The 144,179-nt window shown below is 38.3% G+C and overlaps 5 protein-coding genes and 1 pseudogene across 5 annotated transcripts in view; all 6 read right to left on the bottom strand.

Moving 5' to 3' along the window:
* LOC134632948 (integrin alpha-M-like) overlaps positions 1-5,743 on the bottom strand; it is a 13,425-nt gene extending 7,682 nt beyond the window's left edge. Inside the window, exons 1-7 of the mRNA XM_063481830.1 lie at positions 5,707-5,743; positions 4,699-4,801; positions 4,446-4,549; positions 4,078-4,148; positions 1,754-1,868; positions 654-781; positions 380-525 (exon numbers count right to left, since the gene is read on the bottom strand). Coding sequence (XP_063337900.1) covers positions 380-525; positions 654-781; positions 1,754-1,868; positions 4,078-4,148; positions 4,446-4,549; positions 4,699-4,801; positions 5,707-5,743 — 704 coding nt within the window. The remainder of the gene's footprint in view (positions 1-379; positions 526-653; positions 782-1,753; positions 1,869-4,077; positions 4,149-4,445; positions 4,550-4,698; positions 4,802-5,706) is intronic.
* Positions 5,744-24,771: 19,028 nt separating this feature from the next.
* LOC134633526 (integrin alpha-M-like) lies at positions 24,772-40,357 on the bottom strand. Its single transcript, XM_063482353.1, has 30 exons — positions 40,321-40,357; positions 39,054-39,156; positions 38,766-38,869; positions 38,546-38,616; positions 38,347-38,461; positions 37,040-37,167; positions 36,748-36,893; positions 36,256-36,406; positions 35,793-35,940; positions 35,311-35,384; positions 35,073-35,190; positions 31,914-32,080; positions 31,659-31,805; positions 31,356-31,568; positions 31,114-31,247; positions 30,737-30,879; positions 30,471-30,625; positions 30,226-30,351; positions 29,781-29,854; positions 29,556-29,697; positions 29,365-29,463; positions 29,192-29,271; positions 29,024-29,110; positions 28,818-28,887; positions 28,620-28,718; positions 28,432-28,512; positions 28,205-28,315; positions 25,216-25,326; positions 25,039-25,149; positions 24,772-24,861 (listed from the first exon to the last, which is right to left on the bottom strand). Exons 1-30 carry the CDS (start codon positions 40,355-40,357, stop codon positions 24,772-24,774), a joined length of 3,435 nt encoding a protein of 1,144 aa, XP_063338423.1.
* Positions 40,358-42,563: 2,206 nt separating this feature from the next.
* On the bottom strand, positions 42,564-60,125 carry LOC134633173 (integrin alpha-X-like). Its single transcript, XM_063482041.1, has 30 exons — positions 60,031-60,125; positions 57,222-57,324; positions 56,954-57,057; positions 56,502-56,572; positions 55,774-55,888; positions 53,477-53,604; positions 53,210-53,355; positions 52,639-52,789; positions 51,939-52,083; positions 51,270-51,343; positions 50,986-51,106; positions 50,220-50,359; positions 49,961-50,101; positions 49,657-49,869; positions 49,407-49,540; positions 48,587-48,729; positions 48,325-48,479; positions 48,089-48,214; positions 45,955-46,028; positions 45,645-45,786; positions 45,457-45,555; positions 45,276-45,355; positions 45,118-45,204; positions 44,937-45,006; positions 43,774-43,872; positions 43,557-43,637; positions 43,339-43,449; positions 43,076-43,189; positions 42,891-43,001; positions 42,564-42,711 (listed from the first exon to the last, which is right to left on the bottom strand). The coding sequence occupies exons 1-30, from the start codon at positions 60,065-60,067 to the stop codon at positions 42,610-42,612; spliced, it is 3,417 nt and encodes a 1,138-aa protein (XP_063338111.1). The 5' UTR covers positions 60,068-60,125; the 3' UTR covers positions 42,564-42,609.
* Positions 60,126-74,447: 14,322 nt separating this feature from the next.
* On the bottom strand, positions 74,448-95,222 carry LOC134633172 (integrin alpha-M-like). Its single transcript, XM_063482040.1, has 30 exons — positions 95,142-95,222; positions 88,508-88,610; positions 88,228-88,331; positions 87,702-87,772; positions 87,373-87,487; positions 86,990-87,117; positions 86,748-86,893; positions 86,193-86,343; positions 85,224-85,374; positions 84,709-84,782; positions 84,418-84,538; positions 84,103-84,242; positions 83,861-84,007; positions 83,557-83,769; positions 83,329-83,462; positions 81,478-81,620; positions 81,243-81,397; positions 80,999-81,124; positions 79,676-79,749; positions 76,968-77,109; positions 76,781-76,879; positions 76,588-76,667; positions 76,415-76,501; positions 76,257-76,326; positions 76,065-76,163; positions 75,866-75,946; positions 75,632-75,742; positions 75,436-75,549; positions 75,247-75,357; positions 74,448-75,074 (listed from the first exon to the last, which is right to left on the bottom strand). Exons 1-30 carry the CDS (start codon positions 95,176-95,178, stop codon positions 74,976-74,978), a joined length of 3,426 nt encoding a protein of 1,141 aa, XP_063338110.1. The 5' UTR covers positions 95,179-95,222; the 3' UTR covers positions 74,448-74,975.
* Positions 95,223-107,271: 12,049 nt separating this feature from the next.
* On the bottom strand, positions 107,272-129,976 carry LOC134633170 (integrin alpha-M-like). The gene is made up of 30 exons (XM_063482039.1): positions 129,940-129,976; positions 128,176-128,278; positions 127,889-127,992; positions 127,387-127,457; positions 126,718-126,832; positions 125,409-125,536; positions 125,136-125,281; positions 123,226-123,376; positions 121,960-122,110; positions 121,655-121,728; positions 121,396-121,516; positions 121,118-121,257; positions 120,845-120,991; positions 120,540-120,752; positions 120,313-120,446; positions 118,789-118,931; positions 118,529-118,680; positions 118,280-118,405; positions 111,796-111,869; positions 109,330-109,471; positions 109,152-109,250; positions 108,979-109,058; positions 108,808-108,894; positions 108,635-108,704; positions 108,445-108,540; positions 108,255-108,335; positions 108,021-108,131; positions 107,747-107,860; positions 107,557-107,667; positions 107,272-107,370 (listed from the first exon to the last, which is right to left on the bottom strand). The coding sequence occupies exons 1-30, from the start codon at positions 129,974-129,976 to the stop codon at positions 107,272-107,274; spliced, it is 3,420 nt and encodes a 1,139-aa protein (XP_063338109.1).
* A 2,818-nt stretch (positions 129,977-132,794) lies between these two features.
* LOC134633525 (integrin alpha-M-like) lies at positions 132,795-138,791 on the bottom strand (annotated as a pseudogene).
* Between the last annotated feature and the right edge of the window lie 5,388 nt (positions 138,792-144,179).

Below are 144,179 nucleotides of genomic sequence, written 5' to 3'. Positions count from 1 at the left end.
ATATTAGTGTGCTTTTGTTTCCCCCCCTGTTGTGTGTAAATGGTTTGGCCAAACCACTATAAAAGCTACCCTCATTAGGTCAGTTTGTGAGTTAAGTTGTGTCCCACTTTGTTTGTTTAAGTTTCTGGAAATTACTTTTTGTAGAGTCATATTTAGTTGACCTCTTTTATGGGCCAGCTAATTATGTTTTTGAATTTTGTCATTTTTGAACTTTTTGAGGGTTAAAATAAAGAAAACCCTTTTTGAAGATATTTTTTTTGCCTGTGTCCTCTATGCCTTGGCTGCTTGGTCCCTCACACTCACAAAGAAAATATCTGCACAGTAAGTCTGTCAAGATCATTTAACTTTAATGCTTCAGTAATATCATTGTAACCCTTACACAACATGTCTGATGGCCTTAGCTGTGTAAGTTGATCCCTCCAGCTGTGTGATTCCATCGATTTCAGTCTTCAGTGATCCAGATGAGGAAAATTTCTTGAAATAAAAATGAACCCGTGGTAACGAGGAGAACTGGGAAACAGAAAACTGAAAAAAAAGGGAGAAACATTATTAAAAAATATAAAATAGCCCTGTTTTATGGAGATAAATGAAAAGCAGGTGAAACTATTTGTGTCTGTAATATGATATGACTGACAGGTAGTACAGTGTCTTACCTGTGCATCAACTGACAGAAATGACTGGATTAGATCTTCCACAAACTTCGTCATTGTTTGAAACTCAGAGACAGATACGCTGCCTGAACCATCCAACAGAAAAGCAATGTCTACTTTTGGTGGGCACTCTATCAAAGAGATGAATTGAAATTGATTATTTTAGGTGAATTTTAACATTTTAGCAAATCGACTATGAATACCCACATATTTAGACAATTAGTCTTTTAGAAGAAGAAAGAAAAGAAGAAATTAAGATTAAGAGATTAAATTAGTTTAAACAAGTCTTAAAAATGCTTATAGAAGACTAATATTGTTATTAAATTAATTTAGTTATTTGTAGCCTTGATTTTTGCATTCAGTTCTAATTACTTTAATTTTCTTCCTGTATTACAGAAACCATGGTTTGTGCAGGGAGGAGGAAAATGGTGGAGATTTGGACAATACTTTTATTTTATTTTAATTTTTTTTTTTTTTTTTTTTTTTTTACCATGAAGGGACACGAGCATGGTGGTAACATGCAAACCCCATCCAGGACATAAACAGCTGCATTAAACTGCTAACACAACATCAGATGTTTGTACTTTCATTTTACATGCAGATATGGTTATTCCCTTCTGAACCATCTCAAAAAAATTCTGATCCTTAGAATCAAATTAATTTTTATGCTGTAGATTTAATCTTGGCTAGCTCAAATTTTACCAGTATTTGTTTCAGCATCAATGAATTCAGGGCAAATCACTCTAGAAAAGCTCTTTGGATAAAACTACAATACAATTAATCCAAACAGACAATCTGAAATAAGGCTTAGAAGGGAAAACTGTAAACAAAAAAAAAAAATCAACAAATCATACAACTTATACTTATATTCATCCATGAGTAATCACATCTCACAAATGTAATTTTCTATTTACCGTTTCTGATTAACCCTTAATTGCTGGAATATATAAGGGAAGTCTTGAGACAGTTTCAATTGATTTGAGATTATACAAGCACAAATATAAATGATTATGTTCAAGTAAAAATGCAAGACATTTTTAATAAGGAGGCACCGGGACTCTAATTATTAAGGGCACATTTTCACAAACTCCATTTATTGTTACCGTTATGAGAAGAAGGTACAGGTGGTCCAAATGTATTAGATCGGTCCATGTGAAAGCACACACCATTGTACATGGTGATACTTTTGCAGTCCTTTGGAATGGTTGGACCACACACCTGAGAGGAGACAAAGTCAAGTTACCATAAAGTCCCATAAACAACGGTTCATTCCTTATAAAATCAAACAAAACTGAAAAATTCTGCTGGATCTCACATGATCCAGCAGAATATGTACAGGTCCTTCTCAAAAAATTAGCATATTGTGATAAAGTTCATTATTTCCTGTAATGTACTGATAAACATTAGACTTTCATATATTTTAGATTCATTACAAACAACTGAAGTAGTTCAAGCCTTTCATTGTTTTAATATTGATGATTTTGGCATACATAACTCATGAAAACCCAAAATTCCTGTCTCATAAATTAGCATATTTCATCCGACCAGTAAAAGAAAAGTGTTTTTAATACAAAAAAAGTCAACCTTCAAATAATTATGTTCAGCTATGCACTCAATACTTGGTCGGGAATCCTTTTGCAGAAATGACTGCTTCAATGCGGCGTGGCATAGAGGCAATCAGCCTGTGGCACTGCTGAGGTGTTATGGAGGCCCAGGATGCTTCAATAGCGGCCTTAAGCTCATCCAGAGTGTTGGGTCTTGCGTCTCTCAACTTTCTCTTCACAATATCCCACAGATTCTCTATGGGGTTCAGGTCAGGAGAGTTGGCAGGCCAATTGAGCACAGTAATACCATGGTCAGTAAACCATTTACCAGTGGTTTTGGCACTGTGAGCATGTGCCAGGTCGTGCTGAAAAATGAAACCTTCATCTCCATAAAGCTTTACAGCAGATGGAAGTGCTCCAAAATCTCCTGATAGCTAGCTGCATTGACCCTGCCCTTGATAAAACACAGTGGACCAACACCGGCAGCTGACATGGCACCCCAGACCATCACTGACTGTGGGTACTTGACACTGGACTTCAGGCATTTTGGCATTTCCCTCTCCCCAGTCTTCCTCCAGACTCTGGCACCTTGATTTCCGAATGACATGCAAAAGTTGCTTTCATCCGAAAAAAGTACTTTGGACCACTGAGCAACAGTCCAGTGCTGCTTCTCTGTAGCCCAGGTCAGGCGCTTCTGCCGCTGTTTCTGGTTCAAAAGTGGCTTGACCTGGGGAATGCGGCACCTGTAGCCCATTTCCTGCACACACCTGTACACGGTGGCTCTGGATGTTTCTACTCCAGACTCAGTCCACTGCTTCCGCAGGTCCCCCAAGGTCTGGAATCGGTTCTTCTCCACAATCTTCCTCAGGGTCCGGTCACCTCTTCTCGTTGTGCAGCGTTTTCTGCCACACTTTTTCCTTCCCACAGACTTCCCACTGAGGTGCCTTGATACAGCACTCTGGGAACAGCCTATTCATTCAGAAATTTCTTTCTGTGTCTTACCCTCTTGCTTGAGGGTGTCAATGATGCAGTCAGGTCGGCAGTCTTACCCATGATTGCGGTTTTGAGTAATGAACCAGGCTGGGAGTTTTTAAAAGCCTCAGGAATCTTTTGCAGGTGTTTAGAGTTAATTCGTTGATTCAGATGGTTAGGTTAATAGCTCGTTTAGAGAACCTTTTCATGATATGCTAATTTTTTGAGATAGGAATTTTGGGTTTTCATGAGTTATGTATGCCAAAATCATCAATATTAAAACAATGAAAGGCTTGAACTACTTCAGTTGTGTGTAATGAATCTAAAATATATGAAAGTCTAATGTTTATCAGTACATTACAGGAAATAATGAACTTTATCACAATATGCTAATTTTTTGAGAAGGACCTGTAGATGTTTTTTAAAAATACCTTTAGTCTTCTTAAAGCCATTCATATTTTTCCCTTAATCCTATTTTTTTAAAAAATCCATGTTAGAGGCCACCACAATATATGGGGTGTGTAAAACTTTTTAGTTCATATATATTTTTAAATAACATTTTCCCCACTATTGTTGAGACCTCGAACCTTCTTAAGGAAATTATATATCCATATTAAGTTTTCTGGGCTTATAAATACATTTAGTTTTTAAATGCAGCTTAATTTTTTTTAAACTTGAATTAAAAAGAAACGCATATTCAAATTAAAGACACAAAATTTTGCACTGACTTCTGCTTCATTGAATATGCTGAAGTTATTGTACCCCCTGATTCTGTGAAGGACAGGTGGGAGGCGCACTGGTTTTCATGGGATGATCTTCATGCAACAATAGCAAGACATTTAAGAACAGAGGATGTTGATTCTCAATGATTTTAACAAAGCACTGCTAATGTCTGCAGTTTCTCAACTCACCACAGTCTTTTGTGCTGTGGGATCACTTTTCATTGTCAAACCAAGAGACATGTTTACTGCAAAACCCGGCACTGTATTAAAAGCATTCAGAATTTGTCAAATATTTCTGAAAAACACTTTGTGAAAGAAAGAAAACAAGAGTGAAACTCACAACTGCAGAGCACACACACACACACACACACACATTAAAACAGTTAAAAGCAATTTTAGGTTCAACAGCAAGGATCGCAAAACAGAATTTAATTTCACTATTACAATTCACTATTAAAATCTTTAAAAATTTGGAATATTTGAATAATCACAATGATGATTTTATTTAACCATGTGCCTGGTTATTGGACTCTTACTGTTACTTTTATGTTTCTTACCTTGAAGTTGGATATTTTCACAGTTTTGAGAAGTGTTAGTGCACGTATATATTCTTCCTCTTCCATTTTGTGAATACTGTTCAAGTGGCGCACTGACAAGCAAACTAGGAAAACAAATCCAGACAATGATGTAAGTTTAGAGAGCAAACTGTAATGAAACAAACTTCATATAATTTCTGTCAAAAATTATGGTATACTTGTTAACTTACAGCTGTAAGGCATAACAGAGATAACCCTGCATATTCCGACTTACTCTGATCGTCTTTGAACCACCTGGTAGCCAAAACCAGCAGCAGAGCTCCTCAGGGTCTTCCAAGCCACAGGATCAATATTGAAACAAAGTGCAGCATTTACCACTGAGAATTAAAGAAGAAAGTAGAACATCAATATTGCCATTTAAATTACATCTAATTATATACATATAGAAAACTGCATAAGGGACGCTTTCTTTCATTTTTTTTAACCATTTTACTTTTATTACCACTAGAGAGCGCCAAAATCAGATATTTCAAAGTTCTAAACACTGTGCCTCAGAACAAATTTTCTTTTGAAATTCATACTTTAGATTTCACTGTGAAAATTTAAATGTTTTCTCATATCACAATTAATTCACCCAATTCATCATCATTAATTAATGATGATGAATTCACTATTTGTGCAGTGAAAATCTTGTACCATTGCAATCATACATAGCAAAGTTTTTGTTCAAAACAAGGCTGTACCTACTGTCCTATTGTTTTTATAGTTATTAAACAAAGTATTCTTTTAGAAGGAATACAGTCAATTTAATCTCATAGTGTTGACTTTCGCTTGTTTATTGCATTTTTCACATGTCACAGTGTTCTACAATGTCATCTTAATGAGCTAAAGTTATTTAGATTTATTTACATTTAGTTTATTCACAAATACATTTTTAACCTCTAGAGAAAGAAAACAAATTTATCATTACTTACAGCTTTGTGTTTATGTAAACTCTTTCGCTCTGATTTAGCTTTCTGATTTAACTTCAATAATCACTTAATCCAAAGCATCTACTTGTCTATTCTTTCTATATAATATGGTTTCATTCAATATAATCTATAATCCCTGCTGTATATTAATAACACAAAGAAATATTTTTTGATTGAAAAATGCTGCTGTGCTGTGTGTATTTACTACAAACACAGCTTGAATTAAAATGCCAGTCATATTTCCACTATTTCCACACGATGATAATTAGAGAACAAAAGAAAAAAAATAGGAAAGGCCAACCTTGTCTTACCTGACAAGAATAGTGTAACACTAATTGTCCAGCCCATTGTACTGCTCCCACAGAAAATAAATGACAGATGAGTGTGAAATTACTTCTGTTAATAGTCAGAGAAGGAATTGAAACAAAAAATGCAGAAAGTCATAAGGTGACTGGTAAGACAATCATTCAGAGGAACTTGTAGGAGGAGTTATAATACTGGCACAACACTCGGTAGTATTGTTTAAATGTTATCGTTCAACCACTTATTTTTTAACTGAAAAATAAAAACACTAATAGTAAACAGAGAGGATAGTTCATTGCATTCTGGGCAACAAGATCAAATCTCTATAATCACAAATAACACTTAAAATAATAAATACCCAAATTGAAACTTTTATCTAACTTCAGTTTTTGTTAACAGATGTGGAACTAAATCCTTTGGTAAAAACTGGCTTTATTCAGATAAAACTATCTGTATAGTAAAAATGTGAAAAACATGCAAAAAAAAGTAAAAAAACAAAACAATTTAATTGTCCAACTCACCACAGTATTGTTTAGAATCATCTTGAAATAGAACTCTAAGTCACAGATTACCAAAAGTAATATTTTTATTTACGTATGTTACCATGTTGACAGTAGTACAACAGTAGCAAAAACTAGTATCCAGGTCTCAAAATCGGAAGAGGCTGCTGCTGCACCAGAAAGAGACGAGTAAGGTGAAATTAACCTGTTAGAAAAACAGATTTAGAGACATAATTAGGAAGGGAGAGATTTAAGAATTCAGGTAAAATGAAAGTATACTTTGACCATGAGCCAGGCATGCACTGGCCGAAAACTTTTGAGCCCACCAGGGGCTGTAATAATTTACCCCAAAAAGGATATTATAAATGATAATCAACCCCAACTTCCCATTGGTTAATTTTTTTGAAGGACACTGGGCTAATCCAATAAAATCTCTCAATATGTTTACCATCACAAGTTCTACTGCTGCAGCAGGTGGTGCAGGGCCCGAGGAGGAGGCAGAATAAACAATTCGGGGAGGAGAGAGACGTGGCCCAGGGAAAGATTAAGGAAGAGGTCAGATTAGCTTCTGTCAATCTGGTAACAAGTAGCCAAAATGTTAATGTAGAGGGACGTTTCATGTAGGGAGTGCAAAGGGAATGTGCGCGTGATTTGCTGAAATGGGTGATTTATAATTGATAGGTAACCAGAGAAATAACACTAGTGAAATTAACATTCCTGCCTGTGTGTGTGTGTGTGTGTGTGTGTGTGTGTGTGTGTGTGTGTGTGTGTGTGTGTGTGTGTGTGTGTGCCACCCTCATTTCACAGAGGAAGGAATTCTTTAAGATTCTTTAAGAAATTTATGACAACAAGATGCCATAAACTTTTGATTGTATCTTGTGTGAGTACAAGAAAATAATTATTATAATATGATGTGTTAAATTTGTTTAGATCACAGGAATAAGGAAGGATTGGTCTGTGTTTCAGTTTGGCTTAGCTGTAGGCCTGAGAGTGTGTGTAATTGTTTAGAGGGAAAGGAATTTATGGACACTGGGGGTCTGCCTGTCATAAAAGGAGACAGGAAGATACAGTTGGGGGTTGCTGATGCTGATGCTTGTACCTTTAATAAAAACTCATAATTGTTATAACTTAGAAGCAGGTTTGCAGGAGACTCTCCACATGCTTATCTGTAAATGTAAGATAACAAGAGGCCAATGGCCCAGTGCATGCAGAGTGGGGGTCTCAGTGTTTGTAATATGTTAACTCTGTTTTCTATGTTGTCTAAAGGAATTTGGTGTAGCTTGGGTGAGGAGATTACTTTTATGACCGGCAGGAAGTCACACACACAGAGACACACACACAGTGCTTTAACTGTTACACTCCCACACCTACATGCACACTCACTCACGTGCACTCACATAGACACACGGGTACGCGCACACACAGGCACTCACGTGCTCGTGCATACACACACAGACACAGAGTTTGCAGCACACCATGGGGGTTTTATGATGGGGTCACTTCTATAAAGCTGGCTGTAACAAACAAAGAGGTGGAAGATTTGCAGAGGGACACCGGCCTGGCACATCTCCCCTTCTAGCGGATGCATGCTTAAATGAAGATGAATAAAGATGAATAAAGGTTTTTGTGAAAATGACTACTGAGTCCGGTGCCGTCTCTGGATGCCCGAGGAATCTACGAACCGGGGGAAACTGATTTCGTAACACTTGAAAGGTGCTATACAAATAAAACTTGACTTTACTGTCATCCAGAGGCTCTACACTATAACTGAAGACATTACATGAACATGACTGACCTATTGTGGTGAACACTATGCTTTATTTTCTGTTAGTAGTGAAAGAGTCGTGATGCATTCTCAATCATCCAGGTAAGGAAATCCCAAAAAGTTGATTCTGTTCATCTGGACGTAGCGTTTTCAGTGGGAGAAACATTTTGTCACTCATCCAAGTGACTTGTTCAGTCTCAGCTGACTGCAGGTTTCCTCAACCTTATAAACAGTCATTTGCACAATGACTGAAACAATGGGCTGTGAGGTCAGTTTCTAGATCATTAATATGCAAACTGTCACGACCATTGATCAACAACCACTGACCAATGGTCTTTGATCAACAAACAAATTTTACCATCGACATGCTAGAACCTAAAGAGGAGTGGATCCGACAGAGACTTAGAATATAAAAATAATGATAATAATACATTTTTATAGGTGCCATTAAGACCATCAAGGTCACCTTACAATAGCACAATAGCAGTAGCAACAATACAACATAATAAAATATAGCAAAATAAAATTTAAACATAAGGTAAATGAAAAAAAGCATGAAAGTATAAAAGCAAGTATAAAAGCAAGGTAAAACTAGACTAAGACAAAATCATGGTGAAGGGTATGCATTTCTGAATAGATGGGTTTTAAGACGTGATTTAAAAGTGGTGAGAGAGTTTGTAGTCCAGAGATCTGGTGGAAGTACATTCCAAAGTCTCTGAGTCCCGTGGTAGTCAGGTGAGTAGGTAGAACAGACAGAAGGGAAGCTGAAGAAGAGCGAAGTGTATGATGGGGTGAGTACGTATGGAGAAGATCAGATGGATATGGAGGAGCGAGGTTATGAAGCGCTTTGAAAGTAAGAAGCAGGATCTTGCAATTGACACGGAGGTGAACTGGAAGCCAATTGAGATGTTTAAGAACAGGTGTTATATGTTCAGTGGATCTAATTCTGGATATAATATGTGCAGCTGTATTTTCAACTAATTGCAATTTATGGAGCGATTTATGCAGTAGACCATAAAGAAGAGAATAACAGTAATCTAAACGAGATGTGACAAGAGCATTGACAAGTATGGTGGTACTGTTTGGAGTGAGTGAAGGTTGAAGGCAGTTAATAATACAAAGATGAAAATAGGAAGACCGAGTGATATTATTTATATGTCCTGTGAGGGAAAGAGTGCTATCGAGGATGACACCAAGACTCTTAACCTGAGGGGAGGGCATGACAACAGAGTTATCAGTGGATAATAAAAAACTTCTGGTTGGAACTGTAGTCAGTTTTGATTTGGTGCCTATTAAAATAAATTCTGTTTTGTTGCCATTAAGGAAGTCGTCAGTAAACCAGACCTTGATTACACTTAAACAGTCAGGAATGGATGCGGGTGGGAGAGTAGCTGTGGGTTTGGAAGATAAGTACTGGGTGGGCCATTTATATGGATACACCGTAATAAAATGGGAATGGTTGGTGATATTAAAATCTTGTTTGTGGCACATTAGTATATGTGAGGGGGCAAACTCCTCAAGATGGGTGGTGACCATGGTGGCCATTTAGAAGTCGGCCATCTTAGATACAACTTTTGTTTTTTCAATAGGAAGAGGGCCATGTGACACATCAAACTTATTGGTAATGTCACAAGAAAAACAATGGTGTGCTTAGTTTCAACGTAACTTTAGTCTTTCATGAGTTATTTACAAGTTTCTGACCACTTATAAAATGTGTTCAATGTGCTGCCCATTGTGTTGGATTGTCAATGCAACCCTCTTCTCCCACTCTTCACACACTGATAGCAACACCACAGGAGAAATGCCAGCACAGGCATCCAGTATCCATAGTTTCAGGTGCTGCACATCTCGTATCTTCACACCATAGACAATTGCCTTCAGATGACCCCAAAGATAAAAGTCTAAGGGGGTCAGATCGGGAGACCTTGGGGGTCATTCAACTGGCCCACGGCGACCAATCCACTTTCCAGGAAACTGTTCATCTAGGAATGCTCGGACCTGGCACCCATAATGTGGTGGTGCACCATCTTGCTGGAAAAACTCAGGCAACGTGCCAGTTTCAGTGCATAAAGAGGGAAACACATCATCATGTAGCAATTTCAAATATCCAGTGGTCCTGTTCCAAAACTTAGCAAGCAGTTTGCTAACTGTAGCATGGGAGATGGGTGGTCTCGTAGGGTGTCTTGCATTGAAATCTGCTGCAATGACCCGGTTACTGCGTTCACCAGATATCAACACAATTTCGATCCGCTCCTCATGTGTTAACCTCTTCGACATGTCAATGGCTGTGAACAAAGAGAAACTTGTAAATAACTCATGAAAGAATAAGCACACTGTTGAAAGATTTTATTATGTTTATGTTTAGAAGTACATTTTGTTTAAGGTTTTATAGATGTGTTTGCTCTTTTCATTAGAGAAGTTACATTGTGCAAGCTTTGTGTGCATTCCAGAGTTCCCTGACTTTCACACCCACATCCTGGGATCATGGGAGAGGTCACACACCTTGTCTTATTGTTTTATGGTAGGATAAATGTATCTATGTCTGTTTTACTCTAAGTGCATTTTGTTTAGATGAACTGCTGGACTTCCAGGCCAGCAGGGTTAGGAAGTCATTTTATGACCGCACACACACACACACACACACACACACAAGGTATTCTTTGTTCACATGCATACCTATAAGATGTCATATGTTAATGAACCTATGCATATTCATGTAACCACAATAAAAGAATAGTGTTACGGGAGAGCGGACGAGAGCAACTGAGGTCAAGCGAAGGAACAGCGCCTGTCCAGTTCTCTCCCGTGCACGTTAATTTGTAAAACCTGTCTGAGTGTCATTTATTCCAATCTGAGTTGAATTTACAGGAAAACTCCTAACATTTATTTGGTCCTCCGAGCCGGATCTTAGGACATAACGTTTTGTGTGCTCCTACGGGAAAACCTCATCGAGTCCTGACGTCGTGAGAAGCCCGCGCTGAAGTCTGTCGACAGCTACTGTCTAGGTACAGTACAAAAGACCAGAGACGTGAATTCGGGTTCTGGCTGGCGTTATTACAAGTGGTACACGGCGGTGGGGGTCGATGAGGCGGACCTGAGAGACCGGCAGTGAATCAGCAACCAGGTGAATATTGACACTCTGAGACACGTTGCGTAAAGCATTTTAAAAATAAAATAGAGCTCGTCTGGGACTGGTAGCTCCCCCGTAGTGGGTAAGAAGAAAAATTAAAATAAAAATAGAGCTCGTCTGGGACTGGTAGCTCCCCCGTAGTGGGTAAAGTTAGCGCGCGCATAAAGGTATTTTTTTTGTTTTATTTTTTGTGTTAATGGAATAAGTTAATTTTACAGCACAATAAGGAGGCTGAACTATTCCATTGATTTGTTTACTGATGGTCACCCAAGTACTGGCGAATAGAGAGAAATAGGTCGTGTTTCGTCACGTAAAGATGACACCGCTTTCAAGAATAGCTTGAAAGTAGAAGGCCGTGTCAACTACCTCTCTCGATTCTCGTGCCAGAGAAGGTGCCGCAGTTGTGTAGTTGAAACAGGATTAAATTGGGTAACGAAGCTTCAAAACTCACTGCTGACGAGCAGTGGTTAGAGAAAAAATGTCCGGGCGCCGGACAAATTAGTGTATGTAGATGGAGGAATTCAAAAAAAGCTAAATGTCCCACATGGGAGGGAAAATGTAGCCCCTCCGCATTGACTAAATTAAAAGAAACCCTCCAAGTAGAAATAAATACTGAAAAGAATCAAAAAAAGAAAACAGAACGTATTCAAGAGTTGCAATATTTTAAAGCATGGAAAGAGGAGGAAGAAAGACGTAGTGAAAATAGACAAAAAAAACAAAAGAAAAAAGAAACAGCGTTACAAAGCCCACAGCCACCCCCTTATGTATCAATGCCGTCAGCACCAGAACCGCAATCAAAAAATCCGTTTATCAACCAACCTAATCCCTATGCGCAAGCCCGAAACGCATTAAACTGTATGACTGTAAATAAAAATCCACAGGAAAACATAGGGAAAGATCCGTCAGGCAGGGACATGGGAGGAAGTGTTAACCCCCCAGGACCCTCTGAATTATTCCCAATGATAGCCACACCTAATCCTAGATTTGGACAGCTGACCGGTGGTGCAAATAATGAGCGAGATGAGAACCCAAACATATTTGTTTTCAGACCATGGTCACAAAAAGATAGACAGAATGTACTCAAAGATGTCCCACCTTTAAATGAAGGCTTTATACAATGGAGAGAAGCTGTCGAGTTAATTAGAAGACAGTGGTATTTAAATGGCCATGAAATGCTCCAAGTGATACAAGACTTGCTAGGATTAAAAATGGGAACAGTGAGGGAAGAGTTTACAGGATCAGATGAACATGGTAGAGCCCTACCTCCTATATCTCCTGATTTACAAACTGCCATAACACAGTTGTATGAGCGGATTAGAGTCCGCCTGGCCCCCAGAGCAGATTACGCAAAAATAGGAGAAGTAAAACAAAAGGAAGCCGAGAAAGCATCAGACTTCCTCGACCGGCTACGCCCGGTTTTTAGACAACATTCAGGCCTAGATTATGAAGAAGGCCCAGAGAGACCATACCAACAGCAATTAAAGAATGCATTCTTAAATGGTCTCCTTCCCCCAGTTAGAGCCCATGTTGAAAAACACTGGGTGACAATGAACACCGGTAACCTAACAGATGCTCTGCAGTATGCAGAACATGCAACCCGAGTGTTAAAAAAGAAAGAGAAAGGAGGTGTTTTCACTGTGGATCCTGAAACAGGATTTGTGGCATTTGCTGGTGAATACAGAGGACAGAGAAAGGGGCAGCAGAGGGACAGAGGAAGGAGAAGAGCAGGTTTCAGAGGAGATAGATGGGACAGAAATGATAGAGACAATCGCTGTTATAACTGCGGAAAGGAAGGACACTTTGCAAGAGACTGTAGGAATAGGAGTGAGTATCAGAGTAAGTGACTAGAACAGGAAAAAGAGCAGGAAACAGAAATTTTCAACATAGAACAATTACTCCTAGGTTCTGAACACAAACCTACAGTAACAATCCATGTCAGTGGCCAACCTATAACCATGTTATGTGACACTGGAGCATGTAAAACCGTGTTAAATCAAAAGCCCCAAAATTTAAAATACTCAAGTGATACCCTGATAGTTAAATCTGCATCAGGCCACACCAGTGTTAAATCATTAACAGAGGGATTGTCGCTAGTACACAAAGAAAGCGGCAGAAGTTGTAAGAATCAATGTATATATGACCCATCCTGTCCAGTTAACCTTTTAGGGAGAGATGCTTTAGAAAAACTAAATATTGGTGTAGTGCCAGGGCCAGAGGGCATGTATGCTAAACTAATGTTGCATGAAGTTAGTGAAAATTGATACACACTCTCTTTAGAGCAACATCCAGAACTAGAAGAAATACCTGCTAAGCTGTGGTCTACAGGACCAACAGACGTAGGACTAATTAAAGGAGCAGATCCTGTTGTAGTAAAAACCACAACAACTTACAGGCCAGTGAGGCCACAGTATCCCCTTGCAACAGAAGCTAAAGCAGGAATAAAACCAGTAATAGTAGACATGGAAAAGGCAGGCATTTTAATAAAAACAACTAAAGTAACCTGTAACACACCTATTTTCCCAGTGAAAAAAGCAAATACGGGAAAGTACCGTCTAGTACATGATCTCAGAGCAATAAATGAAGTAACAGAACAAATCCCGCCAGTGGTAGCAAATCCACACACACTCCTGAATCAAGTGACCCCCAAGGAACAGTGGTTTTCAGTTATAGATTTGTCAAATGCATTCTTTTCTGTACCACTGCACCCTGACTCGCAGCATCTGTTCGGGTTCACCTTTGAGGGTCAAAAGTACACTTACACAAGGTTACCTCAGGGTTTTCAGAACAGCCCTACGCTGTACGCAGAGGCTCTAAAAAAATCTATGTCACTGTGCACACTCCCCGCACCGGGGCAGTTTCTCCTGTATGTAGATGATATACTCATCACAGGGAACACAAAAGCAGACTGCAAAGCGAACACAATGACAATGTTACACCATTTAGCTGAGCAGGGTCATAAAGTCTCACAGCACAAGCTACAGCTGTGGAGCCCAAAGGTCACATACCTCGGGCACACACTCACAGGGGAAGGGAAAACACTGTTAGACAGCAGAAAACTAGCAATACAAAATGCTCCAAAACCACTCACAAAGCAACAAATGATGAGCCTCTTAGGTCTCTGCAATTATTGTAGAAGTTGGATACCTGAATATGCTTCTTTGGCTCAGCCCTTGCAGAATCTAATTTATGGTAAAAATCTAGCACTGAAAGATAAATTAGAATGGACACCAGAAGCAGAAAAAGCTTTCAGCAATCTAAAACTCGCACTTCAAACACGTACAGTTTTAGCATTGCCAGATTATGATAAACCTTTCTACTTGCATGTAGACGGAGGTGCAGGCTATATGAAGGCTGTTTTAACGCAGGCCTTCGGGGAAAAGCAACGTCCACTTGCGTTCTATTCGTGCAAATTAGACTCGGTTGCATCAGGTTTGCCTACATGCGTGCAGGCCTGTGCAGCTGCAGCAGAGGCAGTTAAAAAGTCTGCTGATATCGTTCTGGGACACACATTGATTATCAAAGTCCCACATGCTGTAACCTCAATCTTATTGCAAGCAAATTTGTCTTACCTAACACATGCAAGACAACTTTCCTATGTAGGCATTCTGCTTTCGCAGTCACATATCAAAATTGAGAAGTGTGGCCAGTTAAACCCTAGCACACTTCTCCCCACTCTGCAAGATGGTGACGCACACTGCTGTATACAGAAGCTAGATGAGGAGACAAAACCTCGTGCTGACATTTACAGCACACCACAAGCTGGTTTTGTTAACATTTTTGTTGATGGTTCAGCGTCCAAAAATAACTTTGGGCAAAACTGTGTAGGTTATGCAGTAACCACGGCAGACACAGTTTTAGAAGCAAAAGCATTAACTTCCTCACATTCTGCACAAAGTGCAGAACTTACAGCTGTTATACGCGCGTGTCAACTACATGAAGGACACGACATAAACATACACACTGACAGCCAGTATGTTTTTGCAGCAGTACATCATTTTGCAAGAATTTGGCAGAATAGAGGTATGATTACTTCCACTGGAAATCCAGTGCAACATGGAAATCTTTTAAAGGCACTATTGGAGGTGATAACATTGCCAAAACAGTTAGCATTGTGTAAATGTGCTGCACACCAGAAGGACAATTCAGAGGTCACTAAAGGCAATAACTTCGCAGATCAAGCCGCAAAAGCAGCAGCAGCACAACAAACAATTGACACATTAGTGTCTGAATCCTCAACGCAAATACCACTTGATGTACTTAAAACTGAACAAAAAGCTGCACCAACTGCAGAGCAAAAGAAATGGTTAAAATGTGGTGCACAGCTGGAAAATGATTTGATGACTTGTAATGGCAAACCAATATTACCAAAATCCCTACACAAAACAGCAGCATTAGTGACACACGGATCCACTCATGTGTCAACCGGTGGAATGGTAAATATACTTTCTAAACACTTCTACACCCAAAATTTTGAAAATTCAGCAAAGGAATTTGTCAGAACATGCATGATTTGTCAGAGACATAATGCACAGGGAAACCTCAGACCAAGGAGAGGTAACTTTCCCACACCACCTCATCCTTTTCATACAATCCACATGGATTTTATTGAACTAAATGAAAGCCAAGGCTCAAAATACGCTCTAGTGATTATAGACGTCTTTTCAAAATGGCCAGAAATTTATCCAGTAAAAAAAGCAGACGCCATCTCAGTAGCAAAATGTTTGTGCAACCATTACATCCCAACTTACGGCATCCCCACTCTGATAAGATCAGACAATGGGACACATTTTGTTAATGAAATAATCAGCAAGGTCTCTGAAGCACTAGGATTTAGTATCAAACACCATTGTGCTTACCACCCTCAAAGTGCCGGATTAGTGGAAAGAACTAACGGCACGATAAAACAGAGACTAAGAAAATGCATGGAAGAAACAGGGAGACCATGGCCTGAGTGTATAGGCCTGGTGAAAATGTGGATGAGACTGACACAAAGTCCTCAAAAACTCACACCTTTTGAAATCATTCACGGTAGACCATTTCCACTCCCAATAACAAGTGAGCCCATAGATAAGTCAATAAGAGAAACTACATTAGCTGAATGGATGACTAAATTGCTTGAAAATAAAGAGATTGTACTAAACAACCAACTGCCGAGTGATATCTCTCCAGTGTCTTGCAGGTTGAAACCAGGTGATTGGATCCTGATCAAAGTACTCCAAAGAAAAAATTGGAGTTCATCGAGGTGGGAAGGTCCTTATCAAGTGCTACTCACCACACCTACTGCCTGCAAAATAGCAGAAAGACCGTCTTGGATTCATCAAAGCCACTGTAAAAAAGTGAGTGACAACCTAGACGTCTAGACGCCGACACTCCTAACTCCTGGTGATCTATTGGTGGAGGGAGGGCTGATCGGGTACACCCCGCCCTCTGCTTCTCGCCGGTAGTCTACTCATCAGAGGTCACAGGTGTGTCTGGTCATCATGAAGACGCTCGTCCTCCTAGTGGCTAGTATTACACTCCTAGTGAGTTTATTGACACTCACCCGAAGGAAAGAAGATAAACAACACCACCTGCAGACAAGATGGACACATGACAACTCACATCTTCGTGACATGGCACAAGACCACATTCACCCATGGATGAATAACGCATGGTATCGCTACGTACATGACAGAACTAAGGGAGAGCCTAATAACACTGCATGCTACGTCTGCTCCCACATGCCATGCACCTCGACACATCCCACCTTTTATGGAGACTATATGAATAAAACACAAGCCAAGTGCGCTGCCAGTTTCGCGGGCATTGGCTGTCAACATAAGAAAATCATCATTAATGAGACAAGCTCTATCATCTATTCGCTTAATTTTTTTAGTATCTTTCAGGGACCACTTCGACACGAGGTAATCACTGTTGAGAATGATGGACTTGACAGTGGAACGTGTGACCAACTCTTCTGGATCAACTTTAATGTGACAAACCGGAACACATCCATTCACTTCCCAGTGTTCTTGGACCAAACTCCAGGGAAGAACCACTCCATGTGTTACCGACAAGACAACGGTAACAGACCCCTAGGCAACACCACCAACTGTAACCAAATCGTTGCCAGCGGAGAGGGTGCACCTGTAAACAGGTTTGCGCCCAGCAACGGCACCTATTGGGTGCAAGGAATGGCCTGGCTGTGTGGACAACGTGCCTACTTCATACTGCCACCCGGATGGACGGGCACCTGTGCCCCAATCTTCATTTCAGATCACACCTTTAGGATGTCAGCTGTAAATAGCTCTCAGACTACAAGACGACGACGAGACATCTCCAAATTGCAACGACATGACCCCATCTATGGTAGTGATGTGCCAGAGGAATTTAAGCTTTGGACCACCGGACAAAAGGTCCTCCACTCACTTTTTCCATGGGTGGGCACCGGAAAGAACATGTTAAGAATTGAAACTTTGGACTACCGCTTTGGACTGTTCATGAATGCCTCGTGCAAAATCAACAATCAACAAAATGAAGAAATTGATGCCCTGCGCATAACTGTGATGCAACACCGAGTTGCACTAGATATGATTTTGGCTGAAAAAGGAGGACTCTGTATACTCTTTAACAACACCTGCTGCACATACATTCCAGATAATGTACACTCATCCAATATGACTGATGCTCTAAACATACTTAGACAACTCAGGGATGCACAACAACAAGACTACGTCACAAACACAGAAGACTGGCTCACGTGGTTGTTAAACGGCTCTTGGAAATCCCTGCTGTTTAAAGGACTTGTTTTAGTTGGTGTTCTACTATTGTTATTGTGTCTTTTTACTTCATGCGTCATACCTTGTTTGAAGAACATGGTGTCAAAAATGGTAACTGCTTCAATTAATGCTTACATCACCCTGCCACAGAATGAAGAAGATGATAATGAGATAGACATTTGGATATAATATACTCACAAAACCCACTAATTAATGATGTCCTGGCTAAAAATGTTTTACAAGTGGCCATAGACTGATACAGTGTTAGTGAGTTGCTATGTATATAAATATAGGAGAAAAGATCAAACAACAGGAGGGAATGTTGAAAGATTTTATTATGTTTATGTTTAGAAGTACATTTTGTTTAAGGTTTTATAGATGTGTTTGCTCTTTTCATTAGAGAAGTTACATTGTGCAAGCTTTGTGTGCATTCCAGAGTTCCCTGACTTTCACACCCACATCCTGGGATCATGGGAGAGGTCACACACCTTGTCTTATTGTTTTATGGTAGGATAAATGTATCTATGTCTGTTTTACTCTAAGTGCATTTTGTTTAGATGAACTGCTGGACTTCCAGGCCAGCAGGGTTAGGAAGTCATTTTATGACCGCACACACACACACACACACACACACAAGGTATTCTTTGTTCACATGCATACCTATAAGATGTCATATGTTAATGAACCTATGCATATTCATGTAACCACAATAAAAGAATAGTGTTACGGGAGAGCGGACGAGAGCAACTGAGGTCAAGCGAAGGAACAGCGCCTGTCCAGTTCTCTCCCGTGCACGTTAATTTGTAAAACCTGTCTGAGTGTCATTTATTCCAATCTGAGTTGAATTTACAGGAAAACTCCTAACACACACCATTGTTTTTCTTGTGACATTACCAATAAGTTTGATGTGTCACATGGCCCTCTTCCTATTGAAAAAACAAAAGTTGTATCCAAGATGGCCGACTTCTAAATGGCCACCATGGTCACCATGGTGGCCATGTGAGGGGGCAAACTCCATCTTGAGGAGTTTGCCCCCTCACATATACTAATGTGCCACAAACAGGACTTTAATATCACCAACCATTCCCATTTTATTAAGGTGTATCCATATAAATGGCCCACCCTGTAGAGCTGGGTGTCATCTGCGTAGCAGTGAAACTGGATGTTATATTTCCTGAAAATATTACCGCAGGGTAGGAGATAGATAATAAAAAAGTAAATGACCCAGGACAGAGCCTTGGGGTACAAGGGAATTAACTGGAGTAGATAGTGATCTGTGAGTGAGTAATTGAACAAAGTGTGAACGGCCAGAGAGATACAAGGTAAACCAGGTGATTGCTGTACCATTGATGCCAATAGATGCTAATCTATGTGGATGTGGTGGGAGATAGTATCAAAAGCTGCTGTAAGGTCAAGGAGAATGAGGATGGAGATGAGTCAAGATTCAGCTGCAAGCAGAAGATCATTAGTGATTTTTACTAGAACTGTTTCTGTACTATGAAATAAACGGAAGCCAGACTGAAACTGTTTGTACAAGTTATTTCCAGTGCGCTGTCTATGAACCTGTGAAGCCACTATCTTTTCCAGAATTTTGACTAGGAAAGGCAAATTTGAAAAATTGGCCCATAATTATTTAGTTTGGAAGGGTCTGAACCATTTTTGTCTTGTTTTTTCTCGTGTGACGTATAGCTCTGCATATTTAACATTATCATCTTATTCTCTGATCATCAATCAAACTTTAATCCAGTGTTTGAAATCTTGGTGTAATTTTTGGTTGCTCTCTGTGTTTTGACTTGCATTTAAAATCGAATTCTTGTTCCTGGTTTTCTCATTTTCAGGAGGATTTCATACGGTCTCTTTTGCAGAACTGGAGAAAATAATTATTTCATTTTTGTCATCAGGTTTAGATTATTGTATTGCCATGTTTGATGGCCTAGATAAAGTATGACTTCCACATCTCCAAGTAATACAAAATTCTGTGATCAGACAATTAACATTTCCAGCAAGCGAGCTGCATCACTCCCATTCTATATTCTTTACAGTGGCTTCCAGTAGATTTTAGAGTTGTGGTCTTGCATACAGAACACTAAATGGCCAGGCTACAAACTATTTATCCCAGCTTTCTACCTAGTTCACTGCTGCTCATAGTCCTTGATCATAGGCTCAGAATCTTCTAATGGTTCCAAATACAAGATTGAAGACAAGAGGACAAAGCTTTTCAGTCTGTGGCACCAACACCTTGGAACGGCCTCCCACTACAATTACAGTTAGCTGACTCTGTGGATTAAAAACCAGCTAAAAGCCATGTGTTTAACCACGCTTTTTGGTGATGCTTTTACTGATTTAATTTATTCTGTATCTTTTGTATAAATAAGTTTTACTTACTGATTTAACACTAGAACACTATCGCTATAAATAGTAACACAATCACTAATGCCGGGTGATTTTTACCCGATATAATATGACCAACAAAAAGTACTTGTCATCAAAATATATCAAACACATGACAAATCAGAGTGGTCAGCTTTTACTTTCAACTGTGCCATGTCTAACAAAATGAAAAAAAGTGTCATGGGGGGATGCTAAAGTAATGCTCCAAAATTACAGAAAAATCTGGAATTCAAGAACAAAAAATTCCTAAAAAAAAAAAAAATGACGCTGGAAAGCTGGTCTTTGATACACCCATTCCTGGGACATTTGAGACTTCCCTGGTGAAGGCACAATCTCCTCGACACACTAACAGCTGCAGGAGAGAGAAATCATGTAAATGTATTTGCTCGGGTGAAAATCACCCAGCGATAGTGTTCTAGGGTTAAAGGGAGGAATGTTCGTTTAAATGGGAAAAAATATTTCTCACCCCAAGTTTCTTTCTTTCACCATCTCACATTAGTTTGACTGCAGCCATTCCCTAACTCTGTGAATGAAACGGAGCTTATAGGAAGTTGTTACTGAACGGTTGTAGTTTCGTTAGTTATGCAACTGTATAGTTTACAACACCGGAGAAACCTCCAGTGAACTTTCCTTTCCTTAAATGGACGACTAACATACATTAACTATTCAATCCTTTATACGACTTTGAAAAAAAAATTTATTTGACAGATGAGTGAGGTAATACTTCTGATGACAGAGAAGAATTGGAAACCAAAAATGCATAAATTATAGGTTGACTACTCAAAGCTAAGACATTCATTTAGAGAAAGTCCTATGTAGGATGAGCTACAATGCTGACACCACTGTCTGTTGAGAAAAGCATCCTCCTCACAAGAAACCTAAAAATAAAAAAGGTTAATTCCTCCTTTTTGCCTGACTTCCTCTGCACTTCCATCCAGTTCTTGTTAGTCAGAAAATCTGATATATTTCCAGTTTTTATGATGCATGCAGAATAAGTTAGATCCGATATGTGGCTACTTCTACTATTGTCTATGGCTAAAAAGTAGATGTTCTGTGGATGTACCTAATGTGCATGTGCAGCCAAAAGTAGAGCAACTTACTTAACATATTTCCATGACTAACTCACTGCAATTTAGGATTAAAAAACAAACAAACAAACAAACAAAAAACATTTTGCTATTATTTTGAGCTTCTAAAAATAATTTCTATACTCTCCTTGACTAGATTGCTAACAAGGTGTTTGTACTTCTTCTCACACCTTGTGGCATCTGTGCATGCTTGTTAGTTCAGACTAGAAATGCTTGCCAGTGAGTCATTTTACAGTAAATCAGACTCCTCTTTTGTCAGTGTCCTGTGAGAAAATGCAGTTTTCTCAGCAACTTAACACCCAATAATCTGACTACATCCAAGGTGCCAAGTTTCACATCAGTTTTTACTTTTCTGTTTTTGGTTATTTTTTAAGTCTGTGTTTTCTTATGAACTGTCTGATTAAGAGAAATTGAAACGGATGCATAGTGTAGTAAACCTGACTGTGTGAATGTGTAATCTTTGCCAAGGTTTCTGGTTGATCCAGTTTAATCAACACAATAACTCATAAATGTAAAATGGTCTCGATACCTTAGAATGAAAACACCAATTTCCAATGAAGGCTGGATGACATTTTCTCCTTGCTAAAAGCTGTAATCACAAGTTAAGTGACTAAAGGTGAGAGTGCTTGATATATGTCCCAGTAAGAATTTGTTTTAATGTTTGTCTCATGGCTCTGGATCTTTGGCCCAGTATTTTGAATATTTGAGTATTCTGACTTTGTTATTTATTTCATTGAAAGTATAAGACGATTTATGTTCTGGTTCAGATTTTGTTATTTACTAGTACCTGAGTCTTTTATTTACATTCTTACCTGCAATAAACCTGTGAATTTGAATTTAGATCTGTCTGCTCAGTCCTGCATTGTGAGTCCACTCCCTGCCTGCCACATGCACCACTTTATGGCAGCTTGTACTGTATGCTTCTGTCATGAAATTCAGTAAATCCCCAAAACTCAAAACTGGACTGCAAAAATAAGATCAAATATTACACATTATTGTACTAAATTCAATAAGAGCATTACAGTTACAGTTCTGTCTTTATTTGTGTTGAAAAGATTCTACTGTTCTCTGCACACTGGGCACAGTCAGGCAAATTTTTGTACCTATTATTACATTTTAATTCCAATCAGTGATACATCCCCCACACTGCACTAAATTCCTTACACACATGTATGCATATGTATGTGCATGCGTGTGTTTCTGTGTATGTTTGTGTGCTATTGTTGCATAAACACATTTGCCATGTCATGTGTGCTGTACATCACATTTTAAGGAGCTAAATGAACATAAGAATGTAACAATTTTATATCTGTTCTATGATTTAACTGACAGAGGAAGTACAGCGTCTCATTGGCTAGCCGAGTCTACAAACAGAGGTTCCACAGAAATGTTCCAGAAAATTATTTATAACGTGAGTGGGGTGGTTTACTTAATTTGTCCTGAGTATGCTCAGTGAGAGGTCACTGCTCTCTTTTGTGTCGGTGGGCAGAGTCATAGGAGGGCGAACAGGCAAGTGAGCTCATGCAGAGAATTCAGGAGCGAAGGATTTCAGGTGGAACAGACCAGCTCAACAGAAACAGAAAAGTTGACTGAGAAGGGAGCCGCACTTGAGCCACACAGGGAACACTCGAAAGAAAAACACCATTAGAGTTAAAAGTTTGCAGGAACACAGGATTAACTAAACCTCATTTTGCTGTGGAAAATGTAGCTCACTAAGGTAGTGATTTATGCATTAATCTGACAAACAAAAGGTTACAGGTTCAATTCCAGAAAGCTTAGGAGAGGGGCATCTGACATAAACCTTTGCTAAACCTTGTGACAATGGAGTAGCTGATAGTATTTTTATTACAAAATAAGAGAGCTACCACAACCAGACAACACTTAGTGGTGCATTTGAACTTAGAGACTTGAGGACACTTACAACGCAGACTGAGATCCTTTCCCACTGTATAGCTCAGGATTATAATAAATAAAATTTTACTTTAAACAACATTTCATAAAATATGTTCATGTGATCATGGCATTATGATATTATCATGTTCATTAAAGGACAAATGTATTCAGGTCTCTGTTTGTCACTAGTTATTAAGAGTAAGTTCACTAAAACACTTCACTAATCAAATCTCAAGAAACAATCACAGCTGAGCATCCCTAAGGTAAACATCAGAACCTGTGTTGATTGGTCCAACAAAATGGGTTAAACAGCACGAGGGACTCCAGTTGCTGTGTTTCAAAGCAGGGAGATCTGGTGGTGACTAACTAGTCAAAATGCTTTAACAACAGATCTAAGAAGCCTTTTAAAACAGCAAATGAAGAAGGCACAGGTGAGGTGAGAGGAGGCGATGGAACTCCTTCCTGTAGCTGGACACGAGATGGCCACTGGCTCAGATACAAACTTAGGTTGGTAAATCAGAATCTCTTAGTGTCTCTTCTAAAGTGTTTACTGTTACATATTAGTGCTGCCATCTCTGACACACTAAGCCAGAGGTTCACACACTTCTCACACTCCATCACAAAAGCTATATCTGTGTACTGCTCTGCCATTTCCCTCCTCTTTCACACAAAGTGAAATCAGCTCAATTTAGCACAAGTGTGCAGGAAGAAAAAAGCATGCTCAATGATTTGTTTTCTATCTACATGGCCTGAAGATAACACAAGCAAATGCAATATAATTACTGAATTTAGAACAATAACAAATTACATTATTGAAAAATTTTATGTGATTACAGTGACTCATTAACAACCTTTTTTTATACAAATTAAAAACACGAAGTTGAAAAGTTGTATATGCTGTCATTTATTCCTGAATCAAGTAAGTAAAATATCACAAGGTTAATTTTTTTAAGAAAGCAAAGTGTTTTTAGGTATATACTGAATTTCATGCATTTTACAGTACACATTGCATGAAATTTCTTATTACATACAATAAATTCTAAACAATCACTGTACAATGTTTGCAAACAGTTTATCTCAAAAAGATTCATTGTAGAGCAAAAAAGTAAAGTCACTTTGAAAAGACAAAACTTCCATAATACTTCAGAGTACTGTGAAGTACAGCTAAAATCACTCCCATCTGCTCAGGTAGTTCACTACATTTAGTCTCATCCATATTATTTGAAAATCTAAACTGTGTCCATTTGTGTTGCTTTGCCCTCAAATGAATGTGTAACATTTAGGCATTTGTATTTTGAACAGTTTCCTGGTTCTGGAAATGACTATGAAAGATGATAGGAAACAGATAGGAAACTCTGTTATAGGTAATAGTGAATAAGTGAGTGAGGGAGTGATTTCAGACACAGCTGTTTGTGTTTAGCGAATCAAACGTGGTAGCACTGACATTTATACACACAATATTCATTCCTAAAATATCAGGAGGGTATATTCACATATATTCATCCTATTAATTTAGTTTACACCTACAACTAAAAAATGTGATCTTTGTTATTCTGCTGTTGCATCAGTCCCTGGACCTGGAACATCTGCTGGATTTTCATTTATCATCTGTTTGTATTTGCTCTTGAAAAATCCAGCCTAGGAGTGCAAGGGGAAAAAAATCAAGCAATCATGAATTTCAGTTTCAGTAAAAATGAAAATAAATAACCAGGCTACACAGATGAATATTGTAACCTCTAAATTATTTTTTAACTGGACATCTTCACTAAAAACTTTTTAAACCTTTGTAATTATTGTGTAAGAAGTGTCTTTCACCTTGTACAGGCCAGCAGTGAGTAAAGCCAGAAAAGCCAACCCTCCCAGACATCCTCCAATAATTTCTTTGGTGAAATTTGGCTCAGGATACACTTCTACCACAGCTTCAATCTGAGAGAAAACAGGGTGTCAATGCCAAAGAAGCTCTTAATAACTCAAACAAGAATGTGTACTCACCTTGCGAACAGGAGGGTTGTCAGAACCTGTTGAAAAGTAGACGTACTGGTTTTTGTCGTACTCAAGACTGACTGTGCTGGTTAAGAGGAATTTGGCAGATTGAAGTCCAATCTAAGAAAAAAAATAGAATGAGCTGGCCATAAATGAGATTATTTCATTTACCAAGTTACTCATACATATACAGGAACAATGTGTGTTCACCTCTCGCCTCTGTGGATAGTCTTTATCCTTCAAGCTCGGGTCTGCTACCAGAGACCTGGGAGCTTGAGGGTCCTGCACAGTATCTTTGCTGTTCCGAGAACTGCATTCTTCTGCACAGATATTTCCTGAGATCTGCTGGAGCCACTCACCTAGCTTGGGGGTCACTGTAACGAGTGCTCCAATTACCACTGGGACCACTGTTACTTTCACCCTCCACATCTTCTCAAGCTCTTCTCTGAGCCCTTGGTACTTCTCCAGGTTCTCGTGTTCCTTCTTCCTAATGTTGCTGTCATTTGGTATCACTACGTCTATCACTACAGCCGTCTTCCTCTGCTTGTCCACCTGTACTATGTCTTGTTGGTTAGCCATCACCATTTTGTCTGACTGTATGTGGAAGTCCCACAGGATCTTCGCTCGGTCATTCTTGACCACCCTAGGGGGTGTCTCCTACTTTGACCTCGGGACTTCCAGGCCATACTTGGCACAGATGTTTCTGTATACCAGTGTTTCCCAAACTTCTTTTGCTATAACGCCAAGTCCAGCCTCAGGATGCTGGACTTGGGCTGAAACCCACCATTCATGGTCAGGAGCTTCTTCGTCTTGATATCAGTGGCTTCTCCTCCTTTGGCAAGATTATTACCCCAGTAGGGTAGCCAGTGTTGGGGAGTAACAGAATAGATGTACCGCCGTTACGTATTTAAAATACAAAATATGAGTAACTGTATTCCGTTACAGTTACCATTTAGATGGGTGACAATTAGAATGCCACTGTTACCATCTGACTACACTTCTCCAATCTGAATGACCTTCGAATTAGGGATGAGTTTAAAACATAGATTTCCAGATTCAAATAAGTCTTAGTTTTAATAAGCCAATATCGAGTCATTAAATCCTGAATCGATTTTTAAATATAAATGTATTTTGCCAGAAACATCAGAATCTCAGGTAAAAGCTCACAAAACTATTTCAACAACCGCCAAACAGCTAAAACAGCAAATGAGAGCAGGTAAACAGATTCCGCAAAAAGATATAAAGACAAAGAGCGGATTGTTAACCCGACAGCACATACATGTACACGCTGCGGGTGCTGGAAGCCGACACCTCACAAATTCTGAAGCTGCAGGTTTCGTCACTCTGTGCCCAACAGTGCATATCCTTGGTAGATCCCCCACTTGATGGTGACTTGTGCTAACACTAGTTAGCCTCTAGTGTTGTACGCCACATTCCCATTCAGTTCATGATGAAGGCTCCTAGAGTCCTGTTGATCTTTTACAGTTCTAGACATTCCAGGATCCAGGTGTGGGGCATCGAGTCATAGGCCTTCTTGTAGTCAATCCAGGCAGCGCACAGGTTGGTCACCCTACTTTTGCAGTCTTGGCTGACTGCTCTGTCTGCCAGTAGCTGGTGTTTTGCGCCTCTGGTATTCTTGCCAATTCCCTTCTGTGCCCTGCTCATGTATTGAGCAATGTGCCTGTTCATTTTAGCCACTATGATGCCTGACAGGAGCTTCCATGTGGTACTGAGGGTGGTTATTGGCTGGTAGTTGGATGGGACTGGCATCTCTGGGAACTCTTTCAATACTTTTGGAAAACCATTTCAGGTGACTACATCACGAAGCTCATCGAGAGAATGTTAAGAGTATGCAAAGCAGTAATCAAAGCAAAGGGTGGCTGTTTTGAAGAATCTAAAATATAAAACATGTTTTGAGTTATTTCAACCATTTTTTTTCTACATAATTCCATATGTGTTCATTCATAGTTTTGATGCCTTCTGTGGGAATCTACAATTTAAATAGTCATGAAAATAAAGAAAAAACATCAAATAAGAAAGTGTGTCCAAACATAATGCTAGGAAACTACCTGCAGCGGGACAGGGAAGTCCAGAGGGGTGAGCTGAACGGTAAGTACAACACCTACACTGGACTATCAAGACCTACACCCTGCCCATGATCAGGTACCCTGCTGGAATAATAAGCTGGCCAAAGGAGGAGATAGAAGTCATTTAGATCAAGATGAGGAAGCTCCTGACCTTGCATGCATCCTGCGGCTGTATGCTAAGTGCAAGAAAGGAGGCCGGGGGACTGGTGAGTTTCAGAACCACATTCCAGGATGAGACAAAGAACATCCATGAATGCATAATGAAGATGGCCCCAACCAACCACTTACTCAGTGAATACCCCAGGCAGCAGAAACCCAAGAATGAGGAGCAAGAGGAGGAACCATCACGGAAGGACAGGCCCCTGCACGGTATGTACCACCGTCAGATAGAGGAAGTGGCTGACATCCAGAAAGATCCTGTGGGACTTCCACATACAGACGGACAAAATGGTGATGGCTAACCAACCGGACACAGTAGTGGTAGACAAGCAGAAGAAGATGGCTGTAGTGATAGATGTAGCAATCCCGAATGACAGCAACATCGGGAAGAAGGAATATGAGAAGCTGGAGAAGTACCAAGGGCTCAGAGAAGAGCTTGAGAAGATGCGGAGGGTGAAGGTAACAGTGGTAATCAGAGCACTAGATGCAGTGACTCCCAAGCTAGGCAAGTGGCTCCAGCAGATTCCAGGAACAACATCTGAGATCTCTGTCCAGAAGAGCACAGTCCTATGAACAGCAAGGATACTGCACAGGACTCTCAAGCTCCCAGGTCTGTGGTAGAGGACAGTCGCTTGAAGGATAGACCGCCCTCAGGGGCGAGAGGGGAATTTTTTTTAATTTTTTTTTTTATATACAGTATATATACATATATATATTAATGAAACATGTAACACAAATTTCCCTTCAACTACCTGTTCTATCCATCCTGAACTGAGGTTGGCAGATATTTCATATGTCCTCTTCATCCGTCTTTCCAGGAATGTGTTGCACTTGAACACTCTGCACCTGGCTACAGAGCAGTCCTGTTGGTGATTTAAAGAAGACTGAATGGAACACTTGTCTTGACCCAGTGCAATCTGAATTTGAAAATCTACTGTGAATTTACATTTCAGTGGCTAATGTGCAGAGGTATACTTACAACTACTTTATTTGTCAGTATTTGAGGAACAACATTTTTGAAAGGTGGTTCTTCATCATTTCCTCTCTGACAGTCTGTGATCTGGAATAAATTTAAGTGCGAGTGTGATTGGTCCTCACATACATCTGTCCCACAGCTAAGCTTGAGCCATTTTGGGGTCAGCAGCTAAATCTTCTGGCATATATTACCTGTAGGCTGCTCAAATCCACCCAAATGTCCTTTTCACCAAGCTTCACTGGAACCCCGATCACCACAGTGAAATTAAGCGCTCTGATATCATTTGTAATCTAAACAAGAAAAGAAAAGAATAACTAAGCTTTATAGCTAGGTTTATATCACACAATACATTTTAAAAAATAAAAATCTATGGAGAAGGTATATTTCACCGTGACTGACTGTTGAACTGGTTTCTGCAAACTATTCATCCCAAATGTGAAATTGTTGTAACTGAGGGAGCTAAACAGACATATTTTTAAGGTTAAATACAAAGTAAAAAAAATGTGTATGTATATATATATATATATATATATATATATATATATATATATATATATATATACATATATATATATTTAAATAGAACAGCACATACTTTTCAAATGTCATGAAAATGCTGTATTTCACATCAATCCATTTCTTTTTGTAAAGTTCACTTGTAGTGGCATGCTCCTGATTTCCACTGAAAGAGAGGATTGAAAATATTTGTACTGTGTCTGGGATATTGCTTTAATGAGGAGTACATGTACCAAAATAACAGTACCTGCTGGCATTCACAGTGACAAAGATCTTCCTCTCAAGTAGACTGTTGGTGTCAATTCCATAGGAGACAATGAAGAAAACCTTAATTGAATGAGAGAAATAAGACTGAGTAATAATTTTTGCTAAATTATGCAGAACTTAGGACATACTTTATGCATGAAGAAACAAACAAACCTTAGTTTTGCTCTTGAAAATTGGCTTGTCAATAGTGCAGTCTGTCCTTCCTTGTGATAAACCATCTTCACTGTCCAAGGGGCTGCACTCAATTCTCCCCTTTATTAGAAAAAAATAAAAAGACTGCTAGATGGATTGGGAGAGCAGCAGATCAGTGATGAATTGATACAGAATTGATCCCGATACCTTACCTGCTGACTCGTGAACTTCCTGTAGGAGAGTCCAGCTGGGTACGTAAGAATAACATGACTGTTGTAGGAGTTTTCACCTCTATTCTCCACTGTGACTGTGACATTCAAAAGTTCATCAATGCCCACTTTAACCTCTGAGGATCTGGCAGAGTATAAAGGAGGATGAGAACAAAGGAAAAGGAAAGCAGCCACAAGCAAAGCTTAAGTCTTGTAATTGTGCCACACCTGGTGAAGTTGAAATCCACTTTCAGGTTATCAACACATTTGTTGTCATTGCCACAGTTGATCTCAAACCCTAACTGTGGAAGAGAGCATAATGGAAAAAAGTATTTACATGACGTTTTATTTATGGATTGCAATTTGAACATTGTATAGCCAAATCCAATGACCAATTTTTGTGTGCTGCCATTTAGTGGAGGCTTTGTGTTGTTGTTACAGGAAACAAAATAATTTCTGTTAATATTCTTGATCCACTTATGGAAGACATCTTGGTCCTCTGGACGCTCAGGGAACCAATTTAAAGTGGAAAATCTCAGACACAAACTATCATTTTAAGGTAAAGAACTATGTAGAGTAGGACTCGTTTTTCCAAAAACTGATGCCTAGCAGCTTGTGGACCAAAGAATTATAATTCAGAGTGTGGAGCAAGTTGTTTTGTTAATAGACTTACAGGATAAATGGTTGTTGTTTTAGCCTGTGGGGACAGACTTGGTTTGGGATCTGTGTTGGAAGATAAGCCATCAAATGTGAATTTGAGCTCATTGGAAAGCACATTGAGAGAGTCTTCAGGACAGGCCTGCAAGAAAAGGGATGTATGGTTTAGATTCAGTGTTAAAGGACTCTTTGAATTGAAATTCTATTGATTGCATTGTTTATGTTTTGTTTTGTTTTTTTCCAGATATTGTTAGAGTTTACCTCAATATAGAATTTTACAGTTGAGCACTGTCTGTTTCTTAAGTCTATAGTAACTGATCCAGACTGCTCTTGTTGTTTCCCACTAATGTATGCTCGGTTGTTTGGAGGTTTCCGAGTGGCATCCACTGTTAAAGTATAATGAATCCTTGCTTGAGCTGGAATAAATCAGAGATGGATTTCAATGCTATGAATTTATATAAATAAAAAAACATTGAGCTGATGGGAAGTGACTTTGTAGTTTAGAAAAGGAGAGGAGAATGATGAACCTGTGTTGACTGTAGACACTCTGCTCATGGTAAAGCAGAGTTCAGCTGTGTTCTCGAGTGGTTTTGAGCAGTCTACATTCTGAGTAAGGATTTGCTTTGGGCTGAATGAAACGTCAGTTTTCACGATTACTATAGGCCTTGATCTGGAAAGTAGTAATATACATGTGAACTACTTTTACCTTCATAATTAATAACATACTAACATTGGGTATCATTAGTGGTGTTCTCACCAGAATTAGTAACAAGATTTCACAAAAGTAAGCACAACACATTTTATAAACCACTACTGCTTAAAGGTTTTTGGTCCTTTAATATTATTTTTAAGATGGCAGAAACATTGACAACAATAACACATGGCTGGACTATCTTGGACTTACCTCAATAAAACAACTTTACCCTTTGAACCCACCGCTAAGTCAGGCAGTCCATCACCACTCTGGTCAAAAGACGACTGACTGATTGACAGGCCAAAGAACTTCAGTCCTGACTCGACCTCAGAGCCAGTAATTCTCTGTGTACATGGAAATATTTTATCTAATCAAGTTGCAGATTTTGTAAATATTGACATTACATGATAGATGAGTTTAGACATCATTGTGAGCTTTCTGGTGTTGTGTACCTGTGAGTAAGTAGGACTGATTCTTCCTCCTCCTTCACCATTAAATATGTAAATGCTGCCTTTACCATCATTCTCCAAAGGTGCTCCAACTGCCAAATCCCTGAATCCATCTGAGTTTAGATCAGGCAGTACAGCAAGAGAAGAGCCGAACCTTCCTTTGACAGCTGCATGTCCTCTTAGTACTAACGGCTCATCGAAATTACACTCCACAAACTAAAAGGAGGAGAGTGAATATTTTATGATCATTAAGAAAGTTGGCAAATAAACCAATTAATTTAACTGCAGTAAATAAAACTGATTTACCGAACCAGTTAATCTGCAAACATAAACTCTTCCCTCTCTATCAGGCTCCATATGCATTGGGGCAGATATGAAGATTAGATCAGTGATGTCATCATTATTTATGTCCATGGTACACACCTCTGCCCCGAAATATTCACCAGTCTGATACTGTGTAAGCAACAAATTATTAAAGAAAAAAACATCAGATACATAAAAATAATACAGGTTTTGATTATAGTTTATTTTTCATTTCTGTCTCATACTGTAAAGCTGTACCTGCCACGGAAATGGCTCAATCGTTTGTTTCATAAAGCTTTGTCTGTCAACAGTTGAGAACTGAAACCTCCATGTCACAGCAAGCACTGTTCCTCTGTGTTTGAACCTTGGAGCACCAATAACTGTCAGTGAGCCACGCTGGGTTTTAGCAATTGCCATGGAGTAACCTAGAATTTAACAGTCAAGCAGTCAAAGTCATTAGTTTAAAAAAATCAAATGTAGCTAATATAGACAAATTGTATAGATTTTTCTAAATATTTAGACGTTTGTTAATAAATCATTGTTAGTACCTCTGCAGGGAGTAAAGTTTGAAATTATATATTTCAACAACTGTCTAATATACCAGATTAAAACAAACAAAAAAAAAAAACTTACTTGTATCCTATAATTCAGCCATCATTTGCAGTAAGAAGCCCTCTATTTCAACATACCCTTTTCTTGCCTTAAGCCTACTGCATGTTTCAGATGTCAGTGGACCAAAAGAAGTCTTCACCCGATTTTATTCTGAATCCATTTGTTAAAGTGATTACAGTTTCTATACTCTGAATCACAAAGGAACCCCCAATATACTGATTAGTGAGCATCACTGGCGTGTCCAGCGGGGTGGCCTGGGGAGGCACAGGCCACCCCCCCCACCCCCCCAACCAGACTGGCCACCCCAGGTGCCACCCCAAAGCTAAAACAATAAAAATCAATCAAATATCAAATGTACGATCATGTTTTCACAGTGAAGCTCAGATATCCGAGTGTAAGTGAATGCAGCATCGGGGTCTGCACTATGAGCATGACCTTAGCAAACGTAGGAGAGCCAAGCACGAAAGATGGCACTGCAGAAAATGATTTATTTTATTTATTTATTTTTTTTGTAACGGCATGAACAATGAGAGGTGGTGGTTTGGCCAGATGCTGGCTGATGTGTAAAAATAACTTAGTTGTTTGGTGGTGGCTATGGCGGAGCTTCCACAGAGGCCAGCAGGTGGATGAGGGAAGGGGAGGCAGGAGGAGAGACCCGAGGCAGCCGCCGGTCCGAGTGTCAGGTGAACTGAACTTCAGGTAAGAAGTTATGACCTGCAGTCTATCTGGGTCAGATATAAACCAAGTTTAGGTGGAGTTTATTTTCGTTGTGCTGACTTTTTACAGTCAGTTACAATAAATCGTACTGCGTACTAGCTAGCATGACGGAGTTTCTATACAGCTGGGTGGGTGCTATGATGTTACTGATAGTGAACTTTATTTTATTCATAAGGTTAGTAGAGTTGCCAACGGCTCCTTAAAACTGGAATGGTCCCTCATTCAGAGAAAATATTACGCGTTTCGTATTGAGCTGAGAAGAGACGCAGTTTGTCCCGGACTTCAGCTATAATGAAAAAAAGACACAAAGCTGGATTTATTCTGTCTGTACGCTGCACAGCTGCCTCTTCTTCTCTCATTCTCTCTCCTGTTCCTACTTCAATCATGAAACTGATCAATGATCAGCTGATCGGCTTTTCTCTCTTGTTTATCGCCCACTTTGCGCCAGAAAGAGGAAACCAGCGGATGTCACGCTAAACAACAGCAGCACGTTTAAGCTTGATCAGCTGTTGTTAGAATTTATTTGATATTAATTTCTAGTATCAGCCGATGTTTGCTGGAGCCACAGCTGTAAAAGCTGCTGGTCATGATGTCGGTTTGGTTATCTGGTGAGAGGGAAACATGAAGATGAAACCAGGAGATGTCCTTACTGAATCATCAGAGCTGAACAGGTGATGGAGAAACAGGTTTACCTTTTAGGTGACATGAATGAGTTGAAGGGAAGTTATAAACTGTTTCTGAGAGACAAATAACACCAGGATCCTTTTCTGTGTAGCTGACAGCTGGTAACTGTGCAGGGGCGGGTCTAGCAAAGTGTTGCCAGGTAGGGCATTAACAGGGAAAAGGGGGCACAAAGAAATACTTTTCTTTCTTTTTCTCATTTAAAATATCTAGCTTTTATTAAATAATTATTTGAATCTTGCGAACAAAGTTTTTATCTGATGTAAAATGTATAGAAATCATACATATACCAACAAGACAGTGTACATCACTGTCACAACAGCATTTGTTTTCATTCAAAGGCTTTATGACTTTAATACCTGGTGGGCCGGTTTCTAGTCAAAATGCCCAATTTTTTGTCCCAGTCCAGCCCTGCAGGTTAATACTGGCAGTGTCACCATGCCAGCTGACTGTATTTCATCATCAGCCAGTGTTGTTCTTTATACATCAATATTACCAAAGTTTACAATAAGGCAGCATAGAAAGTATTTACTTGCTTTCAGGTTTTATTCAAATGTTAGTCTTTTCAGTTGTTTCCCCATGTTTTTCCTGTTTCAAAATCAAACACCAGTTTTTAAGAAGATTATCTTCTTTTTTTAAAAGGCAGATAAAGTTTTGCATTGGCTAATTTGCCAATTGTATGTTAAAAATATTTGTATTTTAATATTCAAAAATGTTTTTGCCCAAAACATATGTGCACTATATGTCAGTAAAAATACTATGCAAATATTGCTGTCCTTGAATGCTGAATAAACACTGACAAAGCACTGATTGTATCTCTTGTACTTTATCAACGCAGTATCTAAAAACTTTGCACCGTAGTGGTTAAAACCTCATTCTAATAAGAGTTAAAAGCGCATTCGGTCATTAGGTTTATAAGGTTATTGAATTATGGTTAATGGTTGGTAGAATTTTTTTTTAACATTATCTGCCAATTACATCTGCCACCCTTCTCCAAATCTGTGCCCCTACCGGGCCCCCCCAACAAAAATTTTTTAGACACGCCACTGGTGAGCATATCCATCCAACCATACATTCATCCATTTGTTCATCATCTTACTATTGAGGGCAGTTTTTGGTTATTTAAAACTAAATGTATTTGTTATTGTTGTCTTTTCCTATTCCAGTCTTCTGGGTTTTCCAGGTTTTTTATTTATTTATTTTATTATTTTAATTGTAGCTATTTATTTCATATTTTATGTTAAGTAACAGACAATCAAAAACAACGTGACCAATATTAAAATGTTTTTAGCATACACACCTTCAGCATTTAGAAAATCTTTTTCAGTTTTTATATTTTGTCCAATAATAATAATTACAGCATAGCTGTAGTTTATAGTTAGTTTGTTGTCAGTGTAATATTCTTACCAAGATAACTGTCAGGCTCCAATGGCATCTCGTATGTTTTCACCCTGTCATACCCAGTTGTAAATTGAGTATAGCCTCCCGTCCACTGGTTGGCACCAACAATAGACATTTGAATTCCCTGCAGTGTAGATAGATATATATTGAATTCATAGAAATTAATTTAAAATCTGAAGTTTGTTTGGCTGCCCTTTTTTTCTATCACTTGACTGTCTGGTTAGTTTAAAGTGGTTTTAATTACCTCAGGCACATAAGCTACATTGAATCCCTCTTGAGCCATTTCCATTCTCAGTGACTCCCCACTGGTTTGAGATCCTGAAACACAAAAATAAACACAAATTTAAAAGACTGTAAAAAATTCTGATTTGCTCATTCATGCTATTATTATGGCTTAAGTGGATAATTCTAAATAATGACTTGCTGTTTATTATAAGAGTGTCAGAGTGTATTTGATCATTTCACAAATGTATAGAGACAAACTTATCAACTTCAGATGGAAGTATTGCTATAAATTTTAAATACAGTGAGGATCACAAGTTTTTGGACAATGACATTTTTTTCATAGTTTTGCCTCTGTACACCACCACAGTGGATTTTAAATCAAACACTCAAGCTGTGCACATTTTCAGTTTTAATTCAAGTTGTTTAAAATAAAAACAATTGTAATGGTCTACCAGGCCTTTTACTGCAGGAAATGTCAACAAAGCAAGTTAATGTTTGTACCTTCGATAGAGATTTTTTTCTCTAAGTTCTGTCTTATTATTTCAAGTGCGTTGAAGTCCCTAACTTGAAACACGTGTTTGTCTGAGGGAAAAGATGCAATGGTGTCCAGTTCTTGTTTTGCTTCAGGTTTATTAAACGCATTCCCCACCTAGAGGAAAAACACACACACACACACACACACACACATTTAAGTTATTATATTGTGTGGATTTGTTTCCCTATTAAACCAAAGGGAACCCAAGTATATTTGCATTTGCAATGAGTACTGAGTTTGTATACTGTACTTTTATAATTTCCCCAAAATAACAAAACTGTCTCATACATGCTAACACCTAAAAACATTATAATAGCCGTTTTTACATGTCTATCACCCATAGCGATCAGTTTCCTATCAATATTGGTACTTTTTAAATTGCATAAGAAAATTAGGTTAACTTTACACGCTCATTGAACAGGTACTTACCCCAATAGCAAATCGAACTATTTTTTTACTCTCAGCTAGCTGTGCTGCATATGGTAAGCGATTTGAGTCTTGAGATTCTCCATCAGTTATAACTATCAGCACCTTCTTTGCATTTGATCTGGATCCTCTTTGTGGTGTAAAAACATTTTGGCTGTTGAATGGAGAAAATAGAGTTTCAGTTCATCTTTCTTAACTGTACATCTTCTTGTCTTAGAGGTTAAATAAAATAACCTCTTAATATTATATCTTAGTATTTTCTTCTAACATAACAGGGAATTTATATTTCAGTTAAATATAGCTCTACAAGTACAGTTTTTATGTCTAATATTTGACTTGCTCCATTAGCTGTATAGACATCCACAAACACTAGACTCTTTTAAAAGAAGTTACATCAGTGATATAGAAAGCCCACACTGTGGTCAAATTAATTGTAAAAATTGTTTTGGATAAAAAGATCACACAATAAACATGCAACATCATGGCAGTCCTTACACAATGTGTTCGATGGCCTTAGCTGTGTAAGTTCCTCCACGTAGTTGTGTAATTCTATCAATGTTAGATTCCCATGATCCAGATGAGAAAAAATTATTAAAGTAGTAATGGACCTTTGATGAAGTAGAGAACTGGGAAACAGAAAACTAAAAAAAAAAAAAAACATACACAGAAAAGTAAGTGGAAAGTGGAAATAAGTGGAAAACATAAGTAGAAAAAACGTATTATATGGAAATAAAAAAAAGCTACATGTGCTACATGTCTAACTGAGAATAGCAGTGCAGTTCCTCACCTTTGTATCACTTGAGAGAAATGACCCAACGAGGTTTTTCACAAAGGTCTTCATTTTTTGAAAATCTTGACGATCTACACTCCCTGAACCATCCAACAGAAAGGCAATGTCTGTTCCAATCAGGCATTCTGTCAAAGAGACAGGAAAGGAATGCTCTTTTAGTGTTTCTGAACTGCTTTCGGTGCCCTTTTTTGTGGGAAAGACTGAATTTCTTGGTATTCTGGAAGAATAATATTAACATCATTGTTTTCCTTTTAAATCTCCTTTTCACTTCTTTTTTAGGCCCTATTTAACTTGAAATTGAGTCCTGTGTTTGAATGTTCAACACCACTTAAGGCTTAGCACAACTTGCATAACAAAAGAAAAACAACTTTCTTTGTGGTCTGCAGTGAATTTAAAACAAAACTTTCACTTCTTAATTTCAAATTTCATTTGTTAAAAATTTACTTGTTTATTAGTTACACTAGTTTTTGCAGTTATTTGTATTTCTTTCTAGAAGCTATAAGAAATCACAAACAAAGAAAAGGAAACATGTCACACCAGACTGTCACGATGAACAAACTGCGAAACTATGAACAAACTATGACAGACTATGAAAAACGATGACTCGAAATAACAGACTATGATAAATTAGACAAGAACCCAAACACCGAAACCAAGGAGACAATCATAAATAATGGCTGACTTAAACCTCAACTGAAAGCTAAATAGGAATAAGACATGAACTATAATCACAAATCTATGAGACGAATACAAAAATATACTCAGAGCGCTGGTTCAGAGACCCAGACTGTGACACCAGACCATGGTTGTTTAAGTTGACTAAAACTAAACAAAAAATAAATAAATAAATAAAACTCTTTTTTAATTAACTCAATCAAATTCAAATTAGTAGCATGTGGTTACAATTAATACAAAAAACTAAAATGTACAAATTTTGTCCTATTTTCCAACTCAACCAGTCTGCTGAATAAAGCACTGTTTCTATTCTTAAGGGATGTGGGGGTTCAAATGTACATGTACGGTTTGAAGTTGTTGATGAAGAGACACTGTAATTCTATTGTATGTGGCACATGCAATGACAATAAGTATTATATTCTGTTTTATGTTGCCTCAACTAAACTCCTCTATGTATCAATCAAAACTTAAATTGCAACAGAAAGTAATAAAAATGAAATAAAAATTTAAAAAAAAAAATAGAAACTAATTAGATTTTGTTCATTCCTGTGACCCCCAATGCCCATGTTGTATGTGTGGGCGTGCGTGAAACATAAGTATATTTTCAGATCATGTAAGTATGCTGTTACCATCAACGGAAGAAGGGATTGGAGGTCCAAATCTATTGTACTGGTCTATCTGAAAACACACACCACTGTACATGGTGTAGCTTTTGCAGTCCTTGGGAATAGTTGGACCACATGCCTGAAAAGAAAAAAAGGTCAAATTCTGATTAATAGAGTTCTGATTATTTTCCTGTGCCAGTATATTTGCAGTTCACCAACTTACCACAGTGTTTTGGGTTGCGGGATCACTTTTCATTGTTAAACCAAGGGACATGTTGATTGCAAAATCTGGCTCTGTATTGGAAGCATTCAGTAGATGTTAAAACACTCATAAAATACATTTTGTGATCACTAGAAAAAAAGTTGTATATGATTGAATGAATACTTGAAAAATGCTGTCAGAGTTTCAAGACATTCTGTTGCGACATTAAGAAATTACCTACCTTGAAATTGTATATTTTGGCAGTTTTCTCCAGAGGTGGTACACCTATATATTTTCCCTTTTCTGTTTTGTGAATACTGTTCTAGTGGGGCACTGATGAGCAAGCTAACGAGAGAAAACCAGACATAAGATATAACTTTGGTAAATGAAGTGGAGTGAAAAAGCTCCCGTTGTTTTAGTAAAGATTACATGACTCAATATTTCTTTGACAAAAAAAGCAAAAGTATTAGTGTTAATTATAAACAATTGTAAACCCACATTCAACATAAAAATGCATGCTCCAGCTTACTCTGATTGTCTTTGAACCACCTGGTAGCCAAAACCAGCAGCAGAGCTCCTCAGGGTCTTCCAAGCCACAGGATCAATATTGAAACAAAGTGCAGCATTTAAGACTGAGAATTAAAGAAGAAAGAAAAACATTATTAAAGCTGATTATGGAATAATAATGTGATTTTATCAGCACTATCTATAATCACATATAGAGACAGTATGCAGTCTGTTTTAGTTTCATTGTATTTCTTGAATGCAGCCACAATGTTTCTTTTATGACCACTAGAGAGCACCAAAGTCCAACATTTTAAAGCTCTGAATTTTGTTGCTCAGAGCAATTATTCAGTTAAAAACATGTTTAACATTTTAATTTGAAATCAGTTTTGTTTCTTTGATTGTTGTATTTTACTCCATCAGTCCAGGTGTAAATGCTGAAAATTTAAAGAAAATATATTGTAGTTCTTTTTAAAGCTCCAGTTAATTATCAGGTACACCACAGTATCAAAACTCATCACTACTATGTATAATTTGCTTATTTACAGTACTGAAAAAATGCAGCTAAATGGACAATCACACCTGTGTGCACATACATCCTGCTCTCCTGAACTATGTCAGATTCATCAAGTCATGACACAAACACACACACACACGCACACACACACACACATTTGTATAATGTATTTTTGGGATTTGTATAGCATCTGTACAAATCCCAAAAATACATTAAAATCTTCCTTTTTGGGGGCATTACCTGACACAGCTTTCTGAAATAACCAGTATATCATATAGTGCTAACATTGTTTTCCAAAATGTACATGTATTTGAAAAATATACCTCATCATTATGACATGCACTCAATTTTTTTTTCTTGTCACCATGACTCAGCCATATTAATATGATCATTATTGTTTCAACAATAGTTAAAAACTATCAATCCGCTTAGAATTTGTTTGATTTTTTTTTATGTTATTTACATTTCTGCTCAACTGTTATACAGACATGAATAAACATTATATTAAACATGTCAGAATAAACTGGACAGATACATATGATGTGACATTAATGTAAAAAGCCTCAGGTTTGGTTTAGCCCTGTATGGGCAGGTACATAACAATCAGATATATATGTATAACGATTGCATAAACTTATTACAGTTTTTGAACCTGTTTTAGTTTTATGATCGAAAAACACAGTTTTCATCAAAATGCCAGTCATATTTTTACTGTTTGCTGACTTTCATAATTAGAAAATAATAGATAAAATCACAACACACAAAGTTGTTTTACCTGACAAGAATAGTGTAGCACTAGATATCCAGTCCATTGTGTGAGATGTTACATCTGCTGATAGTGTCAGAGAAGAGTTGAAACGAGAAATACAAAACTGATACAGTGCTTCTCAAAGATAAGACAGTCATTTAAAGGAATTATTATGTAGGAGGAGTTACATCATTGTTTTATGACACTATAGACTGTGGTAGTATTGCTTAAGTTTAACCAGTGATTCAAGCGTTGTTTTTTGATAACAACTGAAAGGTTTATTAGTTTCCAGGCAACAATATCAACTCATGTAAATAATAATTAAATGCTTTACTTGGCTATTTATTATTCTAACTTCCGTTTTTGTTGCCGATAGATTGTTACTGCATCTGCAGTGGTGTGGAGACTGTACTAGTCTGTCATGGTAAACAGAGAGCTGACCATTAAAGCAAAGCTCTCGATTTATTGATCAATCTTTGTTTCTAAGACCATCTATGAGCAAATCAATTATTAGTGACTGAAAGATTGTGTTTATTGATGTATACGATGGAAATCCACTTCCTCTGAGATATGGTTGAGGAGATCAGTCATGTGGGAGAGCTGTTGCATCTCCACATCAAAATGGGTGTGAGCAGTGATGAGGGGTCAAGGGTGTAAATATACCTCTACTTTAGACAACACCCTTTCAGTTCCAGTGTGTTGACCAAACATACAAGGATTACCACTAATACTTGACAGCACGTCACTGTGACTCAATACTGACTCAAATCATGCAGTGTAAAAACAACAGAATTATTCAAGGTGAAGAAATATAATATTCTTCAATGGCCAAAAATATGTTAATGTCCAAAAACTATTTTTTTTTATAACTAGAACATTTACAGGAATTTGTTTTTACCTTTGATGGATTAAATGTTATCCTGAAAAGTCTGCTTTATTATTTCATGTATGCTGAACTTCCTGACTTGGAACACGTTTGTCAGAAGAAGATGTCATGGTGTCCATTTCCTATTTTTAGCCTGTTTCAGCTGCTGTAGGGCGAGAGGTGGGGTACAGATCACCAGTCTGTCATAGGACTAACACAGAGAGACAGACAACCATTTGTATTCACAAGTAATAGTAGTAGTAGCAGTAATATAACAAAAATAAAGCTAGATGATATGGTCTCATATCTTGTCTTTGTGTTTTTGGCGTCTGTCTCTGTTTCAAGTCTGTGCTTCCATTCTCCATTTTTGCCTTTGTGTATGTGTGTGTGTGTTTGTGTCTGTGTGTGTGTGTGTGTGTGTGTGTGTGTGTGTGTGTGTGTGTGTGTGTGTGTGTGTGTGTGTTTATCTATAGGACAATCTTTAACACTTATAACACTAGCCCCAAGGCCTTATGTTTGACACCCCTAATTTATAAGGTTGCTGAAACCTGCAGACAGCTGAGACTGAAAAACTCACTTGGATGAGTTTATAAATGTTTTTTCGACTAAAAACACTACATCCAGATGAACAGAATCTACTTTTTAGGATGCTGTTACCAGAATGATTGTGCATGCATCAAGCTAAACAGTCCATTGTGTTACATCCATGAAAGTAGTTTGAGAAATGAGTGACGTATTAATTCTGCTGACAAAGTCAGAGTTGAAAACCAAAATGCAGAAGTTACAGGGTGACTGTTCAGAGTTACGTCAGTGATTTAGAGGAAGCCCTGTGTACACTGAGCTACAATACTGACAGCACTATGTTTTAAACAACACACTACACTGTGGTGGGATTATTTTTGTTTTTGATCATATAAACAATATACATACAGATGATGCCACAAAAGACTAAGGATTAAGGGCTGATGCATGTGGATTGGTTGCAGTCATGTGTAGCTTCCTTAAAAATTCCTACTTCTTTCCACTTCCTGCAGTGTCACTATGTGTCAAAACTATTCACAAAATCACCTAATGGTGGTGCTAAAGAGACAGTTGTGCCAACACTATCAGCACAAAACTACAAAAACTAACAAGAATTTGCATGTATCGCACTGCACTAAACACAAAAATTCTAATTCACTGTACAATGTTTGCAATTCAAACTCAGAAATATTCATTGTATAGTAAAGTATTCATCAAAAAAGAGCCACTTTGAAAATGGGAGGAACCTTTATCATAGATAACAGTGAATGAGTGGGTGAGGGAATGATGTCAGACACAACAAGCTGTTTTTGGTTTAATTAATCAAATGTGGTAGCATTGACATTTTTACACAAAATGTTGACTTCTAAAAGTACAAGGAGGATCTATAGCTTTCATATAGTTTAAACATGCAACTACAAATGTGAACTTTATTTTTCTGCCGGGGATGGACTTCCATCAGTCCCTGGATCTGGACTGTCCTCTGCATTGTCATTTATCATCTGCTTGTACTTACTCTCGAAAAATCCAGCCTAGAATTGCAAGGAAAAACATAAAAATGCATCAGTCATCCATTAAAAAGATTAATGAAAATACCAAAGCTATATGAGTGAATATACTAACCTTTAAACTATTTTGAACTGGACATGTTATCTAAAAACTTTAAAGCTGTGCAAGTAATTGAAGAAAAGTGTAAAAAAGTGTCTTTTACCTTATACAGACCAACAGTGAGTAAAGCCAGAAAAGTCAACCCTCCCAGACATCCTCCAATGATCGCTTTGGTGAAATTTGCCTCAGAATATACTTCAACCACTGCTTCAAGCTGAGAGATAATAGAATATAGATTATATTCAAGCTCTTACATAACTAAAACAAGAGAAAAAAATATGTTATCACCTTGTGAACAGGAGGGTTGTTGTTAGACACTGTTGAAAAGTAGATGTATTGGCTTTGGTCATACTCCACAGTGGCTGTACTGGTCAAGAGGAATTTGGCAGATTGAAGTCCAATCTAAGAAAAAATAGAACACAATGAGCCAAAATTGGGTGTTTTTCGATTTAACAGGAAACATACTCATCTAAAAAAAAAAAAAAAAAAAGTTATTAGTACATACTCAGGAACAAATCTTAATGAGACAACACAAACTTCCCTTCAACTACCTGCTCTATCCATCCTGAACTAATGTTGGCAGAGATTTCGTATGTCCTACTCTGCAGTCTTTTCAAGAACGAGTTGCACTTGAACACTCTGCACCAGGCTACAGAGCAATCCTGAGGGTGAGAAAATGCAACACAAGCTGTGATCCAGTGTAATGTGATTTCTTTTTAAATCTACAATTAGGGTAAATATGAACAGTTAAGTACAGAGGCATACTTACCACCACTTTATTCTTTTGTATTTTTGGAACAAAATCTCTGACACTTGGCTCTTCATCATTTCCTCTCTGACAATCTGAAATCTGAAATGTGTTTGATTTATTAAATAAAACACAGTTTGATAGTTTTATTAGTTCTAATTTCACCACATGCATCCATCCATATTAAAATTTAAGCCATTTGTGGAGTCAAAAACTAGAACTTCTGAAAATGTAATACCTGTAGACTGCTCAAATCCACCCAAATGTCTTTTTCACCAAGCTTCACTGGAACCTTGATCACCACAATGAAATTAAGCTCTCTGATATCGTTTGTAACCTAAACAAATAAAGAAAAGGACAATCAACCATTAAATTTAGGTCTAAATCATACAATGGACTTTAGAAAAATATAGATACAGTGTTGTGAAAAAGTGATTTCCTATTTTTTTTGTATGTTTGTCACACCTAAATGTTTTAGACCATCAAACAACTTTAAATATTAGACAAAAATAACAAGTAAAAACAAAAGGCAGTTTCTAAATGAAGGTGTTTATGTTTGAGAGGAAAAAATATCCAAACCTACATGGGCCCATTCATTGTTGCAGAATTGTTGTAATTCAGCCACAATGGAGGGTTTTTGAGCTTTAAAACCACCTTTGTAATGTCATATCACAGCATCTCTTTGGGATTCAGGTCAGGACTTTGACTAGGTGTGCTTGCTGGTGTGTTTTGCATCCTTGTCCTGCTCCAGAACCCAAGTGTGCTTCAGCTTCAGGTCATGAACAGATGGCCCAACATTCTCCTTAATGATGTTTTGGTATGTTTGTCTCATCAGCCCACAGAGTATATTCCCCAAAGTCTTGGGGATCGGTAAGATGTTTTCTAGCAAAACTGAAACGATCCTTTATTGTTCCTTTTGCTCAGCAGTTGTTTTAATCTTGGAGCTCTGCCATGCAGGCCATTTTTGCCCAGACTCTTTCTTATGTTGGAGTCATGAACTCTGACCCTGACTGAGGTAAGTGGTGGGAGATCTCAATTGCTTTGTTTCTTGTTGGTTCTGGATTTTCCTTGAAATGCAGCATGATGTCTGTCTGTTGAGGATCTTTTAGTTTACTTAATTTATCAGGCCGGTCCTATTTAAGTGAATTCTTAAGAAGAGATGTTGCAGTAATCAGGTCAGGGTGTGGCTAGAGAAATTGTACTACTTTCCAAAATTGTGATACACCACAGTTAACTTATGTTATAAAATCAACATAAATGATTTTTTGTATTATCTTGGTCTAATAATAACAATTTTTTGATTATCTGATAAACATTTAAGTGTGACAGACACATACAAAAAATAGTAAATCAGGAAAGAGGCAAAAACTTTTTCACACCACTGTAGAAGTTTAATTGTACCTTAACTGATTGTTGGACTGGTTTCTTCAAATCATTCTTCCCAAACGTGAAATTGTTGTAGCTTAGTGAGCTAAACAGATAATGTATATTTAATGTTTAAAATATATATAATACTTGTTATTACATACTTATTTGTTACTTACTACATGATTTCTTTAGTTACAAACAGAACAACACATACCTCGCAAATGTCATAAAAATGCTGTATTTTACATTAATTGATTTCCTTTTGTAAAGTTCACTTGTAGGGGCATGCTCCTGATTGCCACTGAAAGAGAGAAGTGAACATATTTGTAATGTATACATGGGGCTGTTACTTAAATGAAGAAGGAACAGTACCTGGTGGCATTTGCAGTGATAAAGATCTCCTTCTCAAATTGACTGTTGGTGTCAATCCCATAGGAGGCAATGAAAGAAACCTTAATTGAATGAGAAAGATGAGTGACTTCTTTTTGCCTTTAAATTGTGCAAAAGTCAGAAAAAAAGAATTGATGAAAAACTGTTATTTACAAAAAAACACCTTAGTTTGGCTCTTGAAAATTGGCTTGTCAATAGTGCAGTCTGTCCTTCCCCGGGATAAACCATCTTCACTGTCCAAGGAGTTGCACTCAATTCTTCCCTTTATTAAAAAACAAAATGATTCCTGGATGCATTTGAACAGCAGCAGATCAGTGATGAACTGATACAGGCTTGATCCGGATACCTTACCTGCTGACTTGTGAACTTCCTGTAGGAGAGTCCAGCTGGATATGTGAGAATAACACGACTGTTGTAGGAGTTTTCTCCTCTGTTCTCCACTGAGACTGTGACATTCAGAAGTTCATCAATCCCCACTTTAACCTCTGAGGATCTGGTAGCACATGGAGAAAGATGAGAGAAAGAGAGAGGAAACAAGGCTACAGGCATACTAATGCCACAGTGCATCAAATATAATGTACTTTGAGCTTTGATAAACCATGTTATTTTTCAGTTCAAACAATATGGTAACAATAGCTGTGCTCACACAAGCAAGCCTCACCTGGTGAAGCTGAAATCCACTTTAAGGTTATCAACACATGTGTTGTCAGTACCACAGTTGATCTCAAACCCTAACTGTGAAAGAGAGCAATATGGAAACGTAAATAAAGTACATACATTATTTGCTTTATGAACTAGTAGATTTTAAACTGAACTGGGAGCCAATTAAGTGACTTCAGTACTAGGTTAATATGTTCAAATTTACATGTAAGGTCTGTGGCTGATATATTCTGAAAAAGTTGAAGTAATAATACTGATTATCTGGAAAATCTTGTAAATAAAACATTACACTAGTCTTACCTGCTTAAGCACAGACTAATTTCTTTGAGTCAGTTTTAGCTGAGAATTATTTAATTTTTGATATATATCTTTAAGTGATTAAAAAAAGAAGTATCTGTGGCCTTATTAATATTCTTATCAAAACTGAGAACATTTTCCAAAATAATGCCCAGATTCCAGATGTGTTTACAAAAAATAGTATTGATATGAACAGAATTTTTGTTTCTAACCTTTTGGACCAAAAACAAAATATTTCCGCCATAATTTCATCTTTAGACAAATTTGATCTTTTCTAAAGAGATCTGTTTTTTATGGAAGGTAATAAAATTGTCCACTTAGTGGGTGTCTCTTGAACAACAGTAGCCCTTCAATTAGATGTGGAGCTAGAGTGAACCAGAGTTTGGGTGACTGGGTGTTTGGCATGCAGACCACCCTAACACTGGGAAGAGCATAGGGCAGGGGGTGAATTGAATGCTGCTTGGCCACAGTGATGAGGCTAGTCCCAGAAAAGTTGGTCAAGAAGGGAGATGGACACCTGCCAGATGTAGGCAACTACAGAAGGCCACTTACTGTCTTGGAGCAACTATGACCACATCATTTTTTAGTCAGCTTATTAAAGGATTCTGATTCTGCACCCCACAGATGGAGGGTGAGTGTAGTTATCACCAGCAGCGTGGAAATCATCCTTATTCAGGATAGAGAATTAGGCTCAGATTTTCTGGCAAGACATGGAGCTAGCACAGGCATTTGGCTTAGTTCCCAGCTTGTTCAAAAGGTGAAATGCCAGGCTGGCAGCTACATCCAGCCATGGGAAGGTCAAAGTTAGTTTCTCATCTGCAACGGTGACTATGGAGCCAAGGAGCAGCTCAACATGTCTGATCTGGTACCAAGTAGATATTCTTCCTTCCAGCTCTGCAATTTTTGTGAGTCAAACGGAGACAGTTGCCACATCCATTAGGAAGCAACAGCTGAGATCTTTAACATGACCAATAAGTAGAAGAGCCCCGTCACCTTTCAGCTGAAAAAAAAAAAGGTCTGGAGGACATAATGCAACCACCAAGCGAGTGAAGCACATGCAAGCAAGTGTCCAAGACATACTTTTATCTCCTTATGCAGACTCCAAAAACAGTATCAGAAGTTTTGGCAGTTTGCAAGTCAGTATACCACTTTGGTGGTTTTCAACCACTGCAAATGTGCTCCTGTGCAGTCCTCCACAATCCCAACTGTATATCGCTAGACAAAATGACCTATGCTTCAGTCAAGTGCTGATTTGTTGACAAGTGGTCCAGAATAGGGAAAGGGGAAACAGTAGAGTTCACCAAGAATAGATCAAATATGCAAAAAAATAGGAAAAAAAAGTCATAAATAGATTGTGCAAAGTGGACACTTGACATTGTTTTTAACACTTGGTTTCACTTCAGCTCTTTGGATGTCATAACTTCACTTTTCTCGGTAGCTGACTGATGGACTATCAACGGCACGCAAGATTAGCCTAAAGACTGGATGATTCATGTGTTTCTGATGCTGTCCTCATCTGACAACAAACAATGTCTGCAGGCAGACGGGCAGTCTGTGACTGTCTGCAGACTGCCTTTGCTCTACTTCCTCTCAAGCAAAAAATAAGCATAATTTGGTCATTTGCACCACAAATTGCAATATAATTAAGTACATATTGTTCTTCTTCTTGAAGAATATTTCTTCACAAAGAACAATGCAATGCTTGTTAATGAACAGCAATTTGGCTCTTTGAAAATGAAAGTGCAAAACTAAAGCTGTTTCTTAACTCAGTTATCCAATCAAATATTCTTTGGGTTTGTTTTTTAGTTGGTTGGTATTTTTTTTCTTGGGTTACTTACAGGAAAAATAGTTGCTGTTTGAGTCTGTGGGGCAAGACTTGGCCTGAGGTTTGTGTTTAATGGCAACCCATCAAATATGAATTTGAGCTCATTGGAAAGTACATTAAGAGCATCCTCTGGACAGGCCTGAAAGAAGAGAACAACGTTAAGTTTAGAGGACTCTGAAAAAACAATCTTTTGTTTAATGACTTCAATCTCTCTTGGTTTTAGTACTTTTTCAGATGTTTAGATTTTACCTCGATAATGAATTTTACAGTTGAACATTGTCGGTTTCGTAAGTCAACAGTAACTGATCCAGACTGCTCTTGTTGTTTCCCACTGACATAAGCCCGGTTGGATGGAGATTTGCGAGAAGCATCCAGTGTTAAAGTGTAATCAATCCTTGCTTGAGCTGGAACAAATACATTTTGATTTAAATGTTACTAATGTTCAGACATTAACATTAAAATAATGGACAGTGGCTTTTTTGTTTTACAAAAAGTGAGGTGAATGATGAACCTGCGTTGACTGTAGACACTCTGCTCATGATAAAACAGATTGTAGCTGTGTTCTCCAATGGTTTTGAGCAGTCTACATTCTGAGTAGGAATTTGGTTTGGGCTGAATAACACCTCAGCTTTTACCATTACTATGGGTCTTGATCTAGAAAGTAGGGGGAAAAACATGTAAATTACATTTGGGGTTTTAATTAGTACCAAACTTAAAGCTACAGAATTTTGAGTCACCTAAAAATGTCTCTCTTCAAGCTGAAATGTTGTAAATGACAATTAATTATTTATACAACAAATCTTAAATAAACATTTAAGGAAACACTTTTTGATTGAATTTTCATAACTCTAGAACAATAGTGTTTCAGTTAAGTAACTTTATCATGCCAATTGGCTTACTAAATGATAACTATTTCACAATGTTAACATGACTTTACTACACACTATTTTATTAAATCTTCTGTTTTGGGGTAATGCATGCATTTCAGTTTCTGAATGGAAATCATTTGTTACAACAACACTGAACACAGACTATAATTCTAGATGCTTAACCAACCACATTTATTGCTTCTTTAACCAGTAGAGCATTTTCAATCATGAGTTAAGATAACTAGAAAGAAAATCCATCGATTAGTTACCTTTTTAAAATTATAAACTTGACCTTGACTTAATATAATTTGACATTTGAAAAAAAAATGTTTTATCCTGTTCTATATTTCAAACCGACATAAACATTTATCCATTAGTAAATTCATTAAGGTTCACCATCAACAAAAATTATAGAATTATCGTAAATGACAGTAATGTATGATTACACTTTCTTGGACTTACCTCAATAAGACAACTTTGCCCTTTGAACCCACCGCTAAGTCAGGCAGTCCATCACCACTATGATCAAAAGACGACTGACTGATTGTCAGGCCAAAGAACTTCAGTCCTGACTGGACCTCAGAGCCAGTTATTCTCTGTGTACATTGAAATATTTTAATCAGATTATATATTCCAACTGTAGATTGTATAGATATTGGAATTACGTGGTAGATGATTTTAGTCATCATTGTGAGTTCTTTGATGTTTGTACCTGTGAGTAAGTAGGAATGATTCTTCCTCTTCCTTCACTGTGGAATATGTAGATGCTGCCTTCACCATTATTCTCCAAAGGTGCTCCAACTGCCAAATCCCTGAATCCATCTGAGTTTAGATCAGGCAGTACAGCAAGAGAAGAGCCAAACCTTCCTTTGACAGCTGCATGTCCTCTTAGTACTAATGGATCATTAAAGTTACAATCCACAATCTAAAAGGAGGAGAGTGAGTATTTTATGGTCATTAAAATATAGACAAACTAGCTCATTAATTTTATTGCAGTAGATAAAACTGTGATTTACCAAATGAATTAATCTGCAAACATAAACTCTTCCCTCTCTATCAGGCTCCATGTACATTGGGGCTGATATGAAGATTAGATCAGTGATGTCATCATTATTTATGTCCATGGTACACACCTCTGCCCCAAAATATTGACCATTCTGATAATGTTAAAGCAAAAAATTATTAATTAGAAAAACTGTGTAACTGAAACAGCTTTTATTTTTGAGAAAATAATTTTACAATTTGATTCAGATCTGTCTTCCTGCAAAAACATACCTGTGACGAAAAGGACTCAATCTTTTGGTTTTTCAAGTTTTCTCTGTTAACAGCGACCACAGCTCCTCTGTGTTTATATCTTGGAGCACCAACAACTGTCAGAGAGCCACGCTGGGTTTTAGCAATTGCCATGGAGTAACCTAGAATTTAGGTATTCAAAAGGGAAAGAAAGATTAAGATGCCTCCATTTAAATTTGTCATGGTCCTGGGTCAGTGACCCAGTGTTTTGCATTATTATTGAACTTCTGTCAGTATTTATTATTTCTAGTGTTTTGGTTTCGGTGTTAGCGTTCTTAGTATTCTGGTTTTTGTCTCTGTGTTCCATGGTTGCTCTGTCTCCCCTGTCAGCTGTATCCCCTTGTTAAGCCTGCGTTTATGTGTTATGTTTCCTGCTTTACTTTCTCTCAGTCAGCGTTGCATCGTCCCCTCATGCTTGTGGGTTTCTCCTGTTGTGCTCCCAGAGATTGCAATCCTGAGTTTCCCAGTGTTTTGTTTTTAGTTCCCAGTTTCTAGGTTTTGGTTTGGTTTTATAAGTGTTTTTTGTGTAAGTTTTGCCACTGCAATAAAGCTGCCTCCTTCAGTTCATCCCTGTGTTTTGAGTTCTGCATTTGGGTCCTTTCTCCTGCCTGACACAGCCGTTTCATGACAAAATTGTGTCTGTTTTGCAAACTCATTAGTGTGTCTGGGTGAAAGAACTGGAGCAGAGCTGTGTATATACATGATCACATGTGTATGAGTTAGATTGTTAAAGCTGTAATATTCTTACCAAGATAACTGTCAGGCTCCAAAGACACATCCTCATATGTTTTCACCTTCTCCCCTCCTGTTGTGTATTGCACGTAGCCTCCCTTCCACTGGTTTGCACCAACAATAGACATCTGAATTCCCTACAGTGTAGACAGAAAATACATTTTATATATAATTTGTTAAACTGATTTAACTGTATAAATGTTTATTTGCCTATAGGTCATAAAAACTGCCGGACAGGCACATGTGAATCTTTCTTTCTATGACTAGACTGTCTGATGAGTTTCTGGTAGTTTAAATTACCTCAGGCCCATAAACTGCACTGAATCCCTCTTGAGACATTTCCATTTTCAGTGACTCTCCACTGCTTTGAGATCCTGTATCAGAAAAATAAATGAGAAGGTAAAAGAGAGACACAATACAACATATTCATTCATACAGGTTCATTCTCTCACTATGCTTCATTATGCTAAGTACAATTTTCAAATAATTTGTTTATTATAAAAGTATCTGAAAATGAATTCTTCCTTTCAAAAAGTTATAGTAATAGCATGCTTAGCATGAAATTTAGCATTATTATTACATTCATTAATATAATAAATCATTTCAAATGATTTTTTTACTGTTTATTATAACAGTGCTAAGCATTTATTGTTCATTTCTCTAATGTAAAGTTACAGGATGTTTAATTTGAAATGTGAATCTAATGAATACAATATAATAAAGTTGATACAATGTGGTGATTTTAGTTGCTTCATAGTGTAGCAGTTTACACAACAAATGAAAGTTCACTGCTTCAATTCCAGTAAAACACACAGATTATCATCATGTTAGGAATGACATCTGATGTGAAAAAAATCTTATGAATAGGTAGGCAGCTAAAAATAATATTTAATATAATGTAATTATTTGAATTTTTGAAACATTTACATGAATTTTAACAAAGTTGAAACAATAAATTCATGTTCATACCTTCGATGGAGAAAATTTTGTCCTGTAGATTCTGTCTTATTACTTCAAGTGCGTCGAAGTTCTCCACCTCAAACACATATGAGGGAGTGGATGCAATGGTTCGCAGTTCTCTTCTTGCATCAGGGAGCCTAAATGCACTCCCCACCTAAGATTTTACAGATATGTTTGAGTCCTCATATTAAGCAAGATTATTTGCTCACTTTAGTAAAATACAGTCCTTATTCTTCACCTGATTTATAGTACAATTTACACACTACACATCACTAAGCCATTACTTAGCCTTAACAAATATTTGAGAAAGAATCAGTCATTTTAAAGACCTTACCTAATATGAGTGTGGTACTGTAATATGATCTCACTGCTGCAACAAGTCAGTTTGTGAAATTTAATCCCTCCTGTATATTCCACGATTGACTATAAATGGTATTATTTCAAAGTGGAAGCATTTAGAGCCATGCCAACTCAGTGTAAAAATTGAAAACACTTTTAACCTCCTGTGGCATTAACGCAGCACAAAAATTGTGAGCTTCATAGACTGGGTCTCTATGGCCAAGCAGCTTCTGAAGGTGTAGTGAGTGAGTTGCTCAGGACTTTTCTCCCTATAGTGCATCATAATGGGACTGTAGTGTGACAAGTGAACAAAACCAAGTATTAGCATAAAACCCAACATTCTGCAAGCTTAAATAATGGAAGTACTTACCCCAATAGCAAATCGAACAATGTTTTTACTCTCTGCTCGCTTTGTTGCATCTCGTAGATCATACCGGTCAGTAGATTGTCCATCAGTAATTACTATCAAGACCTTCTTCCCATTTGGTCTGGAACCTCTTTGTGGTGTGAAAACATTGTTCCTGTCAAATAAAAGAAAAATCTAATTTCTAAAGATTGTTTTGTTTTACAGTTGATCTTGTAAATTATGTACTATCAGGTAAACTGCACGATTGTTATTTAAGCATACATCATTCTGTTTTGCTTTTGTTTTGTTTTTTTTACTTTTGTACAAATCAATGTAATACAAGGGGTTTTTTTGTTTGTTTATTTGTTTTTTTCAAATTTAAATCTGCAAACATTTGAATTTAGCCTTTTTTGGTGCCATGACTCTGGTGAAGATACTTTAAAACCCAAGTCTGTGTACAGTGTCCCATTTAAAAGGCTTCCTGCAGTCACAGTCAGATTAGTGTGGTCAGATTCAAAGAAAAAAAGTCATCTGGACAGGAAGTCCAAACAATGAGGTAACTGCAGTGCTTCAGTAATATCATTGTATTACTTACACAACATGTGTGATGGCCTTAGCTGTGTAAGTAGATCCCCCCTGCTGTCCTATTCCATTGATGTCAGTCTCCACTGATCCAGATGAGGAAAATTTTTTAAAGTTAAAGTGAACCTCTGGATCAGTGGAGAACTGGGAAACAGAAAACTGAAAAGGCAGAAATTAAAACATGTAATATATTATTTGTATGGGGCTTAATAGAAATAACAATGGGACTATTTTATATCTGTGCCATGATTTTACTGACAGAGCGACAACAGCTGCTCACCTGTGTTTCACCTGAGAGAAATGATTGAATTATCTCTTTCACAAATATCTTCATTGTTTGAAAATCAGGCTGAGACACGCTGCCTGAACCATCCAACAGAAAGGCAATGTCTGTTTGCAGTGGGCACCCTATCAAAGAGATTAATTTCAGAATGAAATACATTTTAAAGGGTTAATTTAAACATTTTCCTCACACTCATATTATATAAACAATAGAATAGAATAGAAAAGAATAGCCCTTTGTTGCACATTGTACATGTACAATGAAACTATGGCTGCTCACACCAACTGTGCAGGAAATATAAATACTAAGACAAGAAGAATAAATAACAAAGATGAGGAAGGCACACATTAAAAGGAGAAATTGCTTGAAGTGCTTGAATGCAGTGCAAGACTTGGGACTTTGTGGGTGGGGGTTACCATAAATACCTCATTTAGACAAGCTTCTCTTTAATGTAAATTCTTAATAAAGTTGATTTAAAAGATCCAACTTTAACTCTAAATAGACTATCTAACGTATGCATTCAAAAAGGAAAATAATTATTTACAAAACCTAATTTGTGATGTGGAAATGATTTCTAGTGAACGAATACTAAAAGAATTTAGATGGTGTGCTTACGATACAGATTTTAAACCAAATGAAAGTGATAAAAGATTTCAGTCCTGGATAGAGAGTGGACTAACAACATTTGATTCCTTCACACATAAAGGGACATTACAGAGTTTTCAATCTTTACAAATAAGAAATGGCCTAAGACAAGTAGATTTCTTCAGGTTTCTTCAAATGCGGGATTATTTTAACAAACATTGCAATATTCCAAACCCAAACTCGGTTGAGTCAGGAATTTTTAAGATAGTTAAATTAGCATATGTTGGTTCTCTGAGAAAGGCAATCTCCAAACTATATAATGTGCTTCTTCAGGCAAGGAAGGATACTACTCAAAATATTAAGACCAAATGGGAATTGGAATCAGGGATGGGTATAAGAAACGAGAACTGGGAGAGGATTTGTCATTTTGATTGGTACTCAACAAGTTCACTATCTTGGCGAGACCAATGAAAATTATTAGATTTTTCAAAACCCCTCATCAAACTAGATATAAAAATGGGACAGCGGAATGCTGGAGAAATGGTAAATGGCCTGCTACATTGTAACCACAGCTGCCCTGGGGCGCACTGACAGAGGCGAGGCTGCCGGACACTGGCGCCACCGGCCCCCTGACTACCACCAGTAGGCAAACATGGGGTTAGTATCTTGCCCAAGGATATTTGACATGCAGCCAGGAGAATCCCAGGAGGCAGCCTGGGATCGAACCACCAACCTTCTGGTTAGTGGCTGACCTGCTCTGCCACCTGAGCTACAGTCATCCTGAAGATGTGGATCAGAAGAGGCACATCATTACCATATCTTTTGGGATTCCATAATTTAAAAAAATACTGATTGGGAATTCATAAAAACTCTGTGGGAGGTCTTTAAGATAAAATTTGATATTAATTTTGTAAATTTGTACTTGGGCCTGGTTGCTGGCTCGGTCCAGGGAGGGGACACAAAGCTCTTACAAGCGCTATCAGTGGCCAGCAAAAAATCAATAACCAAAAAGTGGCTAAATCCAACTCCGCCAATACTTGAGGATTGGTTTAATGTGGTTTTTGAAATATTTAACATGGAAAAATTGACATTCTCCTTAAAAATTCGAAAAGATAAATTCTACAAAATATGGAATAAATGGATTAGCTTTGTGTCCCCCATCCGCCCTGAATTTAGGTAACATCAGTCCTGAATTGGTGTATCTCCCATGTATTGTATAATGCCAGGTCGACCCTCTACTTCATAATATGTATTGAATGTACTTTAAGTAAATAAGTTAAATATGCTGCATTATGTATACACTATCAAGCCACCAAGTTCACTTTTTGTTATCTGAATGTAAAACGAAAGGACTAAGAAAAAGTCTTTTTTTTTTCCTTTTGACTAAATAATATTAATGCACTTTATTGTAACAAGCCCTTTTCAATAAAAATATAATTAAAAAAAACTTGATTTAGGTGTTTTTCCTGCAAGTTTTTTAGGGGTGTGGCTTCAGATTTGGCCTTGACGATCATCTCTTTTTTACACCAAGTCATACAAGTCATACATGTAGCCTGGTGTCCCTTCTACCTTTGCAGCAATCTCATCTTCCAAAAAAGTATTTTTTTATTTGCTCCACTGCTTTTTCTGATCAGCCTTAATTTATGCTGACATGTATAAGAGAGTATGTGTTAAAGAGTGTCTCTTTGACAAACTCCTTTTACTGTTACCTTGAATAGAAGAAGGTACGGGTGGTCCAAGCCTATTATAACGGTCCAACTGAAAGCACACCCCGTTGTACATGGTGATGCTTTTGCAGTCCTTTGCAATGGTTGGACCACACACCTGAGAGGAGACAAAGCCAAGATGTGATTAAACAATGGTTTATTGTTTGAGATCACCCAATTTGACAAAAAACAAATTCTTATATGACTGTTCAGAATTGGTGATTAAAAAAACAAACAAAAAAAACAACTTTAGTCTTTTAAAGAAGTCGTGCAAATTTTTACCTTGATATAATCAACCATTTCTACGTTAAGGGACAAATTTGAGCATTTTAAAACATGATTTTAATTTTTTCATTAGTTAATTTTACAGCACTTTAGAGCCTTCACAACTTATTAAGTACATTATTAATACACTATCCACACAGACACATAGTTAGCACTACAACTTAAATCTGTAAACCTTAAATATAAAAGTATCTCATTTCAATCCGGTCCTGTGTACTTGGAGCATTTCTAACTCGAAATATGTGAAAGTATAAATTTAATATTTGCTGAAGTTATTGTACCCAATAAATCAGTTTGGGACAGGTGGCAGGTAAACTGAATTTTCATGGATTGACCTTCATGCATTTTGAGATTATAACAAAAAATCTGACACACAGAGGACAGAAGAGTTTGATCCTTAGAGAATGTAACAAAGCACTGGTAATGTCTGCAGTTCAGTAACTCACCACAGTGTTTTGTGCTGTTTGATCGCTTTTCATAGTCAAACCAAGCGACATGTTGACTGCGAAACCTGGTGCTGTAATGAAAACATTAAATTTTTATTGTTTTTTTTTTTTAACAAAACATAAAATACACTGTAAAAGTAAGAGCACAAGGGTGAAGGTAACAAATTGAAAGAAAAACAGAATTAAATTTCACTATTATGTCATTTTAAAATGTTGAAAACAATAGAAAAGAAAAACCTTAATGATTTTTTTTTCTTTGCTTATTTAATTTTATTAACTGGTAAATCAATATTGTTTTTGAAGAGTGAATGTTACCTACTAAGATACCTAGATATATGTACTCTATGAACTGATTTAACGAGTTCCTGTGCCTGGATTTGTGCAAAATTTCTTTGACAGCAAAATATTTACTGTCAGAGTTTTAGGACATTTAGAAATTAACAGTTACCTACCTTCAAATTGTATATCTTGGCAGGTTTGGGGAGATGTGGTGCACCTATATATTCTCCCTCTTTCATTTTGTGAATACTGTTCAAGTGGAGCACTGACCAGCAGACTGAGGAAAGAAATTCAGTCAATGATGTTAGTCTAAACTACAAAACTACAAGTATTTTATATGTTTATTTTTTTGCTGTGGGGCATAACAGAGATGGTAGTTCAAAATAAATACATAAATAGCAATAATCTTAAACACACAGATGGAAACCAATGTTCACTTACTCTGATTGTCTTTGAACCACCTGGTAACCAAAACCAGCAGCAGAGCTCCTCAGGGCCCTCCAAGCCACGGGCTCAATATTGAAACAAAGTGTGGCATTTAACACTGAAAATTTAAGAAGAAAGAAGAACATCAGAAGTTTTATTTAAAGCCTTCATAAGAATGAAAATGTGGTTATAGCACCTCTAATTACAAATCACATTGAGAAAAGTAGACTGTGGGGGTTTTTTTTAACCGTTTCATTAGCACTAGTGACTAAAAAGCTCAGAATATTGTGCTCAAAGCAGTTACTTGCTTGGAAGTTATTAGATTTCATTGTGGAAGCTTAAATGTTTTTTGGTTTGATTACCATACAGTGAAAATTTTCATACCACAACATCCATATGTAACAAAGTCAAGGGGGTATGCTGTAGTCATGCAAGGCCAAACAAGAATCTCAGCAGCACTGAGCATGTGTAGTTGAGCTAAATTGCTAATTGCAAACGTTCCACTAATTTTCTCTGCCAGTTTACACTTAGAAAGTGTACCACGTAGAATTCCCTCTGCAGCTGTGACTCACGCCTGGCCCTTTTGGCAATCCTTCAAAAAGACTTTCAAGTGCTGCATGAGCCAATGAAATTCAGACAGCAGCTGCTGGCTGCAAACACTTGCTGCTGTAAACACCATCCTCAGATAGTCGGTGAAATCCATCGAGAAGGAATGACCTGAGAAAACTGAAAGATCAAAGACACTATTATTGAGCTCCAGGCTCACAGCATGATGGATAGCTTGGTGTTTTCAGGACAACCAGAGATGGCAGAAGAGGATCCAGAAACAACGGTGAGACATCAGCATACACCGTGCTCATTGTTTTGAAGGTAAATGAGCAGATGGATGCAGATCCCGATCTTTTGTGGACAAATTCAAACACTGGTACAAAGCCGCAGCCGGGAGCTGAGAGGGACAGACTTGAATGTTTGCAGTTTCCAAAGGAAATGCTGGAGTGATGCAAGTTCCTGTTCTCTATCCAAAAAAAGGCTCATTCAAGGAGGCTCCCAGGCTGTCATCGTGGTCAATAAGCTGTATGTCAAAGGGCAGCTTTATTATGACCAAAACACCACACAATGGCTGTACTGATCCTAGTTAGTACTAGGATAGGTTATACATGACCACACTGAGATTTGTCGCATGGCATGTATGGGAAGTTGGTTTGAAGTAAAAGAGGCTTAAACTTTCTAACCCGTTAAATGGCAAACATTATCTTTCTACATTGTGGACTCACTGGTCCGAAACATCTGTGCACACACTTTTCCACAGTTTCCTCACACATTCTCATTTTGTTACAACTCAAAAACCAGAAGTGTAGCCGTACTAATAAGCAGAAGAATAAACTTACTGTTAGCAGCTGTTGTTACAGATCCAGAAGGTAGATTTGTAAAACTTAGATCCACTTAGATCCAGGCTTGGTATTTATGTATTGCCAGTATCTAGGAATCAAATGTTTCTAGCAATCAAAGGCTCAGTACAGCAGTGAGTCAAAGGAATGGGCACTCCACAGACATTCTTAAACAATACATGAGTGATTTTGGTCTTTGCCATGCTTGGCATTAACATCACCCCACTCTCAGGGATTACACCTTCTTATAACCAGTACACTACTCTAGTACTCACACTCTTGCTTGGACTAGTTTTTAGTTAGCAGCTTCATTTTATCACTATCAGAGATCATGCACCAGTGCCAGTCTCTCTGACACAGCCACAGATCCAGATGGTTTCCCAGCTGAGTGTTACAAAGAACTTTGGCCTATGATAGCACCTACTTTTTTTTTGGTAAATGGTAACTCAGATTCAGAGTGATCTCCAAACATACCGCCCAATTTCAATCATAAATGTTGACCTTAAAATACTCTGCAAAGTCCTTGTCAGAAGATTCGAATAAAATCACTTGAATCATACATAATACATCCTGATCAAAAAGGGTAAACACTCCACCACTAAAAAAAACACACAGACTAATAAATATAATATAAATATAATAGATTATTGCTCCATCAAGAAATTAGAAACCGCAGTTGTCTTTTTAGCTACAAAGAAAGTCTTTGACCAGGTAAACTCTAAATTTTTATTAGCCACTCTATACAAATTTAGATTTTTGGTACATTCTTCATAGACTGGATCTATACAGCTCTCCAAATGCATGTGTTAGGACTAAGTACTTCCCAAAACGGATCACAAGGTCGCATCTGGTCCACTGCTTGTGTTGTTAATGGGTGGATATGTGTGAGCAAGTAAGTGAATGGCTTGGGTGTGTGTGCAAGTGTGTGTGTGTGTGTGGGTGTGTGCCTACATGGCTGGATCTGTGTCTGAGGCTTGCTGAGCTTGGCCACTGAGGGACATGGTGATGGAAAATGGATATATACACGAGAAGTAATAAGTATATTGGATTTTATGTCCAGTTCTACAGTTCATTTTGGATTGTAAGAAAGAATTTACTTTTGTTATGTTTGACTATTCAGGAAATAAACTCATAAACATTTTAGTAATTAAACTATTTATACAGTCAGAAGCTAACTGAGTTGATTGCAGAGATAGAGGAGAAAAATGCAAATAAGGAAACGGCCATTACAAAAGTATTTATAAATCATTTGCTTTCCCTTGCTAATCTGTAGTCCCTACTTGTTTTTAATTCCACAAAAAATATATTTTTTAAACAAACTTTGTCACTGTCCTGTGTGTATTTAGTAGAAAAACTTACTTACATATTTTTACTGTTTGCAGACATTTATTATTAATGAATAAAAGACAAACACAAAATGCGCAAGCTTGTCTTACCTGACAAGAATAGCGTAGCACTAATTATCCAGTCCATTCTGTCACTCACATGGAAAACATAAACAACACAGGAGTCCAGTATTACTTCTCTTGAAAGTTTCAGAGGAGGAGATGAAATCAAAATGCAGAAATCATAAGAGAGTTCCTCAAAGGTAAGAGTTTTATTTAGAGGAACGGTTGGTTATGTAGGAGGAGCTACAATACTGAGAGCACTGTCTGTTTGATGCCAAACTACACTGTGGAGGTGTTGTTTAATGTGAATTAAACACTTATTTTTTAAGTAAACAATAGTGACACTTACAGTAAACACATTGGATAGTTTATTAGTTTCTGAGCCACAAGATAAAATCACTGTGATTATGAATATGAAGATAAGAAATAGCAAAACAAAAACCTTCAATCTAAGGTTCTATCAGTCTGTTATTTGCTGGTGTGAAAATATTTTTTTTGGTAAAAAGTTGGTCTTAATCAAATTTAAAAGCAATTGTTTAATTGTAATTAAGAAAAAGAAATCTAAAAATACAAATTCAGTTCCTGCTTTTCATGTGACTTCCTCTGAACATCTATGAGTGAGAAAATTTGATATCGTAGCAGTTTTGCAAGCGACAAAGAGGCCTGGGTTTATTATGTTCCTACTTCATGTGTGTGGTTGACTGTTCATACCCTAACAACCCTAATCTTGAACAGTGTAGATCTTTTGTGAGCACATTATCCTGATATGCACATAAAGTGAATACATTTTCGTTACTTAGCATCACTTTGAACATCTAAAAATAGTTCATTTTAGAGCCTCGCCTCACTGGTAGATGACTAACCAGCTGACTCTTGCTGTATGAGGAAATCTACAAGAAGTCACCCTCCCCACCAGTGTTAAAGTATATTTTTGACACCACAAACTTACACGTGATGCTCTGAGCATATCCAAGGTGCAACATTTCACATGTTTTCAAATGTGTGTTTTGTGTCATAAGCTATTTGAATGAGAGAAACTGAAAGAGATGTAATGTGTAGTAAAACCTGACGATGCGAATGTGTAACCTGATCCTGATAAACACAGACTGATTAATGGAAGATGGTCTGTAGTGACTTCAGTGGACACTGTGGAAAGAGTACTTCAAGGAGATCCTTAATCCTACTGACACACCTTACATAGAGGACGTAGAGCCTGGTGTTTAACTGGATAGTGTTAATGAGGGAAATAACTTCTTTGTGTGGTGGTGGGGTGAATGAGGTATTATTTTCCTCCTGGTAATGGAACACTGTACCAGCTCATGTTTTGCAATATCAAACTAAAACGAATACCCAAATCCCAAATATTTATTGAGATGAACATTTTTGCTTTTGTATATATTATTTTCATAGCTTATTATCATTATCACATCATAATGTATCTAAAAAGCTTCTGTGTTATTTACAGTGAGATGTGTCCATAACAGAAACAACATAAGCATGGTTATTTTGGCTTCAATCAATTTTCGTGGTGTAGGGCTTATATGCATTGAACTGTCACAGTACAGTAATTCGGATTTGCATAAACCATAAAAATAAAGTTGTATAAAATACATTCTGGTTGATGTATCCATCATTAGTGATTATAGCACACAAAGAGATAAGAGGCAAAAAAATAAAAACATGATTTATGCATGATATAGACCACTACACTTGGGGTAAAAGTGTCAGAAAGTTGTGGTTGTGGTACTCTAATATCTAGCTAAAGCAAAAAAAGTCGAGTGAGAATGAAGGACAATCGTTAACTAACTTTTAAGTAACCTTTTTTTTTTAGCAATTGTAGTGGTAACAATCCCTGGTTATTGCCCTCTATGCAGGCATCTATGCAGGCATTGTGTGTGATCACACAGCTGAGGCTGAACTATATTTTCATAGTATATATTAATGTTTTTCTTTGTTTTGTTTATTTAATTGAGACACAGCTTGCAGCTTTAATTGAAATGCCTGTCAATGTTTCCCTCTTATCAGATATTTATAATTAGTGAATAGAACTTGTTGTACCTGACAAGAACAGTGGAGCACTAAATATGCAGTCCACTATGTCCACTATGCAGTGCACATAGTGGATGAGCACGATGTGCACATCCTGGATAAGCTCTTGGACCAAGATTGCACCTGTGCTTGGCTCTATATTGTCTTTTAAGCCTCACTTTGGGATCAAACATCTTTAGTGAACACTACCGCTGTATCTTCCACCTCATCGCCCCTATGATTCCGGCGTAGATTGCAGCCTCTTTAAACCAGAGAGTGAGGCTATAGTAAAGTATATCATGGATTCCTTAGCTGCTGGTATAATCAGTTTCTCTACTTCTGCACTCTGGGGCCGGATATTTCTTTGTGGAGAAAAAGGACAAGTTTCTCCATCACTGTATTTATTGATTACCGAGGCCTGAATAAGATAAACAAGTACCCCCTTCCTCTGTTGCCATGCGCATTCACAGTCTTTTCTAAACTGGATTTGAGTAATGCTTACAATCTTGTCAGCATCAGGAAAGGAGACGAGTGGAAGACGTTCTGTTAAGAATCGTACTATTTCATTCATGCAGCACTTGTTCTGGTGGCCAACCTTGGCTAGAGATGTCCAGGAATTTGTCTCTGTTTGCCCCACCTGGGCACAGAATAAGACTTCAAGCTCACCTCCCACCAGACTCCTAAGACCACTTCCCACTCCTGGCAGACCGTGGTCCCATATTGCTTTACCTCCTTTCTTAGGCAATATTACCATTCTCATCATTGTTGACTGTTTCTCCAAGGCTGCACGCTTTTTCATTCTCCCAAAATTCCCCACAGCCCTTGAAACAGCACAGTTACTTAGCGAGCTCATAAGGGTCCCATTCTATATTCTTTACCTTGGTTTCCAGTACATTGAAAACTTTGTTTTAAATTGTTGTTCTCACAAACAGAGCACTAAACACCCAGGCTCCAGACTATTTATCCCAGCGTTTTACCAAGATCTCTGCTGCTCATAGAATTGGTTCAGAGGCTTAGAATCAGCTGCTTGTTCACATATTAGATTCAAAGCTAAGGTGGGACTAAGCTTTTCAGTCTGTGGCACCGTGACTTTGGAACAGTCATCCACTGCATTTAGATTTAGCTCAGTTTTTTTTTTTTAAGTTTATTATTATATTTTACTATAGACCCCTTGTAAAAAACAAAACAAAACAAACAACAACAAAAATCCCTGCAATTTCTGTAGCTGTGATTGTAATTTTTTAGAGGGACTTTTTCATTTGATATAGTGTGGTTAAAGGTTATGGAGGTGGTCTTTATCAATAGGAAATGCCTTCATATATATATATTAGGGGTGCAACGATACACAAAATTCACGGTTCGGTTTGGTTCGATACTTTGGTGTCACGGTTCGATATTTTTTCGATACAAAAAAATGTTCATGCTTTTTTAATTTGTCATTTATTAAAATTATAAATATATATTTTAACTCAAAAGTACAGTTTTTAAATTTAATGTTGCTGAAACAACAAAGTAATAAAAAAATTAATCTATCTGATCGAGAAATCCCTCATCTTTGGAAAAGAGAGTTTATTACAGAGAAATGGCTCTTTCCAAAATAAAAGCTATACTATACGCTTCTTCTGGGGTATATTCTCAGCAGCATATTAAACATATCAGGTCCCCATAAGGAGAATCATGTGCTAACGGCTGTCTAAATGACTCGGGTAAAGTTTGTAGCATGCGTGTTTGTTGTTTTTGTCTGCTTCCACTTGTCTTTACACTACGATGATGTCGGCATAAATGTGCAGTCATATTCAGTGTGTTCCCACTAGTGCTGTCAGCGTTAATCTGAAATGATGTTAACGCCACAATACGGCAAATCTCCGTTAACGAGCTACCCCGGGTCGCCCCGTGCGTGGGGCTGGACAGCGTCAACACGTTAACGAGCAAACTGCGCTAACGCAGTAGTTCCCACCCATGTAACTGAGCATTGCGTGGCACATCCGACATACTGTTTTACTTTTGTCCATGACGTGCTTACCTTCAGGGTCATACTTCACATGAAGACCAAAATAGTTCCAAAGGCCAGATCTGAATGAGGGTGGGGGAGGTTCAATTTGCTTTGTTGCAACGAGCTTAGCTTCTGTCTTGCTAGCTTGCGCTGCGCTCAGTGGATCTGCGCTCGACAGTGCAGCATAGGCGGAGTAGTCGAACGCAGATCCACTGAGCTCTCAACACAGACAGCATCGTCAGAAGAAAAGTTGATAAAATAAATTAAAAATTTTGTATTGTTCGATACACATGCGTACCGAACCGAAAGCACTGTATCAAACGGTTCAATATCAATACGAGTATCATTGCACCCCTAATATATATATATATATACATATATATATATATTGGAATGCGATATTGGAATGCTACTACGCAAGTAACCGTGGCGGAAGGGGTTACATGAATAGGATGAGGGACCTATGGATTCTTCGATACCCAACATCCACAATGACGGCGAAACAACTAGTAGCTCAGTGTTCCAACATTCGAAAGAAGGGACTGCTCTCACAGCTAGAGATTGACGAGGTACAACATAAATGCTACGGCAAGGAGGAGTCAGGACGCCAGGTCAGGGGGGAGATATCATCACCCCCACCCGAGATTGGGTACAAAGCCCCAAGTGCGATAGGAGAAGGATCCTTGAGTGCGAGAGGAACTGACCTGAAAGATAGGATCATGGCCAAGCTTGAAACCTGGATCCCCCATAGCCGGTTACCAAGATTACGTGAAGTACCCTCAGAAGGTCTGCTAGATGATGTTAATGCAGCACTACGGATGATACCTACAGCCACGATTACCGAGACTAACAAGCTGATCTACAGTACAGCAGCAGTGATCAGTGAGATGCTTGGCTATAAGTTGAACAGCCACAAGGAGCAGTACCCTCCATGGAGAAGGAGGCTAGAGGGCAAGATCAAAGTAGCACGGAGGGAGGTTAGCCAACTAACGGAGTTGCAGAAAGGTGCGACAAAGAAGGTGCATAAGAAATACAGCAAGCTGTCCATACCTGAGGCCTTGGAAACTGCCAAGCAAAGACTCACAGCCTTGGCCAGCCGCTTGAGGAGGTACACCAGAGAGATAGAAGGCAGGAGAATAAACCAGCTGTTCTCCACAGAACCAGCAAAGGTGTACTCTCAGTGGCAAGGGAACAATAAGAGAACAGCACCACCAAGGCTGGAGACGGAGCAATACTGGAAGAGCATATGAAGGAAGGATGCAACCCATAACGGCAATGCTCAGTGGCTAGTGGATCTGAGGGCAGACCATAGCAACCTCCCTGAACAGGGTCCAGTTACCATCACAGTGGCAGATATCCAAGAAAGGGTCTCCAGTATGAAGAGTTGGACAGCACCAGGCCCCGACATGGTTCATGCCTCCTGGCTGAAGAAGCTAACTGCACTCCACGAGCGTCTGGCAGCACAAATGAACCAGCTGCTAGTTGACGAGAAACACCCGGAATGGCTAACCGAAGGTCGGACGGTCCTGATCCCCAAGGACCCCAAGAAGGGACCAGTCCCATCCAACTACCGACCAATAACCTGCCTCAGTACTACATGGAAGCTCCTGTCAGGCATCATATCGGCTAAGATGAACAGGCACATGGGTCAATACATGAGCAGGGCACAGAAAGGGATTGGCAAGAATACCAGAGGCGCAAAACACCAGCTACTGGTAGACAGGACAGTCAGCCGAGACTGCAAGACCAGACTGACCAACCTGTGCACGGCCTGGATTGATTACAAGAAGGCCTATGACTCAGTGCCCCACAGCTGGATACTGGAATGCTTAGAATTGTACAAGATCAACAGGACCCTAAGAGCCTTCATCAGGAACTCAATGGGTATGTGGTGTACAACACTAGAGGCCAACTCCAAGCCCATAGCACAAGTCACCATCAAGTGCGGGATCTACCAAGGAGATGCTCTGTCCCCACTGCTGTTCTGCATAGGCCTGAACCCCCTCAGTGAGATCATTAACAAGACTGGCCACGGATACTGACTACGGAATGGAGAAGTTGTCAGCCACCTCCTGTACATGGATGACATCAAGCTGTATGCCAAGAGTGAACGAGACATCGATTCACTGATTCACACCACCAGGATATACAGCAATGACATCGGGATGTCATTCGGGCTGGAGAAGTGTAGTCGGATGATAACAAAGAGAGGGAAGGTAGTCAGAACTGAGGGGATCGAGCTACCAGAAGGCAACATTGCAGACATAGAGGACAGTTACAAGTACCTGGGGATCCCGCAGGCGAATGGGAACCATGAAGAGGCCGCTAGGAAAGCTGCAACCACCAAGTACCTGCAGAGGGTCAGGCAAGTCCTGAGGAGTCAGCTGAACGGTAAGAACAAGATCCGGGCTATCAACACCTACGCCCTGCCCGTGATCAGGTACCCAGCTGGTATAATAAGTTGGCCAAAGGAGGAGATAGAAGCCACTGACGTAAAGACAAGAAAGCTCCTTACCATGCATGGAGGGTTTCACCCCAAGTCCAGCACCCTGAGGCTGTACGCTAAGCGGAAGGAAGGGGGCCGGGGACTGGTGAGTGTCAGCACCACAGTCCAGGATGAGACAAGAAACATCCACGAATACATCACAAAGATGGCCCCAACTGACAGCGTGCTCAGTGAATACCTCAGGCAGCAGAAACCCAAGAAAGAGGAGGGAGACGAGGAACCATCATGGAAGGACAGGCCCCTGCACGGTATGTACCACCAGCAGATAGAGGAGGTGGCTGATATCCAGAAATCCTACCAGTGGCTGGACAAAGCTGGACTGAAAGACAGCACAGAGGCACTAATCATGGCAGCACAAGAACAAGCTCTGAGTACAAGATCCATAGAGGCTGGGGTCTATCACACCAGGCAAGACCCCAGGTGCAGGCTGTGTAAAGATGCCCCTGAGACAATCCAGCACATAACAGCAGGGTGCAAGATGCTAGCAGGCAAGGCATACATGGAACGCCATAACCAAGTGGCCGGCATAGTGTACAGAAACATCTGTGCCGAATATGGCCTGGAAGTTCCGAGGTCAAAATGGGAGACGCCCCCAAGGGTGATGGAGGATGACCGAGCTAAGATCCTGTGGGACTTCCAGATACAGACGGACAAAATGGTGGTGGCTAACCAACCGGACATAGTGGTGGTAGACAAACAGAAGAAGACGGCCATAGTGATCGATGTAGCGGTCCCGAATGACAGCAAGATCAGAAGGAAGGAACACGAGAAGCTGGAAAAATAACAAGGGCTCAGAGAAGAGCTCGAGAGGATGTGGAGGGTGAAGGTAACGGTGGTCCCCGTGGTAATCGGAGCACTAGGTGCGGTGACTCCCAAGCTAGGCGAGTGGCTCCAGCAGATCCCGGGAACAACATCGGAGATCTCTGTCCAGAAGAGCGCAGTCCTGGGAACAGCTAAGATACTGCGCAGGACCCTCAAGCTCCCAGGCCTCTGGTAGAGGACCCGAGCTTGAAGGATAAACTGCCCGCAGGGGCGTGCTGGGTGTGTATAGATAGATAGATAGATAGATAGATGCGCTTGACTTTTTTCTTTTTTGCTTGACTTTCTCTGCACTTTCATCCAGTTCTTGTGAGCCAGAAAATCTGATAATTTGGCTTTTTTTTTAATGACGCATACAGTGTGAGTTATTCAGATTAGTCAGAATTGGATGAGAGTCGGTGACACTAGCTTGCAGGCTGGGGGAGGAAGCAGATGGATCCTCCCTTCCTCTGTAAGACTATATATAAACAAAGAAAAGTAAAACGGAAGTTAGTTAAAACCAGCAAAACTAAGACTGACATTGTGTAAGTGAGAAGTGCAAATTCTATTCCTAAATAACATGTATATTTTAAACCAAAGAGAAATAGCAAAATTAAGGTATGATGCGAAAATATTTTTGGCAGCCTTATACCTGACAGTCGTGTTCACCTGGCACAGAGTTGTTATAAAGCTTTATAGATAAAAAGTATATAAGTATAGCATTTCCACACCTTTGCCATAAAAAAGTATGGAGAAGGCATGGAACAGCTCATGATCCAAAGCATACCACATCATCTGTAAAACACAGTAGAGACAGTGTGATGGCTTGGACGGGCATGACTGGCAGTGGCACTGGGACACTAGTGTTTATTGATGATGTGACACAGGACAGAAGCAGCTGAATGAATTCTGAGGTGTTCAGAGACATACTCTCTGCTCAAATCCAGTTAAATGCAGCCAAATTGATATGGTGGCGTTTCATAATACAGATGGAGCAACCCAGGAGTTTATAAAAGCAAAGAAGTGGAATATTTATGAATAGCCAAGTCAGTCACCTGACTGAAGGGTCAATAAACAAACAGCTACTGAAAGTTGTTGCAGTAAAAGCCTGGCAGAGCATTAAAAAGGATGAAACCCAGCATCTGGTGATGTCCATGAGTTCAAGACTTCAGGCTGTCATTTCCAGCAAAGAGTTTTCAACCAAGTATTAGAAATTAACATTTTATTTTCAGTTATTTAATTTGTCCAATTGCTTTTGGGCTCCTAAAATAAAGGGATTGTGTTTAAAAAATGCTTTGGTTGCTCACATTTTTATGCAATCTTTTTGATCAAGCAATTGAATTAAAGTTTAAAGTCAGCACTTCAACTGTATCTGAGTTGTTTCATTTAAAATTCATTGTGGTAATGTACAGAACCAATCTTTAGACCTTCCCCGCTTTCAGTTCACAACGTATTTTATCAACTCACTCTTGTTCTCAGACCTAAAGGTCCTCTTTACATTCAGTAGGGCGTTCAGGTCATTGGTGATCCAGGGCTTGTTGTTAGGAAAACACTGTACAGTCCTGGTTGAGAAGCTGGTATCCTCACAGAAATGTATATATTGATGCAGTCTGTGATGTTGTTGATGTGGATCACAGAGCATGTCCTAGTATGTAGTCTCAAAGCAGTCTTGCATGGCCTTGCTGGCTTCATGACTCCAGCTCCTCACAGACTTGGTGGCAACAGGAAGTCTTTGAACTAAAGGAACATATTGAAGTGTTAACAGGACCGGGTTGTGGTCTGATCTGCCTAGTGGGGGGAGGGCAGTGGTCCTGTTTGCCTCATGCATGTTTGCATGCAGAAGGTCCAAAGTTTTACAGTCCATATTATGCAGGAAAACGGGTAGAGTGGAGTCCAGACTGATATGTATAAAATCACCAGTGATGGTGATTAAAGGCTCTGGGTGTTTACACTGCAGATCAATTAGTGACACATGTCACACTACAAATATGTAGAACTGCTTTCTTCCATTTGTGTCATGTTTCAGCTGTGTGCAGGCAGGAATTGGACCCAAAGGCAAACTCACTAGAAACGGGATTGAACTCAAAATGGCAGCTTTTATTGCTGAACAAAGAACGTCTACAAAACCTAAACTGAGAAGAATCTAACAAAACACACACAGCATGAGGGACGACGCGACACTGACTCAGAGAAACACAGGGTTTAAATACACTGGGAAGTAACGAGGGGAATGAGACACAGAAGGAGGGCACATAGAAATCAGGACTGACGAGACAAGGAAGCAAAGCAGGACACATTCACATAAGACACAGACCTTCAAAGTAAAACAGGAAGTATGACACAGAGACGCGAACTTGACACAGTGGAGACAGCAACTAAGAAACACAGAGACATAAACCATAAGGCAGAGGACTCTAAGAACCAAAATTCACAGAGGAAAACTCACACATGCAGACACAGACTTACACAGAACAGAGGGGACACAGAGAAACATGAAGGGCAAGGGATCAAAACTAGAAACCATAGAATAAATCACACAAGCACAATAATACAAAAATCACAAAGAACTAAAAACGCTGGGTCAGGAGACCCAGGATCCTGACTGATAGGTTTGTAGCTTAAACAGTTGAAGACAATGTAATTACACAGCAAAGCAAGACACGAGTAGGCAAAGTTCTTTATGTTTCTCGTGCACGGGAGAGAACTGGACAAACGCCGTTCCTTCGCTTGACCCCAGTTTCTCTTGTCCGCTCCCCCGTACACTGCTCTTTTATTGAGGTCACATGAATATGCATAGGTTCATTAACATATAACGTCTACATACAAACAATGAGCACCTTGCCTGTGCGTTTTGTAAGTGTGTGTGTGTGTGTGTGTGGGGTCAGAGTGTGACCCCATAAAGACTTCCCTAAACCTGCTGGTCTGGAAGTCCAGCAGTTCATCTAAACAAAAGGCACTTAGAGTAAAACTGACATAGATACGTTTATCCTACCATAAAACAATAAGAGAAGGTATGCCCTCTCCCATGCTCCCAGGATGTGGGTGTGAATGCCAGAACACTCTGGAATGCACACAAAGTCTTTGCAGACTATTAAGGATCACACATCCTATCACTACACAATCGATTATACACCTCTAACCATATATGGTTAAATATTTCTTAACACAAATGACAATAATAAAATCTAAACCCATCACTGACAATTTGTGCAATATCTCTAAAATTAGAAACATCCTGTCTCAGAGTGACACTGAAAAACTAGTTCACGCATTTATTACTTTTAGGCTGGACTACTGTAATTCATTATTATCAGGATATAACCCCATTGGAGCACTTCGCTCTCACACTGCAGGCTTACTTGTTGTTCCTAGCATATTTAAAATTAGAATGAGAGGCAGAGTCTTCAGTTTTCAGGCCCCTTTTTATGAAATGAGTTTCCAGTTTGGATTCGAGAGACAGACACTATCTCTACTTTTAGGATTATGCTTACATTTTCCTAAAGCACATAGTTAGGGCTGGACCAGGTGACCCTGAATCCTCCCTTAGTTATGCTGCAATAGGTTTAGGCTGCTGGAGGATTCCCATGATGCATGCAGTATTTCTTCTTTAGTCACCTTTCTCACTCACTATGTGTTAATAGACCTCTCTGCTTTGAATCCTACTTGTTATTAACCTTTGGCTCTCTTCCACAGCATGTCTTTTGTCCTGTCTTTCCTCTCTTGCCCCAAATGGTCATGGCAGATGGCCGTCCATCCCTGAGCCTGGTTCTGCCGGAGGTTTCTTCCTGTTAAAAGGGAGTTTTTCCTTCAGACTATTGCCAAAGTGCTTGCTCATAGGGGGTCAGATGATTGTTGGTTTTTCCTCTGTGCCTTATAAAGGCATTATATATATATATATATATATATATATATATATATATATATATATATATATATATATATATATATATATATATATATACATATATATATATATATATATATATATATATATATATACATATATATATATACATATATACACACACCCAGCACGCCCCTGTGGGCGGTTTATCCTTCAAGCTCGGGTCCTCTACCAGAGGCCTGGGAGCTTGAGGGTCCTGCGCAGTATCTTAGCTGTTCCCAGGACTGCGCTCTTCTGGACAGAGATCTCCAATGTTGTTCCCGGGATCTGCTGGAGCCACTCGCCTAGCTTGGGAGTCACCGCACCTAGTGCTCCGATTACCACGGGGACCACCGTTACCTTCACCCTCCACATCCTCTCGAGCTCTTCTCTTGGCCAGCCTATTACCCCAGCAGGGTACCTGATCACGGGCAGGGCGTAGGTGTTGATAACCCTGATCTTGTTCTTAATAATTTGGTGGGGAATGACTATCACAGCTGGTTCATTTGTGCTGCAGCTAATTAGACCAATGAGCCATAGGTGATCCAGCCAGGGAGTAGAAAAAGCTCCAAACTCCACCTCAAAGGGCAGAGAGCTGATAAATCACTTCCATCACTCAGAGCATCAAAACACACAAAGACCAGCAACAGATTAAGACAGACTCTGTACATTGAAGGATATCACCAACTTTTTCAAAAGTCTTCACCAGAATAAAAACCACATTCTCTAAAATGTTTGAAAGAAAAGGTAGTTTAGAGAGAGGCCTAAAATTAGCTAACACAGTTTGATCAAGATCAGGTTTATTAATAAAAAAGTTGTATTACTGCATGTTTAATATATGGAAGGACCACAGAAGAAGACACACTGCATTTAATCATGGCAAGAACCACCAGACCTACACTAGGAAAAAATCTCCTCAAAAAAATCAAGAAGTAACAGCATCAAGAGGAGAACTTGAGGGTCAGAGTCACAGGCTTTAAAATGGTTGAAAACTGCAGAATGACAGAGAGGTAGAAGGTCAGAAACAGGAACTAAAATAACAGCCCTTATGGTGGCAGCCTCAACTTACCAATAAAAAAGTTCTAAAATGTATTACACATTTTAGGGAGTTTTCAAAAGAGACAGACTGAGGCATTAAGAACAGAGTCAGAAGTTTTAAACAACAGGCATGGGCTATAGAATAGAATAGAATAGAATAGAATAGAATTCCTTTATTGTCACTATACGGTTGTACAATGAGATACAGGTTATGAGAGTGAGATGTAATAACGTTTGATAGGTGTTAGTTAAAATAGCTCGAAGGTTTCCATCATGTCCTACCCATGGTTCTCCTTCACCACAGCACAGGATCTAGCTTATATATTCTCAACCACTTCAAATGATTTTACATTTATTACAATAAGATGGCATTATCCCAAAAAGTTGATTCTGTTCATCTGGATGTAGCAAATTTGGTGGAAGAAACATTTTGTCACTCATTCAAGTGAATTCTTCAGTTTCAGCTGACTGCAGGTTTCCCCAACCTTATAAACAGTACCTTTGCACAATGACTGAAACTAGCACCACTGGCGAGCAATGGGCTGTGAGGTCAGTTTCTAGATCATTAATATGCAAATTGTTGTGACCACTGATCAACAACCACTGATAAAAGCTCATTGATCATTGATCAATCACTACTGATCAGAGACCATGAGTACCATTCACAGAGAGTTAGGGAATGTCTGCAGTCACAGCATTGTAAGATGGTGAAAGATGTACCCTTAGGCCCCCTCCTCGATTCAGAGATGTTCTCTCCCCTTTCATGTAAATGGCCTCCTTGACTCTGCGCTCAAACCAGCTTTCCTCCCTGTCCAGGATGTGTACATCCTCATGGTTGAAAGAGTGGCTACTGGTCTGTAGGCGTGAATAGACTGTGGAGTCTTGGCCTAACGAGTTAGCTCTTCTGTGTTGTGCCATCCGCTTCGCCAGAGGTTGTTTAATGTATGTATATATGATACAATGTATAAATCATGGCAATCCTCCTATATTACTCTACTTTGTGCCAGAGGACCAGATTCTAGGGGTAGACCCTATTTTGGCTCTGTGTGTTTTAGGGTTTAAAACCCACAGAGATGCAGTGTTTAGAGAAAATGCATCTCAACTGTTGTATTATTGTAGGGTCTAGTTTAGAATATAAATCTCCCTGAGGCGACTGTGTTGTGATTTAGCGCTGTATAAATAAAATTGAACTGAATTGATATTCCTGACACTAAGGGTTTTCACTTAAACAGCAGTTGTCCTTCTTCTCTCCTGGATCACCTAGAGCTTTCTTTAGGTGCTTTCCCAGCTTTGACAAATGTCCTGCTGGGATAAGCACATTTACTCAGGGCCTTCTTGATATGATGTTCTTCTGCTTCCCTGGCTGCTGTGTCTGTGGGCATCTGTGTTCGCTCTGTGTTGTGGCATCCTAATGACACCCATTTTGTGCTCCAGTTGATGATGAGAGTCAAACTTTAAAAATACTGATCACTATGCATTGCTTTATGGTACACATCAACTTTTAAAAGTCCCTCATACTGACAGTTCAAAGAGCAATCACACTTGGTCACTGCTGAGAGTGGTCCTGTTGCTGAATTTGGGGTCATCCTGTAATCTCTTTCGAACGCTTCCGTGAAAAGAGATGTAACATCATACGAGTCCATTGTTTCATCTGCCTCCATAATGACCTCTCTCATCTTCTCAACAAAATCCAAGGTGAATGCCTTCCTCTCTTCCATGCTGATGTTGGATGCTGGGTGCTTTGCATTGCTAAGACAGGCCAAAACTTTTTTCCACAGTTGCTCTGCCTCCACGTCTGCAATGTTGTTGTTTCGAATTGCTGTTTCTGTGTATCAGGGGCTGGGTCTGTGACACAGTATTTTGAGTTCATTTTGTATTTTTGATTTCTTATATTATATTGTAAATATGTTAGTCTTGTGTTGGTATTATCAGTTAGGATATAGCTGAGTGCTATTCTAGTTTAGGTTTTCATCTATGTCCATTTGTGTGAGTCTGTTCTTGTCTTCTGTGTCAGTATACTGTGTACAGACTTGTATTTCTTGTCTGTGTGTTTCATGTTATCAAGCATGTTGTCATGTCTACGTCTCTCCATGTTTTCTGCAAGTATTTTCTTAGCTGGATGATTGACCACGCATCAAAGACAACATGACAATATGTTGTATAAAAATGATTTTTTTAATAAACTTATGATACGAGTATATGGTTAATCTAAACTGCTGTTATCTTTCTAATTATAACTTAATCATATGAAACCAAAAACAAAATATTTTTTTACATATTGCAAATAACAAACACTGGCGTATGAGAAATATTTTTTATGCAAAGTCACATCACAAAGCTAAAACACTGCATACCCTGTCCTTTCTTTCTCAACAAAGCAAGTCACATTTCACAAGTTCAGTTTTTTAAAGCAAGCAAAGTGTTTAACTATATCTATTGAATTTGATAAGTTTTACAGTACATAATGGCATGACAATTAGTTTCACTGTACAATGTTTGCAGTAATTTAAATTGAAAGGTGAGCAGAAGGATTCCTCCAAAAATATAGTATTGTGACCCTGTTTTCAGGGTCTTGACCACAAGTGAGGAAACTGAATGAGTGATATTAGACACAGCAAGCTGTTTTTGTTTGATCAATCAAATATAGTAGAATGGACATTTGTACCTACCATGTTCACTCCTAAAAATATCCGGAGGGTCTATAGATTTCATATAAATTAAATGTACAACTACATATGTGATCGTTTTTACTCTGCTAGGGTTGCGCCTGCATCAGTCCCAGGACTCGGACCATCTGCAGCATTTTCATTTATCATCTGTTTGTATTTGCTCTTGAAAAATCCAGCCTAGGAGTGAAAAAAAAACCACACATAAATGTAACAATCATGCATTAAAAATGAATGAAAATAACCAAGGTATATGAGTAAATATAATAACCTTTAAACTATTTTCAACAGGATATGTTCTCTAAAACCTTTATAACTGATTAGTTGAAAAAGTGTAAGAGGAGTCTTTCACCTTATACAGGCCAGCTGTGAGTAAGGCCAGAATAGCCAACCCTCCCAGACATCCTCCAACGATCTCTTTGGTGAAATCTGGCTCAGGGTACACTTCTACCTCTGCCTCAATCTGAGAGATGAAGTGACAGGATGTTGATACCAATGAAACTCTTAATAAGTAAAATGAGAGAAAATAATGTGTACACACCTTGCGAACAGGAGGATTGTTGTCAGACCCTGTTGAAAAGTAGATGTACTGGGTTTTGTCGTACTCCAGACTGGCTGTGCTGGTCAAGAGGAATTTAGCAGATTGAAGTCCAATCTAAGAAAAAATGTAAAGCTTAAAGATTTAACAGTTGTAAAAAAAAAAATCTTTCATTTAACCCCAAAATCCCTCCACTTACCTGTTGTATCCATCGTGAACTAATGTTGGCAGAGATTTTGTACGTCATACTCTGCAGTCTTTCCAGGAATATGTTGCACTTGAACACTCTGCACCTGGCTACAGAGCAGTCCTGTGATTTAAAGAAGAGAAGATGCAACACAAGCTGTGAGCCAGTGTAATGTGATTTTTGTTTGTTTGTTTAAATCTACAATTAGGTTAAATTTGAACAGGTAAAGTGCAGAGGCATACTTACCACCACTTTATCCTTTTGTATCTTTGTAACAAAATCTCTGACACTTGGTTCTTCGTCATCTCCTTTCTGACAATCTGGAATCTGACACATGTTTGATTTAAGTTTTATTGGTCTTAATTTTACCATATGCATCCATCCTCAATAAAGTTTAAGCTATTTGTAGTTTCAGCAGCTAAAACATATATTACATATATATTACCTGTAGGCTGCTCAAATCCACCCAAATGTCTTTTTCACCAAGCTTCACTGGAACCCTGATCACCACAGTGAAATTAAGCGCTCTGATATCATTTGTTACCTAAATGAATGAAGAAAAGGACAAAATGAATTAGAGTTAGGTCTAAATAAACAATAAACAATAAACTTAAAGAGGATACAAGTTATATTTTACCTTAACTGACTGTTGAACTGGTTTCTTCAAATCGTTCTTCCCAAATGTGAAATTGTTATAGCTGAGTGAGCTAAACAGACATATTTTGAGGTTTTTACATGATGTAATAGAACATTTGTTACTGTGATTTCTTTTGTTACAAACATAACAACAAATACCTTTCAAATGTCATAAAAATGCTGTATTTTACATCAATCGATTTCTTTTTGTAGAGTTCACTTGTAGGTACATGCTCCTGATTTCCACTGAAAGAGAAAAGAAAAAAAATATCTGTTCTGTATCTGTGGTGCTGTTGCATAAATTAAGAGTATCTATACCAAAGGAACAGTACCTGGTGGCATTTGCAGTGACAAAGATCTTCCTCTCAAGTTGACTATTGGTTTCAATCCCATAGGAGACAATTAAGGAAGCCTTAATTGAATGAGAGAAATGAGTGACTTCCCTTTGTCTTTAAATTGTGCAAAAGTCAGAAAAAAGAAAGAGATAAAAGATGTTCTGTACAAATACAATTTAAAAAAAAAAACCTCAGTTTTGCTCTTGAAAATTGGCTTGTCAATAGTGCAGTCTGTCCATCCCCGGGATAAACCGTCTTCACTGTCCACGGAGTTGCACTCAATTCGTCCCTTTATTAGGAATAAAATGACTGCTGAATGGATTGGGAGAGCAGCAGATCAGTGATGAACTAAAACAGACTTGATCCCGATACCTTACCTGCTGACCCGTGAACTTCCTGTAGGAGAGTCCAGCTGGGTACGTGAGAATAACACGGCTGTTGTAGGAGTTTTCTCCTCTGTTCTCCACTGTGACTGTGACATTCAAAAGCTCTTCAATACCCACTTTAACCTCTGAGGATCTGACAGAGTACAAAGCCCGATGAGAACAAGGCAAAACAAGACAAGACTAGAAGCATGCTAATGTCACAGTATTCCAAATGTAATGCACTTTGAGCTTTGATAAACCATGTTATTTTTCAGCTCAAACAGTAAGGTAAATGGCTTTGCTAAGATACTGATGCTAAAAGTGAAAAAAAAAAAATTCGTCCCTTCTTACTGAGTTAACATTCTAATACTTGCTGGTTACCCATATGGAAAAGAAATAGAAAAAACTTATGAAAGACTTTCATCAGATGTGGCCTACTTCATATAGTGAATCATAAAAGGCTTATATGATTTACTCATGAAAGTGGACACTTTCATATATTGTTTTAGTAAGTATCCAAAACATACAAGTTTCATTTATATAATTCTTCTAGGGATCTTATATCTATTTTCACTCTTGTGTGCTTTTCATACAAGTTTCACACAAGACAGATATAAATTTAAGATTTATATACATTCTCAGTGACCGTCTTATTGCTGTCCGTCCTCCCGAATCCACCCCATATGGAAAAGGTATATATAAATCTTATAAATTTATATCTGTCTTGTGTGAAACTTGTATGAAAAGAATACAAGAGTGAAAACAGATATAAGATCCCTAGAAAAATTATATAAATGAAACTTGTATGTTTTGGATACTTACTAAAACAATATATGAAAGTAATGAGAAAGTGGCCACTTTCATGAGTAAATCATATAAACCTTATATGATTCACTATATGAAGTAGGCCACATCTTATGCAAGTCTTTTATAAGTTTTTTCTATTTCTTTTCCATATGGGTAGCACAAAAAACAACAGTGTCATCAGTTTCAAAAATATTAATAATGGTTGTATAAGGACAAGTTAAGTGACATTAAGTACAACTTGCAAATAACAACACATTTGAAGAAAACAAGACGCACAAGGAAAGCTTAAGTTTTGTACAGTGGGATGCAAAAGTTTGGGCAACCTTGTTAATAGTCATTATTTTCCTTGTTACAATAAAAAATGTCAGTTAAATATATCATATAGGAGACACACACAGTGATATTTGAGAAGTGAAATGAAGTTTATTGGATTTACAGAAAGTGTGCAATAATTGTTTAAACAAAATCAGGCAGGTGCATAAATTTGGGCACTGTTGTCATTTTATTGATTCCAAAACCTTTAGAACTAATTATTGGAACTCAAATTGCCTTGGTAAGCTCAGTGAACCCTGACCTACATACACAGGTGAATCCAATAATGAGAAAGAGTATTTAAGGGGGTCAGTTGTAAGTTTCCCTCCTTTTTTAATTTTCTCTGAAGAGTAGCAACATGGGGGTCTCAAAACAACTCTCAAATGACCTGAAGACAAAGATTGTTCACCATCATGGTTTAGGGGAAGGATACAGAAAGCTGTCTCAGAGATTTAAGCTGTCTGTTTCCACAGTTAGGAACATATTGAGAAAATGGAAGACCACAGGCTCAGTTCAAGTTAAGGCTCGAAGTGGCAGACCAAGAAAAATCTCGGATAGACAGAAGTGACGAATGGTGAGAACAGTCAGAGTCAACCCACAAACCAGCACCAAAGACCTACAACATCATCTTGCAGCAGATGGAGTCACTGTGCATCGTTCTACCATTCGGCGCACTTTACACAAGGAAATGCTGTATGCGAGAGTGATGCAGAGGAAGCTTTTTCTCCACCCACAGCACAAACAGAGCCGCTTGAGGTTTGCTAAAGCACATTTTGACAAGCCAGCTTCATTCTGGAAAAAGGTGCTGTGGACTGATGAAACTAAAATTGAGTTATTTGGGCATAACAAGGGGCGTTACGCATGGAGGAAAAAGAACACAGCATTCCAAGAAAAACACCTGCTACCTACAGTAAAATATGGTGGTGGTTCCATCATGCTGTGGGGCTGTGTGGCCAGTGCAGGGACTGGGAATCTTGTCAAAGTTGAGGGACACATGGATTCCACTCAGTATCAGCAGATTCTGGAGACCAATGTCCAGGAAACAGTGACAAAGCTGAAGCTGCGCCGGGGCTGGATCTTTCAACAAGACAACAACCCGAAACACTGCTCAAAATCCACTAAGGCATTCATGCAGAGGAACAAGTACAACGTTCTGGAATGGCCATCTCAGTCCCCAGACCTGAATATTATTGAAAATCTGTGGTGTGAGTTAAAGAGAGCTGTCCATGCTCGGAAGCCATCAAACCTGAATGAACTAGAGATATTTTTTAAAGAGGAATGGTCCAAAATACCTTCAACCACAATCCAGACTCTCATTGGAACCTACAGGAAGCATTTAGAGGCTGTAATTTCTGCAAAAGGCGGATCTACTAAATATTGATTTCATTTCTTTTTTTGTGGTGCCCAAATTTATGCACCTGCCTGATTTTGTTTAAACAATTATTGCACACTTCTCACTTCTCAAATATCACTGTGTGTGTCTCCTATATGATATATTTAACTGACATTTTTTATTGTAACAACCAACGATTTATACAGGAAAATAATGACTATTAACAAGGTTGCCCAAAGTTTTGCATCCCACTGTAACAGTGCCTCACCTGGTGAAGTTGAAATCCACTTTCAGGTTATCAACGCATTTGTTATCAGTGCCGCAGTTGATCTCAAACCCTAACTGTGGAAGAGAGCATGATGGAAAAGTACACATTATACATTATTTAAAGACTAAATAAGTGGTTTTATGGTGATCCAATGTGCTACCACATGTAGGTCTACAGGCAATAAAATCAACAAAATAAAACTTTACAAAGACAGAAAATAGAAGTTAATATATACACACAAAAAACACAGTTATTAACTGCAACCCTGCACAAATTAAAAGGACTTTGAGTCTTTTTTGAATGTAAACACAGAGCCATAGTAACAGAGATCCCCCCCTTAGCACACTTCTAATCTAATCGTGGGAACAGCTCAAAAAGCTGCACTTGATCTGATGTGAGGTTTTTTTAGAGACTGGGGAAGCAGTTATACTGGAGGATAAAAAAACAAGAGTTTTATGAACCAAAAGAAGGATTTTAAATTAACCAATTGAGCCTAACAAGTGGTTAGGGGAGGGAATTAAGAAGGGTTATCAAAATTTCAATTCCTTGGAATTGTTAATCTGCTTGCCTCTTGATTTCACTCATCTGTTCCACTTGTACTCACACAACAATCTGCTGACTTCAGTTGTGTGACAGAGGAGGAAAATAAAGGTGTGATCTACAGCATGGATATGGACAGTACTTTTATTTTATAAAGAATGAGAGCATGATGGTAAAGTGAAAAATGCATCAGGGACAGAAACAACTGCATTATGCTGGTAACACAACTTCAGCTCTTTGCAATCACCTGCACAGACAACATGCTGATACAAGTACTCAGAGTGATGTTAGCTGAGTGAATGTCGACCTCAGGCCAGCAGCAAGACACTGAACTTCAACAGGTAACAAACTGATAAGGTGTCAGACTGTATCCCCTGCTTCTACCTGTTCATGTTTCTAAAGTAGAATCATCATGGCAATTGCTGGAAAGTCTCTTTTTGCAGGGTTTCATATTTGCTTTTTGCTGTCAGCTTTGTATTCATACATAAATACTAAGAGGAAGGTCATATGTGTGACTCAAAACACTTTTTTTCTATTAGATATTTATTTCTGAACAGGCAGAAGGTCTTCATGGGCTCAGCATTAAACATGCCGTCACTGCACTAATGGTGACTCATTTACTTCATGTACTTGAGCAGAAGTCGCTCGAAGAAGTATCAGTCAGTTGCATGCCTACAATAAAATTGATTCAGTAAAGTTAAGGGCAAACCTAAAAGTTTCTCATAACTTCATAAAGACTAGCCTCAGTTGGTCAGCTAATAGGGTTTTTAAAAGTTTACTTACAGGATGAATGGTTGTTGTTCGGGCCTGCGGGGCAAGACTTGGTCTGAGGTTTGTGTTTGAGGGCAAACCATTAAACGTGAATTTGAGCTCATTGGAAAGTTGGTTGAGAGCGTCTTCGGGGCAAGCCTGCAAGAAGAGGTTTAGATTCAATGTTGGAGGAGTCTTAAAAATAAAATTAATTAAACAAAATCTTAAGTTTAATGACTTTTAAGGACTTTATTATAAGATTGCTATTAGATCTTACCTCAATGAGGAATTTTACAGTTGAACATTTTTTTATTCCTAAGTCAACAGTAACTGATCCAGACTGCTCTCGTTGTTTCCCACTGATGTAAGCTCGGTTGTTTGGAGGCTTGCGAGTGGCATCCAGTGTTATAGTGTAATCAATCCTCGCTCGAGCTAAAATAGACAAATAGAATTTGATTTTAATGTTGCAAGTTTAAATACATTAAAAATAAAATGAGAGAAGGATAATGAACCTGTGTTGACTGTAGACACTCTGCTCATAGTAAAGCAGATTTCAGCTGTGTTCTCCAATAATTTTGAACAGTCTACATTCTGTGTAGGGATTTTGTTTGGGCTAAACGATACCTCAGCTCTCACCATTACTATAGGTCTTGATCTGGAAAGTAAAAAAAACACGTGTGAAGGACATGGCAGATGGCTGCCCCTGCCTGAGCCGTGTTCAGCCAGAGGTTTCTTCCTGTTAAAGGGGAGAATTTCCTTTTTGAAAGAGAACTTTTGATTTTATCTAATTGTCTGGGTTAAGTTGTGTGAAAGGGAAAATATGGACCTGAGAAATAATATCTAAACTGAAAAGGCAGCTTTAATGCTGAATACTTTCAAAACAAAAGCAAAAAAAAGCAAGGGATCTAAAACCAGAAATCATAGGACTTATTTAGAGGGAAGATGCAACAAGGAACAGAGGGAGACTCAGACAGTATAAACCGTCAGATAATGATGGAAATAGGAAACAATGAAACAAAACACAACTGAAAATAATAAATTAATAATTCAGAGAGGTAAGTATGAGTATAAAGGGAAACACTGGAGAGCACTAGAAAGTCAGAAACTAAAAACTTAATTAAAATTGAAAAAGGTCTAAATCATACCCCAAACCCCAAAAAACAGAAGTGCTGTAAATTATTGTTAATGATTTGTGTAATAATTTAACATAAATCATTAAAGCTTTTTATAAAATATATTTGTAAATGTGCCATGCTTATAATTAGGGATGGGTATTGATAAGATTTTCACGATTCCGATTCCATTTTCGATTCTGTTTAACGATTCGATTCTTTATCGATTCTCTTATCGATTCTTTTTAAAAAAGGAGAACACTAAGGTCGATTAGCTTAGAACTTTGTTTTATATCTTCTCTTTGAACAAGATAGAAATTTAGGAGTAAATTGGCCTTACAAACCCAACAGTGAGATCTTAAGAGATCCACAGCCTACGGCTCTTCAATGGGGTGTCACAGGGTCCCCGGGGAAAAAATTGTAAATGTAAAATAATAAAATAAATATTCTTCTGTAGCAATAACAAAGTATAACATAAATTATTCTATAGCAATTACACAAGAATATCCAGTAATCTCCCTGCCTACAATTAAACACATTCACTTACCGAAAATCGGGGGCATCTGGTGTGGCAAATGCCTTTTACCACAAACTTAGTCACTGCTCGGTGACATTCTGGCCTGAAAGGAGACGCTACCGGTAGACTGCAGCGAAAACTGCCAGCATCTGAGCCAGCCAGACTCTGTCTCTCTCATCATGGTCACCTACATGCAGCGCACAGTAATGGCAGGTTTTGTAATAAGGCAGATCGCGCTAACATACTATGCACTGTTAGTTGATTATTTACCTGCCGCATTAACGGGAGAGGACGTGCAAACGTTACCGCTGCTACTGGGTTGAGATTCACGAGTCTGGAGCGGAATTAAAAAGACGACATTCATTTAAGGTCATCGCATGTTTTGTGAGCAAATGCTTTTGCATATTCGTAGTGTTTCCTCCCTTAAATGAAATATCTACTTTGCAAGTATTGCAAGTTGCCCTGTTGTCATCCGTTCTCGTAAAGTATGACCAAACTTTTTAGCGTTTGAGCCACCATGTTTCCTGCCAGGTAAATGACGCTCCGCAACGCGGTGACATCATTTGGGGCGACTAGAATCGATAAGGGAATCGTTTGCAAAAATGGCAAACAATTCCAAGGAATTGAAACAGTGGGAACCGGTTCTCAACAAGAACCGGTTTTCGATACCCATCGCTACTTATAATAATGAACTTTGGAATCTACCTAAATATTTGACCATTACCTGGACTTACCTCAGTAAGACAACTGTGCCCTTTGTACCCACCGCTAAGTCAGGCAGTCCATCACCACTCTGATCAAAAGATGACTGACTGATTGACAGGCCAAAGAACTTCAGTCCTGACTCGACCTCAGAGCCAGTAATTCTCTGTGTACATGGAAATATTTTATCTAATCAAGCTAGGGATTGTATTGTGCTAAATGAGTTTAGCCACCTTTGTGAGTTCTTTGATGTTGTGTACCTGTGAGTAAGTAGGAATGATTCTTCCTCCTCCTTCACTGTGGAATATGTAGATGCTGCCTTCACCATTATTCTCCAAAGGTGCTCCAACTGCCAAATCCCTGAATCCATCTGAGTTTAGATCAGGCAGTACAGCAAGAGAAGAGCCGAACCTTCCTTTGACAGCTGCATGTCCTCTTAGTACTAATGGATCATTAAAGTTACAATCCACAAACTGAAAGGAGGAGAGTGAATATTTTATGAACTTAAGAAAGTTGACAAATAAACCGATTAATTTAACTGCAGTAGATAAAATTGTGATTTACCAGCCAAGTTAATCTGCAAACATAAACTCTTCCCTCTCTATCAGGCTCCATGTACATTGGGGCTGATATGAAGATTAGATCAGTGATGTCATCATTATTTATGTCCATGGTACACACCTCTGCTCCGAAATATTCACCAGTCTGATACTGTGTAAGGAAGATATTATTATTTTTGCATCTGAGATATTAATTTCTATGGAAATTATAATTTAATTCATATCTGTCTTGCTACAAATTCATACCTGTGATGCTGAGGGCTCAATCGTTTGGTTTTTCAAGTTTTCTCTGTTAACAGCGACCACAACTCCTCTGTGTTTATATCTTGGAGCACCAGCAACTGTCAGAGAGCCACTCCAGGATTTAGCAATCGCCATGGAGTAACCTAGAATTTTGGTTTTCAAAAGGAGAAGACAGATTAAGATTCCTGATTCCTCCTTTTAAATTATGTCTGTTTTGCAAACTCTTCAGTGTGTTTGTGTGAAAGAATTGCAGCAGAGCTGTGTATATACATGATCACATGTGTATGAGTTAGATTGTTAAAGCTGTAATATTCTTACCAAGATAACTGTCAGGCTCCAAAGACACATCCTCATATGTTTTCAACTTCTGGCCTCCTGTTGTGTATTGCACGTAGCCTCCCCTCCACTGGTTTGCACCAACAATAGACATCTGAATTCCCTACAGTGCAGACAAATAAACATTTTATATACAATTTATTTTACATTTAAAATCTGGACTGTGTTTAACTGTCTATTTGCCCTTAGGTCTTAAAAACTGCCACAAAGACACATGTGAATCTTTCTTTCAGTGACTAGACTGTCTGGTGAGTTTCAGGTAGTTTTAATTACCTCAGGCACAATAACTGCACTGAATCCCTCTTGAGACATTTCCATTTTCAGTGACTCTCCACTGCTTTGAGATCCTGTAACAGAAAAATAAATGAGAAGGTTAAAAAGAAACATGATGAGTCAAATTCAATTTGAAGGTTCATTCTTTTATTATGCTTCAAGTAATTATTTAAAATGATGTTTTTTACAGTTTATTTTAAAACTACTGAGCATTTATTGCTCATTTCACAAAATGTAAAGTTACATATAATTTTACATGTCTTTACTGAATACAGTACAAAAAAGTTAATACAACGTACTAATTTTAGTTGCTTCTTATTTTAGCAGTTTACACAACAAATGAAAGTTAACTGCTTCAATTCCAGAAGGACACAGATCCTCATAATGAATGTGAAAAAAAACCTTGTGAATAAGGGAGCGGCTGAAAGTAGCATTTATTACAGTGCAATTATTTTAATTTTTGAAACATTTACAGGAATTTTAACAAAATTGTAACAATAAATTTATGTTTGTACCTTCGATTGAGAAAATTTTGTCCTGCAGATTCTGTCTTATTACTTCAAGTGCGTTGAAGTTCTCCACTTGAAACACATGTTTGTTTGAGGGAGACGATGCAATGGTGCGCAGTTCTCTTTTGGCATCAGGGTTAGTAAATGCATCCCCCACCTACGATTGTTGACAAACACGTTTGAGTCCTCATACTATGCAAAATTATTTGCTCACTTTATTAAAATACATTTGTTAAACGTCACTTGATTTATAACAAAATTTACAAACAGGTTTTAAACTCTAATAAAACCTAAATCCATGATAACATTTATCTCATGCTATAAAATAGTTTTTACACATATTTTTTCCTCTACTAGCTGTATTTGTATTACACACATATCTCATGTTTCCATCAATAATTCAGCTTTTCATTTAAGACACTTCATTTAAAGTTTACATGGTCAGCAAGTTTGGCTTTGATTTAAATAAATGCACTATATGTACATTATATGGTGCATATACAAATGTGCGGCCAAACCAAAACTCTGAATCTTTGAATTCGGGTGTTTTCAGTCATATCACTACAGGCATAAAAAATTCAATCCCTTAGCCATGCAGTCTGAATTTACAAATATTTGTGAATGAGTGAGTCATTCTAAAGAGCTCACTGAATTTAAGTGTAGAACTGTAATATGATCCCACTGCTGCAACAAGTCACCAAATGTTATTTGGTCTGCCTGTATATTCCATGATTGACTCTAAGTGGTATTATTCCAAAGTGGAAGCATTACAGAGCATAGACAAAAACTGTGCGACGGGAATTTCATAATATTGGTTTCTATGGACAAGCAACTTCAGGAGCTGTAGTGAGTGAGTGGTTCAGGACTTTTCTCCCTATAGTGCAGCATAATGTGACTGTAGTGTGACAACTGAATAAAACTCATTATTACTATAAAACTCAACATACTGCAGGTTTAAATAATGGAAGTACTTACCCCAATAGCAAATCGAACAATGTTTTTACTCTCTGCTAGCTGTGCTGCACCTCCCAGATCAATCCGATCATGAGATTGTCCATCAGTAATTACTATCAAGACCTTCTTCACATTTTGTCTGGAACCGCTTTGTGGTTTGAAAACATTGTTCCTGTCAAATTAAAAAAAATGTTGTTGTAAAAATATTGTTTTACAGTTGATCTTGAAAATTATATACAATCAGGTAAACTGCATTATTATTATTTCTGCATGTCATTCTCTTTGGCAATTTTTTTAAACTTTTGTACAAATCAACATTATACAAGTTTGTTTGTTTGTTTTGTTTTTTCAAATTAAACTCAGCAAATATTTGAATTTAGCCTTAGTTGGGGCCATATCATCTTCTCTGTAGAAGATGACACTCTGAAGCACAAGTTTGTGTACAGTGTGTCTTTTAAAAGGCTTTCCTCAGTCATATTGTCCACACAGTACTTAATGTGATCAGATTTATGGAAAAAAAATCAACTGGACAATAATGTAACTGCAGTTCTTCACTATTATAACTGCATTATTTACACAACATGTCTGATGGCCTCGGCTGTGTAAGTAGCTCCCTCCTGTTGACTGATGTCATTGATGTCAGTCTCCACTGATCCAGATGAGGAAAATTTCTTAAAGTAAAAGTGAACCTCAGGTGAAGTAGAGAACTGGGAAACAGAAAACTGAAAAAGAGAGAAAAAATACTTAATAGAAATAAAAATGTAGCTATTTTATGTCTTTGCTATGATTTTACTGACAGAGGGACAACAGTTGCTCACCTGTGTGTCACTTGAGAGAAATGATTCGATTAGATCTTTCACAAATGTCTTCATTGTTTGAAAATCAGTATTATCTACACTGCCAGAACCATCCAACAGAAAGGCAATGTCTGCTTGTGTTCTACACTCTGTCAAAGAGATGGATTCAAAATGATGTTATTTTTTAAGTTAAGTTTTTTTTTTATAACTCATATCATGCAAGCAAAAGGATTTTGCACCTTGGTAAAGGGTCAGTGAATACCACACATTTAAACATAGTCCATTTAAAGTGTCCCCTTAAAACATTTTAGAGGGCATCACTAAATGCAATCAGGCACCATGACTAATGATATACATGGTGTGTGTGTGTGTGAGACAGAGAGGCAGAGACCATTTACTGTTACCTGGAGAAGAAGAAGGTATGGGTGGTCTGATCCTTTTGAAACTTTCCATCTGAAAGCACACACCGTTGTACATGGTGATACTTCTGCAGTCCTTCGGAATGGTTGGACCACACACCTGAGAGGAGACAAAGCCAAGATGCCATAATACAGCAGGTTGAGTATTTTTTGTCACTTAAACAATTATTAATTCTATATAAAATCAAAAAAAAAATTTTTTCCTACACAACTCTTTAAAATCTGCTGACTTTTAGTCTGTTTAAAGAAGAGAGAGAGAGGCAGAGAGATAGAGAGATACAATCACTGGTAATGTCTGCAGTTAAGTAACTCACCACAGTGTTTTGTGCTGTCGGATCACTTTTCATTGTCAAACCAAGCGACATGTTGACTGCAAAATCTGGTGCTGTATTGAAAGCATTACAAATGTGTTAAAGCACTCCTTAAATACACTTTGTGGAAGGAAGAAAACAATATTCAAATTGAGAACTACAAATTGCAACAATTCATGATTTGGCATGATAAATATAAGAAGTGGTATCGTCTAGACTGGAAACTGAGATAAACAATAGTTTTCATCTGGTATATTTTCAAAATGAAGGAAGGCAAAACAAAACTCAGTTTTACTTTTCTTCATCACTATTGTCAAAATTTAAGAAATGTTTTCTTGTTTGTATTATTGGTTGGAAAGTTTATTTCATTTTTAAGGCTGAACGTTACATACTAAGATATCTAATATGGAAATCTACTGTAACTGTGATTTGATTTAAACAAATGTATGTGACAGGATCTATGGATATCTATTTTTATGGCAAAATACTATCCGAGTTTTAGTACATTTAGAAATGAATGGTTACCTACCTTGAAATTGTATATTTTGGCAGTTTTGGGAAGAGGTTTTGCAGCTGTATATATTCCCTCTTCCATTTTGTGCATACTGTTCAAGTGGAGCACTGACGAGTAAACTAACAAAATAAATCCAGTCAATCATGTAAGTCTAGAAAGCAAACTCTAATTAAATAAACTCTATATGTCCATATAGCATAACAGAGATGGTAAATAAATAAAAAAGAAATAGCAGTAATGTGAAACATGCAGCTGTAAACCCGCTTTCAACATAACTATGCATGTCCTGACTTACTCTGATTGTCTTTGCACCACCTGGTAGCCAAAACCAGCAGCAGAGTTACTCAGGGTCTTCCAAGCCACAGGGTCAATATTGAAACAAATTGCAGCATTTAACACTGAGAATTAAAGAATTAAGAAGGACATCAGTAATTTTATTTAAAGCCACTGTAAAGGATGATAATGTGGTTATAGGCCTCTAATTATCATCACACATATTAAACTGTAAATAGTATATGAGTATACATGTATAGTATATCAGTTGCTATTAAATTCCATTCTTCTGAATTCTTTTGGCGACAGAGAAAGACTGGACTCAGAGTGGTCAAGCTCAAAAAATGATCTTTATTTTTACATTTCCGGAAATGGAGACCCGCCACATGAACACACAAGCTCAGGTCTGAGAGTATTACAAGCTACATGCGTATATATATCTCTGATATATGTCACACACACAGTTTCGATCAAAACACTCTGCTTAGTTTCACTTTCTGTCTGCACGCTTCCTGTTCTCTGCAAAAGCATGCAGTTTCCTGTCAGTACTTTTGGCTCAGATTCTACTCAGAGTTGGCCCTTTTTAGACTGGAAGCAAACTATATTAAAAACAAGTAACAATAAGCACTAAATAAGCACTAACAATATATTAATTTTGTGACATTGCGTTCATTTGTATCTATTTTTATAACCATAAGTTTATTTTGTTACCACTAGAGAGCACCAAATACCAGACATTTTAAAGTTCTGAACACTGTGGCTCAGAACAAATTTCCCCATAAAAATTTAAATTTAAATTTCGCTGTAGTTAAATATTTTCTGACATAATCATTCTACAGTGAAAATCTACAACCACACACAACAAAGTCTTTGTTGAAAACAAAGCAACACCTAAACTGTCCTGTCGTTTATAATTGTTACAAAAACAAAGCCTTCCTTTTTTGGGCATGATGAGAACAGTCACTATGACATCATATAGCACTGTTGCTTGTTCAACAATGACAGCTTCATGATGTCTTAGTTTCCAGAAATATAAAGTTATCTAATACTCTTCCTCATCAGCATGACACCCTAAACTTGTCTTTTGTTGCTTTCAAAGGAATAAAGAAAAAACTTGTGATAAACATTATCAGTCAAAAGTTTGGACAGACCTTCTCATTCAGTGGTTTTTCTTTATTTTTTGGTCCTTTCTACACTGTATATACACACTGAAGACATCAAATACAGTAAGTAAGGCATATGGAATTATGTAGCAAAGAAAAAAATATATAACTCTAAATATGTCTTATATTTTAGATTCCTGAAAGCAGCCACTCTTTGCTTTGTTGACAGCAGTGCAAACCCTTAGCCTTCCCTTAATGAGCTTCATGATGTAGTCACCTGAAATGGTCACTTCCCAGCTGTGCCTTGTCAGGGTTCACTAGTGGAATTTCTTGCATGCTTAATGGGGTTGGGACCATCAGTTGTGTTGTGCAGAAGTCAGGTTAGCACAGAGCTGACAGCTCTATCTGACAACTGTTAAAATTCATATTATGGCAAGAACCAATCAGCTAAGTAAAGAGAAACGGCAGTCCATCATTACTTTAAGAACTGAAGGTCAGACAGTCTGGAAAATTGCTAAAACTTTGAAGGTGTCCCCAAGTGCAGTCACAAAAACCAAACTGGCTCACATGAGGACTGCCCCAGGAAAGGAAGACCAAGAGTCACCTCTGCTGCTGAGGATACAGTCATCCAAATCACCAGCCTCAGAAATTGCAAGTTAACAGCACATCAGATTAGAGCCCAGATAAATGCCACACAGAGTTCCAGTAGTAGGCACATCTCTACATCAACTGTTCAGAGCAGACTGTGTGAATCAGGCTTTTATGGTCAAATATCTGCTAAGAAACCACAACTATGGAAAAGCAACAAGCAGAAGAGATTTGCTTGAGCCAAGAAACACAAGGAATGAACCTAGTGGAAATCTGTGCTTTGGTCTGATGAGTCCAAATTTGAGATCTTTGGTTCCACCTGCTGTGTCTTTGTGCAACACAGAAAAGGTGAACGAATGGTCTCTACATGCATGGTTCTCACCAGAGGCGGAGGCAGACATTTGATACACCCGGGGCTTAGCCCTATGACTTCATATAAGGAAAATATATATCACATATGCAGGACACCTTAAACTAGTTTTTTAATTAAGCAGCAAGGCAGAACAAAATCAGTTCAGTTCAGTTCAGTTTATTTTTATTTCAAACATTTCAAACATGTGCCTTCACAATCATTACAAAATATCATTTCATTATTTGTTTGAAAAGGAGTAGGCCGAAGTATTTACTTATTTGTCCCTACCCCCTCAAGTTTTACCTCTCATTCATTTAATTTTCTTTTAGTCTTAAATTAAACAAACAACAAATCAGGGCTGTATCAAGACACGAGGACTAAACCCCAATTCAACCAGACCCAGAACTGATCCGGAATTAAAACAGGACTACAACAGTTCAAAATAAGGACTACTGAGGACTTAACCAAGACAGAACCAGAATCAGAACTAGATGATAGTAGCACTAAAAATCATCATAGACCTGCACTACACTTATTTTTTAATTCTACCAAAGTCCACTATTTAGATTATTATTTAGCCTTGTTGTGCAAACAAGCCTGCATAACTTAATAAATATAGAATTTGAAAAATAACAAACCTAAAAAGAAACACTAGGTACTAGATACATGAGTACCTATGATACGGTGATACTTTTGGTAAACAACCATTTGACTAACATGTCTGTCTCACCTGCTCTTGTTCCATCTCTGTTCTGTCCTCATTCTCCATCTCCCTCTCCCTCACTGTTCCTCTCTCTCCCTCTTTGTGCTAACAATCAAGCCAAACACCAACATCATCAAATATACAGTTGAAACCAGATATTTACAAACTCTTCAGATCAAAACACAAACACTTTTTTTAATTGTAACATCAAATCAGACTAAATGTTTATTTTTTTAGATTGATAAATATAAAAAACATTTTTATTAACTTTAAGAGTAAAGAGAGAAACTATTTGTATTTCTTAATTGCAAATGGCACCAAATTGTATTCAAAACTGAGCCACACTTATGGAGCTCCACAATTCTTTTCCTGGTGTTTTGGTTGACAGGCATATAAGGCAAAACACAGGCTTTGTGTTTTGCCATATGCATCCACAGGTGTGCTACCAATTTACTCACATGGACTCTACTAACCTATCAGAAGCTTCTTCAGCTCAGAATGGAATCGTCTGGAGTGTTCTTATTAGTGTACTTATTAGTACTTAGTGTATATGTACTCCTAAATTTGATGAAAGTGATAGACAGCTCTGTCTCTCTTTATTCTGACATTTAACTAATTCAAAAGATATTTCAATATTTAGTTTACTCTTAATTGTAAAAAAATGTTCTTGTGTTTTCCATAAAGTGTATGTAAATATCTGGTTTCAACTGTGAATATACTTCTGTGTATTGAAATTCCTCTTGTTTTGCATAGAAATATACTGAACAACACACAAAGCATAATATATAAAATAACATCTACCTGAGTTTTTTCTTTGAAAGAAGCCCCTTATGTCCATTCTTGTATATCAGTACATTACTGAAACCGATTTATTTAGCCGTGGAGGGTAACAACTGAAAATATGAAATAAACATGCATGTAAGCTAAGACTCTCTAAAGAAACAGCATTGTTGTTGTTCGGCTTTTCATTTCGCCATTTGTTGATTCACTCGAAGACCAAGTAACGTAATATGGGTCAAGTGATCAGTTTGATATCAATCTTTTGTGATACACCGTCATATTTACATTATTGACTATGTGCACGTTAGCATATGCTACTTCCGGTGCGGAAACTCCTGTGGGGAGCTTTGTTTCCGGTGTCCTATTCGCGCCCTGTTTACGGTCCAAAACAAGTTAAGCAAATGAATAAATCAAGCGGCGATTTACATTTCTATAGATGTCTTGGGCATTTACCCAATATATCTGTAAATGATGTTCATCGACTTGTCGATATTTTTTCCCCAGTGCCTCTGTTTTTCTCAAAAGAGAAAAGGGATTCAAATGTTATATTTCTCAGTATCTGTAAACAGCGGTCCCTCGTTTATCGTGGGTGTTATGTTCTAAAAATAACCAGCGATAGGTGAAATCAAGTAGCCAGTTTTATTTTTTGACGCATGGACATCGTGGACATACAGTACTGCACTTCACAGTCACACTGCTAGCGATCGATGTGGCAATTGTGTACTGTACAGGAGAGACGTCACGGAGGAGATCGTCTGCAGCGATCAGGACGCAGGACACAATGTGATGTAAAAAAAAAAAAAAAGCATGCAAACTTGCACTAAAAAAATCTGCGAAACAGCGAGGTGAAAGGTGAACTGCGTTATAGCGAGGGACCACTGTAATTCTGAAGGTAAGTCACAACATACACTTCGTAAATACGAATGTATAGAAACCCTTACCAGCAATCATTCATTTTTTGTGTGGCTTTTTTTCACGGTTTGTTAACATGCTGTGTAGGTGTGTACTTGACTAGCTGATATCGACATAACGGGGAAACATCTGGTTTGACTATTCTTCACCTGTAGTTTGAATGCTGAACATTTGCCTGTTTAAATCATAATAACTGTCACTATACAGAGATGTGCTTCTGAATGTGGACGATGTGTCTTCTGATTCTGTAATGCAGTTCTGCTTGTGTTGAGTGATGTAAACAACTGATCGATCTAAGCTCTTTAAACGTCAAAATTGATCATTAGATTTTTTATGACACAACAGTGGTGAGTGTTCCCACCTTCTGCTCTTTGTAACTTAACGCGATCTTTCCGTTTTCGAGCTTTGGACATGATTTTGGAGCATATCTTGGCAGTAGCGATTGACCGCATAGTAAAGCTACCGGAAATGTACAACCCCACATCCGGTCTCAAACCAGGAAGTTAGCATTTTCTCGTGCACATAGTCAATTTGTACAGTAGGAATGATTTGCTTTGGTACCTGGTCAAACTTCAGGTCTCCTCTGTCTGCCTGGCTGCGCTTCTCCAACAGCAAACTCGCAGGCAGCAGCTTCTCCCTCCCCCCGTCCCTCGCTCAGTCGCTTAGTGTCTGAGCTCGGATCATACCAATATTAGGTGGGATTTACGCACAGTCGTAAATTCCCACAGTGTGCACTATGTGCTTCAAATATTGTGTGTAGTTTTTGTTTTATACAGTTGTCAGCCAGGCATCTAACTATGAAAAAATTACACTCCAAAAGACCCCGGGCTTCTGAAAATACAACCCGGGCTTAAGCCCAGTAAGCCACCCCCCCGCTCCGCCACTGGTTCTCACCATGAAGTGTGGAGGAGGAGGTTTGATGTTATGGGGATGTTTTGCTGGTGATATTGTTGGGGATTTATTCGAAATTGAAGGTACACTGAACTAGCATGGCTACCAAAGCATCCTGCAGTGACATGCCATCCCATTCGGTTTGCTTTTAGTTGGATCATCTTTTTTTTTATTCAACAGGTCAATGACCCCAAACACACCTCCAGGCTGTGTAACGTCTATTTGACCAAGAAGAAGAGTGATGGAGTGCTCCACCCGATAGCCTGGCCTCCACAGTAACCTAACTTAAAACCAGTCGAGATAGTTTGGGATGAGATGGACCGCAGAGTGAAGGCAAAAGAGCCAACAAGTGCTCAGCATATCTGGGAACTCCTTCAAGACTGTCGGAAAACCGTTTCAGATGACGACCTCATGAAGCTCATCAAGAGAATGCCAAGAGTGTGCAAAGCAGTAATGAAAGCAAAGTGTGGTTGTTTTGAACAATCTAAACTATAAAACATGTTTTGAGTTATTTCACACTTTTTTGTTAACCACATAATTCCATATGTGTTCATTCATAGTTTTGATGACTTCATTGAGAATCTACAATGTAAACAGTCATTAATATAAAGTAAAACCATTAAATGAGAAGGTGTGTCCAAACCTTTGACTCATAGTGTTTTCCCCTCAGCCTTTGCTCTTTTTTTCTTTTATTATTAACATTTCTTCTTAATTTTTACACAGAGATGAATTTATATTCTGTCACAAAATAAACAGTAGCTAAAAGTAACAAAGGTGGATGCAGTGACAGAATATAAAGATATAAGAACATAAATCAAAGTATGATGTGACATTTATGTGAAAAGCTTCCAATTCTGTGTAGCACTGAACAAAACAATCAGATATGTCAAATGAACACATGAAATCATGTCCAGTTCTACTGTTTGCTTTTGATAAATAATGAAGAAGTTATTTTTTTCAGTATGACTATTTAAGAAATACTTTTTTCACTCAGTAAACATCAACAACAGAAAAACAAAACATTTTAGTTTTGAAGGTATTTTTACAGTCAAACTAAGCTGATTGTAGAGTTCAGCAGGTAGTTTGATTCAGCAGTAATGAAATGTAAGTAAGGACATGTCCATTGCAAATGTAATTCTAAATGATATCTTTTCCCTTCTAATATGTCGTACCTGCTTTTTAATACCATGAGAAATATATAGTGTTTTTACTGAAAAATATCACTGTGCTTTATTTAGTAGAAACACTAAAGTCATATTTTCACTGTTTGCATAAACTTGTAATTAGAGAACAAAAGACAAATTCAAAATGCACAAAGTTGTCTTACCTGATAAGAATAGTGTAGCACTAATTATCCAGTTCATTGTGTTACTCCCATGAAAAACATAAACGACATATGAGTTCAGTCTTACTTCTGCTGATAGTGTCAGAGAAGGAGATGAAACCAAAAAGCAGAAATTATGAGACAGTTGCTCAAAGGTAAGAGGTTCACTTAGAGGAACTCTTAAGTAGGAGGAGCTACAATACTGACAGCACTGTCTGTTTGCTGCTACACCACACTGTGGTGGTATGGTTTAATGTGAATTAACCATTTAATTTCAAATAAACAATAGTAAAACTCACAGTAAACAGATTAGAAAGTTTATTAGTTTCTGGGTAACAAGATCAAATTAGTGTAATTATGAATATTATTTAAAATAAGAAATAGCAAAATAAAACCTCTCTCTCTGTTCCTCTTTGCTGATGTGAAACTAAAAGTTTTGGTTAAAAATTGTTTATTGAGATTAAGTGTCAACTTCTTTTCATAGTACTGTGGTGAAAATGTAAAAAACATTTAAATTGAGTGTCTGTCCGACTCACCAAACCATGGTTTAGAAAACCTTCTTCTTGAAAAAAAAGAATCTAAAAATAGAAAGTCCATTTCTCCTTTTCATCTGACTTCCTCTGAAGTGTTTCATACTATCTGTGAGAAAATTTGCTAATGTGCCACTTTTGTAAGAGGCATGAGCTGGTCTCCAGGCCTGGATTAACTATGTACTCTTGAGCCACAGGGGCGATCGTGGCTCAAGAGTTGGCAGTTAGCAGTTTGTCTTGTAATCAGAAGGTTGCCGGTTCGAGCCCCGGCTCCGACAGTCTCGGTCGTTGTGTCCTTGGGCAAGACACTTCACCCGTTGCCTACTGGTGGTGGTCAGAGGGCCCAGTGGCGCCAGTGCCTGGCAGCCTCGCCTCTGTCAGTGCGCCCCAGGGCAGCTGTGGCTACAATGTAGCTTGCCATCACCAGTGTATGAATGGGTGAATGACTGAATGTAGTGTATAGCACTTTGGGGTCCTTAGGGACTAAATAAAGCGCTATACAATTACAGGCCATTTACCATGTACCCCCACCTCGCTGATGTGCACACATAACCAAAAGTGAAGCAATTTTAAATTACAATTTTATGTTCAGCACTACATTGAGTATCTAAAAACAATGAATTTCTAAAACCTCACCTGGCTAGTAGAGGACTAACCAGCTGACTCTGATTGTATGCTGAGTTGATCAGACTACAATCTACATGAAGTCATCCTCATTTGCGTCAACTTCCCACCAGTGTTAACATATCCAAGGTGCAACATTTCACATCTTTTCAAATGTTTGTTTTCTTTCATAAGCTATTTGAATGAGGGAAACTGAAACTGATTCCGTGTGCACTAAAGCCTGACTCTGTGAATGTGCAACCTTTGCTAAGCCTGATGGTTAACCTGATTCTGATAAACAGAGACTGACTGATGCAAGATGGTCTCCTGTTCACACTGTATACAGTGGGCATGTAGTGACGTGAAGGGCATTATCACCCCCTTAAACCCACTCACACACTTCCCATACAGGAAGTGAGGTGAATGACCAATCACTGTGGGCGAGGTAAGTCGAGGTAAGTGAGGTATGTCTTCGTGTGGTGGATGATATTTGCCCTGAGTTTCTCAAGGTTGTAGATGTTGTGGGGTTGCCTTGGTTAACAACCCTCTACATCAGCGGACTGAAGATGTGGACTCCCTCTGTGAGACAAACCTCGGGTCTATGAGATACAGTGTGATTATCCTCCTGGTGCACTGGACCAGCTCTTTATCCTGTCAAGGACATCCAAGTGTGCATGGGATTCTGCCAGGTGCTACTGGATTTGCAGCCTCAGGTTCACCTCTCTGCTTTTTATGGATGATGTGATTCATCAGGTTTCTTCAGACAGAGTCCTCCAGGGTGGCTTTCAGCTCAATGTGAAGCAGAGTGAGTTTTAGCACCTCCAAAGTGCGAGGCTATAGTTCTCAGTCAGAAACAAGTGAAGTGCCCACTCCGAGTCAGGAAGGAGTTGCTGCACCTGCTGCAGTTCTTTAAGAATCTTGTCTTCTTTGCGAGAAATTGACAGACTGATTGGTACAACATTTGCAATAATGCGGTACCACTTTGTTAGATGAAGAGAGAGCTGACCACAAAAGCATCTGCATTTTTAATATCAACTATGGCCACAAGCAGTGGGTAGTGACTGAAAATTTGAGATCACTGATACATACAGAGGAAAAGAGCTTCCTCTAGGGTGTCTAAACTCTCCCTTAGAGATATGGTCTCCATATTGAAAGGAGGGCTGAGAATGAGGTTGCATTCTGGATGCCTCCTTGGCAATGTGTTCTGGGCATCTCCTACCAGGAGGATGCCTCAGGATCATGTCCTGTGTCTGATTTGAGTCCTTTAACTACAGTGAACTCGTTTTCATGTTCCAGGAGCCATTTTAAAATCTTTTGGACTTTGTGATATGGTGCGTCATCCTGCTGGAAGCAGCCATCAGAAGACAGGTACATTGTCGTCATAAACAAATGGACTCAGGTAGATTGTAACATCAATCAGTCAAAGTAACAAAGTATAAATCCTTCATTACTGTACTCAAGCAGAATTTTCAGGTATCTGTAGTTTCAGTTACTTTTACTCCCTGGATTTAAACACAAATGTAGTTTCTACTTCTTACTTTTTCAAGCTTGTTGCTTTTGGTTTACAACTCTTTATGGCAGATATTGTAGCTCAAAACTGATTTGAAAATCATTTCAGTTTCAAAAATCAAACTGATTTTTAGGAAAGAAGCATTGGATACACTAATGATGTATTCATCATTAATTATTATAGAGATAAAAGAAGCTAAAAACATTATGCATTATTTACAACACTATTAACACTGCTCTACAGGGTAAAAGTGTCAGGAAGTTGTGGTTGTGGTGCTTTTATATAGCTGGTATATCTAGGGCTTAGCTTTTGTTTAAGTGGCAGGTAATTTTAGATGTAACTTTGAAAACAGCCCAATAAACATCAGCAATCACACAAACTTTCTGTGCAGTTTGCTGCACAGTCACACTGCTCAGCTAGCTAAAGCTGCAGCTGCTGCATTTAACGGAAGAGAAAAACATGTGAGATAACTTCAGTCAGAGATGGAGAAAGATGTTAGAAAGGAGAGGAAGAAGAGGTGTCAGCAGCAGACCATATGATTTGGGCGGCCAACCAACTTTGACGATTAAATTCTGCTCTGTTCAGTTCTTTCCATTATTTTTTTTTTAATTGCTTGTATTGCTGTGCTTCTGCTCAATGTGTTAGTGCAAGCGTTCATACATGCTATACATAATTACAAATATACAATCTTGGTTCTGGGTCAGTCACCCAGTGTTTTGTGTTTTGAATTACTAATAGTCTTTGCCTTTATTATTATTTAGAATTTCTAGTCTCTTGGTTTCTGTGCTCTTCCGGTGATCCATGTTCCCTCTGTCTCCTCTGTCAGCCATGTCTCCTTGTTTCAGTGTGAAGTCTATGTCTCTGTGCCTGTCTTACATTTCCTGTTTTACTTTGATAGCCCCGTGTTCTTTGTTAATGTTTTCAGTTTTGCTTCCCGTTGGTCTCGTCATGTTTGATTTCTCCCAACCGTGCTTTCCTCCTATGTCTTATTCCCACGTTATCCCTCTGTATATTTAAGTTCTGTGTCTTCCTCTGTGTGTTGCTGGTTCGTCTGCGTTTCATCCATGTCATTTCTCCAAGTTCCTCGTCTCAGGCTTTTCTGTCCCCTGGTCAACACTCCTCTGAGGTTTTTGCTTCCTTTGTATTACTTTCAGTAGTTGCCTCCCAGTTTAGGTCTTTGTTTAGTTTAGTTTTGCCATGTTCTGCTTCTGTTTGTATCTCACTCATTGTTAATAAAGCTCACTCGCAGTAAAGTCAGTGCCTGCACTTGGGTCCTTCTCTCACCATCCCACACGTCTGCCGCCACAGCCGTGACACATACGCACATAGTACACTCTCAGATAAATGTAGCCACATTTATAAATATACAAAAATATAATATCTGTAATAAACTGCAGAAACAAAGCATGAAATGTATAGGAGAGATATTTACTGTAGCCGGAGATGTCTATCGGTGAACTCACCACACGCGAAGACCTCAACATATTTCTATTTGTTTTACAATGTTCGAGTAGGGTCATGCTTTAAAATAAACTGTGCAAACTGATGAATGACCCCTTATTAGTTTCAAAGAGAGATGAGAGGTACAGTACTTCTCAAAGTCGGCAAAATCTTCTCTGTGATATGTTTTCTTACCTTTCTCATTACCAAAATGACTAAATTCATGTAACCTACACTTCTGTAAAATTCAGCTGAGGGGACTTTATTGGGTGGGCCTGGCATTAGGCTAGTAAAGAGCAGCTGTGGTGAAGAAGGTCAGTGTAACAAGTAACAGACACATATTTAAATTTAGCTGATGATTCACTCACTCACTTCCACCTTCATGCAAGCTTTATACTGTGTAGGAGTTGAAATATAGCATCTGCTTTTATCTTTTTGAATTCATTTGGCTAAATCTACAAAGAGCAGCAGCACAATCAGTTAATCATAGCCTGTAAATACAAGCAAAGAAAATTAATAAACAGGGTAAATAAATAAATAAATCTACTGGAGTTCACAAGAGAAATTATCTTGACTTGTTTCTAAGACTATCCTTTTCCCCACACTGCACCACAACGACCAGTCTTAGTGTTCACACCCCTGCTGACCTCAACTCATTTTCCTGTGTTGGTGTGAAAACTACTACTGCAGTGGATATCGAACCACCAAACAGTTCACAGGAGGGAAGTGAAGTCATTTCCAACTTGTTATGGTAAAAAAAATGTGATTCTCCAATACTTTGAACACATTGTCATCTAGATTTTTAAAATTGCAAAAGATGGGTACACAACTGAATGATAAAAACACAATTCATCCACAAAGTGACCTCTGGTAACAAAAACCACAAAAAAAAATTGTTTGGCTTTCTCCTCGCTCTAATTCCATTTCTGACCGTGGTTCACAAGTGACACTGCTGCCTGCATCTTTTTCACGTCTTACCAGATGACACACATCAAATTTAGCTCCAACAGTAACCCATCTGCAATGTAGGCAACAGCAAATAGATCTATTTTTTAATTATTGTTATTTTTCTCTGCTTGTGTACGCTCATTAGAATTTATCATGAAGAAGATTCTGTAATTTTATTATTGTAATAAGAGATTCCGTTAGCATTGCACAAAAATTTCAAAATGTCCAAGCAATATCCATAGAGTTACTTTTTAATTTGTACTTTGAGTACAGTTCATAGTTACTTGCTTGTTTTACTTTTGATTGAATAAAAAAAACTTTTACGAGAGTTTTTAAACACAAGTATCTGTTCTACGATGACCTGGATGACTGAGAACCTTCACAGACACAAGTATCTGTTGTTTTGCTGAAGTGATATGTGTACTGATGTGACACCTCTTCATTAGTATGTAGCATCAGTGTGCATATCAACAGTAGCGGTTTTAGATACGGGCGACACGGGCGGTTGCCCGGGGCGGCATCGTCAAAAAAAAAATGCTCGTACTCATGCTGCCCCGACATCATGCCAGCGCATATTGGGAATGGCATAGGTACCGATCGGTTTTCTATCGCCCATTTGCTGGGAGTAAGGGCGCCCTCCGTTTGCGAGGTGCGCCTACTGCTTGCGGCACAGGGAGGAGAGGGCGGGGCGGCGGGGGATCCTCTGGCTGGCTGGAGCAGCGTCTAATAACCAACTTGCAAAATAAAACAAAATAAAAACAAGCCAACAACACGAAAACACCAGACATTATGATACAGACTTATAATTTGCACCGATGTTTTTTCGAAATTCTATACGCGAAAAGTGAGCGCGAGAGCCCTCGGTGCGCCTGCTCGCTGCTGAAGTAAAGTAAACTTTATTGTCATCTCCGCTACATACAGTCCAGTATATAGAGAGACGAGACGACGAGGCTCCAGTTACAGCAGTGCAAGTAAACAAACAATAAATATAAGAAGAGTAAGAAAATAAATATACACTTTAGGACCAGGGGTAAAGGGATCAATAACAATTTAAAATGTATATTTTATATTTTGTTGATTTAAAGTCTCACACACAACCCGTTTTTAAAGTGTAAAAAAAGAGAAAAGAAGAGGAGGAGTGTAGCGACTTCCACAGTCGCTAGATGCCGGGGATGGAGCCTGCCTATTTGCCTGAGCGCTGTCAACTGTACGCAATAATGCGAGAGGTGGAATTGCTTGCTTGTTTATTAAAGTGCTTGAAAAGTTTACAGAGCAATGTGATCGGCTCGCGATTCAAACTCTTAAAACATCACAGCTCTAATGCAACAAGGGGAAACTCGTTGTGCTGCGGTCAACAAAAACTACGGCTACCCAGCCCTCCTCTCTGTCAAAATCAAACCAGTGAATGACAGACTGACAACGCCCTCTTAATGTCACCGCTAGCACCCACGTGACTCCCGTTACACATCACCATAGCAACCAAACAAATGAAAACCCAGTGATCATTAAAATTCAATACATTTAATTATGGCTCCTACAAGGGGAAACGAGCAAAAGAAACAGGTAAGCAGATGTGTCATTGGATAATGGCAGGTCATGTATCCTAAAACATTAAGAATCAGAATACTTTCTTAATCCCTAAGGAAATTATGTGGGTTACAGTTCCTCCAAGAAGAAATGGTAAAAATAGTAACAGTAAGAGACTAAACTCCAAACAATATATACAATAATATAATATTAATTAGTCAGTGTCAATTGTCGATTTGTCCTGTTCTCATTGTATGACAAATTATGATGTCTGTTTGTTAGCCGTTTGCATACTATGCATACTCTCTCTCTCTTCATATATAGGGTCATATATGTGTGTGTGCGTGTGTGTGTGTGTGTGGGGGGGGGGGGGGGGGGGGGGCAGAGGGCGTGTTTCATACTCAATACTCAGCAACACCAAGGAGCTTGAAAGACCACAGAGTACAACAATTTGTTGTACATGTACAGTGACAATAAAGAGCTATTGTATTCTATTCTACTCTATATAGGTGACTGCAAATTCTTTCCTTTATTAAGAAAAGCATCTTCAGCAGGATGAGTTCCATATAACAGGCCTGGATTCCTTATATGGCTTCTTCATGTCTGTGGTTTAAAAAGAGAAGTCAAAGTAGATGTTCTGTTGGGGTACATAATGTACACACGCAGCAAAAAGGAAAATCATGTACTTTACAAATGTTGCCATAGCTCACTCAGTGTATTATGCAGTTTAGGATTACAAAACAAGTTTTTCAGTAATTCTTTGTGCACCTTAAAATAATTTCTGAACCCTGCCTGGCTGCTACATGACTAACCAGCTAACTCTAGTTTATTTGAAGCCTCATCACATCTTTGCAAATTACAACTGGTTTTCAGGAAGTCACTTCTTTTGCAAGTGTCCACCACTGATAAAAATGTAGCGCTTTTGTCAACCCACATCCGAGGTGCAAGTTTCATGTCAGTTTTTGTTTTTAAAGTCTTCCTCTCTCGCTCTGTGTGTGTGTGTGTGTGTGTGTGTGTGTGTGTGTGCGTGTGTGTGTGTGTGTGTGTGCGTGTGTGTGTGTGTTCTTAATGAGATATCTAAGGGATAGAAATGTAATAAAATACAATGCTCTGTGGTTGATCAAGTTTTAACAATTCAAAGACTCATTAAGAAAATGTAAAACAAGGCATAATATAAATTACTCTGAACACTTTTAAGCCTGAAGTACAAGGATGATGACTAAAACCTAACATTACGGACAATGCCCAGATTTGAAAATTTGAAAAAAGAAATCATTTGAATCAAAATTTGATTTTTGGCCTTAATCATCTTACATAGATACAGACAAGTGTAGACATAGTATTTTTCCCCTAACTACACTGACAGTCTCATAATGAAGGGTGGTAGACCTGACTGTTTCCAGGTGAAGTTAGCTGCAGGGGCTTCTCTGCTTAGTTTGTGCTGAGAATGTTCAGTGAAAAGTGACTGAAGAGAATGTATGTGTTTTAACATATTTGTAAGTTTCTGTCATAATATTCAGGAAAAGAGGAGACAAATGCAGACTGCAAAAATAATCTTCGAATTGAACAAAAAGTGAGCCTTTATTAAGGCAAGTAAAAAGATCTTGAATGCAAATAAATAAAGTAGGAAAGACACTGGAGGAAAAGCACACTAGGAAGAATGCACAGGAAAACAGTATGACCCAATAAAAAAACACAAGCAAACTGAGGCTTTAAGTACACACAAGAGGTGAGGAGGAACAGTGGAAACAAGACAAGAACTGGGAGGAAGTAAAACTCAACTAAGTATAACAAAACTTCCTGTTTTATTTTGTGAGACAGGGTACTCGGAAAATAAAACAGGAAGTAACAACAGGAAAACACTGAACATGGAGACAAGGACTGAATAAATAAACCATTATGCAAGAAACACTTAAGAACTAAACTCAAATAGCAACCTACAAAAAGCCTGACAGGAATTTACATACTGAAGTAAACAAACGGTCTAAAGATCATCAAAACAGAAAAAGAAACTGACCACACTTAGAAGTTATACACCACTGCAACAAACCACACAAAACTCAACAAGCCACCAGAGCTTCGGTGTGTGTGGTATGCCAAAAGTAGCCAGTAAACATGTCCCTGGAATTATAAACACCATCATTTTGTTTAAGTTCCTTTATGTTACAACAGCTAAAAGGTTCCCTTTGCTGTCGTGGTGCCTGGCCATGGTTCATACCCACCACAACTCAGGACCTAGCTTAGATATTTGCAAGAAGTAGCCAACCTTCTCCAATTTTAACCCAGACTGAAAAACTTTAATCTAATCTCACCTTACCACCTCAATGTTTTGGAGGTGACAGTTACTCCTTATTCACATTTACTCATATGTGACAAATTTGCTGTGCATGTTCTGTTTTACAGACATTCACCAACTCCATCCATCATTTATGGATAATTTATTTTTCTGTTATTTACAGATTTTTTGTCAGAAATAAACCGGTCCATGGCGCAAAGAAGGTTGGGGACCGCTGCTCTACAATGTTTTAAGAGTTTATGCTTAATTAATGCTTTATTTCAACATAATTTCAGTACTGCGCAGAATTCCTTACACACATGCGTGTACGTGTGTGCGTGCATGTGTGTGTGTGTTTAAACATGTGTGCTATTATTGTAGATAACACATACTTATCTACCTCCACAAACTATTTTTATTTCATAATTCTTGCTCACATCATGCTCTTCTTAGTCAGTAATTGTTATTGTGGGCAATTGATGTAATTCATCATTGCACTGAAATGTGAGAGTGACTGAGACATTAACACTCTTAATAAGCCTCCACATTGATGTATTAACAGAGCTGCTTATAGTCGGTTAAAACTGAAGAAACTATATTAGTAATTCCGAAGCGCTAATAATAAAGCTGCATTATTTTTGTATAATCCTTATTTTAAAAAGCTAATTATACAAGAATGTGTATGTTCAATACATTATACTGCTGTCATCTTATCATTGTGTTTTTATTCTTTTTAAAAGTGAAATAATATCATATAGGAAAAAATGCCATATAATTCTGCTCACATACAGTACTGCAAATTATAAACATTGAAGCAAAAAAGTTTTGGTTTTTTTGTTACAAATTCACAACAGAAAGCTGAAAAATTACACATCTTTTCACCAGTCTGTCATGTGAAGGTGTGTGGCAGGAAGAGAGAGGCTCCAAAATGCAGACACAGACTAACTGAACTCAAACAGCTTCACTGCTGAAGCTGGAGAACAAACTCAAAACAACAAGAAAAGCTAACACAACTAAACATGAGACAAGAGATTATCACGATTAAACAGGAAACAGACAGAGGGGGGAGGGACAGAGAGGGCGAGAGAAACCTGACAGACACAGAGATATGACTGAGGAAACAGACAACTAAACATAGAGACAAGACACATCACAGGGAGGCACAAATAACTAACACAGGAGATGCTGGGGAGGACACACAGTGACAGACACAAAAAGGGAACGGACTAAATAAACAAGTAACTAAGAACTAGAAATTCAAATGATAAAACTAGGAAGCACAAGGAAACTAAATAATATGAAATAAAGACTAAGAAAAATAAATCACCACAATAAAAAGCAAGGTCCAAAAGTCCAAAAACACAAAGACAGTGGGCAAACGACTCAGGTAGCATGACCTAAAGCAGCATGAATGAATCAAGTCACTTTCTACAGTTTAACAAAAATAGCTTTTTTTTAGTACTTTTCAGCATATATGTTGATTTTCATACATTTTGCAGTAGTCTACGTGATGGCATGGAAGGTTTTTTATTAACTTTACAATATAGAGCACCCTGATCTAAATCGACTGTTGTTGTGACTTGGTGCTACATAAATAAAATTGAATTGAATGGAACCATTAAATACAGTTTACATGTTTAACATATAGTGTTTGCATACATTCAAACATGGAAACTTTCATTGAGCAGTAAGATTCTTCAAAAAACATATGGTCACTTGGAAAAGTGACTTCCTACCATAATGCATGACAGGACTTTGCCAAAATTCACTCCATCTGCTCAGGTAGGTCACTACATTTAATATTGTCCATTTTATTTGAGTATCCAAATTTTGTGTCTGCTTGTAATGCCTTATTTTCGGGTGTCTGCTCAGATGGTTTAATTTCAACAATTATTCGGTCTTGAAGAAGTTATAGGTTATAGGGAATGAGTGATCTTTTGTTTGCTTAAAGAATTAAATGTGGTAGCATGGAAACTGCTGCACACCATATTCATTCCTTAAAATATCAGACGGGTCTTTCATATATACTTAATACAAAAAAGTATGGAAATTTGTGTTTTAAAAATGCTTTTAGGTAATAAATCTTATACCATTGAAAAGCCTGTTTATTTCCCCAGAGGTAGTGCCATTTGTGCCGTTTGTAGAGCTGTGTTGAGTATATGGGTTGCGCCGATGAAAAACTTGCCAAATCATGCTGTTCACCAGGTTGGTCACACACTGTTGTGCCATCCTATTCTTTTACCAGCACTTGTTGCAAGTCAGCCAGTATGGTTGTGTTGATCACTCTGGCACAAACAGGACACTCATGCGAATCTCACAAGTGTTTACTGGGGTTGAGGTCTAGACTGCAGCCAGGCCATTACATCCTTTCCGCTCCCAAATGTTGAAAGTACCCACTCTGTAGGGGTGAGGATTGTCTTCTTGAGGATAGAGTTTGACTGGACCAAAGACTGGACCAAACTGGCAACCAGTGGCAGTCTTTGGGACTGCCACTGGTTGCAGAATCTCATCTTGATATTTCTCTGCATTGAAATGGCCTCCAGTGATGACAAGCACTGTTTTTTCCAGTGAGGGAGATGCTGCACCATGCTATCACACTGCCTACACCAGCAATCAGCACAGAGTTCTCATAGCGTTGTCCAAATCTTTTCCATACTTTGATCCTAAGATCCAGCTGGTGTAGGCAGAATTTGGACTAATTGCTGAAAACTACGTTCCTCCACGTGTTTTGGTTCTAGTGCACATGTTGCAGATACCAGTGCAAACAGGGCTGATAGTTAAGGAATGGTAGGCCTCCTGGTAGCTCCATGAGACCAGCTGTGTGCAGTCCCTTCCAGATTGTCTGTGTCAGGAGCCATTGGTCATATTGTCCTGCAAACCTTGACTGCAGAGGTATAGATGACTGTCTACAGTTCCTAAGTGCTGGCAGGGCGAGAAAACTGTCTTCTTGTGATGTTCTCTTCTTTGCAGCCAGTCTCTGACATCCCCCACTATATGGAACTTGGCCTTCAATTTGGAGATGGTACTGGGGCTCACTCAAAATATTGCTGTAGCTTAGTTATGCAGAAAACTTTGAGGTTGCCCCAAAGCACTAAAGCTCTATCCAGATCAGTCAAATGTGGGATGCTTGGAGCAGACACCAGCAGACCATTCCAGCTATAAAAGTGCTTTCCCACACTAAGATTTTTACCAAGAAGAACTGTTACAACAAAGGGAAAATCAACCAAACACAAATTTCCTTACTTGTTTAATTTTGGTTTTAAGTTTACAGTAAATGTAGAAGAACAAATATGAGCTTTGTTATGCTGTTTGGGATTCATTTCCATCAGTCCCCGGTTCCTGATCGGTCTCTGCATTTTCATTCATCATCTGTGAATATTTACTCTTGAAAAACCCAGCCTAGGAGTGCAAGGGGAAAAAAATGAAAGTGCAGAGATCATGCATTAGACTTACATTAAAAATTAAAGCAAGTAACTATATGAGTAAATATAAACTCTTGAACTTTGTTTAAAAAATTAGACATATTCTCTAAAAACCTTTCACAGCTGTGTAATGAATTGAAAAAGTGTAAAAAGAGTCTTTCACCTTATACAGGCCAGCAGTGAGTAAAGCCAGAAAAGCCAACCCTCCCAGGGATCCTCCAATGATCTCTTTGGTGAAATTTGTCTGAGGATATACTTCTACCTCGACTATAATCTGAGAGATAAGGTAACAGAATGTGGATGATATTCAAGCTCTTGTACATCTCAAACAAGAGAAAGTAATGCTAAATCACCTTGCGAACAGGAGGGTTGTTGTTAGACACTGTTGAAAAGTAGATGTATTGGTTTTGGTCATAATCCACAGTGGCTGTACTGGTCAAGAGGAATTTGGCAGATTGAAGTCCAATCTAAGAAAAAATGAAACAAGTTAAGCCTGAATTAGGTATGATTTGATTTAACTGTAAAATGGTTATATCTGAAGATTTAACCAAGGTACTTATATATACTCAGGAACGGTTCTAAAAACAAATATTAATGAAACAATTTTAAAAAACATTCTTCAAATACCTGCTCTATCCATCCTGAACTGAGGTTAGCAGATATTTTGTATGTTCTGCTCTGCATTCTTCCCATGAATGTGTTGCACTTGAACACTCTGCACATGGCTACAGAGCAGTCCTGTGGGTGATTTAAAGAAAATTGAATGAAACAAATCTGTGATTCAGTACAATGTTATGTTTTGAATCTGTACCATGGTTCAGTTTTAACAGGTAGGTAGCAAAAGTGCAGAGGCATACTTACCACCACTTTATCCTTTTGTATCTTTGGAACAAAATCTTTGACACTTGGTTCTTCATCATTTTCTCTCTGACAGTCTACAATCTGAAATGCATTTAAAATAATGTCAGGGTGATTGGTCCTAATTTTACCTCATTCACCCATCCCACAGCTAAATTTGACTCATTTTTCGATCTTCTGATACATATATTACCTGTAGGCTGCTCAATACCCAAATCTCTTTTTCACCAAGCTTCACTGGAACCTTGATCACCACAGTGAAATTAAGCGCTCTGATATCATTTGTTACCTAAAACATGGGGAGGAAAGAAAAAGCAGTCAAACACTATTATGGTTAGGTCTAACTCTCACAGTCATATTTATTATATTTTATTATATTTTACCTTGATCAATTGTTGGACTGGTATCAGCAAATTATTCATCCCAAAAGTGAAATTGCTGTAACTGAAGGAGCTAAACAGATATATTTTAAACATTAATTTTAAACACTACTGTCTAAGACAAAATGTGTTACTTTGAAAATAATTTATTTTATAATGAACAGAACAACACATACTTTTCAAATGTCATGAAAATGCTGTATTTCACATCAATCCATTTCTTTTTGTAGATTTCACTTGTAGTAGCGTTCTCCTGATTTCCACTGAAAGAGAGAAGTGAAATGATTTGAACTGTATCTGTGGGGTTATTGCTTAAATGAGAAGGACCTGTACTAAATGGACAGTACCTGGTGGCATTAGCAGTGATAAAGATCTTCCTCTCTAGTTGAGTGTTTGTTTCGATACCATATGAGACAATAAAGAAAGCCTTGATTGAATTGAAGAAGAGAGATCAGAGTGATTGCTCATTTTGTTAAACTGTGTAGAAGTGAAAAGACAAAATCATACCACAATAACAAACCTTAGTTTTGCTCTTGAAAATTGGCTTGTCAATAGCGCAGTCTGTCCTTCCACGGGATAAACCATCTTCACTGTCCAAGGATTTGCACTCAATTCTTCCCTTTATTAGAAAATAAAATGACTGCCGGATGCATTGGGAGAGCAGCAAATCAATGATGAACTTGATCCTGACGCATTACCTGCTGAATGGTGAACTTCCTGTAGGAGAGTCCAGCTGGGTATGTGAGAATAACACGGCTGTTGTAGGAGTTTTCCCCACTGTTCTCCACTGAGACTGTGACATTCAAAAGCTCATCAATGCCCACTTTAACCTCTAAGGATCTGACAGAGGACAAGAATGAAGGAAGAAGAAAACAAGACTGCACTGTGATGCTGACCTTGTAGGAGGCTAAATATAGTATAGCTTTGTGTTGAATTCTAACATATTAATATTGGCTGTGAGGAAGCTCCCTATATCATTTTAATTTGCTGTCATTTCCTGGTGATCATAAAACACAAAAAATAACTGGTGATGCATTATGAAAAACGCTATTACCATCCATTGATTTTCGGACACTTATCCAGGTTTGGATCATGGAGGCCTCTGTCTAGGCAGAAATGCCCTGAGTTCTTTCTCTCAGCCAGCTCCTTCAGCTCATCCAGTGGGAAACCAAAGCATTCCCAGGTCAAATAAGCGCTCTCTAGTAATCTCTAGTAATCAGAATGGATGTCTCTAGGTGTCTTAGTCAGATGCTGACCCACCTCAACTGGGTCCTTTCAGTGGGGAGGAGTAGCAGCTCTACTCTGATGTCCTCTCAAATGACTCTGCAGAAGACCCCAGCCTCTTTTGGAGAAAGCTAATTTCTGCCGTATCCTTTTGGGCAATTTCCAGACCTCACAGCCATAGGTGATGGGTGGGAAATAGATTTTTTGCTACAACAGACCAGTACAGCATCCACATCACTGCAGTTGCCATGTCAATCCGGCTATCAATATCCCTCTCCACTCTCCCATTACTTGCCCCTAACACACAGTGAGCACACCCCCACTGTTTCAGCTGAGGCCCATGGTCTCAGAGTTCTGATGTTGATTCTCATTTCATCTGCTTCACACTCAACTGCAAACCACCATAGTGTACACTGGAGGTCATCACCTGATGAGGTCATAAAAGTTGTGAACAGAATTGGTGGCAAAGGACAGTCCTAGAAGAGCTCAATGCTCACCAGAAACCCCCATAAGGTTCCCCAAAGGATGAGCATCAATGCCTTCTCCAATAGTTCTTCAAAGCACATGTAGACTGATTGGACAAAGTCCCATTACACTTTCATACAACCTCACTTGGGTCAAGAGCTGGTCCGGTGTTCCATGATTACGAGAACAACTGCATTTTTTTCCTGGATCCACAGTTCAACTAATAGATGAGCTCTACTTTCCACCTTCCAGGGGAGGCTGAAGAGTGTGGTCCCTTGGAGCATACCCTTCAGCATTAGTTGGTTAGTCCCCAGGAGAGGCATCTTCAACCACCCCATACAGGGACTTCAAGAAACCTGGGTACACTGACAGTCAAGATGTGTTTTCAAACCCATTAGTGTAGGAAAGCAACCCTCTCATCTAGCTGGGAAAACCAAACCACGGGCATACAAGTATACCCAGCCATGCTCGTTGCCTTTCACTGATTTCATGTTTCTTTAATAACTGTCAATAAACCAACTTCTCAATGATTTGAGCCATGTTTCTGTCTGTCATGGTATGTGGGAGCACTGTGCTGGATGTTTCTGGATGGCTCTTCGGTTACGCCCTCGGGCAAGGCCACCAGCTTTGCACTTGAATTCCATCCACAGGCAATCACAGGAGGACTACATCAACCAGTACGGCCTGCTGCTCCGTTCAGCCATTCTCAGTGGTCCTCCTGCCTGCCCTGCACGCTGGATAACAGTCTCTGTAACTTCATCCCTCTAGATTCTCTCACAGATGTTTTTCCCCTTCAAGCTCCGTGGTCTGGCTCTGGCAGTAAGCACGCAGCATCATTATCCTGCTTTGCTCTCTCTCCTCTGCTTCCCTGCAGTTAAGTAATTGTTTCCTCTTCTGTTTCAGTTTTCCCACGGTCCCAATCACAGCTTCTCTCCGCACTCACCTCCATATTTTCTCCTGTTTCCTCAGGCCGGACTTTAAGTTTCACTTTCATAGTTTGCTATTGTTTTCTCACAAAAGAAATAAAATGTATATAGTTCTCTGCTAAATTTGTGTTGAGTCTGCTTCTGGGTCCAGTATTCATGAGAACCTCGGTTCATGACAGTGTCTAAAGTTTAGTGAACCTCAATGCCTTCTTGGGGATTGGTATAATTTTGAAATAAATATTCCCTGCCATTGTTGGGTTTGTTTCTTTAATCTTAATATGTCGTGGTGATCTCTCAATCACATACTACGACCATTGTGTGTGTGTGTGTGTGTGTGTGTGTGTGTGTGTGTGTGTGTGTGTGTGTGTGTGTTATCATTGTTTGTCTCTTTTATTAGGATAAAATGATGCAGACTAAATATCAAACCCAAAGTATCTATGTGGTTCAAACTTCAAGTTTTCAGTGTGTTTCAAGTGTACAGGTTATGAAACCTAACAAGTTACTAAAAACACAAGCAAAGCTAAACAAAGTTTTGTAATTCTTCCTCACCTGGTGAAGTTGAAATCCACTTTCAGGTTATCAACACATTTGTTGTCAGTTCCACAGTTGATCTCAAACCCTAACTGTGGAAGAGAGTGTGACGTCAAAAGCATTTATATTACACACTATTCACAGAATAAATGTAAACATTGTATAGATGAATCTAGCAAACAATTTGTGTGTTCTACCCAATGCCAGGTGTAACATAAAGTAAAAACTAGCCTTATATTTTTCAGTAATGCAGTAATGTGATGCGTTACGGTACTGAATTCAGTAATTACACTTCAGTTACAATTATATTGTTACTTGTGTTTCAAAGTTTCCTTCAGTTATCTGCTGGTTGGTTGGACAGAAAGGGAAAAAATATCGAACAAAATAGTTTTTTCTTCCTGCGCACTTGTGCTAAAATTAGCTCATTTCAGTTTGTGTGCGGGAGGAGGGAAATAGTTGAGTGATCTACAGTAGAAATATGGACATCACTTTTATTTTTTATTGCACAATAGGAGAAGACTGCAATGGTAAAATACAAACTGCATCCAGGACAGAAACAGCAGCTGTTTGCACTGCTAACACGAATTGGATTATTGGAAGCATCTTCGCAGACAGCATGCTAGCAAAAAAACTAGCCAACAGAGGAACGTTAAAGCTGAGCGTATGCAGACCCCAGCCCAGCTGCCAGAGCCCAATCAGGTAAGAAAGGCAGTGATTAGCAGTCGAGCTTGTTAGGTGATGGCTGTGTGTTGGCAGGAAAAGGACCCAAAGTGCAGACTCCGGAGACAGAAAGTAACTTAAAACAGCTTTAATGCTGAACTCAAAAGGGTAACAAAACAAGGAATACAAAATACACTTACGCAGACGAAACACACAGCTAGATAAGGGTAGATCGCAACAAAGACAAAACTGAAACACAGGGCTTAAATACATAGAGGGAGCAATCAGGGAATGGGCAACAGGAGGGAAACACAGCTGGGGCAAATCAGGCCTAACGAAACAGGGGAAGCAAAACCAGACACATTAACATCAGACATGGACCTTCAAAATAAAACAGGAAACATAACACAGACTGAACTACAGACACAGACTGACTGGACACAGGGAGACAGCAACTAGAGAACACAGAGACATAAACCATAAGACATAACTCTAACAAAGAAACCAAAGACTAGAAATGATAAATAATATAATAAACTCAAAACCCTGGGTCAACGACCCAGGCATCCTAACAGAGCTTGAAGCCTCCATTTCTATTCATTAATGTTTCTGAAGGAGAATCACTGTTGCAACCATTTCGAAATCGCTTGTGTTTATATGTAAACACTAAAGGAAAGATCATATGTGTGTTCTCATTGGGATAGGGATTGCATTGGTGTGTAGGACTGTAGCCTAAGATTTATATTATTAACTTATAATTATGAGACAATTTTGGGTCACTTCATGGAGTAACAAGAAAATAATGTAATGATCAGTGTAATAAACTACTTTAGTACTTTTGTAGCATATTGGATTACTTTTAAGATTAATAACAATTAATTTCTTTTTTCTTTTTTTCTTTTTTGCCTGTCCCATTTGCTTCTTTAGCCGTCAGAATTGTTGTCTGAAGACCAACAAGGATACCAAATGGATTTATTTTGCCATTTTGGATCATCATGGCATTGCCGTATTGGTCCATTTGATCAACCTTTGTTGTTATTATTTATTTTATTTTCAGTTGTTACAGATGGGACAGACATGACTGGGGGATAGGAAAGGGAGAAAGAAAGAGAGGAAGGAAAAGAAAAACAGAAGGGAAAAGGGACAGTGAGAAAGGGCACTTACAAAGACAAAGAAAAAAAATCTCCTGGATCACCTGTTGAGAGAAAAAGAAGAGAAAACAAGCAAAAAAAACCCAAAGCAACATACTAAACACAACGCCATCAGGTTAATCTAGCTAAGTGTAAACAGCAGTAAATACTAAATATTGAATGTTGTTGTGCAGCACGCAGGACAGACAGCGCACAATGTGCTTTGAAGTAGCAGCTAAGAAAGGTGTAGTTTATGTCTACGAACAGTGAACACCCGTGTGCACACCTGTGTGGATCAGTGCGCTTGTATACAAAAGGTTTCCCCATGTAACGGTCTGCTAGAGGGTGTGGAGGGCCATAGCCCCGTCCCCCAGGGCATGAAGCAGGCATGGAGGAGATCCAGGCTCCAGACATCCAGAGGCCCCAGAGTGCGAGAGCCCAAGGAGTACCACCGGAGGGGCATCCATGCCACCCTCCTGGGAAGGGCTGAGGAGATCCCCAGACGAGAGGTCACCCAGTAGCCACGGAGCAGAAGCCAGAGGGGGCTGCACTGGCGTGCCCGCCCCGATGGCTAGTAGAGAACGGGGGTGTAGTGTTGCTGCGTGTAGTTCTAAAGTGCATTTAAAACAAGGGAGGGCATGGTGCTGCTGCCAGAGAGCAGCAGGTGTTAGCACGGCCCCTCCCGAGAACCCTCAATGTCTACATGGATTTAAAATTGAGAGGTGGGCACCAGCGCCAGAGGTAGGGTTGAATACACAGACCGTCCACTGGACGCCGTTAACGTGGTCACCCTCAAGGCCCTATATATATGTGTGTGTTATGAGAGTGTGAATAATGTGGGTGTCTAAGTTGTGGAATAAAATTGAGGCACAGGTGGCCAGAAGGGGACAGAGGGGGGGGGGGGGGGGATGCCTCCTCTGCACCCTGGTGACACGCCCGCACCCCAAGGCCCTACCTGTGTGGGTGGGTGTGGTGGAGCGGGAAGAGGGAGGCAGCCGGGGATGGGAAGGAAAAGAAGGGAGGGCCAAGATGCCCCTCCTTAGGGCCAGCTCCCCCGCTGACCCCAGTAGGCACCCCCGTCCTCTGGTACCCACCAAGGCAAGGGAGCCCAGGCCCATCCAGACCGGGGCCTACGGCAGCAGCACCGCCAAGCCCCACAGGACCCGGGGAAGCCCACCCTACCCCACCGCAGAGGAAACTGTACCCACCCCAACATTCAATCATCTCCCAGACTACACAAGACAACAGACACCCAGGTTAGGTTTATTCTCCACCTCTCCTATGTCTCTCCCCCACCTGCAGAGTGGACTTCTGCAAGGATGGAACAACCTCCCTGCCAGTTGAAGAGCCCCCCAGTTAGGCCGATGCACCAGAGGCCCCCTGCGCCAGGGCTGAGCCCCCGTGCAGCCACCCGCCCACAACCTCGGCGACACACCGACGAGGACCGAAGCCCCCAAGGCCCAGCCAGAGCCCCAGCACGGAGACGAAGCACCCCCGAACCCCAAGCCCCCACGCCTGCCCCAGATCCACTCAGGGGCAGCCAGGCTACCAGGCCAGTAACCTACGTCCGCCAGCACAGACCATCCCCAAGCCCCGCTGCACGCAGCCACGAGGAGAACACCCTCTAAGAGCGACCAGAGCCACTAACCAGGTTATGACCACAACCCCCCGGGTTGAGCCCTCCAGGGATAACGTCTCTAGGGGTTCTCCAGGCGCCCTAAGCCCGTCCCAACCTCCACATCAACCACAATAGCTAAGGCGGGACCAAACCACGACCCCCCACCCCCGCTAGGTGATAGAGCCGATCAAAGGAGCCCAGAGGGATTGATCAAATGTGGTGGCAGAGGCTGTATCGAGACTAATGTGATCTATTAGATGGTTTCTATATTGGCTAGAATTAAGATTATTTTTATTTTTCCAGTTCATGAAGACCGTTTTCTTGGTGATGCATAGGGCAGTGAAAACCATGTGGACTGTATTAGCTTCTGTAGTGACATCATCCAATTTTCCCAACAAGCACACTAAAGGGGAGGTTGGAATTTTACATTTCAGACACTTTGATAAGTCTTTACATATCTCAAGCCAAAACTTCTGCACTGGTGGACAGAACCAAAGAGCGTGGATGTAATTGTCTGGTGTATTGCCTTGACAGTGTGAGCAGTTGTTGGAAGATGTAAAGCCCATCTTGAACATCCGATGACCAGTATAGTGCACTCTATGTAGTATTTTGTATTGTATTAATTGCAGACTGGGATTTTTAATCAATTTAAAGGTTTTTAAGCATACCTGAGACCAGAAGTTTTGGTCTAAGCTTACTGATAAATCTGCTTCCCACGTTGCAATAGGAAGGGATATTGATTCATCTATTTTAGAAAGTGTTCTGTATATTTTAGATAATAATTTGGGGGATTTAAGAGTAAGAAAGTGTACCGCACTTGGTGGTGTTTGTAATTCAGCTTGACTGAGGTAAAATTTCTTTTTTACTATGGATTTAATTTGTTGATATTCTAAAAATCTTTTCTTGTTGATCCCATATTGTGTAACTAGTCTGTCAAATGGAATAAATTCTGTTCCCTCTAATATATGTTCTAAGTATTTAATTCCTTTACAACTCCATTCTGGAAAATTAATCATATTATTGTTTTGTAATATGTCAGGGTTATTCCAGATAGGTGTACGTTTGCATGGGATTAATGAAGACTCCGTTATTTTTGGAAACTCCCACCATGCTGTCAGAGAAGAGCTGATGTTGACACTTTTGAAGCATTCATGTCTTTTGATGTTTGAGCTGATAAATGGTAGGTCTGAAATCTCTAGATCATTGCATAGTGCCTGTTCAACATCCAGCCAGGGCTCATCTAAGAAGGTATGTTTTAACCATCCTGAGATGAACTGAAGCCTGTTGGCTAAGAAGTATTGTTGAAAATTAGGCAGATCTAATCCTCCTTTATCCTTGGTTCTTTGTAGCGTTTTTAAGCTGATACGTGGGGGTTTATCTTTCCAAAGGAATTTAGAAATATATGAATCCAGAGATCTGAACCAATCTTGTGATGGTTTGTTAGGGATCATTAAAAATAAGTAATTTATTTTTGGCAAGATCATCATTTTTATAGTGGCGACCCTTCCCATTAGTGATATGGGTAAAGATTTCCATCTAGTCAGATCGCCTTCTACTTTCTTTAGAAGTGGGATGTGGTTTAATTTAGTTAAGTCTGAAAGCTTAGGAGAAACATTAATACCTAAATATTTAATATTTCCAGATTGTAGTGGGGCAGAAGAAGAATTATGGAAGGAGCAGTTAATGGGAAGAACTGTAGATTTTGGCCAGTTAATTGAATAATCTGAAATTCTTGAAAACCAGTTTATTAGAGTAATTACCTCAGAAAGGTTGGTTTGTGAGTTTTGCAGAAAAAGCAACACATCATCCGCATAGAGACTGATTTTATGTTCTACGTTCTTACATTTTCTGCCCTTAATTGTTGTAGCCTGTCTAAATGCTGGCGCTAGTGGTTCGATAAAAATTGCAAAAAGTGAAGGGGAGAGTGGGCATCCCTGTCTGGTGCCCCTCAGGAGACAGAAGCTGGAGGATGTCTGGTCATTTGTCCTGATACAAGCTGTTGGGGAATTATATAATATTCTTATCCAGTTTATGAAAGAGTTTCCAAAACCAAATTTGTGTAAAGTTGCAAATAGAAATTTCCAGTTAACTCTGTCAAACGCTTTTTCTGCATCTAGAGATAATATTATGGTTTCAATGTTTTTACTGCATGAGTAGTCTATTAAATTAAGTAATCTACGAGTGTTTGTTGATGAGTGCCTACCTTTTATGAAACCAGTTTGGTCAGGATGAATTAAGAGGGGGGTTATTTTATCTAATCTTTTTGAGAGAGCTTTGCAGATTATTTTGAGGTCTACATTTATAGGAGATATTGGACGATAGCTTGAGGGAAATAAAGGGTCCTTGCCTGGTTTTAGTAGGAGACTAATGTTGGCAGAATTCATATTTGGTGGTAGTCTGCCATTTTCCTTGATTTCCTGCAACATTCCGTGGAATACTGGTGCCAAAATTGTCCAGAATTCTTTGTAGAATTCTGCAGGAAAGCCGTCTGGACCTGGAGCCTTATTATTGGGCATACTTGTCAGGGCTTCCTGGAGTTCACCTGGCATCAGTGGCGAATCCAGTGCCATTGCTTGACTGTCTAGTAATTTTGGAAGAGTTACGTTGTCAAGAAACTGATCAATTTCATTATTAGACGGGTTTATTTGTGGTGAGTATAAAGTTTCATAGAAATCCCTAAAAATGTTGTTTATTCTTCCAGGGTCATATATTGTGTTCCCCGATAGATCTTTAACAGCACATATAGTTGTTTTTTCTTTATTTATTTTTTTCTTTCTTTATTTATTTATTTATTTAATAACAATTAATTTCTAATACGCAACTTTTTTTGAGTAATGACCCCAAATATGTAGCTCTGCCTGCTGTTGGTACTGGGAATAAAGTTCCTAATAATATTCTGGAAAGCAGCTTGCATTCATTGCAGTGGGATTCCACTGCAGTGATGTTGATGCATGTACTTCCAGTACTTCAACTGAAATCTCTCCAGAAGGTATTCTTCAAGTGCATGCCAGTAAAAAACACAATTAAAGAAAATAATTTTATAAAGACTGCCCTCAGATATCTGGTTAATAAAGTACCTATAAAGGTTACTTACAGGATAAATGGTTGCTGTTTGAGCCTGTTGGGCAAGGCTTGGTCTGAGATTTGTGTTTGAGGGCAAACCATCAAACTTGAATTTGAGCTCATTGGAAAGTGAATTGAGAGCATCTTCTGGACAGGCCTGCAAGAAGAGATGAGTGCTGAGTTTAGATTCAGTGTTGGATGACTCTTAAAAACAAAATGGAAATCAAAATATATTGTTGCACCAAGTTGAACTTTCTCTGATGTTGTTATTTGGTTTTACCTCAACAAGGAACTTCACAGTTGAGCAATTTTTTCTTATTAAGTCCACAGTAAGTGATCCTGACTGCTCTCGTTTCCCACCAACATATGCTCGGTTGCTTGGAGGTTTGCGAATGGCATCCAGTGTTAAAGTGTAATTAATCCTTGCTTGAGCTGGAATAAATCAGTGTTTGATTTCAATGCTGCAATTTACATACATTTAGAAAACATTAAATTGCTGGGCAGTGACTTTGTAGTTCAGAAAAAGCAAGAATGATGAACCTGTGTTAACTGTAGACACTCTGCTCATGGTAAAGCAAATTTCAGCTGTGTTCTCCAGTGGTTTTGAGCAGTCTACATTCTGAGTAGGGATTTGGTTTGGGCTGAATGACACCTCAGCTTCAACCATTACTATGGGTCTTGATCTAGAAAGTAGGAAAACACATGTGAACAAGATTTGACTTTTTGTTCTGACCTGAATTAGTAGCAAGACTTCAGTCTAATCTTTCCTTTGCCCTTACATTTCACATTGTATGAACAACTACAGCTCAAACATTTTGAGACATTTAACATCTAATAGTCCTGAAATCTTTTAAATGATAGATGATAATTTATGGAATAATGAATTATAAATCAGGAATGCTTTTTAATGGAATATTTATGTAGGTGTACAACTACATAGACCTATTTCCCATCACCATCACTCTTGTGTGCCAGTGGTGTAACTTCATAGTATTAATGGGTGGAGTAAATGATACCTAGTTGATCATGTCAGCAGTGCTGAAACACATGGTATAGTATGAAAACGTTTTTGATATTGCATGCATTTCCATTTCTGTATGAACAAAGTTACCGTTTCACACATTTATTGCTTTTTTTTTTTTTAAATCAGCAGAGCATTTTTCATCATGTGGTAAAATAATTTGAAAAAAATGTCTAATCCTTTTGACTCGATAAACTTTTTGCCATGATCGTGTGTTTATGTATTTGGACATTTTGATTCTATCTTATTTAATATTCTACAGTTCAGTTTACGTTCCTGGTTTTGGCTCTTTTAGTTTTGTTTCTGCTTTGTGTAATATTTGTATTTTGTGGTCTTAGTTTTGTCGTCTAGTCTTTAGGTACCTCTTACCATGCCTCTTACCATGTTTGTTTATCTCTTGTCCCTGTGTTTTATGTTCCCTCCTGTTACCCTGGTCTGTTGTGTCCCCTTGTCAGATTACTCCCAGTCCTAATGTCAAGTCCATGTGTCTTAGTCTGTTTCTCAGTGTTGTTACTTCCCCTTTTATTTTGACAGTCTCTTGTCCTGTATACATTGTGTTTTGTTTTGCTTCTCATGTGCTGGTAGTGTGTAAGTAGTTTCAGTTGTTCTTCCATCTGTTGCGCATCCTCTCATAATCGCATGTATTTAAGTCCTCAGTCTCCCTCCGATCATTGTCATGTCATCTCCGTCTGCTGTGTCTGCTCTTTTCTTTTCTTTTGTTCCATGTTCACTCCTAGTCGTTAGTTCCAAGTTTCTTAGTCCTAGCTTCCAGTTTATCTTTTGTTTGTTTCTAATGCTTCTAGACAACAGTTTTACCCTCGGTCTGTATTTCTTTAAAAATCATAAATCCCTTATAATGAATGACTCAATCATTTATGATAAATTCATTGATATATAACCTTTGTGCAGTTCTTATTATGACCTTTCAAATTTGCCTAAGATTTGACAGGTAGTGCATTTGTTAAGATTGCAAATTAACAACAATGGTGGAATTACCACAGATAACAATAATGCATGACTGGACTATCTGGACTGTGACTTACCTCAGTAAAACAACTTTACCCTTTGAACCCACCGCTAAGTCAGGCAGTTCATCACCGCTCTGGTCAAAAGACGAATGACTGATTGACAGGCCAAAGAACTTCAGTCCTGACTGGACCTCAGAGCCAGTAATTCTCTGTGTACATGAAAACATTTGAATTAGTTAAGCTGCAGAATGTATATTGATAAATAAGTTTAGTCACCTTTGTGAATTCCTCGATGTTTGTACCTGTGAGTAAGTAGGACTGATTCTTCCTCCTCCTTCACTGTGGAATATGTAGATGCTGCCTTCACCATCATTCTCCAAAGGTGCTCCAACTGCCAAATCCATGAATCTATCTGAGTTTAGATCAGGCAGTACAGCAAGAGAAGAGCCGAACCTTCCTTTGACAGCTGCATGTCCTCTTAGTACTAATGGATCATCAAAATTACACTCCACAAACTGAAAGCAGGAGAATGAATATTATATGATCATTAGGGAAGTTGACAAATAATCTAATTCATTTAATTGAAGTGGATAAAACTTTGATTTACCAAAACAGTTAGTCTACAAACATAAACTCTTCCCTCTCTATCAGGCTCCATGTACATTGGGGCTGATATGAAGATTAGATCAGTGATGTCATCGTTATTTATGTCCATGGTACACACCTCTGCCCCGAAATATTCACCAGTCTGATACTGTGTAAGAAACACATTATTGATGAAAATAATTGCATAAATCCAAATGAAAACAATTTTTATTTAAGAAAGTATTTACTACCAGTTTACAATCCCATTCAGTTTTGTCTTGCTGCAAATACATACCTGTGATGCCAACGGCTCAATCTTTTGGTTTTCAAAGCTTTCTCTGTTAACAGCGACCACAACTCCTCTGTGTTTATATCTTGGAGCACCAACAATTGTCAGTGAACCACTCTGGGTTTTAGCAGTTGCCATGGAGTAACCTAGAATTTAGGTAGCCAAAAAGAGAAGATATATATGGAATCTGATACAAGTGTTTGTGTGAAAGAATTGCAGCAGAGCTGTGTATATACATGAACACATGTGTATGAGTTAGATTGTTAAAGCTGTAATATTCTTACCAAGATAACTGTCAGGCTCCAAAGACACATCCTCATATGTTTTCAGCTTCTCCCCTCCTGTTGTGTATTGCACGTAGCCTCCCTTCCACTGGTTTGCACCAACAATAGACATCTGAATTCCCTACAATGCAGACAGAAAATGCATTTTATATACAATTTATTTTACCTTTAAAATCTGGACTCTTGTTTTTATAAAAAGCGTGTGAATCTCTCTTTCTATGACTAGACTGTCTGTTGAATTTCAGGTAGTTTTAATTACCTCAGGCACAATAACTGCACTGAATCCCTCTTGAGACATTTCCATTTTCAGAGAGACTCCACCGGTTTGAGATCCTGTAAAAATATAAAATATAAAAAGGTTTATTGATAGACACAATACATCACATTACACTAGTAATTTAGTGTAATGATATCTGTTTATTATAAAGGTGCCTCAGTAGTTATTTTTCATTTCCCTAATGCTTAGTGAAATCGACTTTTAGCCACAAGCAATGATACAATAATGCAATGTTACATTTACAGAAATTTTATCAAAGCTTGTTGAATGTTAAATATATGATTTACCTTCAATGGAAAAAATTTTGTCCTGCAAATTCTGCCGGATTATTTCAAGTGCGTTGAAGTTCTCCACTTGAAACACGTGATTGTCTGAGGGAGACGATGCAATGGTGCGCAGTTCTTTTTTTGCTTCAGGCTGAATAAATGCATTCCCCACCTAGGGTTGTTTAAAAAATGTGTTTACATTTTCATGCAAAATTATTTACTGATTTTATTAAAACTTTAATACAGTTTAATACAAACATTAATACAGTCTATGTTTCCATTATTAATTTTGCTTTTTCATTTATTGAAATTTAAGGATTGTACTGTAATTAGATACCACTCTTGCATATTCGATGATCAGCTGTAAATGCTGGGAGTGTAAATGCAGCTCCTCGTCGAGTTCAGTTCAATTTAATTTTATTTATACAGCGCCAAATCATAACAGCCATCACCTCAAGGTGCTTTATATTGTAAGGAAGACCCTGCAATAATACATACAGAGAAAAAAAACAACAATCATATGCCCCCCAATGAGCAAGCACTTTGGGAAGGAAAAACTCCCTTTTAACAGGAAGAAACCTCCAGCAGAACAAGGCTCAGGGAGGGTTGGCTATCTGCCGTGCATATGCAGAGAGGTCTATTAACACATAGTGAGTGAGAAAGGTGACTGAAAAAGAAATAATCAATGCATCATGGGAATCCCCCAGCAGCCTACATCTGTTGCTGCATAACTAAGGGAGGATTCAGGGTCACCTGATCCAGCCCTTTTTGCTTTAGCAAACAGGAAAGTTTTAAGGCTAATCTTGAAAGTAGAGATAGTGTCTGTCTCTCAAATCCAAACTAGAAGCTGGTTCCACAGAAGAGGGGCCTAAAAACTGAAGACTCTCCCTCCCATTTTACTTCTCCTAATCTAGGAACAACAAGTAAGCCTGCAGTGCAAGAGCAAAGTTCTCCAGTGGGGTGATATGGTACTATAAGGTCATTAAGATAAGATTGAGCCTGATTATTTAAGACCTTGTTTGTGAGGAGCAGGATTTTGAATTCAATCCTGGTTTTAACGGGGAGCCAATGAAAGGAACCCAATAGAGGCGAAATTAACATTAACAGTAGTGTAAAAACAGTGTGATGGTATGGCCCGGGTTTCCATGGTTTCTGGAGGTGTGTAGGTGGCTCATTACTTTGCTCCATATACTGTAGGATCATGTGACTGTAGTCCAATAAATAACCAAAACACATTTTTAGTATAAAATTCAACATTATACAGGTTTAAATAATGGAGGTACTTACCCCAATCGCAAATCGAACAATGTTTTGATTTCCTGCTAGCTGTGCTGCATTTCCCAGGTCATACCGGTCATTAGATTGTCCATCAGTAATTACTATCAAGACTTTCTTCACATCTGGTCTGGAACCTCTTTGTGGTGTGTAAACATTGTTTCTGTCAAATTAAAAATAAACAAATCTAATTTCAACATAAAACATGTTTTTGCAGTGCATATTTTGATCATACAGGGTGGGCCATTTATATGGACACATCGTAATAAAATTTGAATGGTTGGTGATATTAAAGTCCTGTTTGTGGCACATTAGTATATGTGAGGGGACAAACTCCTCAAGATGGGTGGTGACCATGGTGGCCATTTAAAAGTCGGCCATCTTGGATACAACTTTTGTTTTTTCAATAGGAAGAGGGACATGTGACACATCAAACTTATTGGTAATGTCACAAGAAAAACAATGGTGTGCTTGGTTTCAACGTAACTTTATTCTTTCATGAGTTATTTACAAGTTTCTCTTTGTTCACAGCCATTGACATGTCGAAGAGGTTAACACGTGAGGAGCGGATCGAAATTGTGTTGATATCTGGTGAACGCAGTAACCGGGTCATTGCAGCAGATTTCAATGCAAGACACCCTACGAGACCACCCATCTCCCATGCTACAGTTAGCAAACTGCTTGCTAAGTTTCGTGAAACTGGTTCAGTGTTGGATTTGCCAAAATGTGGACGCAAGAAAACTGTCACTAATGAAGAAACATCAGTGGCTGTCCTAGCTTCATTCAGCAAGAGCCCACATCGTAGCACTCACCGCATGTCACTGGAGAGTGGCATTAGTTGAACATCCCTTCGGCGGATATTAGCTACTCACAAATGGCACCCTTACAAACTCCAGCTACTGCAGCATCTCAACGAGGATGACCCAGATCGGCGCACAGAATTTGCAGAATGGGCAAAACAAAAATTGGAACAGGACCCTCAGTTCACGCAGAAGATTTTGTTCAGTGATGAGGCAAACTTTTATGTGAATGGTGAAGTTAACAAACAAAACCACCGCTATTGGTCTGACACTAACCCACATTGGACGGATCCCTCCAAGACTGTTCGAACAACAAAAGTGATGGTTTTCGTGTGGTAAATGGGGTACAACGATAGTGGGTCCATTCTTCATCAATGGAAACCTCAAGGCCACTGGATATTTGAAATTGCTACATGATGATGTGTTTCCCTCTTTATGCACTGAAGCTGGCACATTCCCTGAGTTTTTCCAGCAAGATGGTGCACCACCACATTATGGGTGCCAGGTCCGAGCATTCCTAGATGAGCAGTTTCCTGGAAAGTGGATTGGTCGTCGTGGGCCAGTTGAATGGCCCCCAAGGTCTCCCGATCTGACCCCCTTAGACTTTTATCTTTGGGGTCATCTGAAGGCAATTGTCTATGGTGTGAAGATACGAGATGTGCAGCACCTGAAACTACGGATACTGGATGCCTGTGCTGGCATTTCTCTTGCGGTGTTGCTATCAGTGTGTGAAGAGTGGGAGAAGAGGGTTGCATTGACAATCCAACACAATGGGCAGCACACTGAACACATCTTTAACACATACACTAATGTGCCACAAACAGGACTTTAATATCACCAACCATTCCCATTTTATTACGGTGTATCCATATAAATGGCCCACCCTGTAGAGTAAGTCGCATGAATGATTATTACTTTGGCATGCATCCATCTGTTTTGTATTATCGCTCATGGACATTTTAGTATTTTGCAAATCTAGCTAATGCAAGTTTCTCTTTTAAAAATCTTGCATCAGTCAATACAGTATTTAGTGTGGTCAGTCTCACAAAAAAAATATCTGCACAGGAAGTCTGTCCAGATGATTTAACTGTAGTGCTTCAGTAATATCATTGCAACCCTTACACAACATGTCTGATGGCTCTAGCTGTATATGTAGATCCCCCCAGCTGTGTGATTCCATCAATTTCAGTCTTCAGTGATCCAGATGAGGAAAATTTCTTGAAATAAAAATGAACCCGTGGTAACGAGGAGAACTGAGAAACAGAAAACTGAAAAAAGGGAGAAACAATATGCAAAAAATATAAAATAGCCCTGTTTTATGGAGATAAATGGAAAGCAGGTGAAACTATTTGTGTCTGTAATATGATATGACTGACAGGTAGTACAGTGTCTTACCTGTGCATCAACTGACAGAAATGACTGGATTAGATCTTCCACAAACTTCGTCATTGTTTGAAACTCAGAGACAGATACGCTGCCTGAACCATCCAACAGAAAAGCAATGTCTACTTTTGGTGGGCACTCTATCAAAGAGATGAATTGAAATTGATTATTTTAGGTGAATTTTAACATTTTAACAAATTGACTATGAATACCCACATATTTAGACAATTAGTCTTTTAGAAGAAGAAACAAAAGAAGAAATTAAGATTAAGAGATTAAATTAGTTTAAATGAGTCTTCAAAAATGCTTATAGAAGACTAATATTGTTATTAAATTCATTTAGCTATTTGTAGCCTTGATTTTTGCATTCAATTCTAATTATTTTATTTTTTCTTCCTGTATTATAATAATAGAAACCATGGTTTGTGCACGGAGGAAGAATATGGTGGAGATTTGGACAATACTTTTATTTTATTTTAATTTTTGTTTTTATTTTTTGACCATGAAGGGACACGAGCATGATGGTAACATGCAAACTCCATCCAGGACAAAAACAGCTGCATTAAACTGCTAACACAACATCAGATGTTTGCAAACATCTGTACAGACAGCATGCTAACACAACGCTTTGAATCAACCCAGAATGATGTTAAAGCTGAGTGTATACAACATAGTGTTCAAACTTACAACACTAAAAGAAAGACCCTCTACACTGTATGTTCTTGTTAGTGTTGGAATTTGTGTTAGTGTGAGCGACAGTAGCCTCATGTTTACATTGTTCTTATGTAACAGGAATACACCGTAATAATAATAATTGAATAATTGAAGAGACCATCTCAAAAAAATTCTGAACCTTAGAATTAAATTAATTTTTATGATGCAGATTTAATCTTGGCTAGCTCAAATTTTACCAGCATTTGTTTCAGGGTTGATGAATTCAGGGCAAATCACTCTAGAAAAGCTCTTTGGATAAAACTACAATACAATTAATCCAAACAGACAATCTGAAATAAGGCTTAGAGGGGAAAACTGTAAACAAAAAAAACAAAAAATCAACAAATCATACAACTTATACATTCATCCATGAGTGATCTCATCTCACACAAACGTAATTTTCTATGTACTGTTTCTGATTAACCCTTAATTGCTGGAATATATAAGGGAAGTCTCGAGACAGTTTCAATTGATTTTAGATTATACAAGCACAAATATAAATGATTGTAAGACTATGTTCAAGTAAAAATGCAAGACATTTTTATTAAGGAGCCACTAGGACTCTAATTATTAAGGGCACATTTTCACAAACTCCATTTATTGTTACCGTCTGGAGAAGAAGGTATGGGCAGTCCAAATGTATTAGATCGGTCCATCTGAAAGCACACACCGTTGTACATGGTGATACTTTTGCAGTGCTTTGGAATGGTTGGACCACACACCTGAGAGGAGACAAAGCCAAGTTCTCGTAAAGTCCCATAAACAACGGTTCATTCCTTATAAAATCAACCAAAACTGAAAAAAAAATCTCACACGATCCAGCAGAATATGTAGATTTTAAAAAATAACTTCAGTCTATTTAAAGCCATTCAAATGTGTCCCTTGATGCTATTACAAAATCCATGTTAGAGGCCACCAAAGTATCTGGGGTGGGTAAAAATTTTTAGTGCATATATGTTTTTAAATAATATTTTTCCTTGAACCTTTTTAAGTTTTCGAAACACATTTAGTTTTTAATGCAGCTTAAATATGTAAAACTTTAATTAAAAAGAAACACATATTCATATTAAAGAGACAAAATTTTGACTTGACTTCTACTTCATTGAATATGCTGAAGTTATTGTACCCCCTGATTCTGTGAAGGACAGATGGGAGGCAAACTGGTTTTTCATGGGATGACCTTCATGCAACAATAACAAGACATATAAGGATAGAGGATGTTGCTCCTCAGTGCTTTTAACAAAGTACTCGTAGTGTCTGCAGTTCAGTAACTCACCACAGTGTTTTGTGTCGTTGGATCGCTTTTCATTGTCAGACCAAGAGACATGTTGACTGCAAAACCTGGTGCTGTATTGAAAGCATTCAAAAAAAATTTAAATACTAATAAAAGGCAATTGAAAAGAAAACAAGACTTAAATTGATGACTGCAAAGAACCATGACTGAAACACTTCCCCATTTGATATGACAGGTTTTAGACATTGAAACTTCTCTCAACTGTAAACCAGGATGTAAAACAGGGAGCTTTAATGTCAATGCATATAGGATTCAGTTTCACTATTGCGTCATTTTTAAATTTTAAATAATTACAAAAGAAACATTGTAACAATAACATTATTAATAACATTGACTTCTATTAGTTTTGAAGTCTCAATGTTATAAACTAAGATATTTACTTATTGTGACTTGAGTTAAACAAGTTTCTGTGCCAGCGTCTGTGGGGAATTTCTTGTATGTCAACATGGTTACTGTCAGAGTTTCATCACATTTGGTTACCTACCTTCAATTTGGATATTTTGGCAGTTTGGGGAAGACGTGGTGCAGCTATATACTTTCCCTCTTCCATTTTGTGAATACTGTTCAAGGGGAGCACTGACGAGCAAACTGAGGAAATAAATTCAGACAATGATGAAGTCTAGAGTGCAAACTGTGGTTAAATAAACTCCATATGTTTCCTGTTAAGAAGCATTATATACTCGTTTGCTTATTGTGGGCCTTAACAGAAATGATTGTTAAACATGCAGTTATAGATCGACATCCAACATAACACTGTATGTTGTGACTTACTCTGATTGTCTTTGAACCACCTGGTACCCAAAACCAGCAGCAGAGTTATTCAGGGCCTTCCAAGCCACGGGGTCAATATTGAAACAAAGTGCAGCATTTAACACTGAGAATTAAACAAGAAAGAAGAACAACAGTAGTTTTATTTAAAGCCACTGTAAAGGATGATAACGTGGTTATAATATCTCTAATTCTAATCACATATGAGGACCTCCATACAGTGTATGTGTTACTTTCATTTCACCTCTTGAATCCGGTCACAGCTTTCCTTAGTTACCACTAGAGAGCACCAAAGTCAGATACTAGATTTGAACATACAGGCAGGTAATTATTCACTTGAAAAACATACTTAAGATTTTATTATGGAATTAGTTGTGTCTTTGATTCTTATATCTTACTCCATCTGTCAAAAGCAAAATACTAACACTTAACTTAAAGATGTTAAAGATGTCGTTGCTATACTATAGTATGAAAAACTATTAATATACTGTGTACATTTGCTTATTTTATGGTACTAAAAATTGAACTGTGTAGAGAATTTCACTGGTATACATATTCCTCTTTCCTCTTGAACTGTCTGTCAGATTCATCAATACGTGCCACACCCATACACAAGCAACAAAAAAAAGTCTCTGTGGAAGTTGATACTGCGAATGTACATGCCCAAAGAAGAAATTAAAGTCATTAGCATGTGATTGCTTTGGATACTAAAAATACTACAGAGAACCTAAAATTATTTCTGTTATGACTACTGTCCAGTAAAAATCGTGTATTGTTGCGATCCTACAGCTGTCCGGTTATTTATTTTTGCCACACAAATAAAGCCTTCCTTTTATGGACATGCTAAGAGCAGTCAATACCTCACATAGTGCTAACGCTTTTTTGTTTCCTGCTTCATGTCACAGTATTCAACAATGACAGTGTCATGATTTCAAAGTTTTGCAAAACCTATTTTGAAATACATTTCGCAACAGTGGTACGCCCTCAAGTTCTGCTTTTCCTTATTGTCACAGGTTTTGATATTTTCAACATCGGTTAAAGAAAAAATGTACTTCTTCACTTGTTTGCTTTTTTTCATATGTGCATTTATATTTTTCAGGTGTATTTTTATGCAGATGTGAAGGTATGTTAGTGTTCAATTAAAAAATAAAATAAAACAAGCATTAAAAAATAAAAATAAAGAATTTAAAAAATAACCACCTGTAGCAAAGGTGAGTGCAGGGTCATAAATATGTTGGATGGATGAAGTATGATGTCACCGTGTTGTAAAAAGTCCTGTTTTTTGTAGCCCTGCACAAGGCAGTCAGGCAGATATAATAAATATATTATCGATGGATCTTAAATCCAGTTTTACCATTTTCTAATGGTTTATAATCAAGCATTTAGTTTGTTTCAGTAAAACTATTTATGAAAGACTTCTTCAATCAGTGAATTTCAACAACAAACAAAACAATGCTATTTATAGCTAGAAGGTAACTGAGCTAATCGCACATTTAATTTGTGTTAGCAGAGGCTAAAATGCAAATACAGTAATGACCATCACTGAAGTATTTCTAGATATTATTTCACTAAATGATTTATAGTCCATGTTAGTTTTTGATACTACAATTTCTCTCATTAAAAATGTTGCTGTGTTGTATGTATTTAGTAGGAACACTTATAGCTTTAATTTAGCTTTAGTTTATTTAAAGGCCTGTAATGTTTTCAATATTTGCACAAATTTATTATTACAGAGTGAAAAATCGGAAGGCACAAAAATTGTCTTACCTGATGAGAACAGTGTAGCACGAATTATCCAGTCCATTGTGTTAGTCCCATGAAAAATAATTCAAGCGTTTCTTTGGGTTTTTTTTTTTTTCAATGAGTTGAATGTTCTGCTGAAAGTATCACAACAGTTGTTGAAACCAAAATGCAGAAATCATAGGGTGTGATAACAAAGGTAAGGCAACCATTTAAAGCAATTCTTTGGCAGGAGGAGTCACAATGATGACAGCACTGTCAGTAGTAAGATAAGATAAGAAGAACTTTATTTATCCCGAGGGAAATTCTTTTGTCATACACATGCTCAATGCAGCAAGAGAGACAGAGGAACAGAGTAATAAGATATACAATATGTACAATAGAATACAAGTATACAGTAATATACAGTAGAATAGTGCAAAATATAATATTTTGCACCATTCTACTATATAGTAGACAAAGGTGGCAAAAATACAGACATTCCTTGCTTAAATAGAAGTACAGATACTAGTGTTAAAAATAGTCCAAACTTAAATAAAAGTGAAAAAGTACTGGCTCTGAAATGCACTCAAAGTAAAAAAAGTAAAAGTAGCTCCTTGAAGAACATTTCTACTACCTCTTTTTATTGAAATATTGCTAACCGAACCTTCTACTGCATTAATGTGATAGAATAGAAACTTTATTTAAGTCTAAACTTTAATTCTAATAAAGGAATTATATTTCACAATAATTTTAATTGAGAGGGTCAGTAGATTTTCTCAGTGTCCCAGCTGTGATCAGGCTGTGACCTGCTGCTCTTTGTGGATTTACACAACTGAATTCAACAAGACGTCAGCAGATGTTTATGAGTTGTCCTGGTTGATTTTCATCCTCTACACTAACACCATCTATGCTGTCTTTATATTATACACTATCGGCCCAAGTCTTGCCTTAATCGTGTGTCATGCATCTTGTAGTATGGGGTAACGAGAAGCGATTAACACCTCACGACCAGCTCCCGATCATCAACCGTATGGTCGCAAGAAAATCAAACCTGTTTGAAATCCTGTTGCCCCTCGTGAGGGTATCAACGCAACCTCTCAGACTGCGCACGCGCAAACACAGAATGGAAGTGAAAAAGACGGAGTAGCATGGCAGTGCAGCATGTCATCTGGACACAAGCGATGGAGGCACAACTTGTACAACATTGGCAAGCTCATCCACGGCCGCACCAACCGTGAAAAGAGATGGACATTGCTGCTCAATTGCAGCTGCCTGGTCAATGTTTTTCATTAGCAATTTAGCAAAGTTGATGGTGGTGGTGTGTGTGTCTGTGTGAGTGAAAGACAGAGAGGGAGAGCAAGAGACAGATTTTGTGTTATAAGCTTCATATTATCACTTCATGTTATAAACGCACAGTGTGAGCACTCAGGTTGCATCAGAGCATCGGGCCGTATAGTGTGAGACCATGCATCCTGACCAACGAACTTCTAACCCCTGTGATTCAATCATACAGTTTGAGCAGGAGCTGACTAACGTGACTGAAAAAATCACACAGTGTATGCCCAGCTTAACTCTGACCTTTCATTTTTTCCTGTTTAGGCTGAAATCGGTTTGATGTCTCAAGGCCCACAGTGACGTGAAATAATAACTCCCCTCAAATGCATCAAACCTAAAGTAACGAGCCCGTTTTGACATAAGGAGTAGAAAGTACAGATATTTGTTTAAAAATGTCGGGAGTAAAAGTCAAAAGTTGTCAGAAAAATAAATACTCAAGTAGAAATACCTGAAAATTCTACTTAAGTATAGAAATGAATTATCTGTATTTCTTTATTTCCTACCTCTAGTAGTAGATAATATGCTGCATGTTTTAAAAGATGATTAATTTAATACTGTCTAGATTTCAAAATTTTCTAAATACTCAAGAATTTGGAAAATTATCATTTCATTCTTTAGGCTCTGATGTTTTAAGAATAAAGGTATATAATACAAGACTTGTCACTGGATCTGTGTTTTGTAATGCAAGTTGAGAAAGAGCACAGAGGTTGAAGGGGCCACTACCCTCTTACACATTTAGACCTTTCTTCCTTCTTTTTTCTAGTCTTTTGAGATGCATCAGTTTAACCTAGCTGCTAAGACTTGTGATGGCCATGAATATAAGGATGTCAACAAGTGCACATGGCTCAGGACACCTTAGGTTCCAGGTCGGTGACCAAAGCAAAAACTCGGGTGTCAGAGTTCAGTGAGACCATGGAAAAAAACATTATGTAAAGTCTTTTACTTCTATAGCATTGTTTTGTAAAATGATGGTCCTTTTGCCAATACATAAATTATGCAAGAATATGCTGATGTTATCTTTGTTATTAAAAGTGAGATAATAAGTCATATAAGAATGAAAAAAGGAAGCATAGTTGTGTTTACATGCTGCACAGGATAAACACTGATGATTAGTAAAAATTCACAACACTGATAAGCTGATAAAAACATATTTTATTGTTGATCAGATTAGAGAGTAAGATTCTTAAAAAATAAAAAGTCACTCTGGAAAGACACTTCCTACCATAATGCATCACAGACTACATTTAATCTCATCCATTTTATTTGAATATTCAGACTTTGTTTCTCCTTTGTCCTCAGGTGTCTAAAGTTTAAGGCATTGATTAACAATTGTATTTTCTCAGATGATTTAATTTCAGCAGTTTTCTGCTCCTGAAGGTAGTGGAAGGACACAGCTAGGAGCCTCTATATTAGATAATAGTAAATGAGCAAGCAAAGGAGTGATTTCAAACACAGCAAGCTATCTTTTGTTGAATGAATCAAATGTGGTAGTATGGACATTGCTACACACACTGGGCCTTAAATTGTTCATATGCAGTAAATCTACAACTACAAATGTGATTTTGTTATTCTGGTGTGAGTGCACTTGCATCATTCCCTGGACCATCTTCTGCACTTTCTTTGATCATCTGTTTGTATTTGCTCTTGAAAAACCCAGCCTGGAAGTGCAAGGAAAAAACATAAAAATGCAGAAATTGTGTATTACAGTTGCAAACAAAATGAATGAAAATAACTATATGAGTGACTTTAAAAACCTTTAACAGTTTTTTAACTGGTCATGATCTCTAAAAATCTTAAAGCTGTGCAATGAATTGAAAAAGTGTAAGAAGAGTCTTTCACCTTATACAGGCCAGCAGTGAGTAAAGCCAGAAAAGCCAACCCTCCCAGGCATCCTCCAATGATGGCTTTAGTGAAATCTGGCTTAGGGTAAACTTCGACCTCTGCTATTATCTGAGAGATGAAGAGACACAATGTGGATGACATTTAACCTCTTGTACATCTGAAACAAGAGAAAGTAATGCAAAATCACCTTGCGAACAGGAGGATTGTTGTAAGACCCTGTTGAAAAGTAGCTGTATTGTTCTTTGTCATACTCCACAGTGGCTGTACTGGTCAAGAGGAATTTAGCAGATTGAATTCCAATCTATGGAAAAAAATATAGACTAGGATGAGGCTGAATTAAAAATATTGTTCAATTTAAGGGAGAAATTATTAACATATTCAAGTACATTGGACCACCTATAATCCAAATATGTATAAATCATTTATTAAAACTACCCTTTAATTACCTGCTCTATCCATCCTGAACTGAGGTTAGCAGATATTTCGTATGTCCTACTCTGCAGTCTTCCCATGAATGTGTTGCACTTGAACACTCTGCACATGGCTACAGAGCAGTCCTGTGGGTAATTTAAAGAAGACTGAATGAAACAAATCTTTTATTCAGTACAATGTTATGTTTTGAATCTGTACCATGGTTCAGTTTTAACAGGTAGGTAGCAAAAGTGCAGAAACATACTTACCAACATTTTATCCTTTCGTATCTTTGGAACAAAATCTGTGACATTTGGTGCTTCATCATTTCCTCTCTGACAATCTGCAATCTGAAATACATTTAAAATAATGTCAGGGTGATTGGTCCTAATTTTACCTCATTCACCCATCCCACAGCTAATTGTGACCTATTTTTGTATCTTTTCTATTACCTGTAGGCTGCTCAAATTCACCCAAATCTCTTTTTCACCAAGCTTCACTGGAACCTTGATCACCACAGTGAAATTAAGCACTCTTATATAATTTGTTACCTAAAACATGGGGAGAAAAGAAAAAGGCAGTCAAGCATTATAATGGTTAGGTCTAATTCACACAATGATATTTATTATATTTTATTATATTTTACCGTGACTGATTGTCGAACCGGTTTCTGCAAATTATTTATCCCAAAAGTAAAATTGCTGGAGGGTGCTAAAAAGATATAATTTAAACATTATATGAATAATGTGTAAGACAAAAAAATGTTGGGTCGCAAATAATTTCTTTTGTTACAAATACAACAACACGTACTTTTCAAACATCATGAAAATGCTGTATTTCACTGCAATCTCTTTCATTTCGTAGATTTCACTTGTAGTTGCATTCTCCTGATTTCCACTGAAAGAGAGAAGTGAAATGATTTGTACTGTATCTGTGGGGTGTTTAAACAAGGAGTACCTAAATGACTAAATGAACAGTACCTGGTGGCATTTGCAGTGACAAAGATCTTTCTTGCAAGTTGACTCTTGGTGTCAATGCCATAGGAGACAATGAAGAAAGCCTTAATTGAAATAAAGGAGAGAAATCTGATTGTCTCACATCTTTTTACTAAACTGTGCAGAAGTGAGAGGAGAAAATTGCACCAAAAAAACAAACCTCAGTTTTGCTCTTAAAAATTGGCTTGTCAATAGTGCAGTCTGTCCTTCCTCGTGATAAACCATCTTCACTGTCCAAGGATTTGCACTCAATTCTTCCCTTTATTAGAAAATAAAATGACCGCTGGATGGATTGGAAGAGCAGCAGATCAGTGATGAACTGATACAGACTCGATCCTGATGCCTTACCTGCTGAATGGTGAACTTCCTGTAGGAGAGTCCAGCTGGGTACGTGAGAATAACACGACTGTTGTAGGAGTTTTCTCCTCGGTTCTCCACTGTGACTGTGACATTCAAAAGCTCATCAATGCCCACTTTAACCTCTGAGGATCTGTGGAGTATGAAGGAGGATGAGAATAAAGGGAGAGGAAAACAGACTGCACTGTGTTGGTGAACATTCCATAAGCTAAATATAGCATGTGTTTGTGTTGAATTCTAACATACTATGTTAGAATTCAATATATGTAGTATGTAACATATATGCTGTGCTTCAATGCTGATGCTAAATACAATGTTTTATTATACTTTGTGTATTGTGTCAAATCTTTGAGCTCTTTAATGTATGAGACTTATGTATGTGTTGTATGTGAAAGGCCATAGTTGATGGTTTTTCTAATGTTTTTCGAAAAAAGAATGACTTTTGTATTATGTTTTATTAAGAACCTGAGGACCTAAAATGGAGGTGTCTGGGTGCCTTTGGTGGGGGCATTTGCGCTGTGGTTTTTTACACACCCCTGGTTTAACCTGCAGATTAGTGTAAAGGTGTGTAGAGAAGAGATATGTGTGAACTGGCGATTTTTTGATGCTCTCTTCATCTAGAAGCCCATTTGCCCACTGGTGAACTGATATGCTGTTGATTAACTTTGTGTAAGTGGATTGATGCCTCTTTTGTTTCGTGTTTCTTTATTATTTTTGTCAAAAAAACAGCTTCTTGAGTATTTGAACCACGTCTCTGTATAAAGTATAATAGACCTTGACGCTTTCTTGGGGAATGGTAAAGTTTCCCTGTCTGTTGTATAATCACCCGGTGAAGCTGAAATCCACTTTCAGGTCATCGACACATTTGTTGTCAGTGCCGCAGTTGATCTCAAACCCCAACTGTGGAACACAGCATGATGTGAAAAGCGTTTATATTACACATTATTTACAGAATAAAGGAAACATAGGTGAATCTAACAAACGATCTGTGTGTTCTGCCATCTAGCTGTGCTTTTCCATTTTTGTTAATGGGAACAAGATTTCTGTTAATATTGTTGATATGCTTTTGGAAAACATCAAAGTCCTCTGCATACCTATCCAACCTATCTAAGAATCATCTCAGACAGACACTTCATAAGAAAGTAGATGTAGTTTGCTACTGCTGTTGAAACAGTTGAGAACTACACAGGCGCTCCCTAGGGTCAAAAACAACAAATACATAGACATAGAAAGTAAATACAAAAGTAGAAAACTGTACAGTTTTTAGTAAAGTTTACATTTACTAAAGGCATGTGCTACTGGAGAAATGTTGGCTCATTTATTTCCAGTACTTCAGTAGAAGTAGTGATAGTCAATTGCATGCCAACAATAAAGTTAATTCAGAAAAAGTAAGTTCAAAACTAATGCTGTGTTCTTCAGTTCATGTCCAGCTAGTACATTTTAAAGGTATTTACAGGATAAATTATTGTTGTCTGAGCCTGCTGAGCAAGACTTGGTCTGAGATTTGTGTTGGAAGGAAAACCGTCAAATGTGAATTTGAGCTCATTGGAAAGTTGATTGAGAGCATCGTCTGGGCAGGCCTGCCAAAGGACAGCAGTGTTAGATTTAGGTTCCGTGTTGGAAGACTCTTAAAAGCAAAATGGAAATCAAAATCTGCTGTTCACCAAACTGAGTTTGAACTGTTGGTTATGTTAGTTTTTCTCTGATGTTGTTTTACCTCAATAAAGAAGTATACAGTTGAACAGTTTGGTGTTCATAAATCAACAATGACTGATCGAGACTCCTCTCGTTGTTTCCCACTATTATAAGCTCGGTTGTTTGGAGGTTTGCGAGTGGCATCCAGTGTAAATGTATAATTAATTCTTGCTTGAGCTGGAATAAATCAATTTAAAATGTTACAAATGTACATACACTAAAAAATGAAAACGGATGGGCTTTGAATTTGAAAAAGTGAGGAGAATAAAGAACCTCGATCAACTGTAGACACTCTGCTCATGGTAAAGCAGACTGTAGCTGTGTTCTCCGATGGTTTTGAGCAGGTTACATTCTGAGTAGGGATTTGGTTTGGGCTGAATGACACCTCAACTTCAACCATTACTATGGGTCTTGATCTAGAAAGAAGGAAAAACACATGTGGCAAACAACATTTGGCTTTTTAGTTAGTACAACAGCTGTCCTCCTTTTGGTAATTCAGGTCAGACTTCCCAACAGTCTAATCTTTCCTTTGCTCTACTGACATGTGATATTTTATAAAACACTAATCATCAAATGTTTTACCTCATTTAGAAATATACTCTTTGAAAGAAAACAACATTTCTTTTTAATGTAATATTACAACAAATTGAACAGAAGTGTTGAATAACGGATACAATTCATCATAACTCATTCAACTATTTGATCATGTTAGCAGTGCTTATCTACATACTGTTGCTTCAAAACTTGACCTATATACATCTGTTCTGGTAATGTAGTCATTTCCTTTTTTGCATGGAAATCATTTTTTAGAACAAGGCTACTGTTATAAATTACACATTTCATTTTGAGACGATGTCTGTTTCACACTTTGTGAAGTGGACACACATGCAGTAGTTGCATTACTGCATGCAAAAGTCGTATTACCACATTACCAGCAGAAGGAGATAACATATGTAAAGGCAAGAAGTCGCTAGTGTACAAAAAAAACATATAAAGAACATTTAAAACGCCTTAATTGCCAGAAAAGATTAAGCTAGGTGGCTAATGTGTATAAACATGTAAATAAGTTAATAATGTCTGCTAAACGTTTTCCCGTGGTCATCATGTTGGATTGAAATAAAATAGCTCCCTCTGCTGTTACTTCAGCTTAATGCAACTTCTGCATCTGTGTCTATTTCACATTTTGCCGTGATACTAGGTTGCATCATGTAGACAGGAAAAAAAAATGTATCTCATGATCAGGAAGGCTTTTGACATGACAAACTTTCACTAATATAATGTGACTTCTGGAAAAAAAATAGATGCCTGTTTTATCCTGCATATGTATTCCATTAAAGATTAAAAATCACTTTTCATGAATCATTTTATCATTTATAATGATTTATGATTCATTATTATATTACATAAAACCAATGCAAAGGTCTTCAAATTGACCTAAACTTTTGACCAGTGGTGCATTCATTTGACATTCACAAAGATGGTAGAAATACCACAGACAATAAGAACACATGACTGGACTGTCTTGGACTTACCTCAGTAAGACAACTGTGCCCTTTGAACCCACCGCTAAGTCAGGCAGTTGATCACCACTCTGGTCAAAAGATGACTGACTGATTGTGAGGCCAAAGAAGTTCCATCCTGACTGGACCGCAGATCCAGTAATTCTCTGTGTACATGGAAATATTTTATTTAAACAAACTTCATTGTACAGATATGGGCCTTCAATGATAAATGTGTTAAGACATTTTTGTGAGTTCTTTGATGTTGTGTACCTGTGAGTAAGTAGGACTGATTCTTACTCCTCCTTCACCATCGAATATGTAGATGCTGCCTTCACCATTATTCTCCAAAGGTGCTCCAACTGTCAAATCCCTGAATCCATCTGAGTTTAGTTCAGGCAGTACAGCAAGAGAAGAGCCGAACCTTCCTTTGACAGCTGCATGTCCTCTTAGTACTAATGGATCATCAAAATTACACTCCACAAACTAAAAGCAGGAGAGTGAATATTTTATGGTCAATAAAAAGTCAATAAATACAAGGATTCATTTAATTACAGTAGATAAAACTGTGATTTACCAAACCAATTAATCTGCAAACATAAACTCTTCCCTCTCTATCAGGCTCCATGTACAAGGTGGGCCATTTATATGGATACACCGTAATAAAATGGGAATGGTTGGTGATATTAAAGTCCTGTTTGTGGCACATTAGTATATGTGAGGGGGCAAACTCCTCAAGATGGGTGGTGACTATGGTGGCCATTTAGAAGTCGGCAATCTTGGATGTAACTTTTGTTTTTTCAATAGGAAGAGGGCCATGTGACACATCAAACTTATTGGTAATGTCACAAGAAAAACAATGGTGTGCTTGGTTTCAACGTAACTTTATTCTTTCATGAGTTATTTACAAGTTTCTGACCACTTATAAAATGTGTTCAATGTGCTGCCCATTGTGTAGGATTGTCAATGCAACCCTCTTCTCCCACTTTTCACACACTGATAGCAATACCGCTATCATCGCATCGAAAACCAGGGAACCAGAAGAGCCGTGGTACATGAGAGTGTTGTAGGTGACGTAGATATTTTCATACGGGTCGTTTTTGACCTGCTGATTGATTTCACAAAGACTGCAAAATTCCTCGCAGTCTTCTAAATTTTCATTATTCTCAGCATTCTCTCGTCTCTCTTTCTCGATGACGCATGTAGGACTCATTTTTTTCACTCCTCCTCCTGGGTGTCCGACGACACAGGCCACGCCGTCTGATGGTACAGGCCCAAATCTCTTAAGGAGCCCTGGTGGCACTTTCTCTGTTTCTAGCTTAAGTATGACATAATCTAACTTATCGTTGCCGACAACCACCTTAGCGCTAAGGTTGTTCCTGTCTGATTCTTGGTCTTCAAAGTTAAAGACCACGGTAACGTTTACAAATTCACGCCAGTTAGGTGAGTTTGATTTAACCCAGTAGTCGAATAAGTGGGCGTTGGTCAAGACAAAGTTGTCAAATAGCACAAAGCCTGTGCCTTGCTTTATGAAGGAACCAGTTATGAGACAAACTGACTCGCTCAGTTCAAGCAGCAACATAACACTGCGAATTTCAGTAAAAGACAGTCGGCTCTTTCCAAAGGTCTCCTTCCCGTATTTCAGTGCTTCCTGAAAATAATTTTTAGGGAATCTACTCTCCATCCATCGTTTCAGACGCGGGTACTGCTGACAAAGTAGATCGTAAACCTCCTTACGGTCAATACTGCTGGCCGTTTCTTTGATTGACGTTTTTAGACTGAATCCGTTCTGCTGTGCTACATCTAAGACTGATGTCATTCCACTGCTGCGCTTTGCATTATTTGATGTGTGTGGAGGTTTCTGCTGCCCTGGGATGGCTACATCTTTTATTTCCGTATCTGCTCCCTGTGGAAAACATATTTGGAATTTCTTATTGTCCAGATGATCAATTATGTCTGTGCACTCAGTCTTACGTTCGTCGTTGATGTTAACCAGCTCAAAGGAGCCCAGGTCATCGGTGAAGCGACCGTCTCTTTTCAGAGCCTCGGCCGCAGTTATTCCCTTCTCCCCGTAAACACAAAGATACTTGAACTGTTTTAAAGCGTCATTTTTAAAAAAAACATCTCTCTTTTTTGGCATTTAGTCCTCACTCTGTACCGATGTAAAAGACAGAATAGTAATCTCTCGCCTTAACCATCTTCTTATATTTACTGAAAGGCCTCCGTGCAAGGTTGAACACAGTTAATGTTGCGTGTGCCATCTGAACTGGATTTCAGTCTGAACTGATGTCCGTGTGGGTCCTGCAGAAAATCAGAGTTGGAAAAGGTAGAAGTTGTTAATGTGGCAAAAACAAAATGTATTGCATTTTGTTCATAATCTCTTTAAAGCCATGATCCTTTTCTTTATTGCTTTCACTGGAGTGGGTAAATGAGTCTGCAAAGTTAAAAAAGAAAAAAACAGATTTACATTTATTGTTTATTACTTTTATTGGACATCATCCGATCCCATTTATACACATTTAAGATATAAAGTGGATGAGAATGATATGGTTTTCTATTGAAAACACTGCGATACCTGACAGTTTGGTTGGTTGGTTTGGTGACCATTATCCATTTTGATGTATAGGCTTGCAGTTTAACTGCCACTGCACTTTCATTTGTAAAGTTTTTCTTTTAATTAAAAAACAACTACTTTGACATTTATCCCATTGTCTTTTTTGCACTACTCATAAGAGGCTGTGCCCCTGCTGACAAAAAAGTAACTATGTAACTTTTACTCTACATTTTAAATAAGCTACTTTTTACTTTTACTTGAGTAACTTTTTAGACAGGTAATTTTACTTGTACTTGAGTAAAATTTCAGCAAAGTAATAGTACTTTTACTTGAGTAAAATATTTTAGTACTATTTCCACCTCTGCTAACCACTACAACATTACTTTTCTTATGTCTAGTATACAGGAGTTGCTGCTCACACCCTGAGTTACACTAATGAGTCTGTCAAATGTCCCAAATGGAATGTCCGGCCACCCGCGTACTCAGGCTGGACACCTCATGGTCTTATTTCCACTAGCCCTCGACTCAGCTGCAAAGTGCTTACGGGGTCAGTTTCCTTTTCATCAGAATTATCTGCTGTCATCCAGACATAAGTTGAGCAATGGTTTAACCAATTTTCCATCAAACCACAAAGGGAAGCCGGATTGAAACAGAACATAGGATGTAAGTTAAGAAAATATAAGTTTGAATATGGAGCACATCTCCTTCAGCGTTCACGATGATGAATTGCATTTCTCTCAGTCAACTGACCGTTTAGGGTTAAAAGCTAATAGTTAGTGGGTTCTGTGTTTGTGGATGTCTGTGGGTTGTTGTTTTTTAATCACACTAAGAGTGAACAAAAGCAGAAAAAAAACCCCCTGTAAAGATGCAGACTGTGAAAGTCTGGTTTATACCATAAATCTTACCAGCTGTAACTAATATTAGAGTTTTTTGTGTTTTAAGTTATAAGCACATGTCAAGTAGTGATGGGATTTCCGGCTCTTTTTAGAGAACCGGCTCTTTCGGCTCGGCTCACTAAAAAGAGCCGGCTCTTTCGGCTCCCAACCGGCTCTTCAGGTTGTTTTGTTGCTTTAATTAATTATTATTTACAATAATATAAAATTATGCACAAAAGGAATTATTAATGTAAAAAAAAAGTGGTTTTATTTATATATGTTTATTAGGGGTGCAACGATACACAAAATTCACGGTTCGGTTCGGTTCGATACTTTGGTGTCACGGTTCGATATTTTTTCGATACAAAAAATGTTCATGCCTTTTTAATTTGTCATTTATTAAAATTATAAATTTATATTTTAACTCAAAAGTACAGTTTTTAAATTTAATGTTGCTGAAACAACAAAATAATTAAAAAATAAAATAAATCTATCTGATCGAGAAATCACTCATCTTTGGAAAAGAGAGTTTATTACAGAGAAATGTACGGTGGCCCTGAGAGGCCAAACGGACTGCAACTTCAGAAAACACTTGCAAAAAGAAAAACGCTGCAAAAAGAAAAACGCTGCAAAAAGAAAAACACCTGCAAAAAGAAAAACGCTGCAAAAAGAAAAACACCTGCAAAAAGGAATCACTTGCAAAAAGAAAAACGCTGCAAAAAGAAAAACACCTGCAAAAAGAAAAACACCTGCAAAAAGAAAAACACTTGCAAAAAGAAAAACGCTGCAAAAAGAAAAACACCTGCAAAAAGAAAAACGCTGCAAAAAGAGAAACACCTGCAAAAAGAAAAACACTTGCAAAAAGAAAACGCTGCAAAAAGAAAAACACCTGCAAAAAGAAAAACGCTGCAAAAAGAAAAACGCTGCAAAAGCACACAAGACACAACGGAAATGTTTCTGGGGAGACAATAACCCGACGGACCAGTTGCACGAATCAAACAACCCGTTCTCACTCCCAAATCGTAACATTTTACGCTAGGTGACAAATCGTCAACATATTACGTTTTCGGGCACCCAAGGCGTTCCTACGTCACGACATCGGAAAACTGCAGACACATGAGAACCGTTTGGACTCAATCTACACATCTTCGCTTTTCCCCTTAAAATCGCTTTAGAAAACACTATTTCACCTCATTAAAGTGCTGGTTAAGGTTAGGAATAAGGTTATGGTTAGGTTTAGCGATAAGGTTAGGTTTAGGCTTAGGTATACGGTTATGGTTAGGTTTAGGCATAAGGTTATGGTTAGGCTTAGGAATAAGGTTAGGTTTAGGCGTAGGGATACGGTTATGGTTAAGGTTAGGAATAAGGTTATGGTTAGGCATAAGGTTATGGTTAAGGTTAGGCATAAGGTTATGGTTAGGCTTAGTGATAAGGTTAAGTTTAGGGCTGCAGTACAGGGCTGGAAACCGCCGCGTACCATAACAACGTGGAAGGTCACCTTTCGCGTTCCTCAGGAACGCCGCAGGACGTGACAAAACGTCGGGATGTTACGCCTCGGGAGTGAGAACGGGCTCGAATCAAAACATGCTAACAAGTGCACTGGGACTGGGAGACACTTCAAAGAAGTGGAAGCGGGGCGGCCAAAGAGTAAACTTTCAAAAGTAAGTACTGAATATTATGTCACTTATTTATGTGCAAATGTTTAATAATGAAGAACATTAAAACATTACTGTTGGCCACATGCCGGCAAAGTTATGTGACATTAGCGATGTTTGTACTTCCAGCGTTTACTTTGTTTTAAAGCCTTTACTTTATACGCCGTTCGATAGTTGACCTTAATCTTACAGAGAATCTGATGATTTTGTGGATAATTAAAGTCAGTCATATATCCACAAACACAACAGGCTGAAAGTCAGTGAATGCTGCTCGGTTTGCAGTCCTAAATATCACGGCACAAGCAAGATTCATTGCACTGTTAATGTTAGCTATGTTATATTGCTGCCTCTGTTCGGTGGTGTCGAGCCAAACGGACTTTAACGTGTGTTTGAACAAGCTGACGGTTTACTCGTTAAGCTGAAAGAAAGATGCTTTAATCACAGGAGTCACACGTGTCCACTGTACAATCTGGGAACTCTTCTTGTTTAGCACTCGTAATAACACAAACACTAAATCCTCCTTCTCTTGTGCTGTTTTGTAGCAGTGTATACACCTGAGGCTGTCACCTGTCTGTCTGTCCTGCACTCTCTCTCTTTTTCTTTTTCTCTGATTGTGTAATAAAAGTATGAACATAAGTTACACTTGTGTTTGAATCCTGCAGCTTATCACACATTTGATTTCCATGTGTGACAACTGCAAGTGTCCAGAGTGAGGACAGACTGGGGGACCCACTGCTGCATATCATCTGTGAGGCTTTGCACCCCTGATGATCCACCAGGACAAACTCAGCAGTGTGTGAGGAAGAGGAGGAGGAAGAGCCAGGAAAGTTTAACATAACTAATTGTCTGTCCTGAATTGGTCTTATTAGGTAATGTTCAAATAATGTTATCATTCCTGTGTTTTCAGTGTGGGAGAAAGTACTCAGGGCCTTCAAGTTACACACTATGAAAGGCAGAAACAAGTTTAATATTCAGAAACCTAAAGTATGTATCAGCAGCAGAATGGAGCTAAAAATAAATGTTTGTTTCAGTTCTATGAAGCTTTGAGTATTTTGGATTAGTAGTAC

Source organism: Pelmatolapia mariae, linkage group LG8, assembly GCF_036321145.2.
Source record: "Pelmatolapia mariae isolate MD_Pm_ZW linkage group LG8, Pm_UMD_F_2, whole genome shotgun sequence".
NCBI classification, from domain to species: domain Eukaryota; kingdom Metazoa; phylum Chordata; class Actinopteri; order Cichliformes; family Cichlidae; genus Pelmatolapia; species Pelmatolapia mariae.
Note: the sequence above shows the minus strand (reverse complement) of the source record. Positions and strands in the feature narration are given on the sequence as shown.

Excerpts from the sequence above, each read along its gene's own strand:
- LOC134633526 (XM_063482353.1), bottom strand. The coding sequence starts at position 40,357 with ATGGACTGGATATCTAGTGCTACACTATTCTTGTCAG. Across the intron at positions 35,941-36,255 it reads TAGTTCGATTTGCTATTGGG|GTGGGGAATGCGTTTAATAA; the intron begins GTAAGTACCTGT and ends TTTTTCCTCTAG. Across the intron at positions 30,626-30,736 it reads AGTGTCTACAGTCAACACAG|CTCAAGCAAGGATTCATTAT; the intron begins GTTCATCATTCT and ends GATTTATTCCAG.
- LOC134633173 (XM_063482041.1), bottom strand. The coding sequence starts at position 60,067 with ATGGACTGGATAATTAGTGCTACGCTATTCTTGTCAG. Across the intron at positions 53,605-55,773 it reads CGTACCTTCTTCTATTCAAG|GGTGCCCACTGCAAACAGAC; the intron begins GTAACAGTAAAA and ends TCTCTTTGATAG. Across the intron at positions 43,873-44,936 it reads CAGTCCAACAATCAGTTAAG|GTTACAAACGATATCAGAGA; the intron begins GTACAATTAAAC and ends TTATTTGTTTAG.
- LOC134633172 (XM_063482040.1), bottom strand. The coding sequence starts at position 95,178 with ATGAACTGGATAATTAGTGCTACACTATTCTTATCAG. Across the intron at positions 87,118-87,372 it reads CATACCTTCTTCTTCTCCAG|AGTGTAGAACACAAGCAGAC; the intron begins GTAACAGTAAAT and ends TCTCTTTGACAG. Across the intron at positions 85,375-86,192 it reads TTGTTCGATTTGCTATTGGG|GTGGGGGATGCATTTACTAA; the intron begins GTAAGTACTTCC and ends CAACAATCGTAG.
- LOC134633170 (XM_063482039.1), bottom strand. The coding sequence starts at position 129,976 with ATGGACTGGATAATTCGTGCTACACTGTTCTCATCAG. Across the intron at positions 123,377-125,135 it reads AGAGCCATCAGACATGTTGT|AAACAATGTTTACACACCAC; the intron begins GTAAGGGTTGCA and ends TTAATTTGACAG. Across the intron at positions 108,336-108,444 it reads GGGTATTGAGCAGCCTACAG|ATTGTAGACTGTCAGAGAGA; the intron begins GTAATATATGTA and ends AATGCATTTCAG.